Source organism: Lissotriton helveticus, chromosome 1_2 (assembly GCF_964261635.1).
Source record: "Lissotriton helveticus chromosome 1_2, aLisHel1.1, whole genome shotgun sequence".
NCBI lineage: Eukaryota > Metazoa > Chordata > Amphibia > Caudata > Salamandridae > Lissotriton > Lissotriton helveticus.
Genome location: NC_136058.1, coordinates 435,145,454 through 435,289,632, shown reverse-complemented (window position 1 = coordinate 435,289,632; position 144,179 = coordinate 435,145,454). Strand labels below are relative to the sequence as shown.

The 144,179-nt window shown below is 47.9% G+C and overlaps 1 long non-coding RNA gene across 1 annotated transcript; it reads right to left on the bottom strand.

The window, feature by feature from the left end:
- Positions 1 to 39,410: 39,410 nt before the first annotated feature.
- On the bottom strand, positions 39,411 to 124,882 carry LOC144808007 (uncharacterized). The gene is made up of 4 exons (XR_013606562.1): positions 124,754 to 124,882; positions 124,570 to 124,658; positions 51,669 to 51,786; positions 39,411 to 40,371 (listed from the first exon to the last, which is right to left on the bottom strand). It is a non-coding gene; the product is annotated as an uncharacterized LOC144808007 (long non-coding RNA).
- Between the last annotated feature and the right edge of the window lie 19,297 nt (positions 124,883 to 144,179).

The following is a 144,179-nucleotide window of genomic DNA, read 5'->3' as shown; positions in this document are numbered from 1 at the left end:
GCTCGGGCTGCCTGGTCGTGTGGTTTCTGGACTTGTCAAGGTGCCATATTCCAGCACCCCCCCTCATGAATACCCCGGCTGTCCAAAGGAGAGCAGGAGTTTGGTCAGCCGCCGGGGCATAGATAGAGCCCACACACAAAGACTCATTGAGAATCTGAACCTTGACAAAAACATATCTGCCCAGGGGGTCCCGCCACGTCCACAGTGTGCAAACTCCCAGGGATTTGGGAAATAAGATGTCCGACCCACTCTCCCTATGTTCCAAAGGAGTAGGTGGGTGTGTAAGGGTAGTCTGGATCCTGCTGGCATGTAGTACCTACTCATTCAATCCCTTCAGAGTTTATCATGTTCAATAGGTGACAGGTGTGTGTCCTGGAGCAATGCTACATCAAGGCGGTGCATCTTCTGAAATGAGAGGATTTTCTGTCTCTTGATAAAACAGGCCAGGCTGCTGTCATTAAGGGGCATATTTACAAGGAAGTGGTGGAGCACCGGGTTGGCCTCCTTGGCTTAACGCCACGCTCTCCACTTCTGAAATGCAGGACTACACCGTATTTACAAGAATACGGTGCAGCCTTGCATTTCTCCCTGTGCTGGTGCTGAATTTAGCTGCCTAGCGCCAATGCAGCCAGCCTTGCACCATACTGCAAGGGTGCCTGCGTTGAGGGGAGCAGGCCTGCCAAGTACCATGCATCAGGGGTTAGAGTAACACATTTCAATGTGGTGGTCCGCATCACCGTATTGAAATGCAAAGACACACATTTTTATAGCTTCCTGAGCTGTCAAGTGCTGGAGCGCTGCTATAATAATTAGAAGTCAAACTGAGCAAAGCTGGCAGCGCACATTTAGGGGTTCTAGTTTAGCTACATTCAGGCATGTTATGTATGTCGTTATGTTAAGTTAATTTCTATAGCGCATTACTCACCCGGGGGCATCTCAGCGCTTGCCTAGAAATTTGGCCCGAGGAATGAAAGTCAGAACAGAGTTAGAACAGGAATGCTTTTAGTTGTTTCCTAAAGGTGCTGTATTTGGAAATGTTGTTTAGGGACAGCAGTAGTTTATTCCAGTATCTTCGAGACAGATACGAAAAAGTTCTTCCACCAGTCTGACTCAAACGTATACGAGGAACCTGTAGAAGGCCTAGAGTACTGGATCTGAGATTTCTGTTCGGTGTATGAACGGTGAGTTTCTTTTGTAGATAGTAAGGGCCTCTGCCATTCAGCGCATTGTAAGTGAGACAACAGATTTTGAAAAAGTATCTCTTCCTTACAGGTAACCAATGCAGCTCTCTCAGCAAGGGAGCAAAAGGGGAGCCAGCAGGGCGGTTCAGTAACATTCTGGCCGCCGTGTTCTGAATCGCTTGTAATTTAGTAAGCAGGGTCTCTCCCACTTCCGCCAACAGAGCATTACCATAGTCTAATTGGCTGATGACCACGGCTTGAACTAAGGTTCTGCGGTGATTAGTAGGCAAGTAGGGAAGAATTTTGCAGAGTAAACGCGTACTATAGTAGCAGGAGCTAGTAGTGGCAGCAATGTGGTCATTCATGGATTATGACTGATCTAATTTTAGGCCTAGATTTTTAACGCATATTTTAGGAACAGGAGCTGGTCCCAATTGTGAGGGCCACCATTCATCAGACCAGCTAGCTGAGGCTTTCCCCGTTAGCATGACCTCGGTTTTTCCAGTATTTAACTGGAGGCAGTTCTGTGTCATCCAGCTAGAGATTACACGCATTCAGCTGGAGAACCGCAATTTCTCTGCTTCTATCTTTGGACCAATAGTAAATATAAGCTGAGTATCATCAGCATATGAAATTATCTCAAAACCTTGCTGTTCTACAATTTTTTCTAACAGATATGGCCCTAGCATGATAGTTTGCGTTCTGTCTGACAAAGTTCTGCAACCACTTCAAGGCTGTCCCTTGAATGCCACAGTAAGCTAGCCTCTCCGCGAGCACTAAATGTGATATGGTATTAAAAGCCGCTGAGAGATCTAGAAGAATCAGTACTACCGATCCTCCAATGTCTATTTTCTGTCTGAGCAAGTCAGTTACAGCGAGCATGGCAGTCTCTGTACTGAAGCCTCTCTGTACTGAAGCCCGTTTGAAACCTGGATTGTGATTGATCCAGAATTTCGTTGGACTCCAGGCATAGACTTAGTTGCTTGTTAATTATACTTTCCAGCAGCTTGCCCAATAAGGGTACCAAAGAAATAGGGCGGTAGTTGCTGAGCTCTCGGGGAGCCGCAGTTGGTTTCTTCAATATTGGACGTACGAATGCTTCCTTCCAAGTTATTGGAATGGTACCTGATTGTATTGAACAATCATTGATATTTAGAATTGCTGGCACGCAACGAGTGGCTAATAGGGCCATTATCTTTGGAGGACAAAGATCTTCGGGTGAGCCAGATTTTGTGGAGAGAGCATTGGAAACTTCCTCAAGCGTGGTTAACTCGAAACAATCTAAGGTGCTAGCTGCCATTTTTTCTAAGCCCTCTGTTCTAGTAGAGGCTTCAAGGTCTTGAGAGGTGATCGATGAAAAGTTAGCATAAATATTAATTATCTTTTCTTGAAAATAGATTGCTAACGAATTACAAAAATCTTGTGTTTCTTTTACTATATTAAAAAGGGCCTTTGGGACGTTACTGGCACGTCCAATTTGGTTAATAATAAATAGACGTCTGGCTGATTTTAAATTCAGATTACAGCTAGACAAGAATTGTTTAAACCATAGTTTGTTTTGTGGGTCTTTACTAACTCGCCAAAGTCTCTCCAATCTCTTGCATTTGGATTTTTCAATCTTTAGCTCCGAAGTGCACCAGGGGGCTGATGGTGGACATTGGGGAGAATCCAAAACTGTCACAAAGGCGGTATTAAATTCTTCCAACGTCGTAGGAGCATCCTTATCCTTCTTTGGTGATTCCAGGTGAAAATCCTCATTAAAGGCTTCTACAGAAAGATTTCGCCACGGTCTTGCGCCACTTGTTTTTTCCCTGCACTTAAATCTGAGCTCTTAGGGCATGGCTGTTGGATAGAGAACCTAATCGTTGAATGATCAGTCCAAGTGAGAGAGTCTGGGAGGTTACAGGTTAGATGATCAATATTAGAAAAGATTAGGTCTAGCGAGTGGCCAGCTGGATGAGTTGGGCCGTAACTCTTTGGGTGAGTTCAATCATGTCAAGAGTAGAGAGGAATTTATTAACCTCAGGGTTCGTATGATTTTCACCATGAAAATTAAAATCCCCCAACAAAAGAAATGTATTTGAGGAGAGCACATGTATAGCAATTAGATTTATCAGTTGGTCCGTGAAATTGGTCTTAGGAGAGCTATTCCGGGGAACCCTCCCTGCTCCTGGGACCGACGTTACAGAGCCTAACAGCAACCTAGGTCTGCTGCCGATGCCAGACACAATTCTGCCCTCCTGCTGCTGGGCCATGGCTGAGCAGGGGAAGGTAGTACAATAGGTTTCCTGTCACAGGGAGGTCGCACTCCACACTGCAACAGCACCACCTGTCTGCCCGTGTCTCCCAGCTCGCTGCTGTTGCCTCGGACACGAGTTCAAGGCCCTTCTCCACCCACAGGCTAACACCTGTGCCTCATCACTGGTGGCCAGTGGGTAGGTTGGTTTGTGTACTTGTATTGCTTGTTGTATTGTTTATTTTGTTTGCTTCATTCCCTCTGTTACCTCTTGCTCTACTTCTGTGCCCTGTGCCCTTCTGCCTTCTCGTCTTTCCTCCAGTGGTTTCCCCACCGCTGCGTCCCCTGCGGCCCTGCCCCCCGCTCGCTACACTTCACCTTAGTGTATTTTGTATTGCATTTTGTTGGATTGTTAGTTGTTTTCCTTTCCATTCCTCCTTTTCCTCTTGTGCCATTTCTGTGCCCTTTTTGCCTTCTGTACCCTCGCCGGTCACCGTTTTCCCGCCGCTGCGCCCCCTGCGGCCCCAACCCCCCGCTCGCCCATTCATGCGCCCCCACCTCCCAGATGCTCCTCCCTCCCATCTTCCCTTCTTATGGCGGCTGCTGCACGGTGAGAACAACCTTTGACCCTTTCACAGGCAGGTGGCTCCCCACGCCGCAACAGCACCACCTGTCTGCTTGTGTCTCCCAGCTCACTGCAGCTGCCTTGGACGCGAGTTCGGGCCCTCCTCCACCTGCAGGCTACCACCTGCGCCCCATCCCTGGTGACCAGTGGTAGGTTGCTTTGTGTAATTGTATTGCTTGTTGTATTGTTTATTTTGTTTGTTTCATCCCCCCTTTTGCCTCTTGCGCTACTTCTGTGCCCAGGGCCCTTCTGCCTTCTCGCCGTTCCTCCCATGGTTTCTCCGTCGCTGCGTCCCCTCCTGCCCGCCCCCCCTCTTGCTACACTTCACCTTAGTGTATTTTGTATTGCATTTTGTTGGATTGTTAGTTGTTTGTCTTCCCATTCCTCCTTTTCCTCTTGTACCATTTCTGTGACTTTTCTGCCTTCTGTACCCTCGCCGTTCCTCCCCAGTTTTCCCGCTGCTGCGCCCCCAATACCCCGCTTGCCAATTCATCTGCCCCCACCACCCAGCTGCTCCTCTCTTCTACCTCCCCTTCTTATGGCGTCCGCGCCTGGACCGCGCCCAGAGCCAGAACACCTGGCCCCCGCGAACGCCACAATGCCCGTCTCCGCTACTACTTCAGCTCCCTCCACGCACTCAACGCCGGACGCTCATGCACCTGCTGCCTGGCTTCCCCGAAACGCACCCAAGGACCCTTCTCCTGCCGGAACTGCAGCTTCACCAGCATCCGGCCCGCCAACCCTCCTACCAGGAGAGAACCCAATTACCTTAGATGCATTCATCTCAACACTCGCAACACTAGAAAGCATGTTAAGACTCACTTACCAGCCGGGATGAGATGAAAACTGTGGATCAATGTTTTGTCCACGGGGCAAAGTAAGATAATTAGGAAAATTAGTTAAATTAGGATTGCTATATAAGATACAGTGCCAAAGTTCATAATGCCATCTTTGATGTAATCTTTCCTAGTTTTTCAGTGCAGGGCAGTATAAAAACGAATTTGCAGGAAGTCGCGCTGAGTGTGGCACTTCTTTACGATCCCATAGGGATTCTATAAGGACAGTATCCACTTGTCCTAGCTCAAATTTACATTTTGTTACAATCAGTCAGGGAACTTAGAGTCAAAGAACTTAAAGTATAAGTAAAAGATTCATATATTCATTTGAAATTTCAATGCTCCACATTCGATTTCTGAAGAACGAATACATTATTGTGGCTTCTCTCTGCGCTTCTGGTTAACGAAACAGGGCAGAGAAGACCTACAACATAAACGGGATGCAGCTGGCAGCCGCAGCGTGTGCATGCAGTGTTCAAAGGCCTCATGTAAGATGGCCGATCAGTTGAGTGGCGGTTTAGCTGCCGCTTGCTGTACGGTTCAAGTGGGATGATACGAAATATACATCTAAGGCTACCCAAGCTTACAGTCCTGTTTTTCTATTACAAACTTACTTCAAATGTTTTGTTTGATTTAAGTTATTCCTGTAACTGTTCAAAACAAAGAGATTGATCTTGAGAACACAATTTGTCACAAGGGTAGGCTGAGAATTAAGAAAAACAACAAATCTCCTGGTTTTATTAAATGCCATCTTGTTTTTTAGTGGATGTCACTGTCTGTGATGGTGAGACCGGGACTGTTCTTATCAAGGAAATGCCACTGAGTGCGAGCTGCCCAGACCTTTAATAGAGAGTTCTGAACCACAATATTATGGCAAAGAGGTCAAGCCAGGAATAAATGGGTGAGGTTTGTGGCTGCCCAACTCCGTGAACTAAACACCTTGTTGCGGGGTTCACAAGGATTTTTTAAAGCACTCTGTACTTTAACAGAGCCCGTTTCCAAACACTCAAAGGAGATACTGATGCCTAAGAATATATTTCATACCAATCAAGTTATAGCCTGTGTAAACTTGGCTCACCAAATGCAGCAATAGCAGGCAGAAAAGGCTTACTTTAAGATCCATTACTGTCTAATCTATGTTTCTTCTAAACATTAGGGGATTCAACAAAATGTATCCGGTTTTATAAAACAAAAAAACCACAAAAGTCATACATATGATGTTTTTTTGCAGCAGGCTGCTGGGGTTCTGGACAAGGAGATGGAATTGGCTATTAGATGATTATCTCGCTCACCTTCCCACCCTTCCCTAGTGGTTTCTTCTGTTGCTCCATATGCCGGTTCCCATACTCAGCCTCAGTCCCCTCAAGTAGGCTTGGTGGACATACCTCAAGATATGCCTCAAGACCAGGCTGGGGGTATCGTCCTCCTTACACCAGTTGTTGTCACATGGGTCGGTGCCCAGTCACCAATTTTTAGGTCAGCCTCTGACATGAGACCTGGCAATGGGTTGGGTCCAGGAGGCGTTAAGAGGAAGCGCCCTTTGGTTGGGGGCCCTTGTAAACGCAGAAAGAACATTGGATTGTAGTCATCTTCAGCAGTCCACCCAGTAGTGCCTAACCTGGATGCTATTTCGTTAGACATGCTCAAAGAAGCCTTGCTGTCAGCACTTGGAACTAAATTGGGCCCCATCCTACTACAACTTTCTGCACTGGAAAGCAACCTGTCTGCACTGATCGCCTCCTTGCAAGGGTACCATGCCCTGGTCTACACAAGTATCCCTCCTACAAGGCCTACGATTTCGGCCACCATTTCCAGTCCCAGTGGTAGTGGCACGGGGGTAGGAGACAGAGCAGTGTCTATCACGAAGCAGCCTAGTCACATGGTAGGAGATACAACACCACCTATTATGCCCAGAACTGACCCTAAAGACCGTTCAACCAACCGGAGGGGGGCGGGGGTCACCCAGAACTCAGTATCTTTTCAGTGTCTGCAATCTCAGGGTTTCAAAGTGGGCGGATTGTACAGTTCCAATGATAGGTGGGAAGGGCTGGAAGCCATGCCCCCGGGGACTAGAAAAACTATTATCCTAGTTTGGGCTCTGTTCATCTCCTACCTGAGTCCACTCCGCTTGTTGTGGTGTGAGTACCATGCCTCAACCCCGGGACCAAGGAAGACTTTTACCAGCTGAACAATAAGGTGGTGCACTGGCTCAATTCCAACATTGCCCCTGGGCTTAGGGTGGAAAACCAAATTCTCATGGTGCACCGGACACAGTGGGTTGGTAGCACCAAGAAATCCTGGCTGGGGGACTGCATTATCATCAATTTTAACAATCCAGTCATGGTAAACCGAACCTTAACCACGGTTGCGCAGTCAAACTACAGGGGTTGGAACTTAGCAATCTCAACACTTCTACAGACCCAATTATTACCAACTACTGTCCCAGCGCGAGCGACTCCAAGAAGTGGGCCATAGGGGTTGTGCAGAGGGGATGATAGGGGTAAGCACAGCAAATAGGTTTACTCCTCTGAGCTCATTGGAAGATTGCGATTGACGATATGTGGGTCTCTCGGGCCCTGTGGCACCCGCATCCCAGGGTAGTGTATCGCCCCCAGAACAGGTATCGAGTGTGAATGGAGGGTGTAAATTTCGTTTTTGAAATATCGCGGGGCTGGAGAGCGAGATTGAGAACACCGAATGGTTGGCCCTTGTTAAGAGTTTTGATGTGATATACCTCCAGGAAACGGGCTGTAGACAATAATTATCACCTGGATGGCTATAAAACCCTCTTCATTCCAGCTACCCCATCCAGGACAGGGAAAGCCAAGGAGGGGCTTATCACCTTTGTTTCTCTAGCTGTGCTTGTCATCTCTGCTACCTCACTAAACGTCTCTCCCAATTTACATGTGATGTTGTTGTCCAGTGGAAAGAGCAAGCTACTTCTGGTAAACTTTTACAACCCGGGAGTTACACACCTGGATGAGGGCTATATAACTCTGCTGGGGTCTGTACTTCAGGATAGCATCTTGAAAGGTCAGAGTTATCACTACATTTTTCTAACAGGGGATTTTAAAACTCATGTGTGGGGACATCAGGCAAAGAGAAGTGGAAGCTATGGGTTGTGCACGACAAGCAGGCTTACACATGGACGATACTCCCCAGGGTATTGAGCTTAACTCCATATTGCTTGAATTTGATTTAACATCTGTAATGAAAAAGCTGCCTCCGGGGAAAACAGACATTACTCCCACCTTTATTGGAAGAGGGTGTGAGACCTTTATCGAATTCACCTTTGTATCTACCCCCCTTATTCTCTGGTTACTAATTTTTCTGTGCAGGCGAGTGAATGTAGTGACCACAACCCCATTTGTGTCTAAACAGGCTAGACCCGAACACTCGGACTTACCAAGGTGGGTGGGGGCTGGTGGCCCCCTTAAAAGTGGTGGAAGCGGGAAGGAGCGTAAAGTGGGGGTGTATTGTCCCAGAGCTACTCCACAAGTCCATTTTAACTCAGTGTCGCAGCGAGCTTGCACCCTGTCTCGGTGATGAGGCAAGTGCTCCGGACATCATGGGTGCATTTGGATCCATGTCTACTGTCATAAGGAAGTTACTATGGGCCTCAGGTGGGGGCTGTAAGCACCAGGTCCACGATGGTTCGGCATGCTCCCAGGCTTCCAGGAACCTGAGACAGGCCTTGGGTGTTAAGCCCCGAGACCGGGTGGCGCTCAAAGGTCACAAAGAGCATATAAGGCTGCTCTAGCAACTCGCGAATCTGTCCTGAAGATGGAGGTCTGGATCGATTTAGTGGAGGCTAGTACACTGCGTAATAGCTCAAAGTTCAGGGGCTTTATTATCAGCCCATTTCTATATGGAAATAATGCTAATTTACTGGAAGCCCATATCACTGAGGACAATTGAGTACATCATTTCGAGGGTATCTTCCAGTCGGATACCCCGCCAACTGAGGGGCAGGAAAGGGTGGAAGGCAAGTCGGAACTTATTTTCACCACGCAAGAGGTGAGAGCCGGTATTCTGGGTCTGTCTAATAACAAGGCCCCCGCGCCAGATGGGATCCCGCCATATCTCTACATCGCCCACATACAAACCTGGGTGCCTGTCCTCACAGATGTTATCAATGCTGCAGTCCAGGTTGTCCACCCAGATTCTTTTGCTTTATCGATTATAGTCCCGGTATTTAAAAAGGGAGATCGTTACAGTACCTATTGTTATAGGCCCATTTCTCTTCTGGACTCTGTGGTGAAGGTGGTGGGCCACATGGTACTTGACACACTTGTATCATGGGTTGATGAAAACAACTTTTTATCCGCTATCCAATACGGCTTTCATCCAGGTCGTTCCACTGTGGAACAGTGTTTTAAACCTGTACATGGTTCTGAACAAACACACTATGGCTCGTTCCAGCCCCATATACCTAGCCTTCATGGACCTGTCCTCAGCATTCCACTGGGTCAATAGGTCCAAGCTGTGGCAGTTGATGTCCTTCATTGGCATTGACAGTAACATCATTTTATTTCTGAGGGATCTTCACCGTGATTGCCCGCTATTCAAAGGATCTGAAAGTGTCCAGTCAGCTTGACATCAAGAGAGGGGTGTTTCAGGGGTGCATTTTAGCATCCTTTCTTTTTAACCTATATATTAATTCCTTAGAGAAGGCCCTCTTGGTCACAAATGTGCATTGTCCCCAGGTAGGCAAGCGTAGCCTGCCAGTCCTCCTATATGCAGACGACGCAGTCCTTGGGCGAGGACAGCTAGGTGCCTACAAATTCTTCTGAATTCTTTTGCCCTTTTTATGAAGGACTTAGAACTTTCGTTTAATCATTCCAAGTCGTTCATTACGCAGGTGGGACCTCGTAAAGCTAAGCAGTTCACTTTTAAATTCGGACTTTCGTCAATACCGAAGACCAATGTTTTCTCCTATCTGGGAGTTGTGTTTGACGATTCCTTGAGTTGGTAGCCTTTGCTTACTTGGAAGAAAGGGGAGCTAGTGAAAGCTTTTGCAGCTGTTTTTAACTTTGCCAGCAGAGTGGGAGGGAAGCCAATAGGGGCTCTTTTGAAGACATATGAAGACAATTTAGGGGAGAGGAGTTGGCCTAATGGCTAGGGCGCTCGACCCCAGACCTGGGGAACCAGGTTCGAGTCTCGGAAATGTCGCTAATCCTCCTGTGATTCTGGGCAAATCGCTTAATCTCCCCGTGCCTAACAAGATTAATGAGTGTCCACATGTAATGTTACTGGTGCTATGTAAAGCGCTATGGTACCCGGTTCGGTTCAAGTTCGCGCTATATAAAACTCTGCAAAAAATAAATATATATATATTTGCAAAATCTTCAAACCTCCACATGCAGCGGCGAAAGAAGAGACAGACCCCACATTATCCAGGCAAGATGTTATTTATTCCGAGTGCCTTCCAAAATGCAACGTTTCGAGTACTGGCGTACTCTTGTTCACACCAAAATATATATATATATCTCAAAGGTTAGTTATGGGAGTGAGATATGGGGCCACATGGGGTAGGGGCAGTGCAAAGTGCTGCAAACTCTTTCCTGTGATGGGCCCTTTCTGTTTTTTAAAGAATGAGCTGCTGTGATAGAGAGGGAAATGAGCTGTATAAGCCTAGTGTGCGTGAGTACATTGTGTTAAAAACTGCACCAACCACCGAACCTTATCTTCTAGGGCTTAAAAGCATCCATGATTGTTTTCTATTGACCCGGTTTTGGCTCAACCTCTTCCATTACCTCATGGCACACCCTTGTGGCTCCCACAGAGGCCAGTGCCTCATGCCCTGTGGCTGCAACAATGAGTCTCCTCAGGACATGATGCACTTTATAATGTTTTGTAGTTTTTATGCTGTCCCTAGAAAGTTTCATTATTCCCATTCTCAAAAAAACAGGTTTTAGGCGGGTGAGACCAGCTTTTATCTTTTTACCACTCCTCTCTAAAGGCACTGTTTTGCATACGCTTTACTTTTTACGGGTCGCTGTTAGACTCAGGTCAGGCTGCGATTCATTTCTGTACTGTAATTCATGAATTTGTATCTTGTGTTTTGATTAACTTGGACATATTATATTTGTCAATCTGTAACTTGGAAGATGTTTTATCATTTTATGTACGACTTTTATGGTTTTCTTTTATAAAACCGAATAAAGCTTGTTGATAATAATCACTAGGGGGGTTCATTTACAGGGTAGCATAGTATACCTCACAATCTCTCCATGAGTCACAGTCCACACAATGTACATGGTTGTTCCCCCTACTTCCAACCTTACATATACCCCCAATCACCTGCCCAATCCTCTCCCTGCTGATGCCAATGTGGTTTCCATCATCCCACAGACCATATTTTTGGCCACTTTGAAACTGCCCACTCAATAAAAATGCTGCACTTGTAAATACATATCAACTACCATTTCTTGTGTTTGAAACATTTTATTGAATAATAAAAGCTAATAAACATAAGCTGATTATTAAAGCAAAACAAAACATCAGTTGCCATACAGATAAGAGACAAAAGTTGTACATAAAAATCAACATACTGTAACACAGCAAAGTTCTGTAGAGCACAATTCTTAATTTCAGGCAATCTTTAAAGTTCAACAATAGAAACGTTCATAAAGAACAGAAAAGGAAAGAAAGAAGGTGAGATACAGTGATTTCATTAATGTAATACGTCCTACATATAGAAAAACAAATCTAATTATTTTCCTTAAGCAATACAGTCTGCACACTAAAATACTAAGAGAAATGTATTGAACAATGAACATTTCATGTGTATAAAGAACAGGAAAGGAAAGAAAGAAAGTGGGATACAGAAATTTCATTAATGTAATGCTTCCTACATATAGAAAAACAAAATTAATTATTTTCCTTAAGCAATAATGTCTGCACACTAAAATACTAAGAGAAATATATTGAACAATGAACATTTCATGTGAAATTTGAATTCAATTTGAATAGTTTAACCTCCTCAGCATTATTTGACTCATGATTACAACCTGAATGCTTTCTGGAAAGGAACCGCCTCATGGGGTTCAAAATCACATCTTTTCCAACAATAGGATTCAAATGATAAACTTGAATTTCAATTCAATTTATTGATTTAGCCCATTTTGGAGATCAGCAATTTTAAATATATACAAAATCCATACACTTTTGTAAAATTGTCACCTAAACTTGAATTCAATCCACCTTTTGATTAAACACTTCCCATTCCAGCAAGCATCACAGGACCACTTGTTGTTATCTTTCCAATTAGTGATAATGTTTCAGATGGCAACAACAATAAATATGTTTAGAATTTTACCTCCGAAAGGAAAAACATGCCATTTCTGAATCATGGTACAATAAAATGTAGGAACAGAAGGGCATTTTTAGGTATAGCATTCATTAAGGTTTGACCAGGCTTGAAACTAGAGTTCCTGAACTTTTGGACATTTAAATGTCATATTTTAAAAGAGTTCAAACAGACCCAGCACGAGCTCCACGAAAAATTGAAGATGAGTGAATTGTACTTAGAGAAAATGTGCTGATTAGTACTATATTGATGTTAAATACAGTGGTCAGGCAATGCTAGTGGATCTAATCTATTCAGATTTTAACTCCATAGTTTGTTCAATAAAGTGACTAGGCATAACACTTGAAGGTCCATCTCTCAGATCAGTTCTATTACAGTTTTATTTGCAAAAACACTAAAAGAGATCAATGGAAAATAGATTTTAAAAGCCATGGGTAGAATTGATCCTTGGTCTAAATCTAGATTATTGTCTGCAATAGAAACCAGTACAAATAGATCAAATCTAAAAGGATTGAATATGTTTATTACAGTGGTTTAGAGTAAACCCAGAAGACACACATTGGTCCTAAAACTCAGAAAATTTATATAAAGATCATGATGACATCCAATTTATGTCCAGAGACCGATTTAGATGCTTTCCTGTTTAAGTGACAACATTTGCGAATATACTTAACAAAACATTAAAGCTGGATGTCAGAAATTCTGTCTTTAAGTATTGTGTAAGAGTTATGTGTGATGATTTTTATTTGATCTGAAGCAACACTATCACAAAATAGGTATGTGCACAGGTTATCATTCAACTAACATTATTAGCAAACTTAATTTGGATGGAATTGAGAAAAATTGCCTCATGTACCAAGGGTTTTATTGTTCAAAAATCCACTGGTTCGGTAATTCACAGAGTTTGCAAATGCTAAACCCCCCTTTTTGAAATGTACTAAGCCCATTTAACAATTCAGAATTTGGAAGGGGAATGTTAATAGTGTCCCTTCTGAATATGTAATACATCCTTAAGGTATGTATTAAGCTTTGAAACCATATGTGGGCTGAAAAACAGTAACAGGATGTAGTAACCCAAGGGGACATTTGTGAATCTGAAAGTAAAATGGGGTGCATTAAAAATGCCTTTATTTAAAAGCAATCGCAGACACAGTAGTGTGCTGACTCCACAAGCAACCACTTTTACCAAATGGATTATTAATACATGAACCTCAGTATTTCCTATATTGCTGAAATTTAGTCTCTAATATTTTTGTCATCTGGTGTAAATATTTGTTTCTGTTATTTTATTTCCCATTTCAATATTGTCATGAAATTTACCTAATCTTTTTGTCAAACATATTGAAATATCTTTTTCACAATTTTTGGGGCATTCTAAAAAATGTTTTCACTCTCTAACTTAAAGCTTCCTAAGAACAATACTGACGCCAGTTCCTGGTTTCTCCTAGATCATTTAGCTTTCTCACTAAACCAAGCACAATATTGATTTGAGAGAAGTGGTTATTGTAGTCATATGCACTGGGGTTCGTTTTAAAAAAACAAATATTGACCTTCCTTTATCTTTAGAAATAATACTTGCAAACATTTATATTAAATAATTTCAGATAATTTACTGATAAAGATATCAGATAAAGATCCCCTAATTTCTTATACCTTGTGGTATAAAAAATCTGCTAGAATTAACAGACTTCTCTTCTAGATAAATCCAGGTTTGAGAAGGTTTAATTGCGATTATCAAATTTCCGTTATTTTAACACATTTTCTCAGTGCACAGAGTATTTTTCCTACATTGATCACAACATTTCAAGCAATGGTCTGTGCTTAAACGTACAATGAAGGGGTAAAATGTATTTCTACCACAATCAAGAAACCCTTGGGTCTATGAGGATTACCGTTGCAAATTAAGACCTAGCTAAAATGGAATATCCCTTTAAAAGGAGGATTTCCCTCACCCACCATAGTTACCATGCTTCCTCATTCGGAATCTCCTCGCACAGTTATACCTAGTCACGGTACGGGGTACAACCCCCTCACTGAGAGGGAGGAGTTCAGGCATGTTTTGTTATAGAGAAAGGTATACTAAATACCACAATAATGAGCTCAGGGTAGTGAGGGCAGCAGAATGAAAGTTAAAACTTGGTTAAGGGTATATGGTTTCCATTATTTGTACTCCCTTGGGCCACGATTAAAAACAGGGCACTGTGGTAGAAAAATATATGCACTGTTAGTGTTAATAGGAGGTCAACATGTTTCAGCTTATTAACCCTTCAAAGAAGTGTTTGCGGCTTTCTTCAGGATGTAATCAAAAGTGCTGCTGCTCATTGTACTCAATCAATAACAAGCATTGGCATAGCCAATAGGTCTCGCCTTTGGGACCTTATAAGTGTTTAGCAATGCAGATCCAGTAACAATGTGAAATAATTTCTATTAAAAAAAAAGAAGACGGAGGAGGAGCTTCGTACGCAACCAAGATGGCCGCGTGAGCACAGGGCTCCCGAGACCCTCGCAACCTTCCGTACCTATCCTGATAATTATCCTGACTTCGTTGATGGGCTATTGAAGACGAACCACACCTGAGGCGAGAACCGTTGTCCAAATTTGAATCGGACTTCAGGGACCGAAATAACGACGATCTGAAGATTGCGGCCTGCCCCTCGGAGTTACCCGGGGCTCAAATTGGCATGGTGCCCAGGCAGAAGTTGAACAACAACGGCCTGAGGGGGTACGGACTGTCGTGCTGATTTGGACTTTCACTTTCGATTTTGAGGCTCCAGTCTGATCCTGGCTGAGAGCGTTCCCTGCGGGCAAAGGGCTATCGGACTGCACGACGATCAAGGGTGCTGTCCTGAGTGCGTGTACTGTGACTGGACGGGCCTATGCCCTCTGGTTGCCACTGATAGTTTGGTTGCGGTTCCGAGTGCTGCCATCTTCTCTCGTTGTCTATTGCTTCTGGTGATCTCCTTGTCCGCGATGGCGGCCAGGCCTGATAGGGACAAGCAGAAGTCCAAGACCACTCGGCGAGGTGGTTATACTCAAGCAAATAACATGGACCGATATGCCCAATCTAAAGCATCCCCCAGTGGACCGGGTAGGTCACTGGAAGAAACTAGGGATGGTCCGACCTCCTCGACGGAATTGACTTTGCAGGATGTCATGGGCGCCATTGACGGAATGAAAGCCTCCATCGGCCAACAATTTGAGGCTCTTGCCCACAAGCTGGACACTGTTTCGATCAATGTCAATTTGATCCGAGCAGATTTATCAAAAACGAATGAGAAGGTCGAATCTTTAGATCTGAAGACCTCCAGCCTGACGGGTGATGTGTCTGACTTGCAGACACCTCCAACGATCTTTTTGCTCGCCGGTTGGAGGACTTTGAAAGTAGGGCCCGGCGTAACAATGTACGCATTATTGGGGTCTCGGAGAAGTCGGAGGATCTGGCGGCTGATCTTTTTGTCGAGGATCTTATAATCAATCTCCTCGTACCTAAAGGACTGAGCAAGTTCGTTGCGGTTGAACGTGCCCACAGAGTACCGGGTGGTAAACCGAAGTTGGGTGCCCCGCCGCGGCCTATCATCGCCAGAATTTTTAACTTTAGGGATAGAGACGCTATCCTGCAGGCTTCGCGGGTGGGTGGACCTATGAAATATGAGAACACAACAGTAAGTTTCTACCCGGACTTTACACAGGCGGTTCAAAAGCAAAGACTGGGATTTCTGGGTGTTAAGCTGCGACTGAGAGAGGTGGGACTGAAGTACGCAATGCTTTTTCCAGCTAAGCTGCGCATTGAATTCGAGGAACGGACATATTTCTTTGATCGTCCAGAGGTGGTGGGAGACTGGCTCGACACTTTGCCTCATCAACATGGTCAGGAGGAACAATCTGAAGGATCGGAGGGCGGTCCGACGGAGCAGAAATAGGAGCATGGTTTCCGGTTTCTGAACTTTCCTGATAGCCTCAGACTGTGGTTCGATGACTTTTGTTGTGTGATTTGATGTGTCATACCCGGGGGTGGCGGGGCGATTGGTGGGACTCTTTCCTCCTCTGGGTTTCTTTTTGTAGATTAGTTTGATGCTAAGGCGACAGGCACACTGCAAGTTGGGGTGGCTATTTAGTCTTACGCAGGGGTACAGGGTGGGAGAGTTTGTAACGGGTCTTTGGTTCGGGGACGGGGGGGTGTTTGTTTGGGTGTGTTTTGGTTTCGTACAAGGCAACGTTTTGTCCTATCATTTGATCTGGATGCTGAGCTCTGAGGGGGGTTGGATTTGCTTTCACTTTCGGGATGGGGTAGGGGATTGAGACTAATGAGTTGGAATGTGAATGGGTTGGGGGACAGGATAAAACGTGGGTTTGTGTTACAACTGTTGAAATGGCTTTCCCCATATGTGGTATTATTGTAGGAAACACATTTGATCGGTAACACTTGTCATGCCATGAACCGGAGAGGGTATCGTCTGGTCGCCCACGCAGGGTTCTCCTCTGGATCCAGAGGGGTGGGTATCCTTGTTAGGAGTTCTCTCCCTTTGAAAATTGATGCAACGGTCCTGGATGATAGGGGGCGCTACGTCGGTCTCACTGGATGGTGGGAGGGTAGAACTATATCCTTGATCTCGGTTTATGTTCCCCCGGGTTTGCAGTCAACTTCTTTTGCGGACTTGGGGCGGGTGGTGCTGGGACTTCCCGAAGGGACTCTGGTCATGGGCGGAGATTTTAACTCAGTTGTCTCTGGCAGGGAAGATCGACAACCACCCAGGGACCTCACGGGGTCACAGAATTGGCTTAGCAACTTTATAGATACACTGGGCTTGGTGGACTGTTGGAGATTGATGCACCCTACCCAGAACCAATACACTTTCCACTCGGGTGCACACGGTGGCCTTTCTAGAATGGAGTACGTCTTGATGCGAGCTGCACAGGCCCCCTCCGTTACTGAGGTTTGACATTTGGCTCGGGGAATATCCGATCACTCTCCGCTGTGGCTTCAGATGGAGTTGCGTGTAGGTGCGGAGGGACGAGTAGCTCTGATTAATCCATGGTATTTCCGTAACCCCAAGACCCGCGCTGCATTGATCAAATCTCTTGACCAGTATTTTGTTGAGAATGAGGGATCGGTGTCTTCGGCGGTGTCGCTCTGGGAAGCTTTTAAGACGGTCATTCGAGGTCAGGCGTTGTCATTGATTGCTGGCGCTAAGAAGAATAAGAATGAGGACGTGGTTAGCCTAGAGGCAGAGATTGCTGACCTGGAACGTGATCTGGAACTGGGTGTCACCCGTGTGAAGATGCATGTTTTGAGTCTTAAGCAACTAGAATATAAGGCTTTGGTGACGGATGCTGCAAAGGTAAAGAGCAGGGAGCAGCAGGGCCGACTGTATGATGTTGGGGATAAAGCTGGTAAACTGATAGCATGGTTGGACAAGAAAGAGAGGGCGAGTCGTGTGGTTCCCGTGATTGAGAGAGTGAATGGAATGCGTGTGACTGACCCCGAGGAGATAGTCCAGAGTTTTGCGGAGCATTTCCAGGACGTATAGGGACACCTGTGCCAGTGTCACCATGGTGACACCAGCATTTGTGGACCCTGGACAGATTGTACTAGTGATAATTACCTAGTGACCAACGCTAGCAATGTCACTACTACACATAGTGTGGCTGTTGTTAATTTCTCCTGGGGAGGGGTAACTGGCCTAAAAAGGGTTGTGGTAAGTGCAGACCTCCCAGTTGAATGTTTGTTGGGCAATGACCTAGAATCCTCACTATGGTCAGAAGTGGAGTACAGGACTCATGCTGAGATGTTAGGGATTTCATCACATGCCCTTGCTGTGACCAGGTCACAGGCCAAGAAGTGCCTCACTGAACCTCAGGTCTTGGATCCTGGAACAATGGACCAAGCACCTACCAAGAGTAAGAGCAGTAGGGTTAAGGCAGTGTCTTCCCTCCTACCTACAAGTGATGATCAGCCTTCACAGGAAGCTGATTGTGAGACCCCTGAAGGAACTGTCCCAGAAGAGCTTGAACCTGACCAGGTTGAGTTTCTTGGGACAGGGGGACCTTCAAGGGCAGACTTGAGGCAGTCACAGTTAGACTGCCCCTCTCTTGAACCCCTCAGACAGCAAGCTGCTGCTGAGGCTGCTGGGAATGCTCAAGGTACCCATAAAGTATATTGGGATGATGGGCTCCTTTATTCAGAGGGTAGAGACCCCAAGCCTGGTGCAACCAGGAGGTTGGTCATACCTCTGCAATTTAGGGGCTTCCTTCTAACCTTGGCCCATGATATTCCCTTAGCAGGACACCTGGGCCAGAACAAGACTTGGGACAGGCTTGTCCCTCACTTTCACTGGCCCCACATGTCTGAAGATACAAAGGAGTTTTGTCGCTCCTGTGTAACCTGCCAAGCCAGTGGCAAAGCAGGTGGCACTACAAAGGCCCCCCTAATACCACTAGCTGTGGTGGGGGTACCCTTTGAAAGAGTGGGTATTGATATTGTTGGACCAATGGATCCACCCACAGCATTTGGGCACAGATTTATACTGGTGGTAGTGGATCATGCCACCAGGTATCCAGAGGCAATTCCCCTGAGGACCACAACAGCACCTGTTGTGGCAAGTGCCCTCCTGAGAGTATTCTCAAGAGTGGGCTTTCCAAAGGAGGTAGTATCTGACAGGGATGCAAACTTCATGTCAGGATACTTGACTGCAATGTGGAAGGAGTGTGGTGTTAACTACGAGTTCACCACTCCCTATCATCCACAATGTAATGGCCTTGTTGAAATATTTAACAAGACCATGAAGGGTATGATCAAAGGGTTACCTGAAAAGCTTAGGCGAAGATGGGACATCCTTCTACCCTGCCTTCTGTTTGCTTACAGAGAGGTTCCACAGAAGGGGGTTGGCTACAGCCCTTTTGAGCTTCTGTTTGGGCATCCTGTAAGGGGACCCCTATGTCTGGTGAAGGAAAGATGGGAGTTACCTCTCAAACAACCTAAACAAGATATAGTGGACTATGTACTAGGTCTCCGCTCTAGGATGGCTGAGTACATGAAGAAGGCCACTAAAAACCTTGAGGCTAGCCAGGAACTCCAAAAAGCCTGGCATGACCAAAAGGCTGTCTTGATTGAAAATCAGCGAGGACAGAAAGTGTGGGTGTTGGAGCCAGTGGCCCCAGCAGCACTCCAAGACAAATGGTCTGGACTCCACACAATTGTTGAAAAGAAGGGAGAGGTTACCTACTTGGTGGACCTAGGCACTCCCAGGAGCCCCCACAGGGAGCTCCATGTCAACAGACTAAAGGCACATGTCGACAGGGCAGACATGGGCTTGCTCATGGCTACAGATGAGGGGCAGGAGGAAGAGAGTGACCCTCTCCCAGACCTGTTGTCTCAGAACCCTGAAGATGCTTCAGTTGATGGTGTGGCCTTAGGTGGCGTGGCAGCCTCACTGACCACCAGCAAAATGACCGCAGACAAGTCTTACAGTCATTCAGACATATGTTCTCATTGACACCCAGTCAGACTAACTGGTGTACCCATGTGGTGCACACTGGTGACAGTCTTCCTGTGAAAAGCTAGATTTACAGGCAACCTGACCATGTCAGGGACTGCATAAAGACTGAGGTGCAGAAAATGCTGGAGTTAGGTGTCATTGAGCCTTCAGAGAGCCCCTGGGCTAGCCCAGTGGTTCTGGTCCCCAAACCTCACACACAAGATGGGAAGAGAGAGATGAGGTTCTGTGTGGATTACAGGGGACTCAATGCTGTCAACAGGACAGATGCACAGCCAATTCCAAGGGCAGATGAGCTCATTGATAGACTGGCTTCTGCCAAGTTTTTGAGCACGTTTGACTTGACAGCTGGCTACTGGCAAATCAGATTAGCTGAGGAGTCTAAGGCCAAAACAGCATTCTCAACCCCAGGAGGACATTACCAATTTGTGGTGATGCCCTTTAGTCTGAAGAGTGCACCTGCCACTTTTCAAAGGTTGGTGAACCAAGTCCTTACTGGGTTGGATGACTTTTGTGCAGCATATCTAGATGATATTGCCGTCTTTAGCTCCACCTGGGAGGATCACCTGATCCACCTGAAGAAAGTACTAGAGGCTCTGCAAAAGGCAGGCCTCACTATCAAGGCTACTAAGTGCCAGATAGGGCAGAGTAAAGTTGTATACCTGGGCCACCTTGTAGGTGGAGGACAGGTTCAACCACTGGAGAGTAAGATCCAGACCATTCAGGACTGGGCTACTCCAACTACCCAGACTCAGGTCAGAGCTTTCTTGGACCTGACTTGGTACTACAGAAAGTTTGTTAAGAATTATGGGTCCATTGTGACTTCTCTTAATGACCTCACTTCCAAGAAAATGCCCAAGAAGGTTCAGTGGACAGTTAGCTGTCAAAAGGCATTCGATGACCTGAAGAAGGCCATGTGCTCTGCACCTATCTTAAAGAGTCCTGACTACTCCACAATGTTCATTGTCCAAACAGATGCTTCTGAGTTGGGGGTGGGAGCTATGCTTTCACAACTTAATGTAGATGGTCAAGACCAGGCCATTGCTTTTATTAGCAGAAGGCTGACCCCTAGAGAGAAACGTTGGTCAGCCATTGAGAGGGAGGCCTTTGCTGTGGTGTGGGCCCTGAAGAAGTTGAGACCATACTTATTTGGGACTCACTTCAAGATTCAGACCGACCATAAGCCCCTCTTGTGGCTAAATCAGATGAAGGGTGAAAACCCCAAACTGCTCAGGTGGTCCACTTCCCTACAGGGGATGGACTTTACAGTGGAGCACCGCCCAGGGACTGACCATGGTAATGCAGATGGTCTCTCCAAGTACTTCTACTTAGAACAAGATGACACAACTGGTCAAGGTTAGTCTAGTGTCCCTGTGTTTGGGGGGGTTGTGTAGGAGACTATGGTCTGCTATCCTATGGTCACCCCAATTTTTTGCTTTTTGCTTCACTGGTTTTTGACTTAATGTGGGTGTGGGCCTGCCAATTAGACCCACAGCCTGCTGTTCTCTCTCTAAATGTATGCCAATGCACTTTAGGTGCATTACCAATTGGAACATGGATCACCTTGTGAGCCCCTGTACAGTGTACCCTAGGTACCCAGGGCATAGGTGCATCCAAGGCCTACCAGGGGCTGCAGCACGTATTGTGCCACCCCTGGCCTGGCCTTACTATTTGACACAACTGGCTGATCACTCAACTGGGGCAAGGTGGTGTAATCACCCTTTGCTTTAGGTATAGTATCTCTATATCTAACATACAAAGGACACACAGTAACCTATAAGTCACTCCTATGGCAGGCCTTACCAATCCTGGAGGCAGAGTGCTTTGTTATGTGTGAGATGGTGCTCTAGCATGAGCTGAGGCTGTCTGCAGCTTTCGGAACCATGTCCTTTAGCTGTTTCCTGATAGCGTCATACCATATACTCTTAAGTGCATTATGAACCTCGCGGTTAAATGCTAACTCTGGTTTGACACCTCTCCCTCTCGAGGGAGAGGTGTGGCGCCGCGGCCAGGGCGACTGACGCTGGAATCTGGGGACCACGGTTCGATCCCCGGCTCCGGCGGCAGGTTAGCCCAGCACCATGTGACTCTGGGCAATAGCTCGCTTAAACTTCCCGACGGCCCCCAGCGCCTAGAGACCCTTACGGGTGATTGTGCGCTTTACAAATGTGGACTTTACTTTACTTTACTTTACATTGTCAAAACATGTCGAGTAAGGTGTCATACGAATTGGAATACTACCCCCTCGCCAATTCTGGCGACGGGGGTAGCATTTCACCCTTCTAGAGGGACACGACATGTACAGAACCTGAACCCGGTTAAAGTTAAACAGAGCCTCAGCATCACAAAATTGATGCTGCCACCACAGACACAAGTCTGACCTCCTGCTGCTGGGAGTCCTTCCAGCGAGGAAGGCTTGGACAAAGCGTTTCCTGCCTTGGGAGGTGCTAGCACCACCACAGACAGGATTTTGTGTAGTGGGTTAGGGAGGGCTGAATAGAATCAGACATGCCCGGGGGAAAAACACAAGATGTCCCCGTGCATATGCCAGTTCAAACCGGTGCTGGGGCACTCCAGCCCCAGCTCTGGCGCGAAACTGGACAAAGAAAAGGGGGTGTAACCACCCCCCTTCCTGGTCCCACCCATAGGAGGGACCTAGTAGGTAATCCAGCCCCTTGATTTGGTTTAAAGGTAGGAGCTGTGTCCCAAGACTTTAGATTATCCTGAACTACGCTTGAAGAAGAAGAAACTCTGGACCTTCGACATTCTGCTGCTCAGAAGACTGAAGAATCTCCCTTGTAGCCAAGGAGTGACCACCCTGTGAACACAGGCACCATCCAGCGATCAACGACTTGCTTTGCCGCTGCCTCCCGCCAGAGCCGGAGCCCGACAAGAACCAGACTCTCAGACATCTACCAGCCCGATCCACAGTCCCTGCAAAGCTGAGACGAGTGGAGGCGACCTGAGACGTGGGACCGGACCTCTTGGAAAGTCCACGAGAAGCTGACTGCGCAGCACCTGAGGCACCCTCACCGCTGTGCTTGGGGTCTTGAGAAGCCCCACCACTGAGCTACATTTGCACCAAGGACCAGCCCGCCATCTCTCACGAGATCTGTTTGTGGCCCTTTTGCTTTGTTACACTCGACGCGCCTTCCCGGTTCTTAGCCAGCTGGCTAGTGGCCATTTTGGCGACCAAACGACAACTTTCCACCGCTGGTCTGGTTGCTCCAGACTGGCCCTTGCTGCTCCTAAAAGCAGCAACCCCTCTGACCTTGCTGGTCTGGTCTGAGAGAAAAGCCTTCTTTGTTTCCTGTGTGGCTTGCATTAGCCAAGGCCTGTTTGCTCCGATCAAGAAGCCGACACCGCCATCAACTAGAGCCTTCGTGGGACAGCTCATCAGTGACTCCTGGTCGTCGTCATCGTCGCCTGGTCTACGTGGCTGAAGAGAAAAGCTTCACGACATCACCTAGATAGTGGAGAAGTGTGGCTCAGGGGTTAGAGGCGGCAGACCCGGAAGCTGAGATCGGTCCTGGACCAGGGTTCAATTCCCCGCCTCGGCGGGTCTTGGGCTCAAAAAAAATTCCACGGATTCGATAATTCTCGTTCCGGTGCCTACTCGACTCACGGGTTCACACTCTGCGACTCTGGGCAATAGCTTGCTTAATCTCCACTACGGCCCCTCGCGGCGGGATGCCTGGCTTTCACCTTGTGGATACCCTGCTGGGGTTATCTCACAGGGGAATACCAGGACGGGTTCCCAAGGCAAGCGCCTTAATGCCTTCGGGTGATACGTGCGCTATATAAATCGCAATACATTTACATTTACATTTACCTGTTTGCACCCGACAACGCCTGGTTCCTTCCTGGTTCCACGCCGGTCACTGGCTAGTGACTTTGAACATTGTCCCCTCTGCTTTTAGGTCTTCATCACTTCAGATCCACCCTTGGATTCACCGGAACTCTTCACATCAGGTCGCCTGCAGCATCAACACTCCAAGGCTCCATCTGAACTCCTGCAGAATCCCGACACACTTTGGCACCACTGCACCCGCTTCCTGTGGGTGAGGTAACGCAAGCACTCCGGTGCTCCCGAGTAGTTCCACTCTCCTAGTGTGCAGATTCCAAAGGGTTAAGTTCTAGACTGACCGGAAGACTTCCTACCTTTAACTTTAAAACTTTTACGCATCCATTGATTTCAATGTGAACTTCTTCTAACTTTGCGCACTGCAAACCAGATCCCGTGGGCCTCCTAGTTCCTAACCTTAGTTAGATCCTCGTAGCCCCAGCGACTCCCACGGCCCTAGGCCTTTCTTCCTTTCGACTTGTGGTACTTATACCACTTCTTTAGTATATGGTTTTAGGGGCCACCCGGGCATATCCATATTTTGTGCAACTTTGTATACTTATCAATTGAATTGTTTTAACGTGTTTGCTTCTGTGCTCATAAAGAGTTCAGGGGACTATTTGTAGTAAATAAATACATATATATTTTCAATATATATCCTGTGTGGCGTCCTTTCACTTGGTGTTCAAGGGGTTACATATGGTAATACAGCCGGCTTCACATGCCAAAAGAGTTTATCCTAAGACTGCTTTGTCCATGCTACCAATAGGATAGCTGGTCTATAAGGTTGACTTACAACCAATCACCATAAGGGTTGTTTGGACTGATACAAGGTGATCACTAGAACTAGTGAACATCATATATCAGGCCAACGTCTCAAAGTCTCTGCTTCACCTCTGCAAAATAACATTTCTCCCCAGACCTGGGAAGATAATTTCTACAATCTTTATTCAGTAACTCCATTTAATGAGCCGAACACTGTGCTGAGGACTGTGTAAACAGACAACTCTCTAGCTAAACCTGGCAGTTTCCTTAACCTGGCCGACATCCTCAGCTCTGGATGCAATAACCAGAGGTAGAGCTCCAGGATTAGACAGCACTGCAGCATATATCCTTCTGCTAGAAAGAGATTAATTGTCTTAGTATAACCTTTTCTTAACTAATGCCATTATCAGTGGTGCCCCAGTACCAGACTCTTGGAAGGGAGCGGGCGTCGTCCCGTTATATAAGAAGGGGGATATATTCCATCCAGCCAATTACAGGCTGATCAGCTTGATCAACTGTGCAAAGAAAATGTCTGCCCAATTGGTCTTGAGCAAGATTGAGGAATGGACTGCTGCTATGGCCAACGTATCTTCCTTTCAGACAGGCTTCAGGTAGAAGATATTCACGATTATGCCCAGGTTCGCTGGAGAACCCAGGGCCAGGTGACTGAACGATTTCCTATCAATTAAGGTGTTTGCCAAGGCTGTGCCCTGGCACCCACCCAGTTTTCTTTATATCTTAATGTTGTTCATTATCTGCCCTCAATTGATGCACCATACCTGGCAGGCACAAAACGAGCAAGTTACTTAACTTCGGTAACGATGCAACTGTAAGAGACATATATTAGTTATAGATTCCTTAGCTTACAATTACCCCCAGGCGTCAGACTGGATCTGAAGAGATTTTTTCTTAGCAGTACCCCTGCGTGTCGGTAGATGGCATCGGTCGACTCCGCGTCCGTCATCGGCATTGTGGTCGCCGGGATGACGCCGCGGTGTCTACTTAGACACCACTCCTGAGCGCTAACCACAGTGTTGACACAACGTTCAATGCCAGAAGCGCAGACCCATGCAAGACACTGGCCATTGGTACACAAAACTAGGGACCTGCAAGGGAATCCCTATCCCTATAAGTCAGTGTGCAGAATGGGGAGGGTGGGTGGGGCGGTAAGGCATCTATAACTAATATATGTCTCTTACAGATACATCATTACCGAAGGTAAGTAACTAGTTAATCTGAAAGAGACTATTAGTTATAGATAACTTACCCTAGAATAGATACCCCAGCAATTCCAACCCCGTAGGAGGGTCTGCAAACTAAGATCACACCAAGAAGTCCTGGAGAACAGAACGGCCGAAAAAGCCATCTCTCCGGACTTGGCTGTCCAGGCAGTAATGCACAGTAAATTTGTGCAGGGACGCCCACGTGGCTGTGTGACAGATGTCAACCAGCGGAACTCCACGTCCCAAAGCAGTAGTGGCTGCCGTTGGTCTGGTAGAGTGGGTGCGCAGTCCTACTGCAGGTTCCATTTTCGCCAAAGAATAACAGATCTTAATGCATAGGACGACCCATCGAGAGATGGTATCTTTGTGCACTGCCGACCTTTCTTGGTGCCCACATAATCCGTAAAGAGTTGATCGTCCACCCGGAAGTCATTAGTGCGGTCAAGGTAGATAGAGAGCGCACGTCTTGGGTCCAGACAGTGGAATCTTCCCTCCTCTTTGGACGGGTGCAGAGGCGGGGAGAAGGTAGGCAAAGCGATGGGGAGACCTATGTGGAAAGAGGCAATCACTTTGGGCAGAAAAGAGGGCTTATATGGAGGACTACTTTGTCCGGATGGACAGCAAGAAAGGGAGGTCTGGAAGATGAGCCTGAAGATCACTCACCCTGCGAGCAGAGGTGATGGCAAGCAAAAAAGCAGTCTTCCAATGTAAATGTAAATGTAAATGTAGTATACTTGTAAAGCGCACAGCTGCCCCAGCAACGGGGCGTCCCGGCGCTGTATAACTCTGGGGAACCCGTCCTGGCTTTCCCTGTGGGATGGTCCCTGCTGGGAGTCCCCAAGGTGGAGCCAGGCATCCCCGGAATTGGTGGGGCCGTTGTGGAGATTAGGCAAGCTAATGCCCAGAGTTGCCGAGTGTGATCCCTGATTAGAGTAAGCACCGAAGCGAGAATTATCGAGTCCGCTGACCAAGGTCCACGACCCTGCCGCGTCGGGAATCGAACCCTGGTCCCGGGCCGACTTCTGCTCTCGGGTCTGCCGCCTCTAACCAGTGAGCCACACTACTCCAATGAGGCCAAGTGGACGATTATGTAGGGGCTCAAAGGGAGCACACATAAGATAAGTGAGGAAAAGATTCAAGTCCCACTGGGGAATTACGAAAGGAGAAGGAGGAAAGAGAGGAGTAAGGCACTTCAGAAATCTGATAACAATAGGATCGATGGCCATGCTCAAGAGCTCGGGGTACCAGACTCTTTGTGCCCAGTCAGGAGCCACAAGAATGACTTGGGACCTGTCGCGTTTGATCTTCTTCAGCAATCTTGGCAGAAGTGGTACAGGCACAACTCCACTCGCGACGGAAAGGGTAGCCGATCGAGATCCGCCTTGGAAACTCTAACACACAGAACTGCTGACATTGCGTGCTCTCTTCAGTGGCGAATAGATCTAACCAAGGCTCTCCCCACTGCTGAAAGAGACCTTGCACCACCTTCGAGTGAAGATGCCATTTGTGATCCATGAGGCACTGAGTTTGTCCATCCTGGCATTCAGTGAACCTGCTAGTTGTTGAACCACCAGAGATATGGCCTGATGTTCCAGCCATGTCCAAAGGCGAAGAGCCTCTTGACATAGGGTCCACAACCCCACCCTGTCCTGTTTGTTGCAGTACCACATGGCGGTGGTGTTGTACGTGAACACCTGCACAACTCTTACTTTAACAGAAGGAAGGAATGCCTTCAGTGCAAGACGAATCGCCCAGACCTCCAGAAGGTTGATGTGGTGCCTGGACTCCGCCGGAGACCAGAGGTCTCTGATCTCCGCCTCTCCCATATGGCCGCACCATCCCAGGAGTGAAGCATACGTCAGTACTGTGAACTCAGGTTGAGGAAGGGAGAGGGATCTGCCGTTGACCCAATCCTGGTTCGTGAGCCATCACTGCAACTGACTTGCAGTCCCCTCCGAAATCTGAACGTCATCGGAAAGATTCCCCTGGTGCTGCGCCCACTGGAACTTCAGGTCCCACTGCAGAGCCCGTATATGCCATCTGGCATGATCCACCAGCAGGATGCAGGAGGCCATGAGGTCCAGCAGCCTCAGGGTCATTCTCACAGAAAACCGGGATGGATGCTGAAACTTTGGTATCATAGTCTGAATATCCTGGACTCGCTGCTCCGGAGGATAGACCCAAAACTGCGCTGTGCCAGAACCGCTCTGATTCAAAGGACTTATGGGAGGGAATCAGGTGCGACTTCCGCACGTTAACTGTGAACCCCAGCAAATGCAGGAAGTCCGCTGTAGTCTGGAGGTGGGAGACGACAGCCTGGGCGAGCCTGCCTTCAACAGCCAGTCATCGAGATAGGGGAAGACTGGAACCCCTGATCTGCGCACCTGAGCTGCAACCACCGCCATCACTTTCGTGAACACCCTAGGGGCGCTGGTAAGGCCAAAGGGGAGCGTGGTAAACTGAAAAAGCTTGTGGCCTACCATGAACCGTAGGTAGCGCCAGTGGGCAGGCAAGACGCGGATGAGAAAGTAAGCGTCCTGCAAGTCCAACGCTACCATCAAATCTCCAGGGTCGAGGGCAGACAAGACCTGAGCCAAGGTTAACATCTTGAACTTCTCCTTCCCGAGAAACCGGTTGATGTCCCTGAGGTCTAAGATAGGACGCAGGCCTTTGTCCTTCTTGGGTACCAAGAAGTAGTGGGAATAGCAACCACGACCTACTTCTGGCACAGGGACGCATGTATCTCTTCTGGAATGGGATGGGAAGGCCATATGGGAGACAGAGATTAGGGAACCCTCGTCAGCGGCAGATACCCAACTCCACATCAAGCTGTTGGAGTTGCGAGCATTTCACTTGGCGGTGAAGGTCTTCCGGCCCACCATCACAGGAGGGCTGGAGCAGCTTCTCACAGACAAGACAGTCAATGGCGATGGTCTCATCAGGAGTCACACTTGAACTTGTTTGACAGCGAGCCCAGGATTCATTGGCTGCAGTTGTTTGGTACGACGAACAGGCGCTGGAACTGCTTGGTGGAGTTTGACTTTCGTGAGCAGTCCCCCTGCGTGTCGGTAGGCGTCGTCTGCGGCTCCGCGTCCGTCATTGTGATCACCAAATGACGTCACTGGAGTACTTAGACGCCACCCTCGCTGATGTCAGTTCTGTACATAGCTTTCCGCGCCAGGAACGCAGAGCCATGCAAGAAACAGACACTGGTACCATGAAACTAGGGCCCTGACAGGGAAATTCCTGAACCCTAGATATCGGTTCGCAGAAACGGGGAGGACGGGTGGGGCGGTAAGGAATCTAACACAAACTAATGTTTCTTACAGATATATCGTTACCGATGGTAAGTAAATTGTGCATCTGAAAGAAACACGTTAGTGTTAGATTCCTTACCTTAGAATAGATACCCCAGCAATACCAACCCCGGTGGTGGGTCTGCGAACCAAAATCACACCAGGAAGTCCTGGAGAACAGAACGGCCAAAGAAGAAGTCTCTCCGGCCTTGGCTCTCCAGGCAGTAATGCTTGGCAAACGTGTGCAGCGAGGCCCATGTAGCTGCCTGACAAATGTCCAGCAAGGGACTCCCCGTCTCAAACCAGTAGTAGCCGCTGTAGCCTGAGTGGAATGGGCGCGCAGCCCCACAAGAGGTTCCTTTTTAGCCAAGGAATAACAGATCTTGATGCACAAAACGACCCACGAGAGATGGTCCGCTTGTGCACTGCCTGTCCCTTCTTAGCTCCCACGTAGCCAACAAAGAGTTGGTCGTCCACCTGGAACTGTTGTGTGCGGTTCAGGTAAAAGGAGAGCGCACGTTTTAGGTCCAGACGGTGGAGCCTCTCTTCCTCTTTCGAGGGATGTGGAGGCGGAAAGATGGTGGGCATGGTAATGGTCTGTCCGATGTGAAAGGCAGTAACCACCTCGGGTAGAAAAGAAGGACGAGTCCTCAGAACAACTTTGTCCGGATGGACAGAGAGGAAAGCAGGCTAAGAGCCTGGCGCTCACTCACTCTTCTGGCCGAGGTGATGGTAACCAGGAAAGCAGTCTTTAGGGTCAGAAGACGAAGAGGGCAATTATGAAGTGGCTCAAAGGGAGCGCACATCAAAAAGGTAAGAACCAGATTCAAGTCCCACTGAGGCATCACGAAAGGAACAGGAGGAAACATGTGCGTGATGCCTTTCAAGAATCTATTTACAACAAGGAACTTGAAAATAGAAGGCTGACCAGGAAGCCACAAGAAGGCTGAAATGACCGAAAGATAGCCCTTGATAGTGCCCAGGACAGAGCCCTGCTGGGCGACAGAAAGAAGAAAGAGGAAAACCTCTGAAAGAGGGGCAGAGAGAGGATCCACAGCCTTTGCTGTGCATCATGCCACAAATTTGTTCCACCTGCAGGCATATACCGTTTTTGTGGGGGGACGTCTGTCTGGCAGAATAGCATCACAGACTTCAGGAGGCAAGTCAAATGGCCTCAACTGTCGCTGCTCAATCTCCACGCATGGAGGTGGAGGCTGGACAGGTTCGGGTGGAGGACCGTTCCCTGCTGCTATGACAGAAGGTCCTCCTGAAGAGGCAGTCGAATCGGGGGATCGATTCACATTCTGAGTAGCTTGAGATACCAGTATCTTTGTGCCCAATCCGGAGCCACAAGGATGACTTGGGCCCGGTCGCGCCTGATCTTCTTCAGCACTCTGGGCAGAAGTGGGATAGGCAGAAAGGCATACAACAGACCGCAACTCCACTCGCGACAAAAAGCGGCGCCGAGCGAGTGCCGCCTTGGAAATTCCAACGCGTAGAACTGAAGACATTGCGCGTTCTCTTCGGTGGCGAATAGATCTAACCAAGGCTCTCCCCACTGCTGAAAGAGACCTTGCGCCATGTCCGAGTACAGACGCCATTCGTGATCGATCATGCACCGGCGGCTGAGTTTGTCCGCCCTGGTGTTCGGCGAACCTGCCAGGTGTTGAACCACCAGGGTGATGCCCTGATATTCCAGCTATGTCCAGAGGCGCAGAGCCTCCTGACATAGGGTCCACAACCCCACCCCGCCTTGTTTGTTGCAGTACCACATGGCGGTGGTGTTGTCCGTGAACACCTGCACTACACTTCCCCGGACAGAGGGAAGGAATGCCTTCAGTGCAAGTCGGATCGCCCGCAGCTCCAGAAGGTTGATATGGAGCCGGAGACCAGAGGCCTCGGATCTCCGCCTGTCCCATGCGGCCACCCCATCCTAGGAGGGACGCACCCGTCACCACTGTGTGCTCCGGTTGGGGAAGGGAGAGGGATCTGCCACTGACTCAATCGCGGTCCATGAGCCACCACTGCAGCTGTCTCGCAGTGCTCTTCGAGATCAGGACGTGGTCAGTCAGGTTGCCCTGATGCTGTGCCCACTGGAACTTCAGGTCCCACTGGAGAGCCGCATCCGCCACCTGGCGTGATGTACCAGCAGGATGCAGGAGGCCATCAGCCCCAGGAGCCGCAGGGTCATTCTGACCGAAACTCTGGATAAAGGCTGAAAGATTGGAAACAGAGCCTGAATATCCCAAACCCGCTGCTCGGGAGGATACACCCAAAACTGCGCTGAGTGTAGAACCGCTCCGATGAAGAGGATCTTCTGAGAGGGACTCAGGTGTGACTTCGGCACGTTGATGGAGAACCCCAGCGAGTGCAGGAGACCGGCCGTACTCTGGAGGTGGAAGACGACTGTCTGGGGCGAGCCCGCCTTCAACAACCAGTGGTCGAGATAGGGGAAGACTGGAACCCCTAATCTGCGCAGATGAGCTGCAACCACTGCCATCACTTTAGTGAACACCCGGGGGGCACTGGTAAGGCAGAAGGGGAGCACGGTAAACTGAAAGTGCTCGTGGCCTACCATGAACCGCATGTAACGCCGGTGGGCCAGCAGGACATGAATATGGAAATAGGTGTCCTGCAAGTCCAACGCTACCATCCAGTCTCCAGGGTCTACGGCAGCCAGAACCTGAGCTAAAGTCAGCATCTTGAACTTCTCCTTCAGGAGGAAGCCGTTGACGCTCCTGAGGTCCAAGATAGAGCACAGGCCCCCTTTGCCCTTCTTTGGAACCAGAAAGTAGTGGGAATAACAACCACGTCCTACTTCTGGACCAGGAACATGCTTGATGGCCCCCTTGGTCACGAGGGCCCTAACTTCCTCTCCCAGAAGTTGCAAGTGATCCCCCGACATGGTACTGTGGTGGCATGGCTGGAGGGGTCGCCTCAAAGGGGAGGGAGTAGCCCCTTCGGATGATTTGCAGCACCCACCTGTCCGAAGTGATGGAACGCCAGTGGAGTACGTGATGGCAAACCCTGCCTCCGACTGGCGTGGAATAAGCCTGAAAGCTCGGACTAGGAAGGCTTTGAGGCAGAAGCTGCGGGAGCTGATGTGGACTGACCGGCTCTCTGACCCCCTGCTGCGCCACGGCGGGTAGCACGTCTGCGACCGCGTTGAGGCTGTACAAACGTGTAGGGGTGCCCCTTCCGTGGCCACGAAAGAGACGAAAAGCAGAAGTTTGCTGGCGCTGGCCCGACAGGCCCAAGGACTTGGCCATAGCCCTGAAGTCCTTAAAGCGCTCAAGCTCGCTATCTACTTTGTCGCCAAAGAGGAGACGGCCATCAAAGGGCATGTCCATGAGTGTGTTCTGGACATCTACTGAAAAACTGTCGGACCTCAGCCAGGCGTGACGAGTAATCGCCACAGTCGTTGAATTTGCTCTGCCCAGCGAGTCCGTGGTGTCAAGTCCACATCGGATGGAATACCGTGCTGCGTCTCGGCCGTCAGCGACAGCCTGGGCGAGCCTTCTCTGGGCCTCTGCCGGACACTGGGGCAGCACGTCCGCCACCGTATCCCAGAGAGTGGGTGTAACAGCCCAAAAGGCATGTAGTGTTAATGGACCGCAATCCTAGGCTGACCGAGAAGAACAGTTTCTTGCCAAACTGATCTAGCCTTTTGGATTCCTGATCCGGCGGAGCGGTCGGGAATGTGGTCTGGGACGTGGAGGCCTGGATAACCAGACTCTCGGGGGTGGAGTAGGTGGACAGAAAGCAGGCGTCGCCCGGAGCCGGGCGTTGGTCCACGTACTGATCCACAGGGAGAACTGTGGAGGGCTTGGACCAAGTGCCCATCAGAAAGTCAGTGAGGGCCTCATTAAATGGCAGCAGAGGGTTCGTAGAGCTGACTGACGGTTGAAGCACCTCGGTGAGGAAGTTAGTCCTCACGCTGCTGCAGGGAGCTCAAGGGCTAGGGCCTTTGCCGCCCTGCGCAACACCACAGCATAAGTAGCCCCCTCCTCCGTAGTCACGGAGGGAGGAGAGAGAAAACCAGTGTCAGGCAAAGTGTCTAGACCACTGGCATCCCCCAGCTCATCTGCCCAGTCCTGACTTAACTGGCACTGCTGTGCCAGAGGGTCCTCAGACCCCTCCCAGTCCTCCCCTTGATCCGTGTCCTGATTAACAGGCATGTCAAATGGAAAATGTCAAAGGTTCTTATATAGCGCCTTATCACCGATAGGTCTCAAGGCGCTTGCTTTGGGAACCTGTCCTGGCTGTTCCCTGTGACATAACCCCTACTGGGCATCCCCAAGGTGAAAGCCAGGCATCCCGCCGCGGGGGGCCGTAGTGGAGATTAATCAAGCTATTGCCCAGAGTTGCAGAGTGTGAACCCGTGATTCGAGTAGGCACCGAAGCGAGAATTGTCGAGTCCGTGGACATTTGGGCTCAAGGCCCTGCCGCGTCGGAATTGAATCCTGGTCCCAGGTCTGACCTCTGCTTCAGGGTCTGCCTCCTCTAACCAGTGAGCCACACTTGCATAAATGACAGAGCCGGGTCATAGGTGAAGGGCTCACCCATCGACGTCGGAGACGCGCTGCTCCGACGCCAAACCGGGACTGGGGCTAAAACCAGGGACGGTGTTGTCCGAGGATGGCGCCGGGGTCAGCACCAGTGGAGGAGTCATAAGGTCAACTGGCGTCGACCGGGATCCAGGCCTGGATCCCACGGGGTCCTCCACGCCGAGACCGAAGTTGCCGACGGCACCGGGGCCGAAGCCGCCAGCAAGTTAGGACTCCCAGTCGGGCCCGCGGGCCCGAAGCCGCGCCGGCAGGTGTCGACGGCGGGAAGAGAGTCCTCTTGGCAACGAGGAAGTCTCTAATATCGCCCGGAGTCGCATTGAGTCCAGGGAGCGGAGGGTGTGGGACAGGATGCGACTCCTGAGCCGCGTGAGTGGCGAGGGGAGTCCGAAGAGCAACACTGCTTCTTTTTGACATGCCTAGACTTACCCGAGTGCGAGGACTTGGATCCGGATGATCGGTGATGACTGCGGCTCCGCGACCAGTTCCTCGACTTCCTCCCCGACTGGGACCTCGAGCGGCACAGAGTCGACTGCCGGAGCTCGAGGAGCTTACAGGAACGCTCCCGCCTAGCCTTCGACGTCAAGGCCCGGCTTGTCATCCTGGCCGCCCCCCAAACAGTAGGGACAACGGCGGAGGGGGTCGGTAACAGACATCAGTCGGTTAAAGGCGTTACACAGCTTTAAACCGGGCATCCCTACTGGCACCAGGAGTCGAGTCGACTCGACAAAGATAGACAAAAATGTCCAAAAAGTTTGTCAAAAAATGACTAAAGGTACGTGCTCTTCCCGGATCTGCGCTAGCTGGCGCGGAAAAAAGAAGAACTGACGTCAGCGCGCGAGGGCGGCGTCTAAGTACTCCAGCGACATCATTCCGACGATCACGACACCGACCCGCAGACGACGCCTACCGACGCGCAGAGGTACTGCTGACGAAAAACTTTCCGTATCCAGTCTGACGCCTGGGGGTAATTCTAAGGTAAGGAATCTACCGGTGCATGACTTACTATGCCCGGTTGCTCTAAAATAATTTGAATTGACTTGCTGCTAACTGGTCTTTACTGCTGCTATTTTAGAATTGACTTTTCATATATCGCAGAATTTTAAAACTTCTCGCATTTTAATTGGAAATCATTTTACTGTGCATTGGGTGCTTTGCTTAGTGTTGTTTGGTCCCTACCTGCCTGTGCCCTGTTCCACAGCGGGTTTTCCTGTTTGCGTGGAGGACACGGCGGCAGACAGCTAGTCCCCCTGCTCCCATTGGCTGGTACCGGTCAGGTGGTGCGCCAGACTCGGGGCCGGCCATATTTAATGGGGACGACTGGAATCCTCAGTTGGTTCTCGTTACCGGTGCATGACTTACTATGCCCGGCTGCTCTAAAATAATTTGAATTGACTTGCTGCTAACTGGTCTTTACTGCTGCTATTTTAGAATTGACTTTTCATATATCGCCGAATTTTAAAACTTCTCGCATTTTAATTGGAAATCATTTTACTGTGCATTGGGTGCTTTTGCTTAGTGTTGTTTGGTCCCTACCTGCCTGTGCCCCGTTCCACCGTGGGTTTTCCGTTTGCGTGGAGGGCGGCAGACAGCTAGTCCCCCCGCTCCCATTGGCTGGTGCCGGTCAGGTGGTGCGCCAGACTCGGGCCGGCCATATTTAATCGGGATGACTTTCTCCGCGCACAGCGGACGCGCGCAGCAGGCGTGCGCCGAAGTTGCGCCCGTCCGCGCTAAGGACGCGCAAGGGGCTAGTTGGGCTGGACCTCGTTTTACTCTTCATAAAAATCGTGAGTTATATTTCCACTCTGCACTTCTTGCACTTAGACCCGGGTTTAAACTGTGTCATTTCTCTTCTATTCCTGACAACCTGGTTAATCTCAACTGTTGCAAAGGGGTTTCTAGATCCATACGCCCTCGCCATTATTGTCTTAATAAATCTAGGGAGATATGGAAGTCAGTTTCCCGTTCCTAACGATTTAAGTGAGGCTGGCCTGCTCCTTAATGCTAGGTCGTTGGCTCGTAATAATGTTGCCTTCAACGACTTTGTCTCTCAAAAACGGCCCCCTTGGGTCTTTATTACCGAAACCTGGGGTTCTGAAACCTCCGGCCCTGACTTCGTAGAGGCAGTCCCCGAGGGCTATTCTTTGGCCAGAATGGATAGGTCAGGACAAAAGGGAGGTGGCCTGGGTATCCTTTCCAGAGACACTTTTACTTGTAGCACTAAGCCTCTTTCTTTACCCTCTGATAAGTTTGAGGCTTTGTATTTCTCTATTAATTTCATTCCCTCTGCCTCTTTCTCTGGTATTCTCCGTTATAGACCTCCTGGCCCCAGAACGACCTTTGCCCATGACATCCTTAAATTGATAGAGCCCTACGTTGATAAGCCCCACTTCAGTATTCTCTGCGATTTTAATTTTCACTTAGAGGCCATAGAATCGAAGGATACTGCAGTACTTGTAGATGGTCTAGCGGCATGTGGTTTGGGTCAACTGGTCATTGGCCCCACACATTTGGCCGGCCATACGCTGGATGGTATCTTTTCAAATGATTCAAGACTTTTGGCAGGAACTCCCATCCCCTCTAGGATTACCTTTAAACTCCTGTGCTTAGCCCATGGTGCTTTTTACGGCGCAGGCTCAGAAGGTATCAGGGCCCTTCTGTGTGTGTATTCCCCCAGTAGAACCCTCCGGTCTTCTTCCAAGAATTTGCTTGTGGTCCCTAAGTTCACAAAGGCAAAGTGGGGAGGCAGAGCTTTTTCTGTTCTAGATCCTAAACTCTGGAACTCTCTCCCTTTGGAGCTCACTAGCCAATCCTCTTTAGCGGTCTTCAAAAAACACCTGCAGACCTGGCTTTTCTCCCAGGCATATTAGGGACTGCACCTTTTGTGGCTTCCTGGTTCATCTATCTGGTAATGTGGTCCTTTTGTTTGTTTGTCTGGCGCCTTGATGCCCCTTGGGGCTAAGTTTTGCGCGGTATGAAAATGCTATTCATTCATTCATTCAACACTAACGTGTTCCTTTCAGATTCTGTCTTTCAGATACTAGCTTTTTTGGCATAAGGATTTTCTCCAGTGTGGAGTTTCTCATGGTGAGATAGCGTTTTTCTCTGCAGCTTTTCTGGCATTCAGAACACTCATAAGGTTTTTCATCAATATGGAGAATCGCTTATGGTTAGTGAGGCTGTGCCTATCAGATAGGAATTTCTGGCATTCACTGCATTGGTAATGCTTTTTCCCTGTGTGCGTCTGCTCATGTAGAGTGAGATTGTGTTTAAAACTGATGCTTTCCTGGCACTAAAATATTTTGATGGTGTGTTTTCTTATGGCGCTTGAAATTATCTCTACCTCTAAATCTTTTCTGACATTTAGAGGACTGATAATTTTCTTCTCCAGTATGGATTCTCATATGTTTAGTGAGATTACATTTAAGGCTGAAACATTTTTGGCATTCAGAGCACTGATAAGGTATTTCCCCAGTGTGGGTTCTTATATGCTGAGTGAGACTGCCTTTTTTACTGAAACATATCTGGCATTCAGAGCACCTATATGTTTTTTTCCCCAGTGTGGGTTCTTATATGCTGAGTGAGACTGTTTTTTTCACTGAAACAATTGTGGCATTCAGAGCACCGATAAGGTTTTTCCCCAGTGTGGGTTCTTATATGAATAATGAGACTGTTTTTTTGGCAGAAATATTTTTGGCATTCAGAGCACTGAAATGGTTTTTCCCCAGTGTGGGTTCTTATATGCTGAGTGAGACTGTTTTTTTCACGGAAACATTTGTGGCATTCAGAGCACCGATAAGGTTTTTCTCCAGTGTGGGTTCTTATATGAATAATGAGACTGTTTTTTTGGCCGAAACATTTTTGGCATTCAGAGCACTGATAAGGTTTTTCCCTAGTGTGGGTTCTTATATGCTGAGTGAGATTGCTTTTTATCCTGAAACATTTGTCGCATTCAGTGCACTGATAAGGTTTTTCCCCAGTGTGGAATCGCATATGTGCAGTTAGAAGTGATTTAACATTGAAATCTTTTGGGCATTCAGAGCACTGATAAGGTTTTTCCCCCAGTGTGGAATCTCATATGCCCAGTTAGAAGTGATTTAAGTGTGAAATCTTTTGGGCATTCAGAGCACTGATAAGGTTTTTCCCCAGTGTGGGTTCTTATATGTTGAGAAAGAGTTCTTTTGTCTCTGAAACATTTCTGACATTCAGAGCATGGATAAGGTTTTTCCCCAGTGTGGGTTATTGAATGTTGAGAAAGACTTATTTTGTCTCGGAAATATTTCTGGCATTCAGAGCACTGATAAGGTTTTTCCCCAGTGTGGATTCTTGTATGTTGAATGAGTTTGCTTTTGTCAATGAAACATTTCTGGCATTCAGAGCACTGATAAGGTTTTTCCCCAGTGTGGGTTCTTGTATGCCGAGTGAGACAGTTTTTGACTCTGAAACATTTGTGGCATTCAGAGCACTGATAACGTTTTTCCCCAGTGTGGATCTTTGTATGCCGTGCGAGATTACGTTTTACACTGAAACATTTCTGACATTCAGAGCACTGATATGGATGTTCCACAGAATGGGTTATTGCATGTCGAGAAAGACTTTGTTGGTTACAAAACCTTTCCTGGCATTCAGAGCACTGATAAGGTTTTTCCCCAGTGTGGAATCTCACATGGGCAGTTAGAAGTGATTTAAGTTTGAAATGTTTTGGGCATTCAGAGCACTGATAAGGGTTTTCCCCAGTGTGGATTCTTGTACGTTCAGTGAGTCTGCTTTTGCAACTTAAACATTTCTGGCATTCCGTGCACTGATATGGTTTCTCTCCAGTGTGGGTTATTGTATGCCGAGTGAGACTGTTTTTGTAAATGAAACTTTTCTGGCATTCTGTGCACTGATGAGGTTTTTCCCCAGTGTGGGTTCTTGTATGCCGAGTCAGAGTGCTTTGATCACTGAAACGTTTCTGGCATTCAGAGCACTGATAACGTTTTTCCTTAGCCTTAGAGTGGTATCTTGTATGATGAGTGAGACTGCGTTTGTCTTTGAAACTTTTCTGGCAATTCGGGCACTGATAAGGTTTGTCCACAGAGTGGGTTATTGCATGTCGAGATAGACTCTGTTTGTTACAAAACCTTTTCTGGCATTCAGAGCACTGATAAGGGTTTTCCCCAGAGTGGATTCTCATATGTTCAGTGAAATAAGATTTACGGTTGAAACTTTTTTGGCATTCAGCGCACTGGTAAAGTTTTTCCACAGAGTGGGTTAATGCATGTAGATATAGACTCGCTTTGATACTAAACCTTTTCTGGCATTCAGAGCACTGATAAGGTTTTTCCCCAGTGTGGATTTGTATGTGATGTGTGAGCCTACTTTTTAAACTGAAACATTTCTGGCATTCAGAGCACTGGTAAGGTTTTTCGCCAGAGTGGATAAATACATGTCGAGAAAGACTTTGTTTGTTACAAAACCTTTTCTGGCATTCAGAGCACTGATAAGGTTTTTCCCCAGTGTGGATTCTCATATGCTCAGTGAGATAATATTTACTGCTGAAATTTTTTTGGCACTCTGAGCACTGAGAGAGGATTTTCCCAGTGTGCATTCTCTCAAATTCAGTGAGATGAGATTTATGGCTTAATCTTTTTTGGCACAGGTAACTTTTTCCCCAACTTGGGTTATTTTGCTTTGATTGAGGCAGGTTTGAACACTGAAATTGTTTTAACAGCCCGTGTTTTTAAAAGGTGTATTCCTAGAGTTAATATCTCTACATTTAGTTTTCTCTTGCTTATAAGCCACGGTAAGAGTGAACCCGATTTTAGAGTCGGGCTTGTTTAGATAATGTTCAGCATTTATCTCTAAAAGACATTGTGCGTAATCTTCTTAACACTTGCATTGAGCAAAATATGTCTGGATGCGGCCCTGTAACACATGTCGAAATGTTTGTAGCAGATAATAGTCTTTTGGTTGTAGCCTCTCTGGCAGCAACTTATTTTGTGACTGAAGTTTTTCTCAAATCTATTTGTATAGGTTCTTAGCAATGCAGTGATAAGGTGTTAGTCTGATATTTAATGATTAAACTGAGAAGTACCTTTTTGCACTGGCGTAAAGGCAGTAACTGAGAACATTAGAACGTGCACAGTACTATTGTGGATCATTAGGCGCAGAACATCAGTTCCTTTTACCCTTTCTATGTTTGGTGTAAGGTTAAGATTTGTAGTTCTGAAGACGAGGATTTATTTACATTAGCTATAGCGCAACGGTGCTCCTTTAATCCATTTTGATATTTAACAGTTTTACATATCATTCACGCACAGCAGATAATGTCGAGGCGATTTACATAGAATTACAGAACAGCACACAATAAAAAGAAAACAATCTGAGATGGTCATGAACACAATAAAGTGGTGAATTTTTAAGGTTTTCGCCAGAGTGAGCAGAGTGGGTCGAGGTGTTATATCCCGAGGCAGATAGTCTCAAACTTGCGTAACTGGTTAAAAACAGTTGTTGCACAAAGGTGATTTTCCAATCTTTTGGTTGTTAGCGTGTCAGCTTCGGAGACTTCTTTCAGTGTCTTTTCTTTGATGGTTTGCAGAAGAAACCTTTTGTTATATCTTTCTTTAATGCAGTGTGTGCTTCCTCTCTGGAATTACATGATGCTTTAGATCATGCGTGCTTTAGATGAACGTTATTCTGTCATGCTGAGGCAATTTGTCTTTCTGATAATATTTCAGATGAGGATGCTGTGATTGGTCTTTCTGGCATTATTTCTGATGCTGTGTGCACAGATATGACTTTGCTCTGGGTTAATGAAATGCAAAATTAGAGACTTCACTTACAGGTATAGTACTTTCCTCAGCTCCCACTTCCTCGCCACACCTAGATTTTGGAAATTGTTCAAACTTAGAATGCTGGATGTCCTTCAGTTTTTCAAAATAATCCTTCTTATGGCACTAACATTCAGTTGCTTAGTGCTAAATCTTGCTTTCTTCATCCGTAATTTCAATCACCTATAGTATAAAAATTAAATAGTTAATACATGTAGATTTCCCCAAAAATAATTTACAAGCCATATCAATGCAGAATTGCAGAATTTTGAAAATGTTCAGCTGTTCTTCAGACAGAGCAGAGTGTAGAATGGTAGCCTGAGAGTACTTGGATGTAGGAGTGAGGATTTGTAGAATTTATTAAGCTCACAAAGGATACATGTACCCTATGGACTTGTAACATAGAATCCCAAAGGCAGACATTAAAGTCATATGGACAGGCACCAAACAGATATTAAAAAAAGAATACTATTAATTAATTTTTAATGTAGATTTCTGGGACGGGAATTTCCCCTCCACGGACAACAGACGTTTCCCCTGCCCTGAGTTACCACCTACTTGTATCTGGTATCCTGACTTTTGAGCTCTGGACTCTGCCGCACGCAAATCTATTGTGTATTGCGAGGACTATGCCTAGACCTATCCCTCAACTATGGTTCAGAGTATGAATCAAGGGCAATGAAATTAAGGCGTACTTTCATGTGTTCATTTTGTTCCACCTGATTATCAGTTGTTAGGTTTTTCTGCACCCGGATGTACCGGGTGCAGAAAAAAAATAGGACATCCTTTTTTTCCAGACAGAAACATTTTACTGAAATGACGCACCAGACTCTGGGTGCAGCAGAAGCAGCCAAGAATGATGCTGTTTTTTTACTAACTGGGGAAACACACAATTCTTCCCTCTGTTAGAAAATACTTTCCTCTTCCCTCCCCTGCTTCACCCATCTACCCCCAACCAACCACATGCATATATCTACCACCTGCTTAAAACAAGTAAAAGCAGAAAAACACTATGAAATAGTGAATGGCATGTGGTTTGACAGGCAGAAGAATCTGTTCCTCGTGGCAACTCCCCAGTCCACGGCATCAAACTTGTAACTGAACTTTACTGGGATAAATCTACCACAAAACAATTACATGAGATTTTTCGGCCACTCCAGTACTGTGCAACCTCTAACAAGGGACTACGAGAGGTCTTGGACTGGTCCTGTGACCTGGAGGGTCACATCAAGTGTGCCCTTATTTAACCCCTTGCGTGCGGCCGCGTTTCCCCCTCCGGTGCTGAGCTCTAATGAAAACGGGCGTGGTCATGACGGAACGGTTCTGTCATGAGCTGACGGAACGGTTCCGTCATGAGCACAGCTCAGCCGTAGCTCATGACGGAACCGTTATGTCATGAGCACCGAAGGGGTTAAGGCAGAGTACTGTCATGGGTTTAACAGCTAGAGCGGTGGTGGCAATGCACCCTGTTGTAAGGATCAATAGCCTTATGATATCTTTGCATCATGGTCAGTGGAGTGGCGTCCTGCTGACACACTTATGTAATGCTCCATTTCTATGCCTGTGTCCAGACTTTGCGCTAACATCAAGAGCGTGTTTAGGGTGTTGGTATGCGTAGCATAGAAGCAATGTGAGAGTGCGACAGAGTAAACCGCATCTCCTGCCTGCCAGTTATGTGCACAAGTGGGACCATCTATCCCTCTTTTATACCCTAGTTCAAAGTCCTCTGTTACCCAGGAATAAAGTGCTCTACAAAGTACCCAGGTGCCTGCTGTGACACCAGGGATGGTAACAGCCTGATAGTCTATCTAAGTTGCAGGGACATCACCTGCAGGCTGAATTACTTAATGGAGAAGCTGGGTACCTGTCCTGAAGAACCTAGAAGTCTGCCTAGAAGCCTGCATGTCTGGTAAGAAAAGGAAGGGAGTTTGACTATCCAGCAGGAGGACAAGGTTGTCCGGGAAGAAGCAAGGTCCGACACATCCTCATTCTCTGTAGGGCGGGCCGGAAAGCAATCCAGCAGGACCAGCTAGTCTGAGGGACCCCGCCCCCCCCCAAGACTCTCCAAACAGTTCAAGGCAGAAAATAAAAGTCTACAACAACATGATTTTTGAGGCCCAGTAGGACGATTGTGTGATGCCAACAGGCCTGTTCAAGGTTTCACTTGTCAAATTCCTAACACAACAGGGTCTGAATCTATTGACTTCCTGTAGAGCCTGTGTTGGGCTTTTAGCTGCTGGATTTCTGAATACTCTGTGTCAGAAGCTCATGAGGGACTACAACTACTCCAGTGTCGAACACCCTGTCTGAGCTCACGCCTGTGGTCCAGCCGGCCACAGTGTGGGCTCAATTGCTGACGGTCGGGCCTCCAGAGGCGGCTGCACTTACCGACAGGCCAGGTGTGACTGCTACCTTGGGACTGCTTATCTTCAGGCAACTGCAAAGAAAAGACAGAGTGGGTGCCCTACTGAATGCAGCACTATATCCAGGACAAAAGCGCTCCACAAAAGCCTGCTGGTGGGTCACTGCTCTCTCGAGTCTTCGGGCGTACCATTCAAATGTCGGGAAACAGGAAAGAGACCCAGACAAGACTGACTCATCCTGTGAAAGGGTAAGACGCTTACAACAGAGCATACAAGCATTGGGGTGACTGGAATGACAGAACTGACCCTATACTATATTCATGATACTCCTAAATGCCCCTAAAGGGGAAGAGGGTATCAGAACCGGACGCACCAGTCTGCAGCACATGATAGTCTAGCATGCCTGCACCATCCTTTCACCCAGACTGTCCATAAATTTGATTTTAGAGCTGTTACGCACATAGCAGGGGGAATCTCAGACCATTCGCTGGTGGAGGTGCAACTCGATGGTCCGGTTGTGGACTTCATCCTACCCCCAGGGGTTGATCCGTGATATTTAAAAGACAAGACGTTCAAAGGTTGTATGAGAGATAGAGCAGAATTCTATTTTAAGGAGAATGGGCGGCCTGTTGAATCAGCTTGCATGCTATAGGGTGAATTCAAGGCAGTGATTCGAGGCCAGACACAAGCCTTGATTGGGAGAATGTCGACGGAACGTAAATTGAAGTGCGAGGCTCAGAACAAGGAATGTGCTTTCCTGGAGGTTCGCTTGGCAAGTGGGGAATCAGTTTCTCTCCCATTGCACCATCAACTGAAGCAGCATACATTAAAAGCACTAATGGAAAATAGCGTGCACTAAAGCGCTGGCTACCCAGCATTGTCTATATGATGTCGGTGATAAAGCCAATGAGTTGCTTACATGGTAAGAGAGACCAGACAAAGGACGGAACTGGATCCTTGAGGACACTGACAACAAGGGGACAGAAACACTGGGAGAGACTTCCTGAAAGACCTGACCCTGCCAATGCTAACAAATAAGGACCTAGACGCACTAGACCAAGACCTGACAGTAGACTAAATAAATTAGACATTAGGAACCTTGCAAAAAGGGCAAGCGACGGGACCTGATGAGCTCCCTTTAGAATTATATAAAAGCATGGTGGATAAAATCAGGGAGTACCTCCAGAGTATATGAAAATAAGGGTGTCTCCCGGAGGACCACAGAACGTCTGAGGTGGCGGTCATCCCAAAAAGGACGAACCAGCAACTGAGTGTGGGTCTTATTGACTTATCTCCCTGCTTAATTTTGAGACTAAGGTCCTTGAATAGGCCCCGGCGATCTGCCTGCGAACAGTAGCTTTATGCCACACCAGGGAACGTGCTTAAATCTCTGACACCTTAATGGATTACTACACGCAACAGGGGATTCCTTTGCTGAACCAGTGGCACTGCTGTCAAGCTCTTGAATGCTGCCCCTCTAGAGTGCATGCACGTCAATAACACAGTCTCCCGAGTCTTTGCCGTCCGACAGGGATATTCCTTGTCTCCTATGCTCTTCACACATGCGTGGGTTCGCCAGGACCTCTCATATGGGGTATTCCAGTTGATCAAGAGTGGGATGAGAGAATCTCCGTCTACGGTGATGTTTTGCTGTAGGACACGTAATCAGCCTTCTCGAGTGAACAAATCCTACAAATCTTTCACATATTTGGAGATTATTAAAGATATAAGATCAATTGGAAGACGTCCTTAATATTCCTGCTGGTGGCAGGGACCCTGCGGCTGCACTCTAGGTGCACAGTTTGGGTGGCACTACATGGCTTTAAATATTTGGTTGTGGTCATTACAAGAGAGCACAGGCAGGAACATATTCCCGAAATTAGACCGGCTTCGCTGGGATGCCCCACACATGTGGGCGCTCCCGCTCTCCTTACTGGGCCGAGTGGCCCTATTTAAAGTGATGACCCTCCAGGGTTTCCTGTACATCGTGCAAAAAACATCCTTTAAGATCCCACCAGACATTTTCTTTTAAAAGGTAGACTGAGAACTTTGGCTCCTGTTGTGGGATGGTGGCACTTCGCACTGAGTAAGATGCAGAGGGGAGTTTAAGGTGGACTGGCGGTCCGGAGCATTCGCAAGTATTATTGGGCCACGCAGCTGGTGGCAGTCAACAACTGGGTTTTTGCGGACTGTGAGGATCCTGCTTACCGGGTAGATAGATTGGCCATGGGCAAGAGAGGTTACCCCACGCCGTGCTGTATCGAAGAAAGTATGAGTGCACCCTACCTACTCATATCCATAAAGTGGTAAGGGTGTGAAGAGAGGCTACCAAGTGTTTAGGCTGAGAAGGTAAGCTGACTGAAATTACTCCACTGTAGGATGGTGATCTCTTAAGTGCAGTGGGAGGATTGCAGGGCTTTACAAAATGGGGATTGATTAGCTTAGAACGGCCGGGCGATGTGTGGAGGAGACAGGCACTTGTGTCCTTCACAATCCTACAACAAAGGTATATTAGGTGACTAAAGATGGTTCTGACATTTGCAGGTGGGTCACGCTCTGCAAGGTCACATATGGAAAGGGGGGAAGTTGCCTGATGCATCCCCAATGGAGGACCAGCTGCTAACTAATCCCCAACCGAAAAAGCAATCTCGACCATCTATAGGAAGTTGATCTACAATTCTCTGGATCCCTTGGGGATGTTTCCAGGCGGCCATTCAGCAACTTTTGTTCCAAATCTGGAGTTGATTTTTAAAAACCAATAACTAATCACCCTCACACTCTTGGAACTTTCTCCCTGATTAATTTTCTCCCAGGAAGTGGGATTCATTTAAAAACAAATTCTCATCACGACTGCCAGGTATTCCCTGGTGGTCCTGAATAAGAGAAACATATATCAGACAGCCTGATCTAGAGAGGAAGGGCCGTCCAATGTATTTACATCAATGCCACTCAAGTAAGGCTGGACACATAACAATCCAGCTGACTTGCATTAGGTCAGGCAGACCATCGGTTTGTTGGACAGGATACTCCATCACGCTTGTGCAGGATTACCCTGCTCACCAAACTCTAAATCAAGACCTTTATCTTGTCTGTGCTATGCATGTATCTCTAGTTCTGCTTCATTATGTCCATCAGTCTTTGTATTAGTTACTTGTTATTGAGGCGTGTGTGTTTAGTACAGCGTAATCTTACGGTGTGTGTGTGGGTTTATTTTTACCCTGCGGTTTAATCTGCACTTGTTGTTTATGCGGTGTTATCACACCCTTGTAATTATAAAAAGTATGTTACAGGCAGCCAGGTGTCTCTTGCCCGTGACTTCTGCGGAAGTAATGGTGCACAGTTAACAGCAGCAACATTGCAAAGTGTCAAGAGCCTGATTTAGAGTTTGCTGGCAGGGTTAGTTAGACACAAACGTGATGGATATCCTGGCCGCCGTATTACAAGCACCACTGAATATAATATATGAGAGCCTCATTTCTTTCTTTCGTACTTTCTATTTCCCTTGTTTTTATTATCTTTACTAGCTGTACCCGGCCACGCGTTGCTGTGGCTCAGTCTGGTTAAATGGAAAAGAAAGAAAAGAGTAAACGCACGTTTCTAATATGCTTGTGGGTATACAATATTTGTTGTTGTTCCATTGTCTGTGCAGATGTAGAGATTGTCTGGTTTGCCGACTCCAGAACACGCAACATATAATTGTCCCTGTGAGAAGCAATCCGTGTCTAGATCTAAACCGCACAATTCTAAAGATTGGCCCTGAGCTTTTTTTTAAAAATGTTTTTAAAGAAACTGTTTTGAAAAACACAGTTTGTAGTACATGTATCATAGCAAGTACTCATGTTTTTTTTGCTGCTTGTTATCCAGTTTTTACCGATATCAATTTGATACATGTTTAAATCACATCACATCAGTTAATATAACAGAAACAAACAGTACAGATGGTAGCTTTTGGGCGCATCCTTAATATATAACATGTAACAGAACCGCAGGTCGCGGTTGCATCGTGTTCTTTTAAATTATGTTGCAAACTGAACCAACTCCTCCCCCCTTCCTCCACCCACTTCACGGTCTGCCATCCTGACACCAACTGTCCATCCTAATATATGTAGACTATTGTCTCTATGCGTCCCTTGTAGTTGTTGCGCATCAACCAAATCGATAGGGTCTGTTCGGGCTTTCGATTAAAACACGCACGTATTCGACACGCACGTATTTGAATCCAACGTTGTGTATATAAAAACACGCCCGTTTTCGAATCCAACGTTGTGTCAAAATTTCAAAGCAATCGGTGGAGTACTTTCGGAGATTTGAGATTTTGAACAACAAACAGATACATTTTTATTTATATAGATAGATTTTACTTTTTTTTATCCTCTTTCTTTTTCTGTTTCTCTCTATTCCTGGCTTATCTTTAATTCATTTCTTAATTTAAGAATGCTTAGCCTCCTAAAGCATTTTATTAATTCATTTTAATTTCTTCTTTCCTGTCATGGGGATGACTGCACAGATATCCTTACAAGTAGGATCTTTTGAATTCTGCATGAACCTATTTACTAATGGTCCTAGTTGAAGGTGTCATTTAGAAGTTAATTATATGTTTCTTATGTGTGGTAGGGTGGGTATGTGTGAGAATGTGTGTGAGTGAGAGAGTGTGTGTGTCTATGTTATGTTATGTTATTTGTACTTGTAAAGCGCACTGCTACCCTAGGATGTCCTGCCGCTGAGTACTGGTGACCTGGGGAGCATCAGCTGTTTAGTGGGAGAAGATTCATGTTTTCAAACCCTTTCGAAAAGAAAAAAGGTTTAGCACATTTCTGAGAGGGAACGGAAGTTCATTCCATGCTTTGGAGGCACAGTGGAGAAAACTTCTGCCTCCCCAATTAGTTTTCTTAAAGTTGGAGGTTTGGACTAATTTGGATCCGGAGGAACGTAGGAACATACCATGTAAATCTGGTTTTAAGAAACTCCGGACCAATCCTATTAATGGCCCGAAAGACGACACAAAGTGCCTTGAAGCGTGATATAAGTGGAACTGGGAGCAAATGCAGTTCTTAAGTTCTCCTTTGACCAAAGCAACCCTACGGGTTCCCGTCAGCATTCTCGCTGCCGCGTTCTGGACCAGTTGCAACTTGTTCATATGTTGTTTCTGAACATTAAGATAGAGGCTGTTGCAATAGTCCAGACGGGACATAATGAGTGCAGTGACAACCGTCCTTAGGTTGTCTGCCGATAGGAAGAACTTCATTTTTTTGCTAAAGTTGCCTGATTCACTTGGTCCCCTATGGTGAATTTGTTATCCACCATGACTCCCAAATTCTTAGCTTTCCTAGAGAGTGTAGGGCACGATCCCAGATCCTCCGGCCACCAGTCCGGGGTCCAGACCCAGGGATTATTGCCAAATTTTAACACCTCAATTTTAGCCGAGTTGAGTTTTAAACGGTTGGACGACATCCAGGTGGAAATAGAGCTCATGCAATTATAGAACCTCTCCCCCGCCTCCCTTTCCGCTCCCTCTGTCAGCGATAGCACAATTTGTGTGTCATCAGCATAGGAGGTGACCAGGAAACCAAACGACTGGATGACACTGGCCAGGTGTACCACGTAGATGTTAAAAAGCGTAGGGCTCAACGCCGAGCCCTGTGGCACCCTGCCGAGCCCTGTTGCCATCTAAATCTACCGTCTGACAGGAAGGAATGTAGCAGTTTCCATGCTGAGCCCTTCACACCAATATCAGAGAGCCTGTTCAGCAGGACCTTACGGTGGACCGTATCAAAGGCCGCGGATAGGCCCAGGAGGATTAAGATGGCATTACCTACCCTATCCACGGCTTCTCTGATTTCCTCGGTTGATTTTATTAAAGTCAGTTCCGTACTGTGAAAAGCTCTAAACCCATATTGCGATGCGTCCAAGGAGTTATTGGCAGAGATAAAGTTGCTGATTTGGCTATTTATTTCTTTTTCCAGTAATTTGGCAGGTAGTGGAAGCCTAGAGATAGGGCAATAATTATTCGGGTACTTAGGGCCAAGAGATTACTTCTTTAGAAGAGGAAGCACAGAGCCTTTTTCCAATTTTTGGGAAAAATTCCGGACCGTAAAACTGCATTAAGCAGGGGTGTGAGCCGTTCCAAAAGTTTCCGGAATTTGCTTACCAATTCCAGCAGGACACGGATCACTAGGGGCACCCGATTTTAGCATAGACAACAATTTGACCAAATCTGCTTTCTCAATTGGGGTTAAATGCTCCAGTAGTTCTGCCGGGGCACCTAAACTTCATGATCTGTTAGATTGAAATCAGTCTGAGTATCATTGATTAGACCATCGAGTGAGGTAAAAATTGTTTCTACTTTACTTTTTAAAAAGCCAGCTATTTTATTACAAAATTCTGCATCCCCCTGTTTCTTTGGAGTGGCGGGGTTAGCTAGTTTAGAAAAATCATTCCACTTTTAAAAAAGCCTTCCTTGGAGTCATCGGACCCGAGTAACATCCGTCCAATTTCCCAGCTTCCTTTTCTGGCTAAGGTTACTGAGGCATATGTGAACTCAGTCCTGGCACAATCTGTCGAGCATTTCAAGTGATGGCGCCACCGTTTCATTCTCACATACATGCTATTAAACACGGGGTTCCTCAGGGCTCTATATTGAGCCCTGCACTTTTTAACATCTTTGTACAGCCCCTAGCCCTGCTGGCAAAAAGCAGAGGGTTGTCATTGGTTTCATACGCCGATGACACCCAGCTAGTCATCACTTTTTTCGAGGAACTGCCAAGACAATCTCATCACATTGAAAGAGGACTTGGTAGCTATCTCTGACTGGATGGCAGCTAGTTGTTTACAGCTGAATGCTGCCAAGTCAGAAATTCTAGTGCTGGGTAGAGACAGCTCCTAATATTTAGGCGTCAACAAGTCCTGTATTGTCCGCCTGCAGAGAATCCAGAACCCAGCAGCTCGCGCCCTGCTAGCTTTGCCCAGATCTTGCTCAGTCTCGCACCTTCTGCCTAAAATTGCACTGGCTACCGATAGCGAAAAGAATCCAGTTTAAGTCTTTGTGTGTGGCTCACAAAATATTGACCTACCAAGGACCGCAGATTTTGGCGAATCTGCTGGCCCATTATGTACCGGACTGCCTTTTGCTTTCGGCTAATGCGGGCTTGGTTTGCACTTCCCGTTTTCTCAGAGCTAGAGCGGGCGGTTGATCATTTAAAGTTCATGGTATTTTGTAACAAGAAGTACTCTTTTTTAGCTTCCAAAAGAGCTTGCTTGTAACTGGAAATACAAGTTTTTAAATTCTCCTCTGCTTTGTCATAAAATTTTCGCCAATTCACCTCTGCAGGAGAGGCCCATTTGGGAGTCCACTTTTTGTGAGAAACAAGCTGATCACAGGCATCCAAAAGCCAATTATTATAAATGGTCGTGGCCTCCTCCACATCCAGCGGGAGCTGGTACATCGAGTTTTCCAAGATATTTCCCAGTCCTTCCACATCCAGCTTGTCTGAGTGTCTCAGGTATTCCGGTCACTAAATCCACAATTATAGTTGTCCGTAGGCACCAGGATCTGGTCTAAATCAGGATTTGTACGTCAGGCTGGCCGGGAGCTGCGGGAGACTACGTCCTGATGGCCATGTTGCTTGGCCATGCCCCCATACATGTCAATATTGACTGGAACAGGTTGGCAGTCAAGTTGACCTCTGGTTTTGAATATTAGCAGGATTTAAGGTACAGGGGTCACTACTGACTGGAGTTACTTAGCAGGATAATAGGTCTCAGGGAGCCAATACTGACTGAAGCTGGTTAGTATGATCACTAGTCCTCACAGACTCCTCACATTCCTCTCGAGAGAAGATCCTGCCTCCTACTCATTAGTGTCGTTTCAGTAACTGTTTCTATCATGTGTTCAGGTTTCATTGTCTTGTATTAGGAGAAAAGTGTATAAAAATACATTGTGTAGCATTAGCATTATATTCTCCAACTTGCTTTAGGGTGGATGCTCTCGTCCATTGCAAAGACAATTGTCACTTGTTAGTTTGCTTGGCCTTTTGCTATTTTTGCATTAAATGTATGATAGATTTGTTGGCCTCCCAGTGTGTTGTGATTTATTTTACATATCACAAGAGATGACGAGGAAAATGACAGTCCAGTATACACATTCTTCATATAAATCAACTCACAGTATACTGTTCTGGAGGTTCAGTCCCACAGACATTATCTCTAACTGAACGCGGGAACCCTAGGAAGCAGGTGCTTTTCAAACCAGTTTCCCTCTGATGCGGCGTCTGTCCTCGTTATTGGATAAGTCAATATGTCCTGAATTTTAGGAGGGTTACCGTATCTAGTGCACCCTGTTAGGCAGTGCTCACCTGTGGTAGTAAGATGTTAATAGGCACCTTATCACCTATGCACGGTGCAGGGCTTTGAGTTACAGAGCTCCTCACGCTGTGAAGAAGATTAGGTCACATTTACCCATTTTCCCATACTTGGTCCTGATGAAATGCCAACAGATTGCTCCATGACTACACAAGGCATGAAAAACGTTGACCTGAAGTATAGACCCCAGCTTACCAGCAGGCTTATAGGTGATCGACACTTTCACACAGTGATAGGGGTCATTAGTTCCTCAATTTCTCTGCTACTGTTTTTAATCTCAACATGGACCAGGTAGATCACATTAACTATATTGTGGCAACTGGTCGATAGTTGATCTTATATTCAGACTTCACTAATCTCACATCTTATGACACAACATCTTCCGTCCTACTATGCTCATCCGTCATACTTAGTAAAAGATCTCTGACAAAGTGCGCTCTTGTGCTGCCCGCCAGGCATTGTAGCGCGGCCTGGTGAGGAGTATAGCCCAATGATGAAGCATGTCACCTTCAGGTGAGTGAAGGCAACTTGTCTTAAAAGCACATGCTTCCTAGGGTGTCTGCGTTCAGTTACAGATAATGTCTCTGGGACTGAACCTCCGGAACAGTATACTGTGATTTGATTGTGTTTTATTTTAACAAATGTACATAGCAGATATTGGTCCTTCCTTCTTTCACAAACATGATCGGATACCTGCCTCGGAGCGCACTTCTTACAGACGAGTATGGGGTTATCATGTTGCTGCTACAAGCTCCTTACCTGTGCGAGTTATCGGGAACGATGCAGGGCCAGACCGAAAGCAGCCACACGTGGAGATCAATTACAAATACTGAAGAATGAACAGAGCTTCCAAGCTGGTGACCATTACTTAATTGACCTTGAAAATAAGAGACATGTTTTTAGTATTCTGGTGACTCATGACCATAAAAAACAAAGGTTATAAATTCAATATTGTGTCAAATACTTAAAAAGTGGAACTGGATGTGCTGAATCGGATGTTGTCCCAGGTCATGCGTGACACCTTCCACCACTATTGCTTATGGGACTTGTAGTTTGGTTTTCCTCATTAAAAGGATGGGCTCTAAAGTCCCAGTGTTCTAAGCGATGTTGGTCAAAATCAGAGGCCTGAGTGAGGGTGAAGCATGACATGGCTCTGCTTAGCAGTGAGATGAACGATAGTTCCTCAGCCCTTCCATTCTTTGACAGACAGAGCCTGGTCAGCCGCTTATATTTTTTTGCAATGGGAAAGAAACTTTTATTGCAGCTTCTGTCCTCTGAAGAGATAAAACCCCTGGGCGTGTTTAATTGACTTCTGACAAACATGAACAATCAAGAACATGAGTTTCTGGAAAACTATCAAGCACCCAATCAGAATCAGCCGCCCTTCACACCCAGGAGTTCTTGAGGCTTTGGAGAGGGTGAATTGCACGTGGCATAAGAGGAACACCACATCGACTCAAAGCTCACTTCTCAGGGATGTACTGAACAGCCAGCCTCATGGCACACTTAGACAGCTCTTCACCTCCTCCTCCTCAAACTGTTGACCAGCTATCAGGGCAAATGAGCCTGCAGCAAAGCATTGCTGGCTTGGTTCCACACCGGACCAGGCAAGGTGGTCAACTTCATACTCCTCCAAGTCAGCAAGCACTCTGATCGAGCCAGTCCTAACCCCACATGGATGTTCCCCATCACAACTATTTTAATGGTACTAAGTTATGTTTCTGCTAAATGTATGAGTCAAAAAGTGAAAGATTTAACTAGGAAATGCTGAAAGAGAAATCATGACATTTTTCAATATTTCTGAGTCTGCCACAGTACACAGGAGCATTATTTCTCCAGTATTGAATCTTTCATAGGTTCACATGCTTGTATCTTCCCCGTCGTCATGGTGGGAGTCTCACGGTAACAGAATGACCAAAGCAGTATCATAGAGAAGAGAAAACTGCATAGATAAGCCCATAGGGCCTGAAACTATTTGGTAACCAGACCTCCTAGTTGTTTGGTCCAAAACTCAGCCAATCAGCACCCATGCCCTGACATCACACTCCCCAACAGAACCTTCCTGCCTCAGATTTCCAACCGCCTTCGTGTGAGAAAGGGGTCTCCCTGAGCTCTGCTCAGTTTGTTTGTTCCAGTGTGAACTTTTGACCTTTCTAACTGAATTCTTTCTGGATATAAGGTATTGTGATCTATCTTTTTACCTTATAATGGCTTAAAGCTCAAAGAAGAGGCTTTTCAGGCCTTGCCGATCCTGTGGGAAAGCTAGGCTTTTTTCTGAAGACCCACATAAGGACTGCTTATACTGCCTTCATCCCAAGCATGTTGCTAAGGACTGTAAATACTGCAGAACTTTCTCTGCCAAAACCTTACGGGGACAGAGAAGCTTGCCTTCTGTTGTGGCTTCAAAAGAAGAAGGCCACCTCAGATTCTGATTCTGGAGAGGAATCCTCAAGTCAGCCTCCCAAAAAGAGGTAAACTTCTCATTTTGAGGAGGTGGTGGATCCTAAAAAGGGTAAAAAGAATGGAAAGGAGGCGTCATCTCTTCCTCCTACTCCCTTGAAGAAGCCGTCTAGTCTAAAAGGAGCATCTTCTGCTCCGTCGACCAGTTCTATGGTGTCTCCTGTTAAGATTGTGGTGAAACCGTCGACGACTCCGTCGACCACTACAGTGTCGATGACGACCATTCCGACGGCGACGACTGGGATCAAATCTATACTGTCGACGACGACGACTACGCCGTCGAGACCAGCTACCCCGTCGACGAGGCAATCTTACTCGACGACCACATCGTCGACAACAGGATCGATGACGAAGCCGTCGACGACCTCCTCGTCGACAGTAATTCCGTCGACGATTACCCAGTCGACGACAGCTCCGTCGCCGATGAATATAGTGTCAACTGCGAAGGCTTTTAAATCTCCGCAGTCGAAGACAGTGATCTCTTTAAGATCTTTTCAATCGTCAACGGGATCGCCGACGATTAGGAAGTCATCAGAATTTATGGCATGGACAAAGATATCCCCTCTGCCTCCATCCACATTACTGGAGCAGGATTCTGAGGATGAGGAAGCTTCTGGAGTGGCATATAGTCCTTCTCAGCTTCACATTAAGAGCCAAGACACGGATGAAGAGCGAGTTTTTTCTTTTAAAGATACTGCTCAATCCAAATCTTCGAGATATGAATCTTTTCAGGAACCTTGTGACTATGATGAAGAGGAGCAGCAGGAGGAAGCAAGAGAGGAATCAGTCTCGCTACCAGGATAACTTGCTGCTTTTAAAATTATAGCGCACCTACTTTGTTTGCTGGCACCTTCAGCTCAAGCGTTCTGTGCAGCGGAGCTAGCGCTGTCACAGAGGCTGTATTTACTCTATCTCTGCCGCCATTGACGGCGTGCAGCGAGGCCACGCCCACTTCGAGGCCCTGCCCCCCGCCCTGTGTATATAAGCGCTGAATGCGAGCGCTGTGTGCATGAGTCACTTTCCCTCTTGAGGCAAAGAAGCCAGGAGACAGATTTACTATTTTTTAACCTTTGTGTCACTGATAACTTCTTGCTTTTAAAATTATAGCGCACCTACTTTGTTTGCTGGCACCTTCAGCTCGAGCGTTCTGTGCAGCGGAGCTAGCGCTGTCACAGAGGCTGTATTTACTCTATCTATGCCGCCATTGACGGCGTGCAGCGAGGCCACGCCCACTTCTAGGCCACGCCCCCCTGCCTCTCTTAGCCCCCATAAAACATGTGCTTTCACCGGACGCGCAGCGGACGGGCGCAGCGGGCGCGCCGTTTGCGCGCCGAAGGCGCGCCTAAGGCAAGCCCGTCTTCGCCCGTCCTCGCCAAGTCATCGCCTCTCGCCAGTCCCCCTGGCCGGACATCATCAGTACCCCGTCACTATGACAGGGACAACTACTTGCATATAACCTGGTAAGTCCCTGTGTCCACCTAACAGGTACGCTTGGTCAAACATGCCTCAAATGTAATAGCTGTAACTTTACTACTGCTACCCCCCACCGCATCCGACAACTCCAGAACTCACCTATAATTATTCCTATTACGGTCCTGCATCTCAATGTTAGGTCACTCTCCAAACACTATTCCGAAGTTAACACCCTCTTACTGGATGAAAACCCGGATATTCTGTTCCTCTGTGAAACCTGGTTACGTGATGACATCTCTGTCATACCTAATCTTACGCTTCCAGATGAATACCATATGCTTAATCTGAATAGAGATGGGAGAGGTGGAGGCATTGCTGTCATCTACAAGAAAATGTATACTTGCACATTCACCAAAGAATAACTTACTAACTGTGAATGTGCTTACTTCAAAATCAATATTAACCCTAACTTCACTATGTCAGGTCTCTATATTTATCGTCCTCCAGGACCTGCCTCAAAATTCATTGAAGCTCTTCTTGAGACAGCTAACTCGTTAGTGACTAAAACAGCGAACTTTACCATATTAGGTGACCTCAATCTTCATTTTGATCTACCTAATGACCCTACGATCAAAAGTCTTCTTGCTGACCTCTCCGCCTTGCAACTCAACCCCCTGATCCACACTTCTACGCATTTAGCTGGACACACCTTAGACCCAGTATTCACTAACATCGAAGAGGCTAAAACTGAGGTGCCCCTTCCAATGGGATGGACTGATCATCACCTCATTAAATTGACTATTCTAATCAATAAAACTACGTACAAAAACGCACCAGTCCAACGGCTAAAAAAACCATGGCACAAACTTTCCACTAGTGATCTTCAGGCCACTCTTGGGGAAATCCATCTTGAGAATAACTCAGACATTGACTCAGTCTACAGTAGATTCCATAGCTGGATCACGGGAGGACTTGATACTCTCATTCCAGCGAAGTGGACGAAAGGACGTAGTACACCGACTAACCCTTGGTATAATGACATCCTTAAAGCCATGCGCAAAGACTGTAAAAGAGCTGAGCGTCTATGGAGAAAAGAATACAACAACGAAGACAAAAGTAATTATCCAGCTAAACAAAAATTGTACCACAAAGCCATCCGTGGAGCACGATCCGCCTTCTATGCTGAAAAAATCAACTCGAGTGCCACTCCCGCCAAAGAAATCTTTAAGCTTGTTAAAGAACTCCAGAGCTGTAAATCCCCCTCCCCCAATATCTCCACTGCCCAACAATGTGAGGAGCTTGCCACGTTTTTCGTCGCTAAAGTACAAAAGATCTACAGCTCCTTCCCACAACACTCCCCTAATCGTGTCAATTGCACTAACCTCCACCCTTACGGCACAATTATGACCAACATTCCAGCAATATCCGTTGACAACCTCATCAAAATGTGTCGTAAAATTAAAATTGGTTCCCCTTCAGACCCCATGCGTCCGGCACAATTTCTGGAGTCTCTTGACTTCTTCCTACCTTCCCTGGCCTCTGTTCTCAATCTCTCCTTCTCTTCAGCCACAGTACCATCTGCATGGAAGCAAGCTTGGGTTTCACCTATCATCAAGAAACCCTCCCTAGATCCTACCAAACTGGAAAACTTCCGACCGATCTCGCTGCTTCCATGGCTGGCTAAACTTGCTGAAGCCCATGTTAATAGTGTACTGTCCCAACATATGGTCCAGAATAACATCCTGGACCCATCCCAAAATGGGTTCAGACCGGGCCATAGTACGGAGTCTGCTCTTTTGGCCACTACCGAGTATCTCCGGACGGTCCTAGATGCCGGTCAAAGCGCTGCGCTGATTCTTCTTGATCTCAGCGCGGCCTTTGACACGGTGTCTCATGACATCCTTCTTGATCGTCTGGAGACATTCGGAGTATCTGGCCTGGCTCTAGGGTGGTTCCATTCTTTCCTTAAAGACAGATCCTTCCGGGTCTCAGCACCCCCTTTTCTATCGAAATCTCATCCAATTGCACAGGGAGTTCCGCAGGGCTCTGCGTTGAGCCCATCTCTTTTTAATCTTTATGTGCAACCTCTTGCAACAGTGGCTAAAGAGTGGGGTCTGACACTGGTGTCGTACGCCGACGACACACAGTTGGCCATTATTCTTACGGAAGGCCCCTCCATCTCGGCTGCTAGATTCAAAAATGGTCTCTCGGCAGTTGCCCAATGGTTGACGGACAACTGTTTACAGCTTAATGCTGGAAAAACAGAAGGGCTACTCCTTGGTAAGAACACCAGCCATTGGAATGAGCACTGGTGGCCGTCTTCCTTGGGCACCATACCACCTCCCAAATCCCTAGTTAAAAATCTAGGAGTGTGGATGGATGCCTCACTTAACTATCAGACCCACACCAAAAAAGTCGCCGGCACGTGCATCGGCTTGCTGAGAAATCTCAGCCATATACTGGGCTTTTTTGATGCTAAAATCCGCCAGCTTATTATACAAGCAACCATCCTCTCGCGTCTTGACTACGCCAATGTTCTCCTTTTAGGTGCTAACAAAGGAGAGATAGCACGGCTGCAACGTGTACAAAACTCCGCGGCGAGAGCCCTGGTCGGCCTTCCACGTAGATGCTCAGCCAGAGCTACCATTCGCAAACTACATTGGCTACCTGTTGACGCTAGAATTAAATTCAAAACCCTAATCATGACTTTTAAAATCCTTAAATTGGACAGTCCCACACTGCTCCGACCCCTCCTCACCCCTTATGTCCCATCGCGCATTCTGCGATCATCTAATCAACATCTTTTATGTGTTCCTCGCACTAAACTCTGCCGCATGGGCGGCCGCTCCTTTAGGGTTTTGGGAGCCAAGTTATGGAACGAATTACCCCTTAACATTCGCTCTTTAGAGAGCTTGTCTGCCTTCCGGAAAGCTACTAAAACTCACCTATTCCCTGCCCCGTAACTTCCCTCTCCTCTACGCCTCTGGTCAGGTCTGTGACTTCATTAGCGCCGGGACGCCTCATTGCTGGGGCAGCTGTTTTGCGCTTTACCAAATAAAGAATAGAATAGAATAGAATAGGATCACTGGTAACGGATCTGAGACTCATGATTATTGATTACTATCGTCGTTTCCCCGAGGCTAATGCTCCGTAAGCATGGGCGTAAAATCCGCTCCGCTCGCGGATTTTTCGGATTTTCGGCAAATCCGCAATCCGCGAACGCTCGCGAATTTGTCGAAAATCCGTGAATCCGCTCGCGGCGGATTTTTTGCTTGGTTGCGGCGCGCGGCGTGGTGCACGGCGTTCACTTTCCGTCATATTAGCGTTTGCCGAGTTGTTTTTCTTTGCGAGTGACGCGCCATTTTAGATCTTGCTGCGTGTTCCCGCGGGAGTTTGTCGCCCGCGAATACGTACTCGCGGCTTGCCACCTTGCACAGCACACCTCGCGAGAGTTCGCAATTGCGAACACGTAGTTGCGGCGGAAAGGAACAATCTCGCACTTGCGAAATAGAGATTTTGCAATTTTGCACAAGAAAATCACCAGCAAACAGGATAAACCTTCAGAAAATTATGATTTTTATCAGAATCACTCCTCAGGTTGACATTTGCATGGCCTTTTTTTTTGCAAGGAGTCCATTTTGGGGGGGGGGGAGTAAGGAAGTTCCCCACAGTCTCCAACTTCCTGTTCCTGTCCAGCAGGCTCCTCCCAGTGCTTTGTCCATCTCCTGGTCACTTTCATTTGGATCTGGAGCTGGAAGGATTACTTTTTGTGGGTGCTGCTGGATATTTGGATTTGAGGCCTTTTTGACTGTCTTTGGATCACTTTTGGATTAGAAATCAACTTTCACAAGTAAGTTTGTTTGGGGCATTACAGTTGCTGCAAGTACAATTTTTGAACTTTTTCAGAAAATTAAATAAATTATATTGTGGGTAGCCACAGTATCCAGTAGGACCAGGGTTGGTTATGGGTGCATGATACAACTGTTTTGTTGAATTTAAACACCATTGAGGCCATGGATGGGCTGGGATTGTGCAGATTTTATTGTTTTTTGTCGTTTTTTTGAGCCTGCTGGTGTGGCCCTTTGCCCAGGGGTGGTGAGTGTTGCATGGGCCTAGTCTTTCTGTGGGGTGTCTTCTTGAATTTAAACATAATTGAGGCCATGGATGGGCTGGGATTGTGCTTATTTTATTGTTTTTTGTCGTTTTTGGGGGGCTGCTGGTGTGGCCTTTTGCTTGCCCAGGGGTGGTGGTGGTGCATGGACTGAGTGTGCCTGTGGTGTGGTCTCACTCTCTTTGATGTAAACATCATGGATGGCATTGGATTGTGGTGATTTCTGGCTGTTTTTCTGTTTTTTGGGGGTGTACTGTTGATGTGGACTGGCCATGTGGGTGGTGGTGGTGGCCATCTTGAGTGCTGGCTGGTACAGGCAACATGTGCTTGGGGTGTAAGGGGGCCATTTTGAGGAGAGGCAGTGTCTGAGGCCTGCACTTATTTTGCCTACTTTTCATCCCTTATGCCCAGGGGTAGTGAGTGTTGCATGGGCCTAGTGTTTCTGAGGGGTGTCTTCTTGAATTTAAACACCATTGAGGCCATGGATGGGCTGGGATTGTGCAGATTTTATTGTTTTTTGTCGTTTTTTTGGGCCTGCTGGTGTGGCCCTTTGCCCAGGGGTGGTGAGTGTTGCATGGGCCTAGTCTTTCTGTGGGGTGTCTTCTTGAATTTAAACATAATTGAGGCCATGGATGGGCTGGGATTGTGCTTATTTTATTGTTTTTTGTCGTTTTTGGGGGGCTGCTGGTGTGGCCTTTTGCTTGCCCAGGGGTGGTGGTGGTGCATGGACTGAGTGTGCCTGTGGTGTGGTCTCACTCTCTTTGATGTAAACATCATGGATGGCATTGGATTGTGGTGATTTCTGGCTGTTTTTCTGTTTTTTGGGGGTGTACTGTTGATGTGGACTGGCCATGTGGGTGGTGGTGGTGGCCATCTTGAGTGCTGGCTGGTACAGGCAACATGTGCTTGGGGTGTAAGGGGGCCATTTTGAGGAGAGGCAGTGTCTGAGGCCTGCACTTATTTTGCCTACTTTTCATCCCTTATGCCCAGGGGTAGTGAGTGTTGCATGGGCCTAGTGTTTCTGAGGGGTGTCTTCTTGAATTTAAACTCTATTGAGGCCATGGATGGGCTGGGATTGTGCAGATTTTATTGTTTTTTATCGTTTTTTTGGGCCTGCTGGTGTGGCCCTTTGCCCAGGGGTGGTGAGTGTTGCATGGGCCTAGTCTTTCTGTGGGGTGTCTTCTTGAATTTAAACATAATTGAGGCCATGGATGGGCTGGGATTGTGCTTATTTTATTGTTTTTTGTCGTTTTTGGGGGGCTGCTGGTGTGGCCTTTTGCTTGCCCAGGGGTGGTGGTGGTGCATGGACTGAGTGTGCCTGTGGTGTGGTCTCACTCTCTTTGATGTAAACATCATGGATGGCATTGGATTGTGGTGATTTCTGGCTGTTTTTCTGTTTTTTGGGGGTGTACTGTTGATGTGGACTGGCCATGTGGGTGGTGGTGGTGGCCATCTTGAGTGCTGGCTGGTACAGGCAACATGTGCTTGGGGTGTAAGGGGGCCATTTTGAGGAGAGGCAGTGTCTGAGGCCTGCACTTATTTTGCCTATTTTTCATCCCTTATGCCCAGGGGTAGTGAGTGTTGCATGGGCCTAGTGTTTCTGAGGGGTGTCTTCTTGAATTTAAACTCTATTGAGGCCATGGATGGGCTGGGATTGTGCAGATTTTATTGTTTTTTGTCGTTTTTTTGGGCCTGCTGGTGTGGCCCTTTGCCCAGGGGTGGTGGTGAGAGTTGCATGGGCCTAGTCTTTCTGTGTGGTGTCTTCTTGAATTTAAACATAATTGAGGCCATGGATGGGCTGGGATTGTGCTTATTTTATTGTTTTTTGTCGTTTTTGGGGGGCTGCTGGTGTGGCCTTTTGCTTGCCCAGGGGTGGTGGTGGTGCATGGACTGAGTGTGCCTGTGGTGTGGTCTCACTCTCTTTGATGTAAACATCATGGATGGCATTGGATTGTGGTGATTTCTGGCTGTTTTTCTGTTTTTTGGGGGTGTACTGTTGATGTGGACTGGCCATGTGGGTGGTGGTGGTGGCCATCTTGAGTGCTGGCTGGTACAGGCAACATGTGCTTGGGGTGTAAGTGGGCCATTTTGAGGAGAGGCAGTGTCTGAGGCCTGCACTTATTTTGCCTACTTTTCATCCATTATGCCCAGGGGTAGTGAGTGTTGCATACTTGCATGTCCGTAGTCTTTCTGTGGGGTGTCTTCAATGTAAACATCAAGGAGGGCATGGGATTGTGCTAATTTTTCTGTGTTTTGTCGATTTTTTGGGGTGTATAACTGAACTGATGTTCCTCTGTCTTCCATTGCTTTTAGGTGCACAAGAAGACTCAAGAGAACCACCAGTGCCAGGAAGAAGTCCTGCAGCGGTGTGTGCAGCATAACGTCACGCGACGTCACGTCTGGACACAGAACCCTCTGCAACTCGTGCAACTGCTGCCTGCTGACCTGCTCTGAAGAGGATGGCCCCAAAAAAAGTAACCCGTAGCTCCTCTAGCAAGAAAGGTGCCAGTAAGGAGCAGAAGAAGCAAGTTACCAAGGAGACTGGTGTGCCGCCCGCCCCTTTTTTTGGGAGTAAAAAAAAAAGTATGCCTGCAGCAGCAGCAGCGGGATCTGCTGGGGACCAAGCTGGCAGCAGCACCCCCGCTCCATTGGGCTCAGTGCCACCACCACCACCACGCCAACTTAAGTCCAAGCCCTTGAGTGCTGCAGAGGCAGCCAGTATAGTTGTTCAATCACCATCGACCAGTGATGTTGGCTCATCGCAAGAAAGCAGCAGCAATGTCCCTCAATCAACACAGGTTGTTGTAGCTCATCTGACGAGTGTTGAACAACCACAGCCGCAACAACAATCACATGTGCAAGTACAAGCCCAAGTACATGTGGAAGGAGAGGCAGCGCAAGGAGATGCGCAAGCAGAGGTGCATGGAGGGTCACAAGTGCCCACAATAGTTGTTCCTCCCGAAGTAGGGGCACATCAGGAAATCGACAATCAAGGCGAGGTATCATTTGAGGAAGCCACTCCTCCTGCTGATCCTTCATTGTCTTCCACAACCCTAGCAAGGAAGAGATCAAGGGTGGTGTCTACATCCTCTTCAAGCACACCTCCTTCTGATGATACGGATCAAACTTGGGAACCAGCACCACAGCCGTCTGAGAGTGAGGCACACCATGATCCAACAAAGGTACTTAAGCGTAAAAGGAAGCTCGTCCAAAGTCTCAGACTTATGGAGTGTGATGAGGCTCAACAAGAAGTGGCGGATACTGCTGCTGATGAAGACTCTGCCAACGACGACCCAGTCATCATAAAGGTCACTGCAGCCCCAGCGGGCATGCAGCAAACAGACATTTTGACCCTAGCCCGAAGAGCTGCTGCGCGTGATGATGATGATGATGATGTTGTCGATGAGGAGGCAGTGGAAACACCACAATCATTGGAGTTAAGTAGTACACCAACTCGTCCCGCTTCCATATTTCTTTCTGGCAAGAAGAGACCTGCATCAACCTCGACCTTAATTAGTGGCGGTGAAAGTGGAAAACGTACAAAAGTTGGGCAATCCAGATCCTCCACTTCATCTGGCATTAGCTTCATGACCACCACCACCAGTATCGCCGCCTCCTCCAGGTCCCACAGACACTTCAAGTCCCCAGTTTGGGACTTCTTTACTGTTTGTCCCAAAAATCCAAAGTTTGCCATTTGTACCCTTTGTAAGCTTGCAGTTAGTCGTGGTAAGTCAGGTACCAACTATGGTACCGGCGGCCAGAGTGGTCATCTTGAGAGAAAGCACGCTGTCCAATGGTTTGCGCACCTAGCTGCGATCAAGAAAGGCCAAAATCAAGGAAACGTTGATGTTTCATCTGATGTTGACGAGCAGGAAGAAGACGTGTCAAACACTTCCCTTACACCCAGTACCCCTGTCAGCAGCACACCCAATGTGAGGCACACTAAGAGTGTTGGAGCGAGTGAGACACCAACGCACAAAAGTTCACCAGCGAGCAAAATTGGGTCAACGAAGTCATTATCAGCCCGTAAATGCTTGGTCCAGGCCAACATTAGAACAATGCTTACTTCAGACGTGCCATATGAACGCAACCACCCACTGACGCGTCTGTATAACACTAAGCTGGCTAAAATGCTAGCTGTGGACCTTCTACCTTTTTCTTTTGTAGAAGCGGTAGGTTTTCTTGAATTAGTTGCAACGCTCTGCCCTAAATGGAAGGTTCCGAGCCGGTTCTATTTTGCCAGAGTTGCGGTTCCAGCACTACATGAAGATGTGCTGCAGGCGATTGGGGCAGCTTTGCAGAAGAGTGCTGTTCACACAATACATCTGACAACAGACATGTGGACCAGTGGCCCAGGCGATGATTACATGTGCATCACTGCACACTGGGTCTCTTTTTCAGGTGTTATAGCAAAGCTAAACGCAGGTGTTGACCCGGACCTAGTTTTCAAAGCTGCTCGGAAACATGCAACACTAGCCATGTTTGCCTTGGAGAAAAGTCACACAGCAGAAAACCTTTTGGAAGAGTTTAACAAAAAGGTCTTGACAATGCTATCCCCCCTAAAACGCAAGATTGGTTATGTTTCCACGGATAATGGCGCCAATGTAGTTAAGGCCATGTTCATGGGTGACCATGTTAGAGTGCCGTGTTTGGCGCACTGTATCAACCTGGTAGTTCAAAAATTCTTGAGTGATAAAGAGAGTCCAGCGTTCGAGGTAATGGCCACCTGCCGCAAAATGTGCAACCATTTCAGCCATTCTTTTAAGGCCCGGAAGCATCTGCGGAGACTGCTACTTCAACGTGGAATGCCAGTGAAAGCACTCATCCAGGAGGTGGCAACACGTTGGAACTCAACCTTCTACATGCTTGAGCGTCTGCATGAGCAGTATACGGTACTCGATCACTATTTCTTGACAGAGGCTACATCTCAGAAGGAGGACCTGCGGATGAGTAAGGCGCAATGGGCCATAGTTAAAAGCCTGACAGACATGCTTCGTCCTTTTGAGTTCTTCACGCGTGCAGTCCGCCAGGAGGACTGTAATTTGGGAAAAGCTATCCCATTGTTGTGCATACTGGAGCACCAACTGATGGCGGTTTCTTCTGAGTTTGAAAAAGATGAAAAAAAAAAAAAACATTTCATTTTGTCTGAGAAATTATTACATCGCCTACGTGGTGATGAACGTCTTAAAAACATCAACTCAGATCAGCATTACATTTGTGCTACTATTCTGGATCCACGCTACAAAAAGGCGCTGGCAGACAACGCATTCTTTCCTTTCGCTGATGCAGATGTTCAAAAGTACAAACATTGGTTAGCCTGGTCAGCCAAGAGGTTTGAAAAAGAACGGCAGGTTATTGAAGGAGAAGCCAGTACATCAGCATCAGCATCAGCAGGCCATCCGCAGTCACAAGAATCCACTTCTGCACCTGTGGCTGGGGCACAAGTGACCTCTCAGCCGTTAAAGACACCGGCAACTGGATCATCTGCACCACACACAATGACAACACTAACAGTGGCTGGGGAGGAGGATTGGCTAAGTTTGATGGGGTATGGTTCTCGAAAAAATGTCACAGGCACAGCTAAAAGTAAGCAAAGTGGAGGAACAGTTGATGACCTTGAGTCGATGGTGCAGGACTATCTGAATGACTCAACAGTGGTCTTTCTTAATGAGGAGCCATTGCAGTATTGGCATGGCAAAAAACAATTGTGGCCACAGCTCTACAACCTGGCTATAAACTATTTGTCTTGCCCACTCGCAAGTGTGTCTTCTGAACGTGTTTTCAGTGCTGCTGGTGGCATTGTAACTGCCAAACGGAGCCGCCTATCGCCCAAAAATGTGGAGCGGCTGACAATGATCAAGATGAATCAGCACCTCATACCACCAGATTACAAAGTGCGAGAAAGCACGCCACATGAAGACGATGAGGACAGCAACGTAGATGAGGGGATTTTTTCTCTGTTCGGTGCCACTGACCTCATCCAGCCTGAATACGCAGAGTATGATGACGAAATCTTGTTCTTATTCCCTGACACCGAGCCCTGAAAATGAGACAATCAATCAAGAACTTTCTTTTTCATCCTTATTCACTTTTATTCCTGTGTGCTTTGTGTCTCTCTTTCTTTGTTTTGCACAGTTAATTTAATTCAAACTTTAATCACCTAATCCCAAAAACAAGACCATCATCAGAACTGTCTTCACTTGTTTGCTTATTGATTTGAAGGTGCCGCAATCTACATTCCTCAGGTTCACAAGTTCTGAAGAACATGCTCCTCTATCCTCCTCCTCCAGACTGCGATTTCCCTCCAAGCAGAGTGCTGGATTACGCACAATGAAGAAAGACTCAGCACTTGTGGGGGTGTTGTACTTCTTTGCGGGTGAGTTGACGGTTTTGGGCCCATTGCTGTGAAGCTCTAATAATGGACAAAAGTGTTTTGGACCAAATATGAGGTGGAAATTTCTTGCCGTTTTTGCTGACTTGCTTGCCTTTGAGGTGCTCTTTGGCGGGGTTCCGGGGGTTTGTGTGTAATTTTTGGTGTCTGTCGAAGCACTGCTGCGACAGTCTAATCTTGATTGCATTTGCTTTTCAGGAAATCCGTGGTGGAAAACAGGAGTTATGATGATTGATGATGATGACCTAGCTGAACAGCGCGGCATTTGGAACGAAGGCCGAGAGATATTGTAAGTATGAGATTTAGCTTTTTCGCTGTTTGGGGGTGTTGTCGGGTGTTTTTTTGCGGGTGGGTTGGCGCCGGCGGGTCTTGCCTGGGGCATTCCTGGGAAGGTCTAATACCGGATACAAGTGTTTTGGACAAAATCCATAAGGAACAGCCTTTTTTTTGCCATTTCTTCAGACATCTTGCTCAATGTAGCGTTTTGGGGGGCTTCCTGCTGTTCGTGGGTGGGTTGCGGCCGGGGTCTCTGTCGAAGCACTGCTGCGACAGTCTAATCTTGATTGCATTTGCTTTTCAGGAAATCCGTGGTGGAAAACAGGAGTTATGATGATTGATGATGACCTAGCTGCACAGCGCGTTACTTTGGACCGAAGGCCGAGAGATATTGTAAGTATGAGATTTAGCTTTTTCGCTGTTTGGGGGTGTTGTCGCGTGTTTTTTTGCGGGTGGGTTGGCGGGTCTTGGCTGGGGCATTCCTGGGAAGGTCTAATGCCGGATAGAAGTGTTTTGGACAAAATCCTTAAGGAAAAGCCTTTTTTTTGCCATTTCTTCAGACATCTTGCTCAATGTAGCGTTTTGGGGGGCTTCCTGCTGTTCGTGGGTGGGTTGCGGCCGGGGTCTCTGTCGAAGCACTGCTGCGACAGTCTAATCTTGATTGCATTTGCTTTTCAGGAAATCCGTGGTGGAAAACAGGAGTTATGATGATTGATGATGACCTAGCTGCACAGCGCGTTACTTTGGACCGAAGGCCGAGAGATAAGTATGAGATTTAGCTTTTTCGCTGTTTGGGGGTGTTGTCGCGTGTTTTTTTGCGGGTGGGTTGGCGGGTCTTGGCTGGGGCATTCCTGGGAAGGTCTAATGCCGGATAGAAGTGTTTTGGACAAAATCCTTAAGGAAAAGCCTTTTTTTTGCCATTTCTTCAGACATCTTGCTCAATGTAGCGTTTTGGGGGGCTTCCTGCTGTTCGTGGGTGGGTTGCGGCCGGGGTCTCTGTCGAAGCACTGCTGCGACAGTCTAATCTTGATTGCATTTGCTTTTCAGGAAATCCGTGGTGGAAAACAGGAGTTATGATGATTGATGATGATGACGACCTAGCTGCACAGCGCCGCGTTTGGACCGAAGGCCGAGAGACATTGTAAGTATGAGATTTAGCTTTTTCGCTGTTTGGTGGTGTTGTGTCGCGTGTTTTTTTGCGGGTGGGTTGGCGGGTCTTGCCTGGGGCATTCCTGGGAAGGTCTAATACCGGCTAGAAGTTTGTTGGACAAAATCCATAAGGAAACACCAGTTTTTGCACTTTTTGTAAGTTAGGGTTCGTTAGGGTTAGCCCTAGCAGCAGGATTGCATGTGTTTAGGGGGGTTCTATTGCAACGCGGTTCTGTTGTTGTAGAGCACTGTTGGAGCGATGCTGGCTATGGATACTTTTGCTTGCAGGCAAGTGGTTTGAATACAATCCACGGTCTGTATTTGGGTCTACTGTTACTTTCAAAGTACGTTTTGTAACCATTTTTCTGCTAGGCATCGTTTTTGGAGATATGATTGGGTTCTTCTACATTTTTGCGACTGGCTTTAGTAAGGGTCTTGGTGGGAGCATTGCTGGGAAGGTCAAATTTTGTTCTAAAACACAGTAGTACACCCACCTTGAGGGGAAAGATCCGCTATAATATTTTGGCCATACTTATTGATCCTTAAAAAGGTGACTCAGACAGAGCACGCAATTTCAAAAATATTGTACTGTCTATTAGGGAAATCAAAGTGTCACTTTTTGAACCACACAGCGTACATACCTTTTATTTATTTATCAGTGGTATTGTAATAGCACTTCCTGTTTTCCGTTCAATAATTACAGGCCGGGTTTCAGTCAACATCCGCCAGGCAGGCAGTGGACAGGGTGTCTCTTCTGTCAGTGGTCACCACCACATTGATGGACGAAGCGTCAGCTGGAATGGAGGAGTGCCGCCAATAAGAGGAATTGTTTGCTGCATGCAACTTACTTACCAATTTCAACAGGACAACTCCAACAACATACGCAATACAGATACAGTATCCATTGTTGTCTTTTATTCTATGAGTGTGACTGCATGTGCTTACCTTTACTTTGTAACCAAAGATTGTCTGTAAACTCTGTATCTTCAATTATTGTTTGTCCATGCTCTGCTTTTTTTTTCTTCTCTCAACAAAACCTACCCAAAAAGAAACCCCCATTCCCATCCATTTTACAAACCCTAACCCTCTTCCCCCGGGCTGTGTTGTTTTGCTTGATGTCTGACTAAAATGACATCAATAATTCCACACACTTGCTGGGGAGGATAAGGTGATAGCAGCAACAGGCTGGTGAAGGAATACGAGGATATCTTCTAGACTTACTCAGCTTCAGTACTATATCTTCTAGTAGTAGTAGCCAATGTCAAATAAATTCAACGCAAGTACTAGTTATACTTGCAATACTTTACCATTTGTTAGGCTACATTATGGCACTGTTCTAGTGTACTGTCACCTGCTATTTTCTCGATCGTACCGTAACCGTTGTAATGCTACAGTAAGGAGTACAAACAAGGTTTCGTTTTCTTTTTTTCCATAGGCATGCAACTGCCACTGTGTCACACCACTAGTAACACCGCAATGAGGAAATGTCACCCGCCCAGGAATGACAACGTTAATCCCCATTTCACCTGGAGCCAGCCCTGGGCCTAGCCCTAATTTCTAACACAAATTACAGGTAAGATAAGCGTTTGGTGGGAGGTAGTATAATGGAGTATTATTTCGGAGTAGACAAGAGATTGACGGTTGTACTACTAAAGTCCTACGACTGTTCAGGAAAACAAAGTTACTGTTACACTCCCGCCCCCCACCCACCAGACTGAAAAGCAGTAAAAAACAGGTATGGTCAGATAAAGTTGAAAAATATATTTATTTATCCCTAACAAAATAATCTCCCTCACCCACCCTAACCCCAACGATTGTCTCTGAAACGTCCCAAAACGATCCCAACTCCCAAATCCCACCCCCCAAAAGTCTATAAAAAAAGGGCAAGGGACACTCCACTACTGGAGGGTGCTGGTGCTGGTGCATGATGCGGCATGGGCATCATACTCCTTGCGGAGGGTGGCAAGCTCGGAGCGGAGGCCCTTAACCAAGGTCTTATACCTCAGGACCTCCTGCTCCAGGTTGGACATGCGGACTCGTAGGCGGCGTTGGCGTTCCTTGCAGCTCCTGTGGGGGGCAGCTGGTATTTCGGGTGCTTGGCGGTGGCGGTCGGCTTTCTTAGCCCGGCTCGGTCCCGCTGGTTTAGTCACGGAGGAGGATGCAGTGGTCACAGTCGAAGATGTTGCCCCGCTCGACTGCGTGTCCTCCTCCTCCTCCAGGGCCACCAGCCGCCGATACTCGGCGACTGTGGCCTCCAGCCTCCGTTGCCGGGCCAATCTAGCCTGCTCCCTCCTTGTTGTTGATTTGGAAGGAGCAACTATATGAAGAAAGAAAGACATAGTCTGTAACCAATGCTCCTTATTAATAACACAAAGTGATTGAGCCGAAAGTTGGGTCACAGAGTACAAGTAGCAAATTGAAAGCACAGTACATAACTATTGAGGACAGTATCTATGTAACCTCCCACTTCTGCATCCTTGCTCTAACAGTAGTGGTAGTTTAATGAACTAATTCTACGACCACTATGGACTTCCATTACAGTCGACTATGACAGTACACCAGTCTTATTCTTCTTCTTCTCTCTTGTTTAGGGAAATGGGTACGTTATCTTATGCAAGCCGGCAGAATGACATGGACACAGCACAGTGAAGTTGCACCCGAGAAAAAAAGTTGCACACCATGATGATGGAGACAGACTTGCGTTACTGTACCGGTCCAGTACATGCAGGTGGTGAAGCTATTACTTTTCTATTACGGGTGGCACTGAGAATACTCTGTTACAAGGGCTACTGCTTAATTAATTTACCTTTCACCCTACAGTGCAAATGAGTACTAGAAAAGGAAACTGAAGAAGCTAACTAATTTGATTATCTATCACTTCACATGGGACGTATTTAATGACAGATGAGATGACTTTAGGTGCTTTGCTTAATATTGAGTGAACACAGTGATACACCCACACATGAATGACGTACTACAAGTAAACTAAAGTTATTAAGAGAGGTACGGAGTGTCCACCGTAATAACCAGATATATGCTGTGAATGCAAACGCAATACAAAGTACTGCTACTATTCATGGTAGTATTGGACACATTTACAATTTCTTTTCCTTGCCTTCCCTGCACTGGGACGGACGTGCGGGTGCGGTGGTACATGCTCTTCAAGGTAACACTTACTTCACCTGGCGACCATCTACTCTCTCTAGATACACATTTGCTATGTAAGAGTCAGAGAATACCATGCTCCAGGCATCCATTCATTCAAAGTATACGCACACATAGAGTTTCTGTTTCACCCACCCAGGCTGCTGTCCTTCCACCCATCCTTGCTTCATCATTGACCCAGCCATGCACCATACCATATTCTTTCCTTCCCAGCCACCTCTGGGTCCAAGCAAACACATATCGTTCTTCTTTGCCAGCCATCATACAAGTTCGCGTCCCACTTACTTACACCCTTCTTTCGCTTTTCGTTCATCCCACCATCACGTTCGTCTAAGAACTTATTGGGATTCTTCTCACCAAAAACTTCACAGCTAAGTCGAAGTACATTTCGAGGAGGCTACTACCTGGTTGATTTGTAATTGTAATACACCCGTGCAGAAAGCACACTATGCAGTCTTCAATCTCAATAAGTAAGGAATATATAGCTTACCTGTTTCCGCCACCACCGTTTGATCCCCCACAGGAACGGCCACCAGCTCTTCTAACGCCGCATCCTCCCCAGAGGCCTCCGAGTCCAAGTCCAACACAGCCACCTCCGCGCTGGCCCCGTCACCAGATGTTACACCTACAAAGTACATTTAAGAAAGTTAGAATACACCACTCACTACTATATAATATTTGGTCTAGGAGAAATGTTAAAAAAACAGAATACAATGTAATAATTTGTGACTGTCTACTCCATAGTAAAAATGTCCCATTTTCCAGGGAAGGCTGTTGTCTTGCTGCACTTTTATGCACAACTGATGAATGCTTGCTTTTGATTTTTAACACGCACCACTTTTTCTCCTAACAGACAGAAGCTTGACTCCTGAGTCCTAAGAACACGACCAGGATCAAGTTCAAAGTAGGTGAGAGTTCGGCTCGACCACAAGAAATGTGTCCAATTAATCGTCAGCACTAACCACTTTTCCGTTTACAGTTAAATAGTTTTATGACAAAGTAGATTTTAATAAATGTGTTTACTTTTAATAAAGCTTTTACACTTAAATAGACTCTGTGGTTTTTGTTCCTCTAGACTAGAGTGGATGAGCTAAAGGTTTTGGAATTTTTGCAAGCATGAGTGCCTCTGACACTTCTTGACTGTGCTGTGACTCCGTACTACTCTCTTGTCCTGCGTACGATAATCTAGAGATCATTGGGGATCTATAATCGGTGACTTCGGGAGCTGAATGACTCTGCCACACTATCTAGTCAGTAAGGAGACAGTGCATAGAGGTATTGCTGAATATAATGGGAGTCCAATGGAATTGCCAAATGTCCAATCTTAGTTAGCTACACAGACAGACTAATAAGAATAGTCTAGTAATACCACAGGGAGTCATATTCGAGGCAGGATAAGAATTTATATCCAGTCTACAAGAAGATCAAAGACGATTTAGAAAAAATCGAATGAGGAACGCTAGGAAAAAATAGGTACTGTTTAGTAAAATGTAAACTTACTGGGGCCAGCAAAGGAGCCCTCGCCTGCCCGATCCTGGCCTGCATCCTCAGCACCCTCCTCCTGTGTCCTCTTGCCCTTGGGGGGAGCTGATGTACAACATGAAAGAAAGAAAAACCATAAAACATGGATGAGATTTTTCAACCAAATCAAACATTTCAAAAGAACAATAACAACATATTTTGGAAAAATAGCAAATAGATAGACAACTATTCCACGGGATCTATCTCATGTGGTATACTACGTTATTCGTATTGCCTGATTTGCGGAACGTTGACTTAGAAAGTTCCTATGTAACTCAATAAACAGACTACTAAAGAGGTTTGCCTAGGCCTGGCACTGCAGGCAGTAGTGCGCAACACGTGACAGACAAAGTCCATCCTGCTTGCAGATCAGTGAATACTCAAACTATCAATCCACCCGCCACCACCGCCACTATTTCTTCTGATAGCCATGTGACTGTCTAAAGGAAGGACACTGGACTTCAGTCTGTTGGGGCTGATTTATAAGTCCCTTGCGGAAGTTGCGGCTGATTTTCCTCCATTGTTGCGTGCCTTTTCTGACGCAGCGGCAGAACAAAAGACTCGCCATGGTGTTGGTGCGGCGTATATATTAAAAAAACAAACACATATGGGCATATGGGCGATGCATCACGTTGTAAAGCCCTGCGCCATCAGGGGGCGTTCCGGCGCAAGGGAGGGCGTACCTGCGCAGGAACGAATCCTAAAAGTGGCTGAGGGAAATCTACAAGATGTCAATCAGTCATTTTTAGGACAATGATGCATGACTCAAACCCTGCGCGCTTGAAGCCGACGTACGGCTTGATGCAGCATTGGGGAGATAGGGTACCCCAGAGCATTGCTGGAGCTGCGCCATCGTTGGCACGCAACTCCAGCAATGCGCTGCCTTTACGGCACAGATGCGTAAGGCTTCTGTGACGTTTTGGGCCAATGGGTGGTGGTGGCATGGCACACAATTACTGCCGCATCCCTGCTACTTTGCAGGGAATCTGCGCCGGTAATAGAAAATATGACCCTTACTGTCTAGCATTACGCAGTTCTTTTCTTTACAGTACACTGATACATAATTTCTCAGGCCAATGAAATGCTTCTGAACACAACATACAAAACAAAGAAGCATAGTAGCAAGCAAGGCTACTGAGAAGGAGAGCAGTGCACCTGAAAATGAAATGCATAGAAGATTTTGAAATATAATTTACCTCAATGTAATCGGCAGCATTATTGCTCTTGGTAAAGAACAAAGATTTGCAAATAACAGAGCAGGATAAAACAGAGTAGTAAATGTACTACTACAACTACTCACCAAGCCCGGGGACCTCTACGCCGAGCGCGTCCAGCAAGTCCCGCTCCCGGTCCATGACATCGGTCCAGCGGTGGGTGGCCTGGTTATATGTGCGCCGGACCCCAGAGATCTTGTACATGGCCCGGCACACCTTCTCCCACCGCTGGCGGCGCTCCCGGATGCCATAGCCGGTCGCGATCTTGCCGCCTCCCAGGATCGTCTTGGGGAGGCGGCGCTGGACATGGAAGATCAGTGCCGCCACTTCCTCCGCGCTGAAGATCTCCCTCGGGACCACTTGCTCCCCCCTTAAACGCCCGCACGGGAGCCGGGCACGGGGTGCGGGACCCTTCCCCTTCTCAGGGTGCTTCCCGGCTCCCTTTACCATGGTCTGGGCAGAAATAAACTTAAATGATAAAGAAGAAATAGAATAGTGAAGAAGAAAAGAAAAGAGTTTAAAAAAGTAGTTTAAAAGTAAATAAAAGCTGCAGAAAACACAAAAATATAGAGCTAGAAAAATAGAGGGTTAGATAATAAGTAAAATTAGATCAAAAAAACTTCAAACAAGCAAAGGATGGCAGAGATTGAGAGAGGATACAGAAAGCATGCCCAGAACCATAGCAATGAATGAGAAACAAGATGGCCGCGCCAGTTCACGACCGCGTGGGTAAGTTCGCGCGAGATTTTCCTTGCGAGTACGCGCGAAATTGTACTCGCGAGCAGCACACTTTGCGAGATTACACATAGCGGGCGGAAACGGAATTACGTCACGCCAACAAGATGGCCGCGCCCGTGTACGACCGATAGGGTAACTTGGCAAACGAATAGCTAGAAGCGCCTCGCGAACACGCGCAAGATCACGCGAACATACACGTCGCAACAAAAACAATTTTGTATTCGCACGTATTCGCGGCTTCCGAAATCGATCTCGCACGGATTCGCGCCCCAAATAACGCGCGAAATTGCAAAAAAAACGATTTTAGCTAAAATGAAAGCAATGAGCAGGTGCAAAAGTTCAAACTTAACATTAGTAACATTCAAGGTAGTGCTTCCTGATGGGCCCCTCCAGAGTTTGCAACAATTCTATGACCCTGCTATGACCCAAACAGCAGGCTCATAGAATAGCACCATAAAGGTCCTGTAAAAAAAAAAATTCACTGCAACAAAAAGCAAATTACAGATAAGGAAGGAAGCAGGTGCCAGCCAGACTGGAACTTTCAAAATTACTGACACATTAATGAAACACAAATTAATTGATGGCAGTTGAAGAAGGGCAGGTGTGCTAGCTTTTTTCAACCACCATAATCTACAGTAATAAATAAACCTAATAGGTGCCTGTGAGGATGTACTAGAGGGTGGCATGGGTGTCCCAGAGGGTGGCAGTGGTGAAACAGAGGGTGCTGTGAACCTGTGATGATAAACCAGACGTAGAAACAACATAGTCGCGGCCGTTGCAAGCCGAAAAGTAAGTTCGCAATTGCGAACTTGTCCCAAAATCGGCGCGAACACGCGCCAACACAAAAAACGGAAAAATCCGCAAGTCCGCTAGAGTTCGCGGATCTTCGCGGATTGCGAATCCGTAAATACGCAAGTTCGCGGATTGCCAATCCGCAAAATCCGCCCATGCTTAATGCTCCAGTCTCGACGCCTACAGTACCTCGAATGCAAGATCCAATGGCTCAGTCTACGCCTCAGACGCAAAAGCTGCGATCGCCACCTGTGGTTACAATCAGAGATGATCTGACCGACAGTGATGGGGATGATCAACCTGAAGAAGGTGAACTTCTATAGGATACCACAGAGGGACAGGAATGGAATCAATATGTGTTACCAACAACTCCTTCTCCTTCGCCTACTCCAGCGTCTTCGCCTCCTCAGGACATTGGAGGTTTTCACGATATCGTGGAAAAAGCAGCTAAGCAATTTGATCTGGAGATGCCGGTTCAGGAAACTGAATGTTTTCTATATGATTTTAAGGATGACTCCAGAACGTCAACAAGATCAATTCCAATTATTGAACATATTTGGGATGAGGGTCTGAAAATCTTGAAGACGCCAGCTTCAATTTCTGTTTCGGTTCCTAGAATCGAAAAGAAATACCGTGCACCAGAGTCCTCTCCGGCCTGTCTGATAGGGCATCCAGGCCCAGAATCGGTGGTGACGCAGGCGGCGCAAAGAAATTAGAAAAATCTGGTCTCCACTTCTATGGTTCCACCGGATAAGGAAGGAAGGAGAAGGATGGAGCTGGAAAAAGATTCGCAGTTATGGTGGCGTCTACCATTAAAGATGCCAATGCTATGGCACTACTCAACCGCTTTAACAGGCAAATGTGGTCAGATATAGCGCCACTTTTGGCTTTGCTTCCAGAATATAACAAGCATTAGGAAAGTTTGAGCTATTGGTATTGTAAATGAGAATTTTTTTATTTATGTGTTGGTTTTGAAAATAGTGAAATTAATATCTTTGTCATTTACAATGCCAATAGTTTTAACTTTCGCAAATGTGACACCTATAGCATTTGTAATGCAATATGTGTTGTATTTACGTGACTTAGATAAATTGATATTACAAATAACAATGACTTAATTTTTGTAATAATTAATACTTAAATAAAAGTGATTGTAATTTATAATGGGATTAGCTTAAACTTTTGTAAATAACTTTTGTGAAGATTATGTTCAGTGTATTTTATTGTGACTAAAATCCAAGAACAGAAGTGAAATATTAACATCTTTTTGTGACATTTGTAATAAAGATTGAAACATTGAGAGAACATATTTGAACCAGATGTTGAATGGTTGCACAGATTGATGCTGTGGTGGCGCTGAGTGATGTTGTGGTGGCGACGAGTGATGCTGTGGCATTCAGTGATGCTGTGGTAGCGCATAGTGATGTTGTGGGGCCCCTGAGTGATGCTGTGGTGGTGCTGAGTGATGCTGTGGTGATGCGATAGATAGACAGAGTGAGTGCGATAGATAGAGTGAGTGCGATAGATAGAGTGCGATAAATGGAGTGAGGGCGATAGATAGAGGAGGGCGCTATAGATAGAGGGAGGGCGATATAGATAGAAGGAGGGCAATATAGATATAGGGAGGGCGATAGATAGATAGAGTAATGGCGATAGATAGAGTGAGGGCGATAGAGTGAGGGCGATAGTTAGAGTGAGGGCGATAGCTAGCTAGCTAGATAGTGAGGGTGATAGATAGATAGTGACGCACTGGCGGCGCAAAAGTGACGCAAGGGCTCATAAATAAGCCCCTAAGTTCACAATGAAGAATCTCGGGATGAATGTTGGGATGCAACCTCCATTTTTATTAACTTGTTTCTGTTACAACATCAGGCTTTTTGAATGGTGGCTCACTATAGGCCCCTAGCTACTCACTGGGGGTAGGAACCAATATGTGCATTTGACAAAAGTGCAGGAGTGATGTGTGACTGGCACACGTGTAAATGTGTTAAATAATATTCCTAAAGAAAATCTGCATTTTTTACCCTGCCATACTGATACTAGCTAATTATAGTATGTTGAGCATGCCTCTAATCCCCTTTCCATGTTTTGGACCAGTCAGTCAGGTGCTAATCCACTCTGCACGGATCACGACCACACACCTCAACTAAATGCTTTAAAAGCATGAATTAAGTACTACAGAAATCCATTATATGCATGTATTTCCCTGCTTCTGCTGCCTAATTAACAGTCAGTTGATTAGCCATTGTAAAGCTCAAGGCGAGTCTGCAGTTGAATAAAACAGAACAAAATAGCTTCTTTCCAAAGGCTTGTGCATTCGTATTTGGAGGATAAGGCGTCTAGTTTCTATACTTATAGCATTATTTGTTATCCCCAAGAGTGTTCTGTTCCATGTGCTGTCCATATAAAGGAAGCGCTGTCTGCACACCCACAGCTCCAGGTACATAGCACAGCTCTTACACAGCTGAAATACAATCAATCACTCCTATTATACCCATACAGGGCATGTAGCTCTGTTTCATAATGTGTGTGAACGCCTATTCTGGAAATCCGACAGTGACACGTCCATAGCACTAATGAACCACTCCCTTCACTTGTAGCTGCAAAGAATGCTGTATCTCTGAGGATTTCAAAAAAATGTTGCGTCATTCAATGAATTGTAGGCAAACACCTAATAAATGACTACTCACATGACTTGAGTTGTTGAGTCTTCCATGCTCTTGTCTCCTCCTCACATAGAGTGTTCGGTGCTCCTGTTCTTCTAACACAAATGCGTGCACTGGCGTGGGTGTAACTAAGTGCGTCAGCGCGCTGCTTGCAGAGCAGACTGCTCGCTGCTATTCATCCCGCGCCAGGCAACAGTATTTAAGGGTGTGTGGTAAAACAATATTATCTACGTTTGAGCACTCTGGACTTCATATTCCACCGGTGAATGACAGTATAATAGCGTTGTGTGATGGAACGTCGGTTTTGCAATGCTGTTGCTAAGTGCCTAATTACCTACAGGTAATGACATCGCTTGAAGTGTTTGCCTTATAAATAAGTTCCTTTCGTCGACAAAGAGGGCGTACTTGCCTGAAGAGGTGAAAACACTTCCAAAAATAAACCCTCTGTACACATATTGTGTTGTGAAACAGCAAGGCATTTGCCATTTATCCAACGAGCGGGTACTTATAGCAATAGTTACACAGCGGATGCCTCAACTGGTTTTTGTCACGTGGTCAAGACCGTTTGTACAACTCGGAGGATTTAAACAAGGAAATTACTGGGTCAACATTGGTGTCTTCTGTCCCACTTAGGACGTTCCGGAAACAAAGGACCGATCGTGCCATAAATTAAATTCATATCTCCCGCAAGTGCAAAATGTTCATTATTCATAAAGCACAGAATTGTGATGCGCCCAAAGTCACTCGCATCCGACATCGTGTACTTTACACAGCTTAAGAGTAACTTATGCACTTGTGAGTACACTATGCACGGGCAAGTGAGAGAGAGTAGGGAAAAGCAGGTGGGCATTCAGAGGCGAAACCCGAGAGTGGCGAGGCTGGCAGTGCAGACTAGAGGAACACCCACAGGGCTGGTTCGAAGAGTTGGTGTCCCCGGCTGAAAGAGAATGCGCGAAGCCCCTCTTAAATTTGCATACACTGACACATTGAGGGGCTGTTTGCATCTCATCAGATGACCCTGCTCCAGGAGCTGCTTGGTGCAGACCTCTCCTGTGCTGCAGTCATAAAAAAATCTCAGTGTCAAAAGCAGTAACTCTGCTATCTGCTAAAAATAAACATCTTTCATCTGCATGATACAAGTTTACTTCCCTGTAGACACATTAGCCCTCTATACTACTTTATGACTTAAAGCGTGACTAGACAAAACACTGATCTCAGCAGCAATAGCCGCCAGAGTTACCTTACCATTATTATTATTATTATTATTATTATTATTCCATGAGATTCCATGAGATTTAGATGGCACACAAAGCTCTCAGCCGCAGGTGGCTTGATCTCAAAAGATATTTTAAAAAGCAGCCTTTGCAACCCATTAAGCCACAGCATATTTACTGTCACATTTCTACTTGTTTCCTATTTCTTTGTGGAAGACTTTTAAAAGCAAGTGTATTAGAGGACTGTCAAACTGCTGTTCATGACTCATCCCCTCATTACTTAACCCTCTGTTTGTTGCCACATCTGGACCACCAGTTTATGGGTTCCCGAAGTAAAGTTTTTCCAATTACAGCACTGAACACTAATCTTATTTCTGTTAGTTTTTGTGAACGCGACTCGAATGTACTGGAGCGCTCTAGGTGAGAACCAGTTACACGGCACAACCTAGTACGCCAGGCAAATGTTGACTCGTTTCACTGAATACATCTGTCCGAACTGCGTGTATGTTCAACAGACCCCCACAAGCCACTGTTCCTTCCCAGTGCGAGTGAAACCGCTCCTCGCAAAGCATTACAGTAAATTAATGCACAACGCGTTTTCAATGTAGAACACAGACCAGACAGTGAAAAACCTTAAAATTCACGTGTCACTAGACACTGTAATAACACGGAGCTGCGGTAAAGCGCTATTATTCAGGCGGATTCTAAGATTTAAAAAATATATATTATTTTACCTCACTGCTGATGAATGGGCACGAGCTTTTAGATAACACATGCTTAACGGAAGGTAGTCCTTGCAGTGAATTGTTTCAGAAAGCAAACAAGAATGGGCTGCCACCAATTCTTTAGAGATATTTATTTACATGAAAAGGAAAACCAACGCTGCAAGACATTCTGCCACGAGGCTCGGGTTATGCAGCACTAGAAGAAAGTTACACCGAGTGTGTCTGGCGCTGTATTACATCTCCAGCATTCACAAACTCGGTGATTAATAGCGCGGTTCCTCAGAGACCGGCACTTACAGACCAATAAAAAACAAACAAACCCTCTCCCTCCTCCCACCCGGACCTCCGTGCACCCCCTCCCCGCGTTCCCACCACTAATAACATAGCCGTATATTACCTGCCCCCCCTCACTCAGCACGGCAGCCCCCTGTCCTCAGTCGTCACGCCAAGAATGCGGCAGCCGCAGCCTGGAAATTCCCATTGTCCGCTCGCTGAAGCCATCCGCACAAAAAACGAGGCGCGCGACGCGATCCGATTCTTTGGACAGGAGCAGCAGTGAAAGATGATCTGAATCTGGTCAGAGGGACCCTGTGGCCCTGCCTACCGTAAGGTTCAGCCTCTAAGTGACGTCAGGCGGGCACACGCACTTCCGCGCAGGCGCAGAGTGTTCTTGGCCGCTTCTCTGCTTGCTGATGGCATACAAGAGGCGTTGGACGGGACGAGAATAGCCCAAGGGACCCGGTGAGTGGGGTCGGGGGCTGTGTGTGGGAGTGGGGTGGGAGGAGGGGTGCGTGTGTGTGTGCGTGTGTGTGCGTGTGCGTGTGTGTGCTGTGTCTGTGTGCTGACTTGCTGGGAATCTGAGGCAGGGGATGTGCACGGCGCCGGGCTGGGCGTGCGCGCCCACAAGGTGAAGTCGACGCTCGTGCCCGGCCCCTGTCTCAGATTCCCAGGAGACGGGTGACAATAGTTGTCGAGCTAGACATGCTTCGCATGTGTTCTAGCTCGACCTAAAAAAATAGTTTTATATATCACTACGTGCAAAAACCATAAATCGATAACAATATGACGTTGCAGAATTATGACCATACTTTAAACTGGCATCATGAGAAGGATACCGCTTCCGCTCGTTTGAACGATATACTTAACATGTTTGTTCTTATCTTTTAAAATTCTTTTTTAATCATTTTATAGGGATATAATATTTGTATTATGACATTGTTATGGTTTTAAATAACTTAAACAATAAAGATTACTTACTTTAAAGACCTGGCCAAGCCTCATTTGGCTGCTGCCGGGGCCCTGGCCGATGATAAAGTGCCTCCAGGCCGGAACGTGGACGGCGTGCTCAATGCTTAGTGGTGCCGGGAGATGTAGTTCCTCACCCCTGTCAGTCACAGGTTTGTGGCAGACAAGCAAACAAAGATTAACGGGCTCCCGTTTCAGTGCAAGACAAATTGCCCGAAGCTCTAGAAGGTTGACTTGGAGCCCGGACTCCGCTGGAGTCCAGTGGCCTCTTGTGAGAAGTTGGCCTGGTAGGGGATGTTTCCAATTCTGGAACCACCTACTACCTGACCAAACAATCCCCTTATGGTGTCTGGTTGTAAGTCAACCTTATTAGACAAGCTATCCTAGGGGTAGCATGGACTAAGCAGCCTAAAGGCTTAACTTAAGAGGTCGTGTTAAGCGAGCTGTTTTACCACATACAATCCTGTAATACCAAATGAAAAGACACCACACAAGTATATATTATAAAAATATATGTGTTTATTACTAAAAACAATCCCCAGTATTCTTTATGAATAAAGGGGCACAAGCGTTAAATCAAAAGCACTGTTTAAACATACAAAGTTGCACAATTATGGATGAGGGCGGGGGGCCACTCAAACCATATACTAAACAAGTGGTATAAGAGAGGCCACTCGAACAGTGGTTAGGCCTAGGGCCTAGGGAATCGCTGGGAGCAGTCAGGACAAGCAATGCTGAAGTCGGGAATGGCCCTCGGGATTCGGGAGATGTGCGGAAAGCGCACGCATACACCAATGTTAACCAATGGTGCGTGTAGGAAGGTGGCTACCTGACTATGGTTACCCCAGATTTTTTGCCTGTGTTTAGCTGGTTTTTTTGACTTAGTTGACCTGGTTCCCTGCTAATCAGGGCCCCAGGCCATCTGCTCTCTCTGTAAACTGGATTCCATGTACCCTAGGTACATACCAATTGGAAATGGACTCCTTGTCAGCCCCTGTAGAATGCACTATAGGTGCACAGGGCACAGGAGCCACTAAGGCCTACCAGGGGCTGCAGCATATCTTTTGCCACCCCTGGCTGGTTCTTAAATTGACACAACTGGCTGATCACTCAGCTGGGGTAAGGTGGTGTACACACCCCTTGCTTAGATATAGTATACCTATGTCTAAACCTATATCTGGACACATGTAAACCTGTGAGCCACTCCTATAGACAGGCCTCACCAATCCTGGAGGCTGGGTGCATGGTTTTTATGTGAGATGGAGCTCTAGCATGAGCTGAGCCTGTCTGCAGCCGTCGGGAACAAATCCCTAAGCTGTTTCAGGATAATGCCATACCATATACTATTAAGTGCCTTATAATCCTCGCGGTTATTTAGCAACTTTGGTTTGGCTTTATCAAAACATGTCGTGTAAGGTGTCATACGCTTTGGAATACCATCCCCTCGCCAGTTCTGGCGACGGGGATGGCATTCCACCCCTCTAGAGGGGTAAGACATGTTACTTTGCTTTAATGCGGTTGATTTCTCCAAAGACCTTAAGATCCACAAAATGGATGCCTCTGCCACCGACAAATGTCTGGACCCCTGGAGCTGACCGAAACCCAGTCAAGGGGGTCCTGGACAAAGGGTTTCCTGTCACAGGAGGGTGTCACCGCCCTCCAGACAGGAGATAGTGTATTGTAGCAGGGAGGTTTGAAAGAAACCAGACACTGCCTGGGGCGCACAAGGCTGCCCCTTGCATAATCCGGCCAAACCGGTTCTGGGGCACTCCAGCCCTCGTGCCAGGGCGGCCTGGATCAAAGGAAGGGGGTGTATCCACCCACTTCCTGGGTCCCACCCATAGGAGGGGACCTAGCAGGTAATCACGCCCACCAGATTCGAATAAGAGTGGGAGCAGTGCCAATGCACATCAGATTTCCTGGAAGAAACATTTGAAACGATATTCTGGACCCTTCGCCCTCCATCTCAACGTGGAAGCCCGAAGAATCTCCCTTGTGGTCAAGGAGTGACCACCCTGCAGCAGCAGGCACCATCCAGCCCTCGACGTCTACTTAGTTGCAGTTCCCGCCGGAACTCGAGCGACTGAGATCGACGAGATCAAGCCTGCCCAGCTTCTAACAGCCCGATCCACAGTCCATGCAAAGCTGAGACCCGTGGAGGCGACCGGAAGCGTGGGGCACGCCATCTTGAAGTGACCACGAGACGCTGACCGTGCAGCCCACGAGTGATCCTCGAAGCTGTACACCGGGGTTTGAGAAGCCCCCACCCTGAGCTACTCCTGAGCCGAAGTTCAGCCCTCCACACTCGACGAGTGCTGCGTGGGGCCCTTTGGCACGATTTGGCTCAACGCGTTGGCCCGGTCACTTGCCAGCTGGCTTGTGGTCCCTGTGCCGACGAACTACAAAAGAAGACTCGTGATTCTGGTGGCTCCAGATCCACACCAGCTCCCCTGAAAGGGAGCCCCGACTCTGACCTTCCTGGTCCGAGTAAGACGCCATCTTCCAATCCCGCGTGGATTGCTCTTACCAAGGCTTGTTTGCTCCAAACCGGAAGCCGACTGCACCGACGGTGAGAGCCTGCGTGGGACAGATCGTGACCTGCTCCTGGACGTCGCAGATGCCCCAGAGCCCACGTGACAGCGAAGAGAAGCGCCTCGACGACCACCTGATTGCGCCCGACATTGCCTGGTTCCGTCCTGGTTCCACCCTGGTCACTGCTGAGTGACCCAGACTCTGTCCCCTCTGCTTTCAGGTACTCTACAACTTGAGTCCACCCTTGGACTCCACCGGACACTTCGTCTTCACCCTGCCTGCAGCCCTTTCAGCTTCAAGCACCAAGAGCCTGCGTGTCAAAACCCGACGCCACTTCGACCCTGTGCACCCACTTCCTGTGGGTGAGGTAACTTTGCTCCGCCGGTGTTCCCACACTGGTGCACACCTCTAGGGTCTGTGTGTTAAGTTTTGTTCCTCTAGGTTCAGCGGAAGTGTCCTTAAACTTTAACTATTTGACTTTTACGCACCATTGGTTAACATTGGTGCATGCGTGCGCTTTCCGCACATCTCCCGAATCCCGAGGGCCATTCCCGACTTCAGCATTGCTTGTCCTGACTGCTCCCAGCGATTCCCTAGGCCCTAGGCCTAACCACTGTTCGAGTGGCCTCTCTTATACCACTTGTTTAGTATATGGTTTGAGTGGCCCCCTGCCCTCATCCATAATTGTGCAACTTTGTATGTTTAAACAGTGCTTTTGATTTAACGCTTGTGCCCCTTTATTCATAAAGAATACTGGGGATTGTTTTTAGTAATAAACACATATATTTTTATAATATATACTTGTGTGGTGTCCTTTCATTTGGTATTACAGGATTGTATGTGGTAAAACAGCTCGCTTAACACGACCTCTTAAGTTAAGCCTTTAGGCTGCTTAGTCCATGCTACCCCTAGGATAGCTTGTCTAATAAGGTTGACTTACAACCAGACACCATAAGGGGATTGTTTGGTCAGGTAGTAGGTGGTTCCAGAATTGGAAACATCCCCTACCAGGCCAACTTCTCACATTGGTGAGCAGCGGTGCGGATTTGAGCTTGCTGTTGTTTTACCATTGCAATCTTTATATCAAATTGAAAGATCACATCAAGTACCTCTAGGTACATATAAAATCAAAAGCTTAGCATATTAAGTTCTACTGAACTTAGTAGTTGTAGGTTGAAGGGAGCAGCACACCCCTGACTACAACTCACTAGCAAGGTCCAGTAGGAAAACACTTAGTGTAGGTAAGTGCACCACTTACACCTCACTAGTAACCATGTCCGACACAGGAAAGGCCTCAGGGTCTAGTCCTGTGACAGTTGACCCTACCCAGGCAACTTCTGGATATGACAAACTAACCCGCAGAGACTTGATTGTCTTGTGCAAAGCAAGAGGGTTAAAAAGGGGCAGAAGCCCCACCTGCCTAATCCTGATAGGACTCCTAGAACAGGATGACTTAGAGAGGGCAAAAGCAGCTTCCCTAGATACAGGAACTGGAGGGAACCCCCCTGCAGTTGATCCCCCTGAAGAGGAGGATGATGATGACTTGGATGAGGACTCAGAGGTTGAGGACTTAGAAGTACAGGATCAGGGTAGCCAGGTTCCAGTTGGTAGGCTTAGCCAGGCCAACTTGGACCTACTGGGGAATGGAGAGGGCCAGCACCTCCCCAGAACCCAACATGTTATTCTCCCAGGCAACAGAAGAGTGAGATCCCCCTCAGGGGACTCTCATATTTCTAGTGCCTCCAGAGAATCACAGAGAAGCATGGGTGCTTCTCAAAAGCTAGAACATAGGGCCAGAATGAGGGCTGTCAAACTCCAGATAGAGAGGGAGGAGGTAGCCTTGGCTCAAGCTAGACTTGCCTTGGCAAGAGAGCAAAAATTGTGTGGCTTAGGTGCCACTGGTGGCAGCAATATTCCTAAAGAGAAACCCAGGTCCTATGATAGTAGAAACCTGACAAAGATTGTGCCCCCCTTCAAAGAAGGGGATGACATCCACAAATGGATGACTGCTCTTGAGAGAGCCTGCATGGTACAGCAGGTTCCTGAGGAACAGTGGGCAGCAATCTTATGGTACTCCTTTTCAGAGAAAGGGAGGGACAAGCTCCTCACTGTCAGACATGAGGATGCAAACAATTACAAAGTCCTGAAGAGTGTTCTGATAGATGGGTTTGGCTTAACCACTGAACAGTACAGGTTCAAGTTCAGAGACACCCAGAAGACACAGACTCAGGACTGGACTGATTTTGTAGATTGTGCTACTAAGGCTCTGGAGGGTTGGCTACATGGCAGCAAAGTACATGACTTTACAGGGTTGTATAATTTGATTATGAGGGAGCAGATCCTAAGTAATTGTCAGAACCAGCTCTTACACCAGCACCTGGTAGACTCTGATCTGACCTCTCCCCAAGAATTGGGAAAGAAGGCAGACAAATGGGTCAGAACCAGGATTAGGCCTAAGAATCAGGACAGTAACCAGAAGAAGGAGTCTACCAAGCCTCAAGATAAGGGTGGGGATAAAAGTAAAGAAAAGACTTCCCCAGGGCCCCAAAACTCCAAGGATGGGGGTGGGTCCCAAGACACTTCTTCAACTGAGAAAAAACCCTATTGTTATCCCTGTAAACAGGTGGGGCATTACAAAACAGACAGCTGTTGTCCCAAGAATAACAATAAAGAAAATATACCTCCAAAGCCAGCTTCAACACCTCCTGTTACTGTCAGCAGTAATCCCCCAGGAAGTGGAAGCACACCCAGGAATCTGGGTGGGTTTACTTTTGGAAATCAGGTGGACCCTGGCCTATCCAGGTCCCCATCACCCAATGATCTTGTTTATGAGGCTGGCATGGGGTTTGCCAACTTCTCTGCTTGCCCAAATACTTTGAGCAAGTATAGACAAGAACCCATCATCAATGGTTTAAGAGTTGAAGCTTTTAGAGACACAGGGGCTAGCATCACCATGGTGGCTGATGGCATAGTCCCCTCTAAGCAACTTTTACCTGGTGCCACATACCAGGTAATAAACATTGATGGCATCCAAACAAATCATCCCATGGCAGTAGTAAGTCTCAGCTGGGGAGGTGTCACTGGCCCAAAGAGAGTGGCAGTGTCCCCAAACTTGCCTGTAGACTGTCTACTGGGTAATGATTTAGAAATCTCAGCCTGGGCTGGGGTTGAACAGGAAATCCATTCTAGAATGGTAAATTCCAATGGAAAGGTTAGTGGGGCTGTAATGGCTACAGCCCCAATTCAAGATGTCCTTCCTGAAAAGGTTGGTAGGGCGGAGATACTCCCTGCCCCATCTTTAGCAAAAGCTCTTCCTGAACAGAATAGCAAAGCTGTTATGATAACAGCAGAAACCCAAACTGAGTCTCCTCCTGAAAAGGTTGGTGGGGCTGTGATGGCCACAGCCCAAACTCAAACTGACACGTGTGTTGTGAAACCTGAAATGATGGATAACTCCACACAAACTGAGAGCATGGAGGAGGAAGAGAAATCTCCCCCTCACCAGACTTTAGGACAGGATCAGCCTCCTCAGGGAACTGATCTTACCCCTGATGAAGGAACTGCCCCAGAGGTGGTTGGGCCTAGCCTGACAGAACCTCTGATGTCAGTGGACCCTTCTCAGGTGGGACCCAGTCTGGAGCAGGTAACCTGCCCCTCTCTCCCTTGCCTTAGCCAGCCCAGGGCTGCAGAGGACAAGAAGGACAGTGAGACCCAGAGGGCCCCCTGTCAAATAAAGCACCCCCATCAAAAGATTAGGTGCACCAAAACTAGTAGCCCTAGTAAGGTGAAAACTTTAAAAACTCCTGAGGGAGCCCCCTTAAAAACAGTTAGGGACCTCCCCCAGATGGATTCTGTTGGGCACAGCCAAACCTGGGACCCAAAGGGCCCAAACCTGAACTGTCCCTCCAGCAAGCCAAACAGAGGGGCCCAGCCTCCAGCTTTAGGTAGCCAGAGGTTGACCCTGAGAGCACAGTGCAACTCAGTTAAAGAAAGAAAGGCACACATGGTGGAAGATAATTGGAGGAAGCTAAGCCCTAAATTAGTAGAGCCTCACTTCAATACTCCATATCCAAACCAGCCTTTAACTTTGCATAAACACACCCAAGGTAGTGATTCCCTATGGTGGAGACCCTCTAATACCCAAAGGGTGAGGGACTGCTTAGTGGACCATGAGACAGGGGGTACCCATGCTAGTGCAGGTACTTCCTTATATGGCCACTCAGGCAATATAGGCTTACCTGGCCAAGGATAGCCTTATCTCCTTTCGTTTGGGGGGGGGTTATGTAGGAAGGTGGCTACCTGACTATGGTTACCCCAGATTTTTTGCCTGTGTTTAGCTGGTTTTTTGACTTAGTTGACCTGGTTCCCTGCTAATCAGGGCCCCAGGCCATCTGCTCTCTCTGTAAACTGGATTCCATGTACCCTAGGTACATACCAATTGGAAATGGACTCCTTGTCAGCCCCTGTAGAATGCACTATAGGTGCACAGGGCACAGGAGCCACTAAGGCCTACCAGGGGCTGCAGCATATCTTTTGCCACCCCTGGCTGGTTCTTAAATTGACACAACTGGCTGATCACTCAGCTGGGGTAAGGTGGTGTACACACCCCTTGCTTAGATATAGTATACCTATGTCTAAACCTATATCTGGACACATGTAAACCTGTGAGCCACTCCTATAGACAGGCCTCACCAATCCTGGAGGCTGGGTGCATGGTTTTTATGTGAGATGGAGCTCTAGCATGAGCTGAGCCTGTCTGCAGCCGTCGGGAACAAATCCCTAAGCTGTTTCAGGATAATGCCATACCATATACTATTAAGTGCCTTATAATCCTCGCGGTTATTTAGCAACTTTGGTTTGGCTTTATCAAAACATGTCGTGTAAGGTGTCATACGCTTTGGAATACCATCCCCTCGCCAGTTCTGGCGACGGGGATGGCATTCCACCCCTCTAGAGGGGTAAGACATGTTACTTTGCTTTAATGCGGTTGATTTCTCCAAAGACCTTAAGATCCACAAAATGGATGCCTCTGCCACCGACAAATGTCTGGACCCCTGGAGCTGACCGAAACCCAGTCAAGGGGGTCCTGGACAAAGGGTTTCCTGTCACAGGAGGGTGTCACCGCCCTCCAGACAGGAGATAGTGTATTGTAGCAGGGAGGTTTGAAAGAAACCAGACACTGCCTGGGGCGCACAAGGCTGCCCCTTGCATAATCCGGCCAAACCGGTTCTGGGGCACTCCAGCCCTCGTGCCAGGGCGGCCTGGATCAAAGGAAGGGGGTGTATCCACCCACTTCCTGGGTCCCACCCATAGGAGGGGACCTAGCAGGTAATCACGCCCACCAGATTCGAATAAGAGTGGGAGCAGTGCCAATGCACATCAGATTTCCTGGAAGAAACATTTGAAACGATATTCTGGACCCTTCGCCCTCCATCTCAACGTGGAAGCCCGAAGAATCTCCCTTGTGGTCAAGGAGTGACCACCCTGCAGCAGCAGGCACCATCCAGCCCTCGACGTCTACTTAGTTGCAGTTCCCGCCGGAACTCGAGCGACTGAGATCGACGAGATCAAGCCTGCCCAGCTTCTAACAGCCCGATCCACAGTCCATGCAAAGCTGAGACCCGTGGAGGCGACCGGAAGCGTGGGGCACGCCATCTTGAAGTGACCACGAGACGCTGACCGTGCAGCCCACGAGTGACCCTCGAAGCTGTACACCGGGGTTTGAGAAGCCCCCACCCTGAGCTACTCCTGAGCCGAAGTTCAGCCCTCCACACTCGACGAGTGCTGCGTGGGGCCCTTTGGCACGATTTGGCTCAACGCGTTGGCCCGGTCACTTGCCAGCTGGCTTGTGGTCCCTGTGCCGACGAACTACAAAAGAAGACTCGTGATTCTGGTGGCTCCAGATCCACACCAGCTCCCCTGAAAGGGAGCCCCGACTCTGACCTTCCTGGTCCGAGTAAGACGCCATCTTCCAATCCCGCGTGGATTGCTCTTACCAAGGCTTGTTTGCTCCAAACCGGAAGCCGACTGCACCGACGGTGAGAGCCTGCGTGGGACAGATCGTGACCTGCTCCTGGACGTCGCAGATGCCCCAGAGCCCACGTGACAGCGAAGAGAAGCGCCTCGACGACCACCTGATTGCGCCCGACATTGCCTGGTTCCGTCCTGGTTCCACCCTGGTCACTGCTGAGTGACCCAGACTCTGTCCCCTCTGCTTTCAGGTACTCTACAACTTGAGTCCACCCTTGGACTCCACCGGACACTTCGTCTTCACCCTGCCTGCAGCCCTTTCAGCTTCAAGCACCAAGAGCCTGCGTGTCAAAACCCGACGCCACTTCGACCCTGTGCACCCACTTCCTGTGGGTGAGGTAACTTTGCTCCGCCGGTGTTCCCACACTGGTGCACACCTCTAGGGTCTGTGTGTTAAGTTTTGTTCCTCTAGGTTCAGCGGAAGTGTCCTTAAACTTTAACTATTTGACTTTTACGCACCATTGGTTAACATTGGTGCATGCGTGCGCTTTCCGCACATCTCCCGAATCCCGAGGGCCATTCCCGACTTCAGCATTGCTTGTCCTGACTGCTCCCAGCGATTCCCTAGGCCCTAGGCCTAACCACTGTTCGAGTGGCCTCTCTTATACCACTTGTTTAGTATATGGTTTGAGTGGCCCCCTGCCCTCATCCATAATTGTGCAACTTTGTATGTTTAAACAGTGCTTTTGATTTAACGCTTGTGCCCCTTTATTCATAAAGAATACTGGGGATTGTTTTTAGTAATAAACACATATATTTTTATAATATATACTTGTGTGGTGTCCTTTCATTTGGTATTACAGGATTGTATGTGGTAAAACAGCTCGCTTAACACGACCTCTTAAGTTAAGCCTTTAGGCTGCTTAGTCCATGCTACCCCTAGGATAGCTTGTCTAATAAGGTTGACTTACAACCAGACACCATAAGGGGATTGTTTGGTCAGGTAGTAGGTGGTTCCAGAATTGGAAACATCCCCTACCAGGCCAACTTCTCACAGTGCGTAAAAGTCAAATAGTTAAAGTTTAAGGACACTTCCGCTGAACCTAGAGGAACAAAACTTAACACACAGACCCTAGAGGTGTGCACCAGTGTGGGAACACCGGCGGAGCAAAGTTACCTCACCCACAGGAAGTGGGTGCACAGGGTCGAAGTGGCGTCGGGTTTTGACACGCAGGCTCTTGGTGCTTGAAGCTGAAAGGGCTGCAGGCAGGGTGAAGACGAAGTGTCCGGTGGAGTCCAAGGGTGGACTCAAGTTGTAGAGTACCTGAAAGCAGAGGGGACAGAGTCTGGGTCACTCAGCAGTGACCAGGGTGGAACCAGGACGGAACCAGGCAATGTCGGGCGCAATCAGGTGGTCGTCGAGGCGCTTCTCTTCGCTGTCACGTGGGCTCTGGGGCATCTGCGACGTAAAGGAGCAGGTCACGATCTGTCCCACGCAGGCTCTCACCGTCGGTGCAGTCGGCTTCCGGTTTGGAGCAAACAAGCCTTGGTAAGAGCAATCCACGCGGGATTGGAAGATGGCGTCTCACTCGGACCAGGAAGGTCAGAGTCGGGGCTCCCTTTCAGGGGAGCTGGTGTGGATCTGGAGCAACCAGAATCACGAGTCTTCTTTTGTAGTTCGTCGGCACAGGGACCACAAGCCAGCTGGCAAGTGACCGGGCCAACGCGTTGAGCCAAATCGTGCCAAAGGGCCCCACGCAGCACTCGTCGAGTGTGGAGGGCTGAACTTCGGCTCAGGAGTAGCTCAGGGTGGGGGCTTCTCAAACCCCGGTGTACAGCTTCGAGGGTCACTCGTGGGCTGCACGGTCAGCGTCTCGTGGTCACTTCAAGATGGCGTGCCCCACGCTTCCGGTCGCCTCCACGGGTCTCAGCTTTGCAGGGACTGTGGATCGGGCTGTTAGAAGCTGGGCAGGCTTGATCTCGTCGATCTCAGTCGCTCGAGTTCCGGCGGGAACTGCAACTAAGTAGACGTCGAGGGCTGGATGGTGCCTGCTGCTGCAGGGTGGTCACTCCTTGACCACAAGGGAGATTCTTCGGGCTTCCACGTTGAGATGGAGGGCGAAGGGTCCAGAATATCGTTTCAAATGTTTCTTCCAGGAAATCTGATGTGCATTGGCACTGCTCCCACTCTTATTCGAATCTGGTGGGCGTGATTACCTGCTAGGTCCCCTCCCATGGGTGGGACCCAGGAAGTGGGTGGATACACCCCCTTCCTTTGATCCAGGCCGCCCTGGCACGAGGGCTGGAGTGCCCCAGAACCGGTTTGGCCGGATTATGCAAGGGGCAGCCTTGTGCGCCCCAGGCAGTGTCTGGTTTCTTTCAAACCTCCCTGCTACAATACACTATCTCCTGTCTGGAGGGCGGTGACACCCTCCTGTGACAGGAAACCCTTTGTCCAGGACCCCCTTGACTGGGTTTCGGTCAGCTCCAGGGGTCCAGACATTTGTCTGTGGCAGAGGCATCCATTTTGTGGATCTTAAGGCCTTTGGAGAAATCAACCGCATTAAAGTGAAGTAACATGTCTTACCCCTCTAGAGGGGTGGAATGCCATCCCCGTCGCCAGAACTGGCGAGGGGATGGTATTCCAAAGCGTATGACACCTTACACGACATGTTTTGATAAAGCCAAACCAGAGTTGCTAAATAACCGCGAGGATTATAAGGCACTTAATAGTATATGGTATGGCATTATCCTGAAACAGCTTAGGGATTTGTTCCCGACGGCTGCAGACAGGCTCAGCTCATGCTAGAGCTCCATCTCACATAAAAACCATGCACCCAGCCTCCAGGATTGGTGAGGCCTGTCTATAGGAGTGGCTCACAGGTTTACATGTGTCCAGATATAGGTTTAGACATAGGTATACTATATCTAAGCAAGGGGTGTGTACACCACCTTACCCCAGCTGAGTGATCAGCCAGTTGTGTCAATTTAAGAACCAGCCAGGGGTGGCAAACGATATGCTGCAGCCCCTGGTAGGCCTTAGTGGCTCCTGTGCCCTGTGCACCTATAGTGCATTCTACAGGGGCTGACAAGGAGTCCATTTCCAATTGGTATGTACCTAGGGTACATGGAATCCATTTTACAGAGAGAGCAGATGGCCTGGGGCCCTGATTAGCAGGGAACCAGGTCAACTAAGTCAAAAAACCAGCTAAACACAGGCAAAAAATCTGGGGTAACCATAGTCAGGTAGCCACCTTCCTACATAACCCCCCCCCAAACGAAAGGAGATAAGGCTATCCTTGGCCAGGTAAGCCTATATTGCCTGAGTGGCCATATAAGGAAGTACCTGCACTAGCATGGGTACCCCCTGTCTCATGGTCCACTAAGCAGTCCCTCACCCTTTGGGTATTAGAGGGTCTCCACCATAGGGAATCACTACCTTGGGTGTGTTTATGCAAAGTTAAAGGCTGGTTTGGATATGGAGTATTGAAGTGAGGCTCTACTAATTTAGGGCTTAGCTTCCTCCAATTATCTTCCACCATGTGTGCCTTTCTCTCTTTAACTGAGTTGCACTGTGCTCTCAGGGTCAACCTCTGGCTACCTAAAGCTGGAGGCTGGGTCCCTCTGTTTGGCTTGCTGGAGGGACAGTTCAGGTTTGGGCCCCTTGGGTCCCAGGTTTGGCTGTGCCCAACAGAATCCATCTGTGGGAGGTCCCTAACTGTTTTTAAGGGGGCTCCCTCAGGAGTTTTTAAAGTTTTCACCTTACTAGGGCTACTAGTTTTGGTGCACCTAATCTTTTGATGGGGGTGCTTTATTTGACAGGGGGCCCTCTGGGTCTCACTGTCCTTTTTGTCCTCTGCAGCCCTGGGCTGGCTAAGGCAAGGTAGAGAGGGGCAGGTTACCTGCTCCAGACTGGGTCCCACCTGAGAAGGTTCCACTGACATCAGAGGTTCTGTCAGGCTAGGCCCAACCACCTCTGGGGCAGTTCCTTCATCAGGGGTAAGATCAGTTCCCTGAGGAGGCTGATCCTGTCCTAAAGTCTGGTGAGGGGGAGATTTCTCTTCCTCCTCCATGCTCTCAGTTTGTGTGGAGTTATCCATCATTTCAGGTTTCACAACACACGTGTCAGTTTGAGTTTGGGCTGTGGCCATCACAGCCCCACCAACCTTTTCAGGAGGAGACTCAGTTTGGGTTTCTGCTGTTATCATAACAGCTTTGCTATTCTGGTCAGGAAGAGCTTTTGCTAAAGATGGGGCAGAGAGTTTCTCAGCCCTACCAACCTTTTCAGGAAGGACATCTTGAATGGGGGCTGTAGCCATTACAGCCCCACTAACCTTTCCATTGGAATTCACCATTCTAGAATGGGTTTCCTGTTCAACCTCAGCCCAGGCTGAGATCTCCAAATCATTACCAAGTAGGCAGTCTACAGGCAAGTTTGGTGACACTGCCACTCTCTTTGGGCCAATGACACCTCCCCAGCTGAGACTTACTACTGCCATGGGATGATTTGTTTGGATTCCATCAATGTTTGTAACCTGGTATGTGGCACCAGGTAAAAGTTGCTTAGAGGGGACTATGCCATCAGCCACCATGGTGATGCTAGCCCCTGTGTCTCTAAAAGCCTCAACTTTCAAACCATTGATGATGGGTTCTTGTCTATACTTGCTCAAAGTATTTGGGCAAGCAGAGAAGTTGGCAAACCCCATGCCAACCTCATAAACAAGATCATTGGGTGATGGGGACCTGGATAGGCCAGGGTCCACCTGATTTCCAAAAGTAAACCCACCCAGATTCCTGGGTGTGCTTCCACTTCCTGGGGGATTACTGCTGACAGTAACAGGAGGTGTTGAAGCTGGCTTTGGAGGTATATTTTCTTTATTGTTATTCTTGGGACAACAGCTGTCTGTTTTGTAATGCCCCACCTGTTTACAGGCATAACAATAAGGCTTTTTCTCAGTTGAAGAAGTGTCTTGGGACCCACCCCCATCCTTGGAGTTTTGGGGCCCTGGGGAAGTCTTTTCTTTATTTTTATCCCCACCCTTATCTTGAGGCTTGGTAGACTCCTTCTTCTGGTTACTGTCCTGATTCTTAGGCCTAATCCTGGTTCTGACCCATTTGTCTGCCTTCTTTCCCAATTCTTGGGGAGAGGTCAGATCAGAGTCTACCAGGTGCTGGTGTAAGAGCTGGTTCTGACAATTACTTAGGATCTGCTCCCTCATAATCAAATTATACAATCCTGTAAAGTCATGTACTTTGCTGCCATGTAGCCAACCCTCCAGAGCCTTAGTAGCACAATCTACAAAATCAGTCCAGTCCTGAGTCTGTGTCTTCTGGGTGTCTCTGAACTTCAACCTGTACTGTTCAGTGGTTAAGCCAAACCCATCTATCAGAACACTCTTCAGGACTTTGTAATTGTTTGCATCCTCATGTCTGACAGTGAGGAGCTTATCTCTCCCTTTCTCTGAAAAGGAGTACCATAAGATTGCTGCCCACTGTTCCTCAGGAACCTGCTGTACCATGCAGGCTCTCTCAAGAGCAGTCATCCATTTGTGGATGTCATCCCCTTCCTTGTAGGGGGGCACAATCTTTGTCAGGTTTCTACTATCATAGGACCTGGGTTTCTCTTTAGGAATATTGCTGCCACCAGTGGCATCTAAGCCACACAATTTCTGCTCTCTTGCCAAGGCAAGTTTAGCTTGAGCTAAGGTAAGCTTAGATTGACTCAGGGCTACCTCCTCTCTCTCTATCTGGAGTCTGACAGCCCTCATTCTAGCCCTATGCTCAGCTTTCTGAGAAGCACTCATGCCTCTCTCTGATTCTCTGGAGGCACTAGAAAGATGAGAGTCCCCTGAGGGAGATCTCACTCTTCTGTTGCCTGGGAGAATCGTATGTTGGGTTCTGGGGAGGTGCTGGCCCTCTCCATTCCCCAGTAGGTCCAAGTTGGCCTGGCTAAGCCTACCAACTGGAACCTGGCTACCCTGATCCTGTACCTCTAAGTCCTCAACCTCTGAGTCCTCATCCAAGTCATCATCATCCTCCTCTTCAAGGGGATCAACTGCAGGGGGGTTCCCTCCAGTTCCTGTATCTAGGGAAGCTGCTTTTGCCTTCTCTAAGTCATCCTGTTCTAGGATTTCTACCAGGATTAGGCAGGTGGGGCTTCTGCCCCTTTTTAACCCTCTTGCTTTGCACAAGGCAATCAAGTCTCTGCGGGTTAGTTTGTCATATCCAAAAGTTGCCTGGGTAGGGTCAACTGTCACAGGACTAGACCCTGAGGCCTTTCCTGTGTCAGACATGGTTACTAGTGAGGTGTAAGTGGTGCACTTACCTACACTAAGTGTTTTCCTACTGGACCTTGCTAGTGAGTTGTAGTCAGGGGTGTGCTACTCCCTTCAACCTACAACTACTAAGTTCAGTAGAACTTAATATGCTAAGCTTTTGATTTTATATGTACCTAGAGGTACTTGATGTGATCTTTCAATTTGATATAAAGATTGCAATGGTAAAACAACAGCAAGCTCAAATCCGCACCGCTGCTCACCAATGTGAGAAGTTGGCCTGGTAGGGGATGTTTCCAATTCTGGAACCACCTACTACCTGACCAAACAATCCCCTTATGGTGTCTGGTTGTAAGTCAACCTTATTAGACAAGCTATCCTAGGGGTAGCATGGACTAAGCAGCCTAAAGGCTTAACTTAAGAGGTCGTGTTAAGCGAGCTGTTTTACCACATACAATCCTGTAATACCAAATGAAAGGACACCACACAAGTATATATTATAAAAATATATGTGTTTATTACTAAAAACAATCCCCAGTATTCTTTATGAATAAAGGGGCACAAGCGTTAAATCAAAAGCACTGTTTAAACATACAAAGTTGCACAATTATGGATGAGGGCGGGGGGCCACTCAAACCATATACTAAACAAGTGGTATAAGAGAGGCCACTCGAACAGTGGTTAGGCCTAGGGCCTAGGGAATCGCTGGGAGCAGTCAGGACAAGCAATGCTGAAGTCGGGAATGGCCCTCGGGATTCGGGAGATGTGCGGAAAGCGCACGCATACACCAATGTTAACCAATGGTGCGTAAAAGTCAAATAGTTAAAGTTTAAGGACACTTCCGCTGAACCTAGAGGAACAAAACTTAACACACAGACCCTAGAGGTGTGCACCAGTGTGGGAACACCGGCGGAGCAAAGTTACCTCACCCACAGGAAGTGGGTGCACAGGGTCGAAGTGGCGTCGGGTTTTGACACGCAGGCTCTTGGTGCTTGAAGCTGAAAGGGCTGCAGGCAGGGTGAAGACGAAGTGTCCGGTGGAGTCCAAGGGTGGACTCAAGTTGTAGAGTACCTGAAAGCAGAGGGGACAGAGTCTGGGTCACTCAGCAGTGACCAGGGTGGAACCAGGATGGAACCAGGCAATGTCGGGCGCAATCAGGTGGTCGTCGAGGCGCTTCTCTTCGCTGTCACGTGGGCTCTGGGGCATCTGCGATGTCCAGGAGCAGGTCACGATCTGTCCCACGCAGGCTCTCACCGTCGGTGCAGTCTGCTTCCGGTTTGGATCAAACAAGCCTTGGTAAGAGCAATCCACGCGGGATTGGAAGATGGCGTCTCACTCGGACCAGGAAGGTCAGAGTCGGGGCTCCCTTTCAGGGGAGCTGGTGTGGATCTGGAGCAACCAGAATCACGAGTCTTCTTTTGTAGTTCGTCGGCACAGGGACCACAAGCCAGCTGGCAAGTGACCGGGCCAACGCGTTGAGCCAAATCGTGCCAAAGGGCCCCACGCAGCACTCGTCGAGTGTGGAGGGCTGAACTTCGGCTCAGGAGTAGCTCAGGGTGGGGGCTTCTCAAACCCCGGTGTACAGCTTCGAGGGTCACTCGTGGGCTGCACGGTCAGCGTCTCGTGGTCACTTCAAGATGGCGTGCCCCACGCTTCCGGTCGCCTCCACGGGTCTCAGCTTTGCAGGGACTGTGGATCGGGCTGTTAGAAGCTGGGCAGGCTTGATCTCGTCGATCTCAGTCGCTCGAGTTCCGGCGGGAACTGCAACTAAGTAGACGTCGAGGGCTGGATGGTGCCTGCTGCTGCAGGGTGGTCACTCCTTGACCACAAGGGAGATTCTTCGGGCTTCCACGTTGAGATGGAGGGCGAAGGGTCCAGAATATCGTTTCAAATGTTTCTTCCAGGAAATCTGATGTGCATTGGCACTGCTCCCACTCTTATTCGAATCTGGTGGGCGTGATTACCTGCTAGGTCCCCTCCCATGGGTGGGACCCAGGAAGTGGGTGGATACACCCCCTTCCTTTGATCCAGGCCGCCCTGGCACGAGGGCTGGAGTGCCCCAGAACCGGTTTGGCCGGATTATGCAAGGGGCAGCCTTGTGCGCCCCAGGCAGTGTCTGGTTTCTTTCAAACCTCCCTGCTACAATACACTATCTCCTGTCTGGAGGGCGGTGACACCCTCCTGTGACAGGAAACCCTTTGTCCAGGACCCCCTTGACTGGGTTTCGGTCAGCTCCAGGGGTCCAGACATTTGTCTGTGGCAGAGGCATCCATTTTGTGGATCTTAAGGCCTTTGGAGAAATCAACCGCATTAAAGTGAAGTAACATGTCTTACCCCTCTAGAGGGGTGGAATGCCATCCCCGTCGCCAGAACTGGCGAGGGGATGGTATTCCAAAGCGTATGACACCTTACACGACATGTTTTGATAAAGCCAAACCAGAGTTGCTAAATAACCGCGAGGATTATAAGGCACTTAATAGTATATGGTATGGCATTATCCTGAAACAGCTTAGGGATTTGTTCCCGACGGCTGCAGACAGGCTCAGCTCATGCTAGAGCTCCATCTCACATAAAAACCATGCACCCAGCCTCCAGGATTGGTGAGGCCTGTCTATAGGAGTGGCTCACAGGTTTACATGTGTCCAGATATAGGTTTAGACATAGGTATACTATATCTAAGCAAGGGGTGTGTACACCACCTTACCCCAGCTGAGTGATCAGCCAGTTGTGTCAATTTAAGAACCAGCCAGGGGTGGCAAAAGATATGCTGCAGCCCCTGGTAGGCCTTAGTGGCTCCTGTGCCCTGTGCACCTATAGTGCATTCTACAGGGGCTGACAAGGAGTCCATTTCCAATTGGTATGTACCTAGGGTACATGGAATCCATTTTACAGAGAGAGCAGATGGCCTGGGGCCCTGATTAGCAGGGAACCAGGTCAACTAAGTCAAAAAACCAGCTAAACACAGGCAAAAAATCTGGGGTAACCATAGTCAGGTAGCCACCTTCCTACACCTCTGATCTCCGCCTCTCCCATGCAGCCACCCCACCCCAGAAGTGATGCATCTGACACCATTGTGAACTCTGGTTGGGGAAGGGAGGGGGGCCTGCCGTTGACCCAATTGTGGTTCGTTAGCCACCACTGCAATTGGCGTGCAGAGCCCTCCGTGATCTGGATACAATCGGAAAGATTCCCCTGATGTTTTGCCCACTGGAACTTCAGATCCCACTACAGAGGCCGCATATGCCACCTGGCATAATCTACCAGCAGGATGCAGGAGGTCATAAGGATCATTCTGACTGAAACCTAGGATAGAGGCTTAAAGATCGGAATCATAGCCCGAATATCCCAGACTCGCTGTTTGGAAGGATAAGCCCGAAACTGCGTTGTATCAAGAACCGCTCCGATGAAAAGGAGCTTCTGAGAGGGAATCAGGTGTGACTTTGGCACGTTGATAGTGAACCACAGCGAATGCAGGAGGTCCGCTGTAGTCTGGAGGAGGGAGACGACAGCCTGGGGCGAGCCCGCCTTCAACAGCCAGTCGTTGAGATACGGGAAGACGTGAACCCCTGATCGGCGCAGATGAGCTACAACCACCGCCATCACTTTCATGAGCATCTGAGGGGCGCTGGTAGGGCCCCAAAGGGGAGCACGCTAAACTGAAAATGCTCATGGCCAATTAGTGAACCGTAGGTAATGCCTGTGGGCTGGCAGGTCGGGAATGTAGAAATAGGTGTCATGCAAGTCCAGCGCTACCATCCAGTCTCCAGGGTCGAGGGCAGACAGAACCTGAGCCAATGTCAACCTCTTGACATTGGCTCAGGAGGAAGTGGTTGACGTCCCTCAAGTCTAAGATAGGACGCAGGCATTTGTCCTTCTTGGGTACCAGAAAGTAGTGGGAGTAGCAACCACAACCTACTTCTGGCACAGGGACGCGTTTGATGGCTCTCTTGGCCAGAGAGCCGCAACTTCCTGGCAGAGAAGGGCCAAGTGATACTCCGACATGTGATGGAATTGAGGTGGCATTGATGGAGGAGTAGTCTCGAAGGGGAGGAGGTAGCCCCTTTGGACTATCTGCAAAACTCACCTATTTGACAGGAGGTTCTGCCAGTGGGGGAGGTGATGGCGAATCCTGCCGCCCATTGGCCCAGGAGGGTCGGGCTATGAAGGTTTAGAAGCTGCTGCAGAGGGGGTACTGGTGGACTGGCCCCCACGTTGGCCCCTGACCACGACGCTGCGTCCCACGTCCCTGGCCACGCAGAGGCTGAACAGTATACGCAGGCCTGTGGCTCTGGGCGGAACATGGTGGGACATCCCTTCCATAGCCACAAAAAGAGCTAAAAAGCAGACAGCGCTGGGCGAGAGTTAGTACCAAGGCTTAAGGATCATTCTTAGCCCTAGAATCCTTAAAAAGCTTGAGCGCGTTGTCCGCTTTGTCACCACACAAACAACAGCCATCAAAGGGTCTGTCCAAAAGAGTTGATTGGACATTGCCCGAAAAGCCAGTAGACCTTAGCCAGGCAAAGCGTCTCAGTGCTAATGACGTTGAAATCGTCCTGCCTAGTGAGTCGGCGGTGTCCAGCCCACATCGTATGTGAACTTTGTTGCACTTCTCCCCTCAGCAGCTGCAAGGGAGAGCACGGCCCGTGACTCTTCCGGGCACTGAGGCAGTACCTGCGAGACAGTGTCCCACACATAGTGGGTATAACGGCCCAAGAGACATGCAGTGTTCACAGACCTCTGTCCTAAGCTGGCGAAAGAAAACATCTTCTTCCCATGATGGTCCAGCTTCTTGGATTCCCTATCAGGTGGAGCAGTAGGGAATGCACCATTGGAAGTAGAGGCTTGGACCACCAAGCTCTCAGGAGTAGGGTTTTGGGAGACGAAAATGGGGTTGCCCGGGGCAGGGCGGTGGGGTGGGGCAATCGTCCTATCCACAGTAGCCCCTGTGCTGGGCTTGGACCAAGGGCCCAGAAGGATGTCTGTGAGGGCCATATTGAACAGCAGCAGGAGCTCCGAAGAGGCCGCTGATGGTTGATGGACCTTGGTCAGGAGGTTAGTACTGATTGCCACCATAGGAAGCTCAAGGTTTAAGGCCTCAGCCACCCTACGCCACACCACTGCGTATGATGCAGCCTTCTCTGTAGCCAGAGTAGGGGGAGAAAGCATACCAAGGTCTGGAGAAGTGTCCAGAGCACTGGCCACACCAAACTCCTCTCTCCAGTCTGGTTCTTCCAACTGGTATGCTAGAGGGTCCACAGACCCCTCCTAGTCCTCAACTTCCTCTGGTTGCCATTCAGGGTGATAGTAAACACCAGGGTAGAACAAGGGTACAAAAGTACCGGGTGGTGCCGGTATCAGCGTCCGTTCTGCTCCGTGTCCATGTCGAGCGGGAGGCCGGGGTAGACAACGGTTGGGGACACAACCTGCAGTGGAAGGGGTGGAGGTGTCGTCAATGGATTAGACGCCGGAGGTGGTGTTGTAATGTCGACCAGCCCCAATCCAGATCCAGGAGTTGATCCATGGGAGCACTGCGGAGCCGAAGCCGCCAGCATCGAAGGCCAAGAACCCCCAGCCGAGTCTGCAGGGTCCGAAGGCGCACTGGCCCAGTAGGGGCACAAGCAGCCCCCATGCTTACTCCTTTTGTCGGTTTAGACTCCATCAGAAAAAGCAGAGAAGTTTTTGGATGTTTATTTTAGATACGGTTAAACATGGTCTAAACCAGGAAATTCAATGGGAACTGGCCATGTGATACAATACCAGTTAAATTACCATGGTAAATCAATCACTGACCGAAGGCCGAGTGCCCATGGCATGGAAAAAGGCATCAGTAAGACCTATTAGGAAGAATACTACAATCCCTTGGACGGATTTGTCTAATCTCAGACCGATATCCCTACCTCCATTCATGGGAAAGCTCACTGAAAGACATGTAAACAAGCACCTTTCGAGCTATATATCGAACAGGCCGGCAGTCTAGACCATTCGCAATTTGGCTTTAGGCCGAAGCATAGTACTGAGTCGGCACTGTCAATAACGGATGATCTACACATGTACCAGGACAGGGGTCATTCGGTAGTCCTGGTACTGTTAGATCTGTCGGCAGCGTTCGACACTATATCTCATAATATTCTGCTCGAACGGCTTGCTAAGATCGGTCTTGTGAGTACAGCACTGGCCTGGCTAAGAAGTTTCCTATCTAACCGGACTCAATCGGTTAAAATGGGCACATTTCGCTCGGTGGAAACTGAGATTACCAAGGGGGTGCCACAGGGCTCTTGTTTGAGCCCAACTCTTTTTAACATCTACGTGGCCTCCCTGGCTAAAATCTTTAGAGAGTTCGGTTTCATCCCAGTATCATACGCGGATGATACCCAGCTCCTGTTTCCTTTTAAAACTCTTACCGACGAAGTGAAAACATCTTTTTCCAATGGCATGAAGGCAGTAGCAAATTGGATGACTTCTAACTGCCTCCAATGCAACGTAGGCAAAACGGAGGTTGTATTCTTTGGGGAAGCGCAAAGATCCTGTGGACCCCGGACTGGTGGCCGCAAGACCTTGGCCCGGTCCCAGACCCTAAATTGGTTGTGAAAAATCTAGGAGTGCGCTTGGATCGTGAACTCTCTTTTAAGCAACATTGTAACATCATTGTGGGTTCCTGCTTCCATGTCATCGGCTTGTTGCGAAAGGTCTTTCCCCTGCTACCGGACTTCACCAGGAAAACCTTGGTGCAAGCTCTGATACTTAGTCGTTTCGACTATTGTAACGGCCTCCTGTTATCGGCCAATGATGGAGTACTAGCCAAACTCCAGATGATTCAAAATACTGCGGCCAGGCTGGTATTAAATGCCCCCCCTAGAACACCGTCAAACCCTCTCTTGGAGAAATTGCATTGGCTCTCAGTCCGTAACAAGGTAAAATTTAAGACCTGCTGTTTAATACACAAGAGCCTAAATGGACTGGGGCCATCGCACTGGAGAGATAAATTCATTCCATACAACCCGGTTAGGTCCCTTAGGTCCAGTAACCAGCTTCTCCTGAGAGTGCCAGCTGTGAGAAAGGCCAGACTGGGTGGCAAGACCCTATCTGTAGTCGGTCCGATTTTATGGAACAAGTTTCCCCTTGAGCTGAGGCAATGTTCTGAACATCTGAGCTTCAGAAAGAACTCAAAACATTCTTGTTTCAGAACTAATCTGCTATCCACTGACTGCTTGACCATGCTTCTGGTATTTTGGGCGCAGAGATACTCCGGAAGGAGTCGATTCAAGCGCGTTATAAACCCGCAAATAAATAAATAAATAAATAAATAAAACCATCCATGGCGTTTGTTCCAAATTCTATTTTTTGCAATTCCTATATACTATATACACCTCAGCAAAATACATCTATTAGTGGCACATGTTTCATCTTCCACCTTATTTTCTTCAGTCTTACTATTATCTTTCATATTTTATTCCTTTATTTATTTATTTTTCTTAGCTTTATATATGTAGCAGTTACATACCTGCGCGTCGCAATTAATCATCATATACTGTCCTTATCATCGCTTGCCACGGAGTTCCCTGTTAGTACACGGCCTAGTCAATTCGGATTAGGTCGGCAACACTACACCACCCAGTCAATTTGGATTAGGTCGGCCACACTGTATAAATACATGTGTAGCACGCTATGACTACATTGCTATTCACTTTCCTGATTGCAATACTGTTTCAACAAACAGATGCACGAATACTGCTTCATATAAGGAGTGACATTGCTCTTTATATTATGAAAATTGATTCATTTTAGCTGTGTCACAGACAGTATAAGGTGGTAATATTGCGTAAAGTTAGGCATTGTGCTTCACATATATGTTTTTTACATCGTTCCAATAAAGTTTTGTCAAGGTACACATACGATTGGCCATCTTTTACCATGTGATACACCCGCTGCAGGTCAAAACACCTTAACCGGATCACGCCAGGTTTAGTTTCCGATAGCAACCAAAAAAATGCCAATACTGATACCATTCAAACTCAAGCAATTATCCCACACACCAGATGACCTAAACACTCTGGTTGAAAATAGTAGAATTCTCTTTTTCTTTTTCAAGTACACTTTTTTACTTATTAGTTATTATTTTCTCTTGATTTGTATTGTTTACATTTATAAACAATGATTCATTAACAAAAAGATAACTAATAAGTAAAAAAGAGTATATGAAAAAGAAAAAGAAAATTCAACTTTTTTCATCCAGCGTGTTTAGGTCATCTGGCGTGTGGGATAATTGCTTGAGTTTGAATGGTATCAGTATTGGCATTTTTTTTGGTTGCTATTAGTATATTGGTCCGAACCTTACTGAATAAGAGCCAAACCCTTTCTTGTTTTTCAGGTTTAGTTTCCGGGCATATTCGCAGAAAGAAGGAACCTCATATCCGGAGGCTCCAAATGACTAAAAGGTAAGTTCGAGCCATTGACACGCCCTAGCTTTAATCAAGTCCGCATAGTTTTTCACAGTACCCTAATTAAGTTTGCATAGCTCCTGCTGGCGCATCGTTATCTCGTGACATTATAAAACACATTTAACTTAACATATGTGGATATTTTGTAACTCTTATTATTCTTCTGCCTATATTTTTACCCGGTCATAGTAAAAGGCACGAGTGAAGTACAATTGTGCATTCTTTCTCCTCTGCAAATTACACACCTGTGTAACGAAACCCGCTAGTTTAAGCCTCCATTTTGTAGGCATTTCAAAGGCTTGATTTCGAAGTATATTATATAAGCTGTACTGTAATTTCATTTTCGCATTATAGTTACTTCATTTATATTGCAGTAATTCTTGAAATCACAAAACAGAATTGTACTGACCCCTTTCATCTGCACCGCATTGCATCAAAGTAAGTGCTGTGCCGTTCTACATTAATCCCTAATACTAGTATTGACTAGCTATTTATTATCGATCTTCAGTAGGTCTCATTGCTATTACATTTTCGCTAAATACAAACATGCTTTAAGTTTCAACTAACCAGGACAATCCTGTGTATCTTTAGTCTTTAGCTTTGAAAATATAGCAGTGACATCCAGTAACTATCAGACATCACTGTTGTAGGAAGGTGGCTACCTGACTATGGTTACCCCAGATTTTCTGCCTGTGTTTAGCTGGTTTTTTGACTTAGTTGACCTGGTTCCCTGCTAATCAGGGCCCCAGGCCATCTGCTCTCTCTGTAAAATGGATTCCATGTACCCTAGGTACATACCAATTGGAAATGGACTCCTTGTCAGCCCCTGTAGAATGCACTATAGGTGCACAGGGCACAGGAGCCACTAAGGCCTACCAGGGGCTGCAGCATATCTTTTGCCACCCCTGGCTGGTTCTTAAATTGACACAACTGGCTGATCACTCAGCTGGGGTAAGGTGGTGTACACACCCCTTGCTTAGATATAGTATACCTATGTCTAAACCTATATCTGGACACATGTAAACCTGTGAGCCACTCCTATAGACAGGCCTCACCAATCCTGGAGGCTGGGTGCATGGTTTTTATGTGAGATGGAGCTCTAGCATGAGCTGAGCCTGTCTGCAGCCGTCGGGAACAAATCCCTAAGCTGTTTCAGGATAATGCCATACCATATACTATTAAGTGCCTGTGAGAAGTTGGCCTGGTAGGGGATGTTTCCAATTCTGGAACCACCTACTACCTGACCAAACAATCCCCTTATGGTGTCTGGTTGTAAGTCAACCTTATTAGACAAGCTATCCTAGTGGTAGCATGGACTAAGCAGCCTAAAGGCTTAACTTAAGAGGTCGTGTTAAGCGAGCTGTTTTACCACATACAATCCTGTAATACCAAATGAAAGGACACCACACAAGTATATATTATAAAAATATATGTGTTTATTACTAAAAACAATCCCCAGTATTCTTTATGAATAAAGGGGCACAAGCGTTAAATCAAAAGCACTGTTTAAACATACAAAGTTGCACAATTATGGATGAGGGCAGGGGGCCACTCAAACCATATACTAAACAAGTGGTATAAGAGAGGCCACTCGAACAGTGGTTAGGCCTAGGGCCTAGGGAATCGCTGGGAGCAGTCAGGACAAGCAATGCTGAAGTCGGGAATGGCCCTCGGGATTCGGGAGATGTGCGGAAAGCGCACGCATGCACCAATGTTAACCAATGGTGCGTAAAAGTCAAATAGTTAAAGTTTAAGGACACTTCCGCTGAACCTAGAGGAACAAAACTTAACACACAGACCCTAGAGGTGTGCACCAGTGTGGGAACACCGGCGGAGCAAAGTTACCTCACCCACAGGAAGTGGGTGCACAGGGTCGAAGTGGCGTCGGGTTTTGACACGCAGGCTCTTGGTGCTTGAAGCTGAAAGGGCTGCAGGCAGGGTGAAGACGAAGTGTCCGGTGGAGTCCAAGGGTGGACTCAAGTTGTAGAGTACCTGAAAGCAGAGGGGACAGAGTCTGGGTCACTCAGCAGTGACCAGGGTGGAACCAGGACGGAACCAGGCAATGTCGGGCGCAATCAGGTGGTCGTCGAGGCGCTTCTCTTCGCTGTCACGTGGGCTCTGGGGCATCTGCGACGTCCAGGAGCAGGTCACGATCTGTCCCACGCAGGCTCTCACCGTCGGTGCAGTCGGCTTCCGGTTTGGAGCAAACAAGCCTTGGTAAGAGCAATCCACGCGGGATTGGAAGATGGCGTCTTACTCGGACCAGGAAGGTCAGAGTCGGGGCTCCCTTTCAGGGGAGCTGGTGTGGATCTGGAGCAACCAGAATCACGAGTCTTCTTTTGTAGTTCGTCGGCACAGGGACCACAAGCCAGCTGGCAAGTGACCGGGCCAACGCGTTGAGCCAAATCGTGCCAAAGGGCCCCACGCAGCACTCGTCGAGTGTGGAGGGCTGAACTTCGGCTCAGGAGTAGCTCAGGGTGGGGGCTTCTCAAACCCCGGTGTACAGCTTCGAGGGTCACTCGTGGGCTGCACGGTCAGCGTCTCGTGGTCACTTCAAGATGGCGTGCCCCACGCTTCCGGTCGCCTCCACGGGTCTCAGCTTTGCAGGGACTGTGGATCGGGCTGTTAGAAGCTGGGCAGGCTTGATCTCGTCGATCTCAGTCGCTCGAGTTCCGGCGGGAACTGCAACTAAGTAGACGTCGAGGGCTGGATGGTGCCTGCTGCTGCAGGGTGGTCACTCCTTGACCACAAGGGAGATTCTTCGGGCTTCCACGTTGAGATGGAGGGCGAAGGGTCCAGAATATCGTTTCAAATGTTTCTTCCAGGAAATCTGATGTGCATTGGCACTGCTCCCACTCTTATTCGAATCTGGTGGGCGTGATTACCTGCTAGGTCCCCTCCTATGGGTGGGACCCAGGAAGTGGGTGGATACACCCCCTTCCTTTGATCCAGGCCGCCCTGGCACGAGGGCTGGAGTGCCCCAGAACCGGTTTGGCCGGATTATGCAAGGGGCAGCCTTGTGCGCCCCAGGCAGTGTCTGGTTTCTTTCAAACCTCCCTGCTACAATACACTATCTCCTGTCTGGAGGGCGGTGACACCCTCCTGTGACAGGAAACCCTTTGTCCAGGACCCCCTTGACTGGGTTTCGGTCAGCTCCAGGGGTCCAGACATTTGTCTGTGGCAGAGGCATCCATTTTGTGGATCTTAAGGCCTTTGGAGAAATCAACCGCATTAAAGTGAAGTAACATGTCTTACCCCTCTAGAGGGGTGGAATGCCATCCCCGTCGCCAGAACTGGCGAGGGGATGGTATTCCAAAGCGTATGACACCTTACACGACATGTTTTGATAAAGCCAAACCAGAGTTGCTAAATAACCGCGAGGATTATAAGGCACTTAATAGTATATGGTATGGCATTATCCTGAAACAGCTTAGGGATTTGTTCCCGACGGCTGCAGACAGGCTCAGCTCATGCTAGAGCTCCATCTCACATAAAAACCATGCACCCAGCCTCCAGGATTGGTGAGGCCTGTCTATAGGAGTGGCTCACAGGTTTACATGTGTCCAGATATAGGTTTAGACATAGGTATACTATATCTAAGCAAGGGGTGTGTACACCACCTTACCCCAGCTGAGTGATCAGCCAGTTGTGTCAATTTAAGAACCAGCCAGGGGTGGCAAAAGATATGCTGCAGCCCCTGGTAGGCCTTAGTGGCTCCTGTGCCCTGTGCACCTATAGTGCTTTCTACAGGGGCTGACAAGGAGTCCATTTCCAATTGGTATGTGCCTATAGCACATGTGTCATTAATTTAGTGAGAGAACAGCAGGCTGGGGGTCTGATCAGCAGGCCCACAGCCTCAGTAGTCGAAAACCAGTGAAGCAAAAAGCAAAAATTTGGGGTGACCATAGGATAGCAGACCCTACTCTCCTACACAACCCCCCCCCAAACGCAGGGACATTAAACTAACCTTGACCAGATAAGTCTTCATGTTCTAAGTGGAAGTACCTGGAGAGACCATCTGCATTACCATGGTCAGTCCCTGGGCGGTGCTCCACTGTAAAGTCCATCCCCTGTAGGGAAATGGACCACCTGAGCAGTTTGGGATTTTCACCCTTCATCTGATTAAGCCATAAGAGGGGCTTATGGTCTGTTTGCACCAGGAAGTGAGTTCCAAACAAGTAGGACCTCAACTTCTTTAATGCCCAAACCACAGCAAAGGCCTCCCTCTCAATGGCTGACCAACGTTTTTCTCTTGGGGTTAGCCTCCTGCTAATGAAAGCAATTGGCTGGTCTTGACCATCTTGATTAAGTTGTGAGAGTACAGCTCCCACCCCCAACTCAGAAGCATCTGTCTGAACAATGAACTGTTTGGAGTAGTCAGGACTCTTTAGGATAGGTGCAGAGCACATGGCCTTCTTCAGGTCTTCAAATGCCTTCTGACAGCTAACTGTCCACTGAACCTTTTTTGGCATCTTCTTGGATGTCAAGTCATTTAATGGTGTCACTATAGACCCATAGTTTTTCACAAACTTTCTGTAATACCCAGTCAGGCCCAAGAAGGCTCTGACTTGTGTCTGGGTAACTGGAGGAGCCCAGTCCTGTATGGCCTGGATTTTGCTTTCCAGTGGCTGAACCTGGCCTCCACCTACTAGGTGGCCCAGGTATACAACCTTACTCTGCCCTATCTGGCACTTTGTGGCCTTGATAGTTAGGCCTGCCTTTTGCAGGGCCTCCAAAACTTTCTTCAGGTGGATCAGGTGATCCTCCCAGGTGGAGCTAAAGACAGCAATATCATCCAGATAAGCTGCACAAAAGTCATCCAACCCAGTAAGGACTTGGTTCACCAACCTTTGAAAAGTGGCAGGTGCATTCTTCAAACCAAAGGGCATTACCACAAACTGATAATGCCCACTAGGGGTAGAGAATGCTGTCTTGGCCTTTGACTCCTCAGCTAGTCTGATTTGCCAGTAGCCAGCTGTCAGATCAAATGTGCTCAGAAACTTGGCAGAAGCCAATCTGTCAATGAGCTCATCTGCTCTTGGAATGGGGTGAGCATCTGTCCTAGTGACAGCATTGAGACCCCTGTAATCCACGCAAAACCTCATTTCTCTCTTACCATCTTGGGTATGAGGTTTTGGCACCAGGACTACTGGGCTGGCCCATGGGCTCTCTGATGGCTCAATCACTCCAAGCTCCAACATCTTTTGCACCTCAGCCTTGATGCAATCCCTGACATGATCAGGTTGCCTGTAGATCTTATTCTTGACAGGCAGACTGTCACCAGTGTCCACAACATGGGTACACCAGTCAGTTTGGCTGGGTGTGAGTGAAAACATTTGCCTGTGAGCCTGCAAAACTTGTCTGCAGTCCCTCTGTTGCTGGTCAGTGAGGCTGCCTGCCAAGGCTACTCCATCAACTGAACCATCATCAGGGTTCTGGGAAAGCAGGTCTGGGAGAGGGTCACTCTCTTCCTCCTGTTCCCCATCTGTGGCCATGAGCAAGCTCATGTCCTCCCTGTCTACAAATGCTTTCAAGCGATTCACATGGATTACCCTGTGAGGGCTCCTGGGTGTTCCAAAGTCTACCAAGTAGGTGACTTCCCCTTTCTTCTCAATAATAGGATAGGGTCCACTCCATTTGTCTTGGAGTGCTGCTGGAGCCACTGGCTCCAGTACCCATACCTTCTGTCCTGGTTGGAACTCTACCAGTACAGCCTTTTGGTCATGCCAAGCTTTCTGCAATTCTTGGCTGGCCTCCAGGTTTTTGGATGCTCTTTCCATGTACTCAGCCATCCTGGAGCGGAGACCAAGTACATAGTCCACTATGTCTAGTTTGGGCTTTTTGAGAGGTAACTCCCATCCTTCCTTCACCAAACACAATGGACCTCTCACAGGGTGGCCAAACAAAAGTTCAAAAGGGCTGTAGCCAACCCCCTTCTGTGGGACCTCTCTGTAAGCAAAGAGCAGGCAGGGTAAAAGAATGTCCCATTTCCGCCTGAGCTTCTCTGGTAATCCTTTTATCATGCCTTTAAGGGTCTTGTTAAATCTCTCCACAAGCCCATTGCATTGTGGATGATATGGGGTGGTAAACTTGTAGTTTACTCCACATTCCTTCCACATTGCTTTTAGATAGCTGGACATAAAATTTGTCCCTCTATCTGATAGTACCTCCTTAGGAAAGCCCACTCTTGAGAAAACTGCAATGAGGGCTTTTGCCACCACAGGTGCTGTGGTGGTCCTTAGGGGAATAGCCTCTGGGTACCTGGTGGCATGATCCACTACCACCAGTATGAATCTGTTCCCAGATGCTGTTTGGGGGTCCATTGGGCCCACAATATCAATTCCAACTCTCTCAAAGGGGACCCCCACCACAGGTAGTGGTATTAGGGGGGCCTTTGTTGTGCCACCTGACTTACCACTGGCTTGGCAAGTGACACAGGAGCGACAAAACTCCTTGACATCCTCTGACATGTGAGGCCAGTGAAAGTGTGGAACAAGCCTGTCCCACGTCTTGTTCTGGCCTAAGTGTCCTGCAAGGGGAATATCATGGGCCAAGGTAAGGAGGAATCCCCTAAACTGCAGAGGTATCACCAACCTCCTGGTCATGCCAGGCTTGGGGGTTCTAGCCTCTGAGTAAAGGAGTCCCTCATCCCAATACACAGTATGGGTACCTTGGGCATCCCCGGCAGCCTCAGCAGCAGCCTGCTGTCTGAGGGGTTCAAGGGAAGGGCAATCTAATTGAGCCTGCCTCAGGTCTGCCCTTGAGGGTCCCCCTGTCCCCAGAAACTCAACCTGGTCAGGTTCAAGCTCCTCAGAGACAGTCTCCTCTTGGACTGCAGAATCAGTTTCCTCTGAAACCTGATCCTCAACCTGGGGCAAGGTGGAAGGCGAGGCCTTTCCTCTCTTGCTCCTTCTCTTGGGTTGTGGCTGGTCTATTGTCTCAAGATCCACCACTGGTTCAGGAAGGCACTTCTTAGCCTGAGCCCTTGTCATGGCAAGGACATGCTCTGAAATCCCTAGCATTTCTGCATGAGTCCTGTACTCCACTTCTGACCATGCTGAGCTTTCAAGGTCATTGCCTAACAGACAGTCTACTGGTAGGTCTGCACTCACCACAACTTTCTTTAGGCCATCAACCCCTCCCCAGGAGAAGTTCACAACTGCCACACTATGGGAGGTAGTGGAGTTGCTTGCATTGGTTACTAGGTAGCTCTCTCCTAGTACAATCTGCCCAGGGTCCACAAAGCCAGGGGTCACCATGGTGACACTAGCACATGTGTCCCTGTAAGCTTGAGCCAGTTTCTCATTTATTAAGGGAGTCTGCCTGTATTTGCCCAGGTTAGTGGGGCTTACTGCAGTGGGCAACTCAATGTCCACATCATACAGGAGAACTGCCTGTGTAGGGACTCTGACTAGGCCAGATCCTACTTCAATACCCAGGGTCAACCCAGCTACACCCTTGGACTGTGTTCCACCACTGCTTACTGTACTTGGGGTTGCAGTTGCTTTAGGAGCTGTAGTGGTGGGAACTGGATTTGCCTTGGTGCACTCACTGCCCCAGTGTGAAACTGATTTGCAGGTATTACACCAAGGTGTCTTTGGACCTTTGTTCTTCTTCTTCTTGTTACCATTTTGGGAACCACCCTCCTTACTATTAGTTTGGGGGCCTGAAGACTTCTGGTCTTTTTCTTTATCTTTCTGATTCTGATTACCACCCTTCTGGTCTGTTTTCTTCTGGTCACCACCTTGGTTCTGGGGTTTCTGCTTAATCCTTGTTCTGACCCATTTGTCTGCCTTCTTTCCCAATTCTTGGGGAGAGGTCAGATCAGAGTCAATAAGGTATTGATGCAACAGCTGGTTTGTACAGTTATTAAGGATCTGTTCTCTCATCATAAGATTGTACAATCCTGTATAGTCTGAAACTTTACTTCCCTGTAACCAACCCTCCAAAGCCTTAGTGGCACACTCCACAAAATCAGTCCAGTCTTGAGTCTGTGCTTTCTGGGTGTCTCTGAACAACAACCTGTATTGCTCAGTGGTTAGGCCATACCCTTCAATGAGAGCACTCTTCAAAACAGAGTAGTTTTTGGCATCCTCAGGTCTAACTGTGAGGAGCCTGTCCCTCCCTTTCTCAGAAAAGGAGTACCACAAAATTGCAGCCCACTGATTCTCAGGAACCTGCTGTACCATGCAGGCTCTCTCAAGAGCAGTCATCCATTTGTGGATGTCATCCCCTTCTTTAAAGGGGGGCACAATTTTGGTCAGGTTTCTATTATCATAGGCCCTGTCTTTTTCTCTTGGAAAATTGCTGCCACCAGTGACATCTAAGCCACTTAATTTCTGCTCTCTTGCCAAGGCAAGTTTAGCTTGAGCTAAGGTAAGCTTAGCTTGACTCAGGGCTACCTCCTCTCTCTCTATCTGGAGTCTGACAGCCCTCATTCTAGCCCTATGCTCAGCTTTCTGAGAAGCACTCATGCCTCTCTCTGATTCTCTGGAGGCACTAGAAAGATGAGAGTCCCCTGAGGGAGATCTCACTCTTCTGTTGCCTGGGAGAATCACATGTTGGGTTCTGGGGAGGTGCTGGCCCTCTCCATTCCCCAGTAGGTCCAAGTTGGCCTGGCTAAGCCTACCAACTGGAACCTGGCTACCCTGATCCTGTACTTCTAAGTCCTCAACCTCTGAGTCCTCATCCAAGTCATCATCATCCTCCTCTTCAGGGGGATCAACTGCAGGGGGGTTCCCTCCAGTTCCTGTATCTAGGGAAGCTGCTTTTGCCTTCTCTAAGTCATCCTGTTCTAGGAGTTCTATCAGGATTAGGCAGGTGGGGCTTCTGCCCCTTTTTAACCCTCTTGCTTTGCACAAGACAATCAAGTCTCTGCGGGTTAGTTTGTCATATCCAGAAGTTGCCTGGGTAGGGTCAACTGTCACAGGACTAGACCCTGAGGCCTTTCCTGTGTCAGACATGGTTACTAGTGAGGTGTAAGTGGTGCACTTACCTACACTAAGTGTTTTCCTACTGGACCTTGCTAGTGAGTTGTAGTCAGGGGTGTGCTACTCCCTTCAACCTACAACTACTAAGTTCAGTAGAACTTAATATGCTAAGCTTTTGATTTTATATGTACCTAGAGGTACTTGATGTGATCTTTCAATTTGATATAAAGATTGCAATGGTAAAACAACAGCAAGCTCAAATCCGCACCGCTGCTCACCAATGTGTGAAGTTGGCCTGGTAGGGGATGTTTCCAATTCTGGAACCACCTACTACCTGACCAAACAATCCCCTTATGGTGTCTGGTTGTAAGTCAACCTTATTAGACAAGCTATCCTAGTGGTAGCATGGACTAAGCAGCCTAAAGGCTTAACTTAAGAGGTCGTGTTAAGCGAGCTGTTTTACCACATACAATCCTGTAATACCAAATGAAAGGACACCACACAAGTATATATTATAAAAATATATGTGTTTATTACTAAAAACAATCCCCAGTATTCTTTATGAATAAAGGGGCACAAGCGTTAAATCAAAAGCACTGTTTAAACATACAAAGTTGCACAATTATGGATGAGGGCAGGGGGCCACTCAAACCATATACTAAACAAGTGGTATAAGAGAGGCCACTCGAACAGTGGTTAGGCCTAGGGCCTAGGGAATCGCTGGGAGCAGTCAGGACAAGCAATGCTGAAGTCGGGAATGGCCCTCGGGATTCGGGAGATGTGCGGAAAGCGCACGCATGCACCAATGTTAACCAATGGTGCGTAAAAGTCAAATAGTTAAAGTTTAAGGACACTTCCGCTGAACCTAGAGGAACAAAACTTAACACACAGACCCTAGAGGTGTGCACCAGTGTGGGAACACCGGCGGAGCAAAGTTACCTCACCCACAGGAAGTGGGTGCACAGGGTCGAAGTGGCGTCGGGTTTTGACACGCAGGCTCTTGGTGCTTGAAGCTGAAAGGGCTGCAGGCAGGGTGAAGACGAAGTGTCCGGTGGAGTCCAAGGGTGGACTCAAGTTGTAGAGTACCTGAAAGCAGAGGGGACAGAGTCTGGGTCACTCAGCAGTGACCAGGGTGGAACCAGGACGGAACCAGGCAATGTCGGGCGCAATCAGGTGGTCGTCGAGGCGCTTCTCTTCGCTGTCACGTGGGCTCTGGGGCATCTGCGACGTCCAGGAGCAGGTCACGATCTGTCCCACGCAGGCTCTCACCGTCGGTGCAGTCGGCTTCCGGTTTGGAGCAAACAAGCCTTGGTAAGAGCAATCCACGCGGGATTGGAAGATGGCGTCTTACTCGGACCAGGAAGGTCAGAGTCGGGGCTCCCTTTCAGGGGAGCTGGTGTGGATCTGGAGCAACCAGAATCACGAGTCTTCTTTTGTAGTTCGTCGGCACAGGGACCACAAGCCAGCTGGCAAGTGACCGGGCCAACGCGTTGAGCCAAATCGTGCCAAAGGGCCCCACGCAGCACTCGTCGAGTGTGGAGGGCTGAACTTCGGCTCAGGAGTAGCTCAGGGTGGGGGCTTCTCAAACCCCGGTGTACAGCTTCGAGGGTCACTCGTGGGCTGCACGGTCAGCGTCTCGTGGTCACTTCAAGATGGCGTGCCCCACGCTTCCGGTCGCCTCCACGGGTCTCAGCTTTGCAGGGACTGTGGATCGGGCTGTTAGAAGCTGGGCAGGCTTGATCTCGTCGATCTCAGTCGCTCGAGTTCCGGCGGGAACTGCAACTAAGTAGACGTCGAGGGCTGGATGGTGCCTGCTGCTGCAGGGTGGTCACTCCTTGACCACAAGGGAGATTCTTCGGGCTTCCACGTTGAGATGGAGGGCGAAGGGTCCAGAATATCGTTTCAAATGTTTCTTCCAGGAAATCTGATGTGCATTGGCACTGCTCCCACTCTTATTCGAATCTGGTGGGCGTGATTACCTGCTAGGTCCCCTCCTATGGGTGGGACCCAGGAAGTGGGTGGATACACCCCCTTCCTTTGATCCAGGCCGCCCTGGCACGAGGGCTGGAGTGCCCCAGAACCGGTTTGGCCGGATTATGCAAGGGGCAGCCTTGTGCGCCCCAGGCAGTGTCTGGTTTCTTTCAAACCTCCCTGCTACAATACACTATCTCCTGTCTGGAGGGCGGTGACACCCTCCTGTGACAGGAAACCCTTTGTCCAGGACCCCCTTGACTGGGTTTCGGTCAGCTCCAGGGGTCCAGACATTTGTCTGTGGCAGAGGCATCCATTTTGTGGATCTTAAGGCCTTTGGAGAAATCAACCGCATTAAAGTGAAGTAACATGTCTTACCCCTCTAGAGGGGTGGAATGCCATCCCCGTCGCCAGAACTGGCGAGGGGATGGTATTCCAAAGCGTATGACACCTTACACGACATGTTTTGATAAAGCCAAACCAGAGTTGCTAAATAACCGCGAGGATTATAAGGCACTTAATAGTATATGGTATGGCATTATCCTGAAACAGCTTAGGGATTTGTTCCCGACGGCTGCAGACAGGCTCAGCTCATGCTAGAGCTCCATCTCACATAAAAACCATGCACCCAGCCTCCAGGATTGGTGAGGCCTGTCTATAGGAGTGGCTCACAGGTTTACATGTGTCCAGATATAGGTTTAGACATAGGTATACTATATCTAAGCAAGGGGTGTGTACACCACCTTACCCCAGCTGAGTGATCAGCCAGTTGTGTCAATTTAAGAACCAGCCAGGGGTGGCAAAAGATATGCTGCAGCCCCTGGTAGGCCTTAGTGGCTCCTGTGCCCTGTGCACCTATAGTGCTTTCTACAGGGGCTGACAAGGAGTCCATTTCCAATTGGTATGTGCCTATAGCACATGTGTCATTAATTTAGTGAGAGAACAGCAGGCTGGGGGTCTGATCAGCAGGCCCACAGCCTCAGTAGTCGAAAACCAGTGAAGCAAAAAGCAAAAATTTGGGGTGACCATAGGATAGCAGACCCTACTCTCCTACAGCCTTATAATCCTCGCGGTTATTTAGCAACTTTGGTTTGGCTTTATCAAAACATGTCGTGTAAGGTGTCATACGCTTTGGAATACCATCCCCTCGCCAGTTCTGGCGACGGGGATGGCATTCCACCCCTCTAGAGGGGTAAGACATGTTACTGTACTTTAATGCGGTTGATTTCTCCAAAGGCCTTAAGATCCACAAAATGGATGCCTCTGCCACAGACAAATGTCTGGACCCCTGGAGCTGACCGAAACCCAGTCAAGGGGGTCCTGGACAAAGGGTTTCCTGTCACAGGAGGGTGTCACCGCCCTCCAGACAGGAGATAGTGTATTGTAGCAGGGAGGTTTGAAAGAAACCAGACACTGCCTGGGGCGCACAAGGCTGCCCCTTGCATAATCCGGCCAAACCGGTTCTGGGGCACTCCAGCCCTCGTGCCAGGGCGGCCTGGATCAAAGGAAGGGGGTGTATCCACCCACTTCCTGGGTCCCACCCATAGGAGGGGACCTAGCAGGTAATCACGCCCACCAGATTCGAATAAGAGTGGGAGCAGTGCCAATGCACATCAGATTTCCTGGAAGAAACATTTGAAACGATATTCTGGACCCTTCGCCCTCCATCTCAACGTGGAAGCCCGAAGAATCTCCCTTGTGGTCAAGGAGTGACCACCCTGCAGCAGCAGGCACCATCCAGCCCTCGACGTCTACTTAGTTGCAGTTCCCGCCGGAACTCGAGCGACTGAGATCGACGAGATCAAGCCTGCCCAGCTTCTAACAGCCCGATCCACAGTCCCTGCAAAGCTGAGACCCGTGGAGGCGACCGGAAGCGTGGGGCACGCCATCTTGAAGTGACCACGAGACGCTGACCGTGCAGCCCACGAGTGACCCTCGAAGCTGTACACCGGGGTTTGAGAAGCCCCCACCCTGAGCTACTCCTGAGCCGAAGTTCAGCCCTCCACACTCGACGAGTGCTGCGTGGGGCCCTTTGGCACGATTTGGCTCAACGCGTTGGCCCGGTCACTTGCCAGCTGGCTTGTGGTCCCTGTGCCAACGAACTACAAAAGAAGACTCGTGATTCTGGTTGCTCCAGATCCACACCAGCTCCCCTGAAAGGGAGCCCCGACTCTGACCTTCCTGGTCCGAGTGAGACGCCATCTTCCAATCCCGCGTGGATTGCTCTTACCAAGGCTTGTTTGCTCCAAACCGGAAGCCGACTGCACCGACGGTGAGAGCCTGCGTGGGACAGATCGTGACCTGCTCCTGGACGTCGCAGATGCCCCAGAGCCCACGTGACAGCGAAGAGAAGCGCCTCGACGACCACCTGATTGCGCCCGACATTGCCTGGTTCCGTCCTGGTTCCACCCTGGTCACTGCTGAGTGACCCAGACTCTGTCCCCTCTGCTTTCAGGTACTCTACAACTTGAGTCCACTCTTGGACTCCACCGGACACGTCGTCTTCACCCTGCCTGCAGCCCTTTCAGCTTCAAGCACCAAGAGCCTGCGTGTCAAAACCCGACGCCACTTCGACCCTGTGCACCCACTTCCTGTGGGTGAGGTAACTTTGCTCCGCCGGTGTTCCCACACTGGTGCACACCTCTAGGGTCTGTGTGTTAAGTTTTGTTCCTCTAGGTTCAGCGGAAGTGTCCTTAAACTTTAACTATTTGACTTTTACGCACCATTGGTTAACATTGGTGCATGCGTGCGCTTTCCGCACATCTCCCGAATCCCGAGGGCCATCCCCGACTTCAGCATTGCTTGTCCTGACTGCTCCCAGCGATTCCCTAGGCCCTAGGCCTAACCACTGTTCGAGTGGCCTCTCTTATACCACTTGTTTAGTATATGGTTTGAGTGGCCCCCTGCCCTCATCCATAATTGTGCAACTTTGTATGTTTAAACAGTGCTTTTGATTTAACGCTTGTGCCCCTTTATTCATAAAGAATACTGGGGATTGTTTTTAGTAATAAACACATATATTTTTATAATATATACTTGTGTGGTGTCCTTTCATTTGGTATTACAGGATTGTATGTGGTAAAACAGCTCGCTTAACACGACCTCTTAAGTTAAGCCTTTAGGCTGCTTAGTCCATGCTACCACTAGGATAGCTTGTCTAATAAGGTTGACTTACAACCAGACACCATAAGGGGATTGTTTGGTCAGGTAGTAGGTGGTTCCAGAATTGGAAACATCCCCTACCAGGCCAACTTCTCACATTGGTGAGCAGCGGTGCGGATTTGAGCTTGCTGTTGTTTTACCATTGCAATCTTTATATCAAATTGAAAGATCACATCAAGTACCTCTAGGTACATATAAAATCAAAAGCTTAGCATATTAAGTTCTACTGAACTTAGTAGTTGTAGGTTGAAGGGATTAGCACACCCTGACTACAACTAACTAGCAAGGTACAGTAGGAAAACACTTAGTGTAGGTAAGTGCACCACTTACACCTCACTAGTAACCATGTCTGACACAGGAAAAGCCTCAGGGTCTGCTCCTGTGACAGTTGACCCTACCCAGGCAACTTTTGGATATGACAAACTAACCCGCAGAGACTTGATTGCCTTGTGCAAAGCAAGAGGGTTAAAAAGGGGCAGAAGCCCCACCTGCCTAATCCTGGTAGAAATCCTAGAACAGGATGACTTAGAGAAGGCAAAAGCAGCTTCCCTAGATACAGGAACTGGAGGGAACCCCCCTGTAGTTGATCCCCCTGAAGAGGAGGATGATGATGACTTGGATGAGGACTCAGATGGTGGGGACTCACAAGTACAGGATCAGGGTAGCCAGGTTCCAGTTGGTAGGCTTAGCCAGGCCAACTTGGACCTACTGGGGAATGGAGAGGGCCAGCACCTCCCCAGAACCCAACATGTGATTCTCCCAGGCAACAGAAGAGTGAGATCTCCCTCAGGGGACTCTCATCTTTCTAGTGCCTCCAGAGAATCAGAGAGAGGCATGAGTGCTTCTCAGAAAGCTGAGCATAGGGCTAGAATGAGGGCTGTCAGACTCCAGATAGAGAGAGAGGAGGTAGCCCTGAGTCAAGCTAAGCTTACCTTAGCTCAAGCTAAACTTGCCTTGGCAAGAGAACAGAAATTGTGTGGCTTAGATGCCACTGGTGGCAGCAATATTCCTAAAGAGAAACCCAGGTCCTATGATAGTAGAAACCTGACAAAGATTGTGCCCCCCTTCAAAGAAGGGGATGACATCCACAAATGGATGACTGCTCTTGAGAGAGCCTGCATGGTACAGCAGGTCCCTGAGGAACAGTGGGCAGCAATCTTATGGTACTCCTTTTCAGAGAAAGGGAGAGACAAGCTCCTCACTGTTAGACATGAGGATGCAAACAATTACAAAGTCCTGAAGAGTGTTCTGATAGATGGGTTTGGCTTAACCACTGAACAGTACAGGTTGAAGTTCAGAGACACCCAGAAGACACAGACTCAGGACTGGACTGATTTTGTAGATTGTGCTACTAAGGCTCTGGAGGGTTGGCTACATGGCAGCAAAGTACATGACTTTACAGGATTGTATAATTTGATTATGAGGGAGCAGATCCTAAGTAATTGTCAGAACCAGCTCTTACACCAGCACCTGGTAGACTCTGATCTGACCTCTCCCCAAGAATTGGGAAAGAAGGCAGACAAATGGGTCAGAACCAGGATTAGGCCTAAGAATCAGGACAGTAACCAGAAGAAGGAGTCTACCAAGCCTCAAGATAAGGGTGGGGATAAAAGTAAAGAAAAGACTTCCCCAGGGCCCCAAAACTCCAAGGATGGGGGTGGGTCCCAAGACACTTCTTCAACTGAGAAAAAACCCTATTGTTATCCCTGTAAACAGGTGGGGCATTACAAAACAGACAGCTGTTGTCCCAAGAATAACAATAAAGAAAATATACCTCCAAAGCCAGCTTCAACACCTCCTGTTACTGTCAGCAGTAATCCCCCAGGAAGTGGAAGCACACCCAGGAATCTGGGTGGGTTTACTTTTGGAAACCAGGTGGACCCTGGCCTATCCAGGTCCCCATCACCCAATGATCTTGTTTATGAGGCTGGCATGGGGTTTGCCAACTTCTCTGCTTGCCCAAATACTTTGAGCAAGTATAGACAAGAACCCATCATCAATGGTTTAAGAGTTGAAGCTTTTAGAGACACAGGGGCTAGCATCACCATGGTGGCTGATGGCATAGTCCCCTCTAAGCAACTTTTACCTGGTGCCACATACCAGGTAATAAACATTGATGGCATCCAAATAAATCATCCCATGGCAGTAGTAAGTCTCAGCTGGGGAGGTGTCACTGGCCCAAAGAGAGTGGCAGTGTCACCAAACTTGCCTGTGGACTGTCTACTGGGTAATGATTTAGAAATCTCGGCCTGGGCTGAGGTTGAACAGGAAACCCATTCTAGAATGGTGAATTCCCATGGAAAGGTTAGTGAGGCTGTACTGGCTACAGCCCCAATCCAAGATGTCCTTCCTGAAAAGGTTGGTAGGGCTGAGAAACTCTCTGCCCCATCTTTAGTAAAAGCTCTTCCTGAACAGAATAGCAAAGCTGTTATGATAACAGCAGAAACCCAAACTGAGTCTCCTCCTGAAAAGGTTGGTGGGGCTGTGATGGCCACAGCCCAAACTCAAACTGACATGTGTGTTGTGAAACCTGAAATGATGGATAACTCCACACAAACTGAGAGCATGGAGGAGGAAGAGAAATCTCCCCCTCACCAGACTTTAGGACAGGATCAGCCTCCTCAGGGAACTGATCTTACCCCTGATGAAGGAGCTGCCCCAGAGGTGGTTGGGCCTAGCCTGACAGAACCTCTGATGTCAGTGGACCCTTCTCAGGTGGGACCCAGTCTGGAGCAGGTAACCTGCCCCTCTCTACCTTGCCTTAGCCAGCCCAGGGCTGCAGAGGACAAGAAGGACAGTGAGACCCAGAGGGCCCCCTGTCAAATAAAGCACCCCCATCAAAAGATTAGGTGCACCAAAACTAGTAGCCCTAGTAAGGTGAAAACTTTAAAAACTCCTGAGGGAGCCCCCTTAAAAACAGTTAGGGACCTCCCACAGATGGATTCTGTTGGGCACAGCCAAACCTGGGACCCAAGGGGCCCAAACCTGAACTGTCCCTCCAGCAAGCCAAACAGAGGGACCCAGCCTCCAGCTTTAGGTAGCCAGAGGTTGACCCTGAGAGCACAGTGCAACTCAGTTAAAGAGAGAAAGGCACACATGGTGGAAGATAATTGGAGGAAGCTAAGCCCTAAATTAGTAGAGCCTCGCTTCAATACTCCATATCCAAACCAGCCTTTAACTTTGCATAAACACACCCAAGGTAGTGATTCCCTATGGTGGAGACCCTCTAATACCCAAAGGGTGAGGGACTGCTTAGTGGACCATGAGACAGGGGGTACCCATGCTAGTGCAGGTACTTCCTTATATGGCCACTCAGGCAATATAGGCTTACCTGGCCAAGGATAGCCTTATCTCCTTTCGTTTGGGGGGGGGTTATGTAGGAAGGTGGCTACCTGACTATGGTTACCCCAGATTTTTTGCCTGTGTTTAGCTGGTTTTTTGACTTAGTTGACCTGGTTCCCTGCTAATCAGGGCCCCAGGCCATCTGCTCTCTCTGTAAAATGGATTCCATGTACCCTAGGTACATACCAATTGGAAATGGACTCCTTGTCAGCCCCTGTAGAATGCACTATAGGTGCACAGGGCACAGGAGCCACTAAGGCCTACCAGGGGCTGCAGCATATCTTTTGCCACCCCTGGCTGGTTCTTAAATTGACACAACTGGCTGATCACTCAGCTGGGGTAAGGTGGTGTACACACCCCTTGCTTAGATATAGTATACCTATGTCTAAACCTATATCTGGACACATGTAAACCTGTGAGCCACTCCTATAGACAGGCCTCACCAATCCTGGAGGCTGGGTGCATGGTTTTTATGTGAGATGGAGCTCTAGCATGAGCTGAGCCTGTCTGCAGCCGTCGGGAACAAATCCCTAAGCTGTTTCAGGATAATGCCATACCATATACTATTAAGTGCCTTATAATCCTCGCGGTTATTTAGCAACTTTGGTTTGGCTTTATCAAAACATGTCGTGTAAGGTGTCATACGCTTTGGAATACCATCCCCTCGCCAGTTCTGGCGACGGGGATGGCATTCCACCCCTCTAGAGGGGTAAGACATGTTACTGTACTTTAATGCGGTTGATTTCTCCAAAGGCCTTAAGATCCACAAAATGGATGCCTCTGCCACAGACAAATGTCTGGACCCCTGGAGCTGACCGAAACCCAGTCAAGGGGGTCCTGGACAAAGGGTTTCCTGTCACAGGAGGGTGTCACCGCCCTCCAGACAGGAGATAGTGTATTGTAGCAGGGAGGTTTGAAAGAAACCAGACACTGCCTGGGGCGCACAAGGCTGCCCCTTGCATAATCCGGCCAAACCGGTTCTGGGGCACTCCAGCCCTCGTGCCAGGGCGGCCTGGATCAAAGGAAGGGGGTGTATCCACCCACTTCCTGGGTCCCACCCATAGGAGGGGACCTAGCAGGTAATCACGCCCACCAGATTCGAATAAGAGTGGGAGCAGTGCCAATGCACATCAGATTTCCTGGAAGAAACATTTGAAATGATATTCTGGACCCTTCGCCCTCCATCTCAACGTGGAAGCCCGAAGAATCTCCCTTGTGGTCAAGGAGTGACCACCCTGCAGCAGCAGGCACCATCCAGCCCTCGACGTCTACTTAGTTGCAGTTCCCGCCAGAACTCGAGCGACTGAGATCGACGAGATCAAGCCTGCCCAGCTTCTAACAGCCCGATCCACAGTCCCTGCAAAGCTGAGACCCGTGGAGGCGACCGGAAGCGTGGGGCACGCCATCTTGAAGTGACCACGAGACGCTGACCGTGCAGCCCACGAGTGACCCTCGAAGCTGTACACCGGGGTTTGAGAAGCCCCCACCCTGAGCTACTCCTGAGCCGAAGTTCAGCCCTCCACACTCGACGAGTGCTGCGTGGGGCCCTTTGGCACGATTTGGCTCAACGCGTTGGCCCGGTCACTTGCCAGCTGGCTTGTGGTCCCTGTGCCAACGAACTACAAAAGAAGACTCGTGATTCTGGTTGCTCCAGATCCACACCAGCTCCCCTGAAAGGGAGCCCCGACTCTGACCTTCCTGGTCCGAGTGAGACGCCATCTTCCAATCCCGCGTGGATTGCTCTTACCAAGGCTTGTTTGCTCCAAACCGGAAGCCGACTGCACCGACGGTGAGAGCCTGCGTGGGACAGATCGTGACCTGCTCCTGGACGTCGCAGATGCCCCAGAGCCCACGTGACAGCGAAGAGAAGCGCCTTGACGACCACCTGATTGCGCCCGACATTGCCTGGTTCCGTCCTGGTTCCACCCTGGTCACTGCTGAGTGACCCAGACTCTGTCCCCTCTGCTTTCAGGTACTCTACAACTTGAGTCCACTCTTGGACTCCACCGGACACGTCGTCTTCACCCTGCCTGCAGCCCTTTCAGCTTCAAGCACCAAGAGCCTGCGTGTCAAAACCCGACGCCACTTCGACCCTGTGCACCCACTTCCTGTGGGTGAGGTAACTTTGCTCCGCCGGTGTTCCCACACTGGTGCACACCTCTAGGGTCTGTGTGTTAAGTTTTGTTCCTCTAGGTTCAGCGGAAGTGTCCTTAAACTTTAACTATTTGACTTTTACGCACCATTGGTTAACATTGGTGCATGCGTGCGCTTTCCGCACATCTCCCGAATCCCGAGGGCCATCCCCGACTTCAGCATTGCTTGTCCTGACTGCTCCCAGCGATTCCCTAGGCCCTAGGCCTAACCACTGTTCGAGTGGCCTCTCTTATACCACTTGTTTAGTATATGGTTTGAGTGGCCCCCTGCCCTCATCCATAATTGTGCAACTTTGTATGTTTAAACAGTGCTTTTGATTTAACGCTTGTGCCCCTTTATTCATAAAGAATACTGGGGATTGTTTTTAGTAATAAACACATATATTTTTATAATATATACTTGTGTGGTGTCCTTTCATTTGGTATTACAGGATTGTATGTGGTAAAACAGCTCGCTTAACACGACCTCTTAAGTTAAGCCTTTAGGCTGCTTAGTCCATGCTACCACTAGGATAGCTTGTCTAATAAGGTTGACTTACAACCAGACACCATAAGGGGATTGTTTGGTCAGGTAGTAGGTGGTTCCAGAATTGGAAACATCCCCTACCAGGCCAACTTCTCACAACTGTGCTATCTTGTTTTTCTGGCGTCGCCTGATTCCTCTCTCTATTGCCCATCAGGCATACAGGTATAAATAGAAAATAGTTTTCGGATTTGTAATTAAGGACCCATTCTCTATCACATTTGTCCATTTACATATGTTTAATAATTTTTAGTACACCATTATTGAAACACCACGAGGACTTACATATTTCATCCGCTTACAATGTACTGACGGCGTCTTTTTGCCCTTGGCAACTGAGGTAAATATTAGTTAGATACCTAGAATCGCTGTCAATCAAAAACGTTATTAAATGTGAGCAACTATCAATATGCGTCTTCTACCTTCATCGTTTAGATTATACATGAAGTATCGCACTGTCTTCATTTACCGTTCAACACAACGGTTCTCCAAACCCCATCAATAGTAGGTATACTATTTCTGACACCATGAGTTAAGCATGTGACTTTGATACAAATAGGGGTCACCATCGTATACATACACAAATGTTCTGGGTGCCTTTTCCTTTCTTCCTTCCCCCCCCCCCTTTTTTAATCATTCACATAGGGTTCCCTTCACTATCTTTATATATTGCCTTTTTCACATCTAATTTTATTCCATTAACCTTACTATTCACTTCTAAAGTAATTATCTTGAGTCATATCTTTCCATTTTCACTTTTACTCTCATTCTTCTCCCTTATTTCATCCAATGCAAATGTCTTCTTTGTATACTTATCGCTCATTGTATTCGTGAAAGAACCTCCCTCATTCATAAAGACAATGTTTACTTCACAGATTCATCAATTGTTTGTACTGTGGCCCTCTTCCTGGCGAAGGCACCCCTGTTGCGCCGACACAGACGTAGAATTCCACCAGTCATTTGAATTTGTGCCACTCAGTCTCCAATTGATCTTGTTTTTTATATATTGTGTCAATCTATCAGTGTTGAGCAATATGTCATCATACCAACAATGTTTTAAATGTGTCTTCAGTATGTCTGTGAGTTTGTATGATGGACATGAAAGTGGATGAATGATTATTATTTTTTTTCTAATTGTTTAACACTTAATAAATGCTCATTTTGTATTCTTGATAAATAATTTGTGCTCTTTGGTTCTTTCTGACCTTTGTCTATTGATTAGCATTTAATTATTGTTTATTGAGTGGTTGCCTTAAATCTGTACAATGATTGATTTTTCCCTACCTTAAGGAACCTTATCTTAACTGTAGGCGGCCTCTTCTTTTGCGCTTGTCAGCAATCCTTAGCATCTGAAGGCTTGTGAGTCAACGATCCTTCACATAGTAGAACATATGTGAAAAAAGAAAACCCAAATCATTTCAGTGATTCTTTTTGTGCCATTTCCACTTCCCCATTAGATGCTACTTACCTTGCTTGGAATGCTGAAAGTATATATTAGCGGACACTTCCAATATCAGGCGTACCAATCTGCAGGAGAACAATACCAGATATTTTAGCCACCACTCACACATGGATGACAGTGAATTAATTGATGGACCTAAAAACATCAAGAAGTAATCAATATAGTTTTCTACCATTAAAAGAGCTATGAGCGAATTAAAGTTACATCATCATGTCTGCAGCAACAAACTAAAGTTACATCACACAATGCAAGACAGACAGGTGGAAAGGTCATAAGATTGCGGAAACATGTGTGTACCTAATTTATCTGAACGACCTCATTCATAGAGGTGCTCCAAGGAGAAGATGTGGCCACCATACACTCCAATAGGGGGCCAACACTTCCGACTCTAAAATATAAGATCCCCTGAACAACAAAATTAAGAGTTATTACATGTACAATAGTCCTATTTAATCAGCAGTGCTTTATTTCCTATCTCTACATGCATCCAGCAGTATTGATAACCTTTGCAGCCAACATATGTTTCGTCAATAGGGTATATCCACCATCGACTTCATCAGGCTACAAATAAACAGAAAACCATACATAAACTACAGAGTATCATGCTTATGTAGTAATCAACCACGGTATCCCTGCTGCAAGATCTTTTGTGTAACACCGCATTCCAAAATGTTCTTTCTTGAGATTAAAATTATAGTTAAGAACCGTGAAACCACAAACAAGACAATGCATCCAAAGGAAAGATTGAGTTGTGCGCCCTCGATACCAAAGAGAAGAGACCTAGTGACACCTCAAAAGAACACCCGTATTAGGAGGACAGTTGTCCAGAAACAGACTGCAAAAAAGAATACCAGGTGAATATTTAATACAAATAGGAAATCTAAATAACCACTCATATTACCCAAAACAGTGATAAAACTTGCCGCATTAAGGGCTAAGGCTATCTGCCTCCCTCTTAAAGAGCGCAAGGGAAATGTTAGTGGATTAGGGAGACCCAGCAAAATATAGGCAGGGAAGCACAGGATATCTGTCTCGAAGGCTTCATTTATGTCCTGGAGTATCAGGTCCCAGTATCTTACTAATTTGAGGCAATGCCAAAGTAGATGTACTAATGAGCCTGCCTGCCCGCAGCCACGCCAGCAGTAAGCCGGGGTCGGTCTTTGTTCGAGTGCTTCTGTCGGGCCGCAGTTAAGTACCAGTATGAGGCAACTTTATAAGCTGCTTCCGTACCCGGGATGTTGTGTGCAGTGTGATGTGTTCTAAAAAAATATGTCCTGCCACTCCTTGTCTGTGAGGGATGTGCCTATTTCCTCCTCCCACCTTAACTGTCCTTAGAGTTCGTTGGTGTGGTGTCTACTGAGAGGAAAGAATATAGTTTTGATATAAGGCGCTTGCCGTCGCTTTTACTAATAAGCCACTTTTCATACTGGGTTAATGGACGAGAAGCTCCTGGTCTCATCTCCGGGTAGGTTACCCAGTGACGAATATACCTTTAAATCCCCCATTCTTTTTCCCCGCAGGGAATCACAACGCCGTCGTTACAACAAGCGTGTTGTGATTCCGCATACCATTACTCCGCAAATCAGAACAACGACTTGCAGAGGAGGGGCGCTGTAAGTTGGAATAGTATATTCCAACTCCAGTCTGTGCAGACACTAGGGAAGGTGTTGGATTTTAAATCCAACACCTCCCCGCCCCCCGCAAAGTGTTGTTCCGACTTGCGGAGTAATGGTGTGCGGAATCACAACGCAGTCGTTGTAATGACTGCGTTGTGATTACCTGCGGGGTAAAAAATTAGTTGTAAACGCTGTTTACCCCCAGGGACACGCTTGATTATAGGCGTACTAGTCAGTTGCTGGGATTTCGTAATCTTTCTGAAGCTGATCAAAGGGAAAGGCCCTCTCTTGATTACACCCCTTCTCAAGCCACTGCTGGAATGTTTTTGATTTGCACCCAGGCGGGAAGTCAGAGTTGTCCACCAATGGAGTGGGGAGGGGAATGAAGTAAAGCCATGGCGGATTGCAGTTGCGTCCCATACTTTTAGGGTAGTTGTCATCACCGGGGAGAGGTAAAGCCTCCATGCGTTATGCCTACGCGGGAGCAAAATCTCTCCCCAAGTCTTCGCTCCTGCAATTATTTGGTTACTAAACGATCAATGTTTCTCTGAAAGTGGGTGGTTCCACTCAAGAATGAAGGGTAGTTGTGATGCTTGAAAATACCTGGACAACACAGGGGCCCCCCACCTAACTTGGGTTTTGTGATCTGCACAAAGCTGAGTCGCGGTTGCTTCCCACCCCAGATGAAGTGGTTGATGGCCCACTGTAGGTTCCGCAATGTTACCGCAGTTGGGGAAAGGGAGCTAGTTTGAAAGATGTACAATATGCGCGGCATTATCGTCATTTTAACTGCTGCAACATGACCCGCCCAAGAGAGACCCGATCATGACCATGTGGAGAGGGTTTCAGTAGTCTGTTCTAGAAGTGGCCCGTAGTTAGCCGTTAGTGTCTTATTAGGGATTCATACTAAGAAAATCCCCTGGTATGGTATGTGATTGCTGGTCCAAGTGAATGGGAAATGCCTGGACAGGGCCTCTACTGTGCCAGGGGTAGTAGACAGATTCAGTATTTGTAACTTGGGAAGGTTTACCTTGAAGCCAGCCACTTCACTGAACCACGAGAATTTGCCACTAGGGCCACGAGCGAGTTCTCGGGATTTGTCAAGGACAGGAACACGTCGTAAGCGTAGAGGCTTATAGTATCTATGTCAGCCCCCAGGCGGACCCCGGAGATCAACGGGTTGTCTCTAACCTCTGAATTTGGTATATCCCGCTTGGATAGATTTGTGATTCTTTTTTCTTCAAGCTGATATTTGGATATTCTCCACCAGTACTTATGGTGGGTCCGATCTTCAATCGGTGTTCTTTTCTTATCTTCATTATCTCTCCTCCTGTTTTCTCACTTCCCTCACTTTCTTGTCACTCTATTCTTAGTACATATAAAAAGAATTCCTGTTAAACGTATCTTTTTTTCACTTGGTGATGGCTGGTGCTTGTTTTACTTACACTGCAGTCAATTCCACCTTTGTTATACTCTTGGATTCTTGAGTCACACTGTGTAGATGTGTATTTAGGTCTAAAACTAACACTGTTTAGATGTGTATTTAGGTCTACAACAAACTCTGTTAAATTTTGGATGTATAGACACGTCAAGGAGTGTATACAGCATGTTTTGTTTTACATAACATATGGTTTATCTATGTTTCTCAAATGTATATACAAATGTTGTTTTTTATGTGTTTTTAAATATGTCAATCTCTATATATGTTAGTGAATTGTATGGTATTTATATATTTGTTTTTGTCAATGTATGCAATTTTGTATGTCATATTTATACTAGTATTGTTTGATATTTCCAGCCTTGAGAAAGTCTTAGTGCAAGACAAAAAACGTGTTGGCAAACTGCGTGCTGGGAGATCTTATACGATTTTTTTAATACTAATAAAGAATTGATGAAATCACAAGAAGATTGACATTCAATTGACTCTGAACTGCCTGGATCTTCTTTCTTGGAATTGATGTTGGTTTTAATCTGTCTCATTGTCCAATTGAGGGTATACAGATCCCTTAAAAAGCGATTACTTAGCTAGGACTGAAAAGAAACTTATAAGGTGTGCTTTGGATAGCCTCAATGCTATATGTTCATATTTGGCATCGACGTTGAGCAATGAGACTGGACGATAGGAGGCACATTCAAGGGGATCTTCAGATGGTTTTATGATTACTGAGATGGAGGCCTCCGAGAGGGAATCAGGGAGTGCTCCCGTATCAAGAAATGAGTTAAAAAGCTGTTTCAGAACAGGGGCTAGTATCTGACAGAATTTGTTATAGAACGAGGGGGGCGGGGAGGGGGGGGGGGGGTTAAGCCATCCAGGCTCGGGGACTTGGAGGTTTTGAGACTGGCTATTGCTGTCACTACCTTGTCAACTTGGATAGAGCGATCAATGTAAGTTGCAGTATCAGTAGGCAGCGCAGTCAGCTGCGCACCATGGAGGTAACTACCTATGTCTCTATGTGTAGAGTCTTCCTCCGCACTAAGTTTGCTGTAGAAGGCTCAGAAAGCTTCTGCAATTTTGCGTATACTAGAGTCCCGGACGGGTCTTTGATTGCCGGTATTGTTACGGTAACCTCTCTTTGGCGTAGCTTATGGACTAGCATGCAGCCAGAAGGATTTCTGTTAAGGAAGAATTTGTGCCGGAGATGCAATAAGGCATATTCCGCTATATCTAGGTCCAATCGGTGGAGAATTAAGCGTTTCTTCTTCAATTCCCTCCAGGAGCGGGGGGCACCGGTGAGTTTGTGTATGAATTCTAGTTCTGCTACTGATGCCGCTATTTACTTCCTCTGTTCCTTCCGTAGCTTGTTTTAGCTTGCTGATATGGCTATTAATTCCCCTCGTATAACTAGTTTTAACGCTTCCCACAAGGACGCCGGGCGAACCTAGTCTCGGTCATTGGTGGTGAGATAGTCTTTGATTGCCTTGCTAATAGCTTTAGTTATCTGGTCGGAGTGAAGCATGGCGTCAAGAAGAAGCCTTCGTGACGGGCATGGTTGAGAGGCACCTAGGTTCAGCGATAGCGTTATCAGGGCATGATCAGAGAGGGAATGGGATTAAATTGTTGCTTCAGCTACGCATTCCCAATAGTGCATCTGTGATGAGAAAATGATCAATAGGGGCATAGGATCTATGGGCCGCAGAAAAGTATGTGTAGTCTTTGGCGGGGGGGTGTGTCTGACTCCATATATCATTAAGGACGCAATTCATACGCCATTGATGTCCAGTCTGTGTGAGGGTCCCAGCTTGTGTAGCGAGATGCCCCGAGCGATCTAAGTCTGTATTCATTACCAGGTTAGGCCCCCCCACCCTATCACCACCTCCCGGTCTTGCGAGGCTAAGACTTGTGTAAGGTAGGTAATCAAGAAGCGTTCCTGGTGTTCGTTCATTGCATAAATAGATGCCACTGTGAACCGTTTATGACCCCACTGGAGCCTAATCCATAATGCTCTGCCCTTGTGTTCAGCTATCACATCAGTGACCTTTCCCTGGAAGCTCTGGGCAAGCAGTATGGCAACCCCATTTTTTTTTGTTGTGTCAGTGGTCCAGTATGGTCTGGGAAACCTGGGTGAGCGCATGCGGTGGGTGTCCCTGACAAGTAAGTGGGTTTCCTGCAATAAGCATATGTCTCCCCGGAGTGTTCTAGATAAGATAAGATTGCTTTGCATTTTACTTGACTATTGAGGCCTCGAACATTGAGGCTCACCAAACGTATATTATGCATTGCACAAGTTTAGGAAGCCCCTATGCAGCTTGTTCACTTCGTCCTCGTCGCGCCTGCGAGGTAGCGATGGTGCGCCATACCATGAAATTCGTAGAACTCTTGGAGCCCTTCTGGAGACTTGGCTGGTGCGGAGGAGAAGAAGTGAAAGAAGATAGAATGTACCCATAACCAACAAAAGGATATACTGAAGAAATCAACAGGAGCCAAGTATGTCAAGACCCAAGAGTCAGTATGAGGCGACGACAGCCAAGGGAGGACTGTTCTGGAGGACCACCCTCCAAGAGATTCTGTGTGGGACCCCTGAGCGACCCGCAGATTGTACAGTACTGGGAGCATCCTACCAACAGCCCCTCTACTGCCTCCTTCAGTGCCTCGCAAGTCCCTCCGTACCCCCGGGAGCAGGTTCGTCTTCAGCTCATGATGCAGTTGAAAGGGTGGATTCCGCTGATAGGACCTGTAGCACCGCCTGTCTCTTTTTACTAATGGTGGCCAAGTCGGGCTGGGCCCGCAGTGGTTGCTTGTTACCTTCTGCCATGCAGTTCGTATACACTTAGGAGAGGTGGGCTACTCCTCAGAATCATCCTGCGTGGTGATGTGCAGGAGGGCACAGGCTTCCCTGAGTGATCTGATCTGATAGAGAGATCCTTCATACTTGAAGATGATGCGGAAGGGGTGGCTCCATATTAGCCTTCCGTAGGTGTTCTGTTACAGAGCGGAACGTCCTACGTTTCTGCAAGTTGATCCTGGAGAGATCCTGGTAAAAGGTTAGGGAATAGCCTTTGAAGTGGACCGGTGGGAGTCTCTGGCTTTTCTAAGAAAGTCCTCTTTGATCTGAAAATCGCGAACGCAAACCAGTATATCGGCTGGGGGACCTTTCCCCAGGCATTCAGATCCCACTCTGTGAACCGAACCCGGTCTAGCTGTAGTGCAGAGGTTTCAGGAAGTCCGGAGACATGTCGTAGGAGGTCTGTGACAAACTTGCGTAGGTTGGAGCCCCCTGCTTTGGATGGCACACCTCCTGGATCTGTTCTGCAGGTCCTCGTTGCGAGCCTGAAGGGCCAGCTACTGCTCTTTTAGCCGTAGCTCCCCTTTTTGAAGCCACAAGAACTGCTCCTCCCGGCCTAGCTCCCTGTCTTCAAGCTTGGCGACTTTCTCGCCCACCTCGGCCTCCTCGCATGTCACCTATCGGATTTCCGATGCTAATTCGGTTTTCATCATCTGCAGGTCTGCACATAGTGAAGAGAAGAGTGTTTCAAGGAATGCCTTAGTGACCGTACCCTCTCAGTCATCTGCGTCTAGCCGAGCCTCATGCCCTTGGCTTCTAGCCTTATCTTCCATCCTGGAACTGCCTGACTTTCCCAACATGACGCCTTGTATTACGAGAAGCGGTTGAACCCCCCTGTGTCGATTTGAAGACTGTGCATGACTGGTTCTCTATCGTCTCCGTAGAAAATGAAGGAGTCATCCTGAACCCTACTCATATGCGGAGATTACCCTCTTAACTATTGGCATCCTTCTCTCTTCTTCATCTCCCGGACTTGGCATTATTGGACTGAACCCAGCTTGGGAGTCGCCCACAAGAATGACCTTCAACCTCTATGAGCATTTCTTGAAGTTCCTTATTTGAGGACCTCTGCATTGCTGGATCCCCCGTGAGAGTTGATGTGTCTACTTTTTAGATTGATTGTTTGTCCCACTGTGAACTGTACATCATCGCCCTGAAGAAGGTGTAGCCCCGTCCGGGGGCCTTACACCTAAGCGTGCGTCGGCGTTTTGTGTCATCTGGGGTCTACTTGGCTGATCTGTTGTCCATCCCCCTGATGACTGTTTTCCATCTATTATTATTGGATCAGCTCATGGCTATTATGTACCTTGGTATTGGATGCCTGGTTGTGGTATGAGAGTGTTTGAAATGCTGGTATGTATGAAGGTATGAGAGTTTTTTGTTTGATGTCGATATGTGGGACTATATTTGTCAAATCATCAGTTTTTTAGAAAAATCCCCATGTGGTTTGTCATTAATGTATTGAATAAAATGTTTTTCTATGTAATAAAACTTGTATCTATTTTTCATTATGTGCTGAATTAATCTGTTTTGATTTGGGTGGTTCTAAATGTATCAAAGGACCTCCTTGTGAGTTCTATATTAAATCTATATGGCAGGTATCTTTTCTCTTGTTGTATTTTGCCTTTCCGAACATGTTCCCTGCCATGGCTTTGAGGCTGAGGGGAATAGCTATCTTTGTGCCAATTATTCGATGTGACCCTGCAAAGCGAAAGATGGGCCAAAACTTGGGCAGGCTGCTCATCACATGCCACAGGAGCACGCCACAGGAGTAGGCACGCTTTTGATCCCCACTGTTCACCGGGACACCTGCACGCTCCAGAGTTCTCACACTCTGTGGTCCAGGGTCGTGGCGCAGTCCGCAAGCTCTGTTCGCCTCACCAGTCCAGGTTGTCCACACAGCCCCTGGGGGGAGAGGGGATCAATCAGCTCCCCTGTCTCCGCGGTCCACGGAGCTCTACCCCATGGAGGATCATCACTCGTTTGGTGGACATCCGTATACTATAGGCCGCAGGTCCCGGTCCAGAGACCGCTGGTCCTCTTAGCCTTTCGTTCTTTCGCACAAAGGGTTCTATGCTGCTTCCGCAAGGATCCGCTTGTACCCCCTTCTCTCAGGAGCTTGTATTTAGTCCCAGGGACACCTACTGGGGAACAAAGGGCTCGAATTATATGCTTATTTAGGCGGCGGCACGGAGTGATCTAAAAGCGCGTCCTAGCTGTCCACCATCTTGACCACGCCCCCAATTAACTTTTATAGAGGTGTGGTAAATAAATAAATAATACCCTATTTTTGACTAGACATATATCATAACAGATAGCTCAATAAATAAGAGTCAAGATTCGAGGTAGTAGGAGTTTCTGCAGGTTTAATACAGCATAAAAGACAGGGACAGGACAACCTGCATAGGAACAGAATGGCAGGGCTAGCGTGGCCCGGCAGCTGCCGGGGCTGGGTCTGGGATGAGCGCGCTGACTTTTAATAACAATACAAGAGCATATATACATAGCGCAAACACATAGCATTACATTGCAGTAGGCGTAGCAGTGGGTGGAACAGAAGGCGTGACGCGTAGCAGTCGCGAAAGATAAGAGTAAAGTAGGTGTAACTGGGCGTTTACATAGACATGTGATGCAAACGTAACAGAATATGTCATGAATGGGGCGGAAACCATGGAGGGGGCTACCTAAGGAGCCGGGACCTCTAACCTGGTGGTGCGCGCAAACTGGCAATGACGTGTTACGAGGAGAAGCTGGGGGCTATGAACTCTGTGCTAGGAGCAGAGACTAAAGTCTGGAGGGTCGGAGCGACATGTACCTAAACCCTATCTAGTATCTGATGTTTAGGGAACATGTTGATATAAACTAGAGGTCATGAGGGGAAAAGCTAACTTGATTCTAAGACTGGACCATGCATTATTCTACATGTAGTGCGTGATGAAGAATATTAAATGACCATTAAATACAGTATTTCTCTTAACATGGAGCCGCATAGACTAGACAATGACGGAAACTATTGATGCAGTTCAGTAGCTTAGGAATGCAGGGAAGGAGGACTGAACTGATAACTGGAACTATAACATACTTTTGGCAGACTCAGAGGCAGAGCCAAGCTACACCGGGCACTGCGAGGCAGGAAGTAAGTGAAAGGTCGAGGATACAGGTGGGGGCTGGATCCCTCCTCAGCGAGGCTTCAGGAGACAGGAGCTGAATCTGATGTCCAGGCCCTGTTGAGGCCTAGAAACGGGGACTTTATAATGAAATAACGTGCACACTGGGAAACGTGGCAACGTAGCTTTACATAGGCCTGATATTCGTAGTATTCACGAGGACTGGGAACTGGCATACTAGAGGTGGACACAACTATAATTGCGTCTTGAATCGGACATGGGGAATAACATATGCATATTGGTCATGCACACATAACATATGATGGATAACACGTAGGGACACAGAACATGGCAAAATTTACTTTTCCACATTCCCTCCTTGTCACTACGTTTCCATCAGGAAACATCAATTTTCATGATACCGTCTATCATTTCATACAGTATCATTTGTTCATCTCGAATTGTCTTGGAACGAGATTTAGAATGGGGCTTGGGACTAGGAATACAAGAGGTAGCACACATGCCGCAAATCGCAGGGCCACATTGTATACAGAGGCAGCAGCTGAATATGATCGCTACTGCGATACCTAGAAAGGACAGGACTTTCCATCCCCATGTAGAAATTATATTCCAGAACCAACCGGACCATGTCCAGGTGCCTGGATCTTGGTGTATCAGATGGGCAATTTTATGAAGTCTGGTTATAGCTGAATAAACAGACGGCGCGTTATTTGGAATGAAAATGCAGCAACTAGATCCGAGGACTCTACAGGCCCCGCCCCTATCGGCCAGTATGACGTCAAGGACGAGACGATTCTGGAGCACGACAATTCTCATAAAGGATTGCTCTTCAGTTAAATTACCTAGAGCGGAGGCAGTCTCATCTACTACTGCTTCAAGGGTTCTTGTTAACCTACGGATTAGCTTACTATTTACAACTGTACCTAAATAAGGGAACACACCTTTATCAATATCAATGAATTGTTCTGCAGCAGTTTCAGTATAATCGACAATCGGGAGATTTCTCTTGTGTCTAGTATGTACTAGGAAGGAATTCCTATGGTAGTCAGGTGGGGCTAGGAAAACAGGTGGCAGTAGGAAGGCAATGTAACAGGTTCCCTCCCAATCGAGGGGCAGACGAACATATGCAGTTTGACCACAAACAAAATATGAATGACGTGAAGCTTTAAAAATAGATTTCCCACTGTCACTATACTTGACAATAGTAATACAATCACTATGTCCTACGTGTACGGAACCAGAACTACGGACACATAATTCGCCTTTGACTGGTAATACTGAAATAGCAGGTGAGTCTGGAGTAGTATCAGACTGAACATTCAGGACCATGAAATTCGAAGAATAGTTACCTAAATTGTACACTTCGTTTTCTAGATCTAAACCTGTTCTGTGGGGGAAACCTTGCTTGTCTGGGAAACATGTGCTGTTAAGAAAAGACATATCTGTTGAGGATGACGTTAACGTGGACCATGCTCCACACGAACCATTATGTGAAAATGGATAAGGAAAGAGTGGCAGAACTCCCTTTGACGTCTGGAAAGGGGGGAGTCGACCACACACCCAACAATTTGTGGCATTGCTGGTCTGGTGTGAATAATGTAACATGCGGATAAATGAGTTATTACGCATAGCGAGGCGGTAGGAATATTCGTGAGGAGGCAGATCACTAAACGTGTGCTCTACTGTAACATTAAAAGGCTTATTTACATGAGGAACTGGGAGATACAGATAGAACGCATAGCTGGTGCAGGAAATCAAAAGGCTGAGAAATAATGTGAAACTTAGAAAAACGATACATTGAATTGAGTTTTCACTGACTCTCTCACTATGGGGGTCTATTTTATACATGTCAGAAACAGTCTAACCGTTTCACCTAGGGGAGGACTTAGACAATCAAACTGACTGACTTATTTTACTAGACCGGAGCTTTTGCTTATACTCCTGTTGCGGAGTTTTCTCTAACAGGGGAGGGGTTGTAGCAATGTCTTTTGCGGGACAGTCCTTAGGAACAATATTTCGGCAATCCTTCGAATCCTGGGAAATGTTCTTGGAGACCGGCTTCAGTCCTTTAAAAAGTTTAACATGAGAAAGGTGTATCCATCCTTTGCGTCCTTCCAACTTCACGGCTGTACGGGTGGTGAGGAGGACCTGACGGGGCTCTTTCCATCGAGGCTCCAGCGGACTTGTTCTGTCAAAATTTCGGACCATCACCATGGAACCTGGAACGATTTCGTGCGGTGCCACCTCGGTATTGTCTGGAAATGCGGCGGCAACCTGTGAACGACATGAGTTGAGGGCAGACATCAAGGAAGCTAGGTAATCTGTCAGCATATTACATGAAACATCAGTAATACTTCGGGGTCTAGGAGTACCCCACATGTTAGGGGGGCGGCCGAATACGACCTCATACGGGGACAGACCTGATCTGGAATGTGCGACCATGCGCATATAAAATAAAGCGACTGGCAGAGCTACTAGCCAGTCCACACCTTTTTCTTTGCATACTTTAGCGATGCGGATTTTCAGAGTCTGATTATGTCTCTCGACTAGACCGGCTGCTTCAGGATGGCGTACACAATGGAACTTCCACTGGTACCCTAACAACAGGGAAACGTGCTTCATGAGTTCAGATGAGAATGGCTGGCCATTGTCAGAATATACGACTCTAGGGAGTCCATATCGAGGGAAGAATTCACGAACCAACTGCTTGGCAGTGGTCGCGGCTGTGTAATCTGGGACTGGATATGCTTCTGTCCATCTGGACAAAGCGCATACAACTACAAGGACATACTTGAAACCTCGACATCGCTCCATCTGAATATAATCCATCTGGAGGACCTCAAAAGGGTGGTCAGGGGGCTGGAATCCACCTTGTTCCACCGGGACACTTTTACCTGGATTAAACTGACAACATATCATACAGGTACGGACTTTCTGCTTGGCTGCAGCTCGTAAATGCTTGTTGAACCAAATGTTCTGGATACTGTCTAACATAGCTTTTTCTCCTAAATGTACTGGACTATGTGCGGTATTAATAATGACTTGAACCATAGAGTCGGGGAGAAACCATGCGGCTCTACCCTTTGTTAACCATCCTTGATCTGTCTGGACCCCTCCTTGTTCAGACCATTTCTTGATTTCATCGGGAGTAGCATGTAACTGGATATCTATGACATCTTGAGTAGGGTCCTTAACTGTCATACATGTAGTCGGATCTGGAGTGTGCGTCATGTTAACTGGAATGTCTAGAGTCTGTGCTGTAAGCTTGGCTGTGCGATCTGCTAGATCGTTACCTTGGGAAATAATGTCAGTAACTTTCGTATGTGCTTTGCATTTCATGATAGCAATGGATGTCGGTAAGTGTATGGCATCTAACAGAGCTTGAATAAGGAAACCATGCTGAATCTTGGTTCCATGAGAAGTCATGAAACCTCTCTCCTGCCAGAGCACTCCGAAGTCGTGTACAACTCCAAATGCGTAGCGTGAATCTGTGTAAACATTAACTTTCAGGTTCTTGGCGTGTATACAGGCTTGTGTCAGAGCAACTAGCTCTGCTGCTTGAGCGGACAGAGTATCAATGCGGTGTGTCTCAATAACTTCAGTGTCAGTAGTCACTGCATACGCGGCGACTAGTTCTCCTGTATTAGTTCTCATACATGACCCATCCACATAAAGTGTCAGGTCAGGATCTGGTAATGGAATGTCTGTAAGGTCTTGTCTTGGCTTTGTCGTAATGTTAACTACTTCCACGCAATCATGTGTGGCTGGATTTGAACTAACTGATGGTAACAGTGTAGCAGGGTTCAGGACGTTGCAGCGTCTAATTTCTATGTGTGGCTGAAACAGTGTCAATTCATAACCTGTTAAACGTGCAATTGTCAAGTGCTGAGTTTGTGTTCGGTTTAAAAGAACTTTGTAGGAGAGTAGGGTCTGCTATCCTATGGTCACCCCAAATTTTTGCTTTTTGCTTCACTGGTTTTCGACTACTGAGGCTGTGGGCCTGCTGATCAGACCCCCAGCCTGCTGTTCTCTCACTAAATTAATGACACATGTGCTATAGGCACATACCAATTGGAAATGGACTCCTTGTCAGCCCCTGTAGAATGCACTATAGGTGCACAGGGCACAGGAGCCACTAAGGCCTACCAGGGGCTGCAGCATATCTTTTGCCACCCCTGGCTGGTTCTTAAATTGACACAACTGGCTGATCACTCAGCTGGGGTAAGGTGGTGTACACACCCCTTGCTTAGATATAGTATACCTATGTCTAAACCTATATCTGGACACATGTAAACCTGTGAGCCACTCCTATAGACAGGCCTCACCAATCCTGGAGGCTGGGTGCTTGGTTTTTATGTGAGATGGAGCTCTAGCATGAGCTGAGCCTGTCTGCAGCCGTCGGGAACAAATCCCTAAGCTGTTTCAGGATAATGCCATACCATATACTATTAAGTGCCTTATAATCCTCGCGGTTATTTAGCAACTCTGGTTTGGCTTTATCAAAACATGTCGTGTAAGGTGTCATACGCTTTGGAATACCATCCCCTCGCCAGTTCTGGCGACGGGGATGGCATTCCACCCCTCTAGAGGGGTAAGACATGTTACTTCACTTTAACGCGGTTGATTTCTCCAAAGGCCTTAAGATCCACAAAATGGATGCCTCTGCCACAGACAAATGTCTGGACCCCTGGAGCTGACCGAAACCCAGTCAAGGGGGTCCTGGACAAAGGGTTTCCTGTCACAGGAGGGTGTCACCGCCCTCCAGACAGGAGATAGTGTATTGTAGCAGGGAGGTTTGAAAGAAACCAGACACTGCCTGGGGCGCACAAGGCTGCCCCTTGCATAATCCGGCCAAACCGGTTCTGGGGCACTCCAGCCCTCGTGCCAGGGCGGCCTGGATCAAAGGAAGGGGGTGTATCCACCCACTTCCTGGGTCCCACCCATAGGAGGGGACCTAGCAGGTAATCACGCCCACCAGATTCGAATAAGAGTGGGAGCAGTGCCAATGCACATCAGATTTCCTGGAAGAAACATTTGAAACGATATTCTGGACCCTTCGCCCTCCATCTCAACGTGGAAGCCCGAAGAATCTCCCTTGTGGTCAAGGAGTGACCACCCTGCAGCAGCAGGCACCATCCAGCCCTCGACGTCTACTTGGTTGCAGTTCCCGCCGGAACTCGAGCGACTGAGATCGACGAGATTAAGCCTGCCCAGCTTCTAACAGCCCGATCCACAGTCCCTGCAAAGCTGAGACCCGTGGAGGCGACCGGAAGCGTGGGGCACGCCATCTTGAAGTGACCACGAGACGCTGACCGTGCAGCCCACGAGTGACCCTCGAAGCTGTACACCGGGGTTTGAGAAGCCCCCACCCTGAGCTACTCCTGAGCCGAAGTTCAGCCCTCCACACTCGACGAGTGCTGCGTGGGGCCCTTTGGCACGATTTGGCTCAACGCGTTGGCCCGGTCACTTGCCAGCTGGCTTGTGGTCCCTGTGCCGACGAACTACAAAAGAAGACTCGTGATTCTGGTTGCTCCAGATCCACACCAGCTCCCCTGAAAGGGAGCCCCGACTCTGACCTTCCTGGTCCGAGTGAGACGCCATCTTCCAATCCCGCGTGGATTGCTCTTACCAAGGCTTGTTTGCTCCAAACCGGAAGCCGACTGCACCGACGGTGAGAGCCTGCGTGGGACAGATCGTGACCTGCTCCTGGACGTCGCAGATGCCCCAGAGCCCACGTGACAGCGAAGAGAAGCGCCTCGACGACCACCTGATTGCGCCCGACATTGCCTGGTTCCGTCCTGGTTCCACCCTGGTCACTACTGAGTGACCCAGACTCTGTCCCCTCTGCTTTCAGGTACTCTACAACTTGAGTCCACCCTTGGACTCCACCGGACACTTCGTCTTCACCCTGCCTGCAGCCCTTTCAGCTTCAAGCACCAAGAGCCTGCGTGTCAAAACCCGACGCCACTTCGACCCTGTGCACCCACTTCCTGTGGGTGAGGTAACTTTGCTCCGCCGGTGTTCCCACACTGGTGCACACCTCTAGGGTCTGTGTGTTAAGTTTTGTTCCTCTAGGTTCAGCGGAAGTGTCCTTAAACTTTAACTATTTGACTTTTACGCACCATTGGTTAACATTGGTGCATGCGTGCGCTTTCCGCACATCTCCCGAATCCCGAGGGCCATTCCCGACTTCAGCATTGCTTGTCCTGACTGCTCCCAGCGATTCCCTAGGCCCTAGGCCTAACCACTGTTCGAGTGGCCTCTCTTATACCACTTGTTTAGTATATGGTTTGAGTGGCCCCCCGCCCTCATCCATAATTGTGCAACTTGTATGTTTAAACAGTGCTTTTGATTTAACGCTTGTGCCCCTTTATTCATAAAGAATACTGGGGATTGTTTTTAGTAATAAACACATATATTTTTATAATATATACTTGTGTGGTGTCCTTTCATTTGGTATTACAGGATTGTATGTGGTAAAACAGCTCGCTTAACACGACCTCTTAAGTTAAGCCTTTAGGCTGCTTAGTCCATGCTACCCCTAGGATAGCTTGTCTAATAAGGTTGACTTACAACCAGACACCATAAGGGATTGTTTGGTCAGGTAGTAGGTGGTTCCAGAATTGGAAACATCCCCTACCAGGCCAACTTCTCACATTGGTGAGCAGCGGTGCGGATTTGAGCTTGCTGTTGTTTTACCATTGCAATCTTTATATCAAATTGAAAGATCACATCAAGTACCTCTAGGTACATATAAAATCAAAAGCTTAGCATATTAAGTTCTACTGAACTTAGTAGTTGTAGGTTGAAGGGAGTAGCACACCCCTGACTACAACTCACTAGCAAGGTCCAGTAGGAAAACACTTAGTGTAGGTAAGTGCACCACTTACACCTCACTAGTAACCATGTCTGACACAGGAAAAGCCTCAGGGTCTACTCCTGTGACAGTTGACCCTACCCAGGCAACTTTTGGATATGACAAACTAACCCGCAGAGACTTGATTGCCTTGTGCAAAGCAAGAGGGTTAAAAAGGGGCAGAAGCCCCACCTGCCTAATCCTGGTAGAAATCCTAGAACAGGATGACTTAGAGAAGGCAAAAGCAGCTTCCCTAGATACAGGAACTGGAGGGAACCCCCCTGCAGTTGATCCCCCTGAAGAGGAGGATGATGATGACTTGGATGAGGACTCAGAGGTTGAGGACTTAGAAGTACAGGATCAGGGTAGCCAGGTTCCAGTTGGTAGGCTTAGCCAGGCCAACTTGGACCTACTGGGGAATGGAGAGGGCCAGAACCTCCCCAGAACCCAACATGTGATTCTCCCAGGCAATAGAAGAGTGAGATCTCCCTCAGGGGACTCTCATCTTTCTAGTGCCTCCAGAGAATCAGAGAGAGGCATGAGTGCTTCTCAGAAAGCTGAGCATAGGGCTAGAATGAGGGCTGTCAGACTCCAGATAGAGAGAGAGGAGGTAGCCCTGAGTCAAGCTAAGCTTACCTTAGCTCAAGCTAAACTTGCCTTGGCAAGAGAGCAGAAATTAAGTGGCTTAGATGTCACTGGTGGCAGCAATTTTCCAAGAGAAAAAGACAGGGCCTATGATAATAGAAACCTGACCAAAATTGTGCCCCCCTTTAAAGAAGGGGATGACATCCACAAATGGATGACTGCTCTTGAGAGAGCCTGCATGGTACAGCAGGTTCCTGAGAATCAGTGGGCTGCAATTTTGTGGTACTCCTTTTCTGAGAAAGGAAGGGACAGGCTCCTCACAGTTAGACCTGAGGATGCCAAAAACTACTCTGTTTTGAAGAGTGCTCTCATTGAAGGGTATGGCCTAACCACTGAGCAATACAGGTTGTTGTTCAGAGACACCCAGAAAGCACAGACTCAAGACTGGACTGATTTTGTGGAGTGTGCCACTAAGGCTTTGGAGGGTTGGTTACAGGGAAGTAAAGTTTCAGACTATACAGGATTGTACAATCTTATGATGAGAGAACAGATCCTTAATAACTGTACAAACCAGCTGTTGCATCAATACCTTATTGACTCTGATCTGACCTCTCCCCAAGAATTGGGAAAGAAGGCAGACAAATGGGTCAGAACAAGGATTAAGCAGAAACCCCAGAACCAAGGTGGTGACCAGAAGAAAACAGACCAGAAGGGTGGTAATCAGAATCAGAAAGATAAAGAAAAAGACCAGAAGTCTTCAGGCCCCCAAACTAATAGTAAGGAGGGTGGTTCCCAAAATGGTACCAAGAAGAAGAAGAACAAAGGTCCAAAGACACCTTGGTGTAATACCTGCAAATCAGTTTCACACTGGGGCAGTGAGTGCACCAAGGCAAATCCAGTTCCCACCACTACAGCTCCTAAAGCAACTGCAACCCCAAGTACAGTAAGCAGTGGTGGAACACAGTCCAAGGGTGTAGCTGGGTTGACCCTGGGTATTGAAGTAGGATCTGGCCTAGTCAGAGTCCCTACACAGGCAGTTCTCCTGTATGATGTGGACATTGAGTTGCCCACTGCAGTAAGCCCCACTAACCTGGGCAAATACAGACAGACTCCCTTAATAAATGAGAAACTGGCTCAAGCTTACAGGGACACATGTGCTAGTGTCACCATGGTGACCCCTGGCTTTGTGGACCCTGGACAGATTGTACTAGGAGAGAGCTACCTAGTAACCAATGCAAGCAACTCCACTACCTCCCATAGTGTGGCAGTTGTGAACTTCTCCTGGGGAGGGGTTGATGGCCTAAAGAAAGTTGTGGTGAGTGCAGACCTACCAGTAGACTGTCTGTTAGGCAATGACCTTGAAAGCTCAGCATGGTCAGAAGTGGAGTACAGGACTCATGCAGAAATGCTAGGGATTTCAGAGCATGTCCTTGCCATGACAAGGGCTCAGGCTAAGAAGTGCCTTCCTGAACCAGTGGTGGATCTTGAGACAATAGACCAGCCACAACCCAAGAGAAGGAGCAAGAGAGGAAAGGCCTCGCCTTCCACCTTGCCCCAGGTTGAGGATCAGGTTTCAGAGGAAACTGATTCTGCAGTCCAAGAGGAGACTGTCTCTGAGGAGCTTGAACCTGACCAGGTTGAGTTTCTGGGGACAGGGGGACCCTCAAGGGCAGACCTGAGGCAGGCTCAATTAGATTGCCCTTCCCTTGAACCCCTCAGACAGCAGGCTGCTGCTGAGGCTGCTGGGGATGCCCAAGGTACCCATACTGTGTATTGGGATGAGGGACTCCTTTACTCAGAGGCTAGAGCCCCCAAGCCTGGCATGACCAGGAGGTTGGTGATACCTCTGCAGTTTAGGGGATTCCTCCTTACCTTGGCCCATGATATTCCCCTTGCAGGACACTTAGGCCAGAACAAGACGTGGGACAGGCTTGTTCCACACTTTCACTGGCCTCACATGTCAGAGGATGTCAAGGAGTTTTGTCGCTCCTGTGTCACTTGCCAAGCCAGTGGTAAGTCAGGTGGCACAACAAAGGCCCCCCTAATACCACTACCTGTGGTGGGGGTCCCCTTTGAGAGAGTTGGAATTGATATTGTGGGTCCAATGGACCCCCAAACAGCATCTGGGAACAGATTCATACTGGTGGTAGTGGATCATGCCACCAGGTACCCAGAGGCTATTCCCCTAAGGACCACCACAGCACCTGTGGTGGCAAAAGCCCTCATTGCAGTTTTCTCAAGAGTGGGCTTTCCTAAGGAGGTACTATCAGATAGAGGGACAAATTTTATGTCCAGCTATCTAAAAGCAATGTGGAAGGAATGTGGAGTAAACTATAAGTTTACCACCCCATATCATCCACAATGCAATGGGCTTGTGGAGAGATTTAACAAGACCCTTAAAGGCATGATAAAAGGATTACCAGAGAAGCTCAGGCGGAAATGGGACATTCTTTTACCCTGCCTGCTCTTTGCTTACAGAGAGGTCCCACAGAAGGGGGTTGGCTACAGCCCTTTTGAACTTTTGTTTGGCCACCCTGTGAGAGGTCCATTGTGTTTGGTGAAGGAAGGATGGGAGTTACCTCTCAAAAAGCCCAAACTAGACATAGTGGACTATGTACTTGGTCTCCGCTCCAGGATGGCTGAGTACATGGAAAGAGCATCCAAAAACCTGGAGGCCAGCCAAGAATTGCAGAAAGCTTGGCATGACCAAAAGGCTGTACTGGTAGAGTTCCAACCAGGACAGAAGGTATGGGTACTGGAGCCAGTGGCTCCAGCAGCACTCCAAGACAAATGGAGTGGACCCTATCCTATTATTGAGAAGAAAGGGGAAGTCACCTACTTGGTAGACTTTGGAACACCCAGGAGCCCTCACAGGGTAATCCATGTGAATCGCTTGAAAGCATTTGTAGACAGGGAGGACATGAGCTTGCTCATGGCCACAGATGGGGAACAGGAGGAAGAGAG